Genomic DNA, 124890 nt, shown 5'->3' on the forward strand with positions numbered 1-124890 from the left:
TGAGAACGGGACCCTATGCTGATAGTGCTGCCAACAAGGACTGTGCTTCTTCCGTGTTTTCCTTCATCGGATGGGGTATTGAGTACAGGAGTTGGTAGGTTATGTTACAGTCATATAGGACTTTGATTCAGCTACATTTGGAATAGTGTGTACAGTTCTGGCCGTCACATTACCAAAAGGATGTGGATGCGTTGGAGAGGGTGCAGAGGAGGTTCACCAGGATGTTACCTGGTATGGAGGGCGCTAGCTATGAAGAGAGACTGAGTAGATTAGGATTATTTTCATTAGACAGACAGATGTTGAGGGAGAACCTCATTTGAGATCTGCAAAATAATGAGAGAAATAGACAGGGTAGATAACACAAAGCTTCTTCCCAGTGTGGGGGATTCAGTTATCAGGGATCACGAGTTCAAGGTGAGAGTGGAAATATCCATGGAAGGTTCTTTACACAGAGGTTAATGGGTGCCTGGAATGCGTTGTCAATGGAGGCGGTAGGGGCAGGAACGATAGCATAATTTAAGATGTATCTAGACAGATACATGGATGGACAGGGAGCAGACAGATATAGATCCTTGGAAGATAGGCGGCAGGTTTAGATAGAGGTTCTGGATTGGCACAGGCTTGGAGAGCCGAAGGGCCTATTCCTGTGCTGTAATTTTCTTTGTTCTTTGACTCCAGTTTACGTCTCTATGCTCTCAGATTCTGCCCACCATGAGGTTAAGGTGTTGGGTGTCTGTACTGCACTCTTGAGGCTGCTCCATCCAGCTAGATTGTTCCCACTCTGAGCCTGCTGCATCCCTGCCTTTTCTCTATCTAATAGTAACTCCTTCTCATGCTTCAATTTGAATATGTACAGAATACTGATTGCAACCCTCGAGTAATCTTTTCTGTTCTTGGAGTCTCATCAATGTATGATTGTTGATGTTAGAATTGCAAAATCATATGCATCTGCTTTATGAAAGATGTTAAACTTGAAAGGCTGCAGAAAAGATTTATGAGGATGTTGACCGAGCTGGAGGGTTTGAGCTATAGGGAGAGGCTGAATAGGCTGGGGCTATTTCCCCTGGAACATTGGTGGCTGACGGGTGACCTTATAGAGGTTTATAAAATCATGAGGGACATGGATAGGATAAATAGACAAGGTCTTTTCCCTAGGGTAAGGGAGTCCAAAACTAGAGGACATAGGTTTAAAGTGAGAGGGAAAAGATAAGAAAGGGACATAAGGGACAACTTTTCCATGCAGCATGTGGTGTGTGTATGGAATAAGCTGCTAGAAAAAGTGGTGGAGGCTGGTACAGTTATTACATTTAAAAGCTATCTGGTTGGGTATATGAATAGAAAGGGTTTAGAGGGACATGGACCAAATGCTGGCAAATAGGACTAGATTTATTTAGGATATTAGTGATAGTGTCCAACAACACAGAGACTGGCCCTTTGGCCCAAACTGGTCCATGCCGACCAAAATGTCCATCCAGGCTAATCCCATTTCCCTGCACTTGGCCCATTTCCCTCCAAACCTTTCTTATCCATGTATTTATCCAAATGCTTTTCAACTGTCGATAATGTAACCGCCTCAACCACTTCCGCCGGCATGTCATTCTATATGCATGCCACCCTCTGTTTAAAAAAAAAGATTGCCCTTCAGGTTCCCTTTTATTCTTTCCTTGAAAACCCTAAACTGATGCCCTCTAGTAATTGATTCTGCCACCCTGGGTAAACCACTGAGCGCATTCATCCTATCTATACCTCTTATGATCTTACACACTTGTTTAAGATCCCCCCTCAGTCACCTATGCTCTAAAGAAGAAGGTCCTAGCTGGTCCAACTTTTTCCTATAACTCAGACCATTGAGTCCTGGCAACATCCTTGTAAATTTGTTCTGCACTCTTTCCAGTTTAATATAACATCTTTCCGATAGCAAGGTGACCAAAACTGAACACAGTAGTCCAAGTGTGGCCTCCCCAACATCCTGTGCAACTGCAGCAGAACTTCCCAGCTTCCATACTGTTACAACTTGGAGAAGAACTGCTCTGTTAATTAAACCAAACACCCAGAAAAGCTTGTCCTGTCCCCCTTGGTCCAGAAACTCCCCACGTACATTCAGGACACCACCCACGCCCTCCACCTCCTCCTATGACTTTTGGTTCCCCGGCCCCCAATGCCTCCTCTTCACAGTGGACATCCTGCCCCTGTACACATCCATTTGCCATGGTGAAGGCCTCCGAGCCCTCTGTTTCTTCTTCTCCTGCTGACCCAACAAGTACACCTCCACCGACACATTCATTCGATTAGCGGAACTGGTCCTCACTCTCAATAACTTCTCCTTTTGAATCCTCCCACTTCCTTCAGACCAAAGGGGTAGCTATGGGCATCCACGTCGGCCCCTGCTGTGCTTTACTCTTTGTGGAACAGTCCATCCTCTGCAGTTACACCGGCACCATTCCCCATCTTTTCCTCCGCTACATTGATGACTGTATCGGCACCACCTCATGCTCCCATGGGGAGGTTGAAGAGTTTGTCAATTTCATGAATACCTTCCACCCTGACCTTAAGTTCACCTGGACTATCTCAGACACCTCCGTTTCCTTCCTGGACCTCTGTCTCCATCTCCGGCGACTGACTCAACATGGACATCTTCTTCAAACCCATGGACTACCACAGCTAACTGGACTGCACTCCTCCCAACTCTTTCCTCTCCCCCCCACCCCTGTAAAACACTATCCCTTACTTCCCAATTCCTCCACCTCTGTGGTATCTGCTCCAAGGAGGAGCAGTTCCACTCTAGGGCATCCCAGATGGCCTCCTATTTCAAGGACCACAATTTCCCCTCCCCCATGATTAACAATGGCCTCCAGCACATGTCCTCCACTTTCCACACCTCTGCCCTTGAACCCTCCCCCAAACCTCACGTTCCACCCCACCAACCTCCATACACATCTTATCATCCTCCCCCACTTCCACCACCTACAAATGCACCCCACTTCCAGGGATATATTTCCCTATCAGCTTTTTGCAGAGACCATTCCCTCCGCGACTACCTCATTAGGTCCATGCGCTCCACCAACTGACCCTCCACTCCAGTACCTTTCCCTGCTGCCACAAGAGGTGTAAAACCTACACACACCTCCCCCCTCATCTCCAAGGTCTTAATGGACCTTCCATGTCTGGCAGAACTTTTCCTGCACATCCAAACACCTCATCTACTGTGCCCGATGCTCTCGATGTGGTCTACTCTACATTGGGGAGGCAGGATGTTAACTCGCGTTTCAGGGAAGATCTCTGGGGGACACACAACAAATAACCCCACCGCCCTGTGGCTGACCACTTCAACTCCCTCTCCCGCTCCATCAATGCATGCAAGTGCTTGACCATCTCCACCAACAAGTCCAAACCACCTGATGCCTGGTGGAAGAACATCTCATCTTCTGCCCTTGGGACCCTCCAACCACATGGCATCAATATCGATTTCACCAGTTTCCTCATCTCCATTCCCCCCAGATCCAACCCTCCAACTCGGCACCATCCTCTTAAACCATCTTTCTACCCACCTACCCACTGCACTCTCCTCTCTGACCTATTACCATTGCCCCCACCCACCTGCAACTTCCTATCGCCCCTTTCCCCACTCCCACATTCCTGATGAAGGGCTTACAGTCAATATTCCTGCCCCTCTGATGTTGCCTGACCTGCTTTTTGACTCTGATCTCCAGAATCTGCAGTCCTCACTTTCTCCAACTCTATAACAATAAGCTGTTCCAATAAGACATTTACTAAAATTACATCAATATATTTTAAAACCACGCAGCTGCTTCCAGCTGAGGATCTCCTTGAGTCGTCTTCTTTCTTTTTATTCTGAGTATGTTTCATATGAAAAGATACCTCTGATAAAGAGGGTTTTCTAATTCCTTGGAGAGCAAGATGTCAGCTATCCATGCATTTCTTTCTCAACGGCAGTTGCTGCCTGACCAACTTTCAAAATGTCTGCATTTTATACCCTCTCGACATTGGATCGTCTCATTGGTTTGATGTCGGCAAAACAACAAATTCAAACTTGATTGGGTTTTAGTATCCTGGGGCATAATTTAAACTGATAGTTTAAATTCGAATTGTTGTCAAAACAGCAACCAAAACTCCAGTATCCATTTCACAGCCAAATGTTCCATATCTTCAATTTTTCAGTACACTCTGGGACTGCCATCGAGTCATATACATAGGTGCTTGTAATATCTCAGTTCAGAACATCATTCTCTCTCTCTTAAAGGTATAGTACACACCTTCAACTCCATTTACAATACTCAGTACCCTGACTGATGAAGGCCAGTGTGCCAGAAACCTCCTTCATTGCCCCGTCTACCTGTGACTCCACTTTCAGATTTTACAAAATGCAAGACCTCATACTTAACTACATTAAAGTCCATTTGCCATTTCTCGGCCCACTTCCCCAACTGATCAAGACCCTGCTACAATTTCTGACAACCTTCCTCTCTGTACATGATACTGCCAATTTTTGTGTCGTCTGCAAACTTACTAATTATACCTTGTACATTCTCATCCAAATCATTTGATATGGATTACAAACAGTAATGGACCAGTACAGATCCCTGAGGCACTCCACTAGTCACAGGCCTTCAGTTCAATGAGCATCCTTCCACTATTACCCTCTGCTTTCTACCATCAAACCAATTGTGTATCCAATTTGCCAGCTCCCTCTGGATTCCGTGTGATCTAACCTTCCATAGAAGCCTACCAAATGGAACCTTATCAAAGGCCTTACTGAAATCCATATGGACTACATCTACTGCCCCACCCTCGTCAAACTTCCTGGTCACTTCATCAAAGAATTCTAACAAATATGTGAGGCATGATCTGCCATGCACAAAGCCATACTGATTTACTCCTAATCCTGTCTTTCCAAATGCATGTATATCTTATCTGCTGAAGTAACTTACCTCCCACAGATGTTTGTCCCACTGGTCTATAGTTCTCAGGTTTTTCTTTGCAGCCCTTCTTGAATAATGGCACAACATTCGCCACCCTCCAATCTCCCGGGACCTCACCCGTGGCTAATGTCTGGATGGCATGGGTGAGTTGGACCAAAGGGTCTGTTTCTGTGCTGTATAACTCTACAACAGTATCATTATAACATATTCCTTTCCCATGGTATGAGATTGAGCCCTGGGGGAAGTGAAGGCTAGACCCCTCAACAAAGATTAGTTTCCTTAAAACTTTGTGCTCAACGGTGTAATAAAGTGACCTGCAGTAATCCTGAAGACCACTTGGCCATACTGTGCCTCTGAAGGTGTACAGTGCGTTTGAGGACAAGGGACATTGAGCAGGAGACTTAGCGAACACAATTCAACATAGAAGCATTGAAAATAGTAACAGGCCATTCAATCCTTCGAGCCTGCTCCACCATTCAATATTATCATGATTGACCATCCAATTCAGTCCCTGTGACTGTTTTCTTCTCATACCCTTCAGCCCTTAGAGCTATATCTAATTCCATTTGAAAAGCATTCAATGTTTTGTTCTCAACCACTTTCTGTGGCACACAGAATTCCACAGACTCGCCACTGGCTGGGAAAAGAGATTTCTTTTCCTTCCTCCGTTCCTAAAGGTGGGCTGCAAGGCTCAGATACAAGAACCACCCATACCACCACTTCAGCGATCTGGAGTGAGATGGAGTCCTGGTGTAACTGGATCCTGTCCGATTTTGACTTGCAGCTGCTTAATGTCTCTTACTGCTCAGGAAATGTGCTCCACCAAAGCTGAGGCATTCTTTTTACCAATAAGAACTATCAATGCTTTCCAGTTGTGAATCTAATAACCCCTGTGAACAGTAGCTTGGGATTTGAACTCAAGACCTTCTGATTGATCACTGATCACAATTGTGGGCAAGGATGGTAATAATATTAGGCCAAGTCCCACCAATGCCACTGACATGTACCTATTCATTGTGGCTTAAGTACAGATTATGAAGAGGATGGTGTGCAACCATTCTCTTAGTATTTGTCCCTTAGCAGCGAAAAATGTGGAGGCGAAGGAGGAAGTACATAAATCTTCTTTCACTTCAGGTTAACGCCGATATCCAAGGACTGGCTCCTAATCTCGAGGGATCTGTTCGAATCATTGTGGATGGTAACAAGTCAATTGCATATGCATTCAACACCTATTCAAATGAAGAACATTTTAAGTTAATCATCAGGAACAGTCACAACAGTGAAAGCTTAGCAACTGCTGGATATCCAAAAGAGATTGTGCTTTTGTTAATTGCACAAAAAACTGGTAAGGTTTACATGGTGACAGACCAGTGGCAATGTAACCTCTTTTAAATTAAAATGACTAACTCGTTTGAAGCCTCCTTACTCATTGTGTCAGTTTAGGACACGATTAGAATATCATAGAAGGTAACAGATTTTCAATCAATGTTAGGAATATCACTGCAGAGGGAGAACCCAATTTAAAAAAGAATGATTTTGGGAAATGAACAAACTGGTCATAATGGAGCTCCATTTTAAAGTAAACTAGGCAAATCAAATCATAATGTCTCATTTACCAGTTTTGCTGATTTAGTCACCAGTCATGTCATCAGCTAAATTTAAAAGCAATGGCTACAATCATTGAATGTTCATATTTTATTCAGGAAATTTCTTTAAATCCAAGATCTTCACTATGTTTCTCAGGTCTGCATTAGTGTTGTTAAAATCCCTCCTCCTTTGCCATTAATATTGTACTCTATTCTGTTTCCATCAATGTGCACTGAGATTGTTAGACATCAGCCTCTCAGTTAGGAACAAGTTAACGCGGACCAGTTTGCCCAAATCTTTCTGTCCATCCCCTCTAAACTTTTATGACTGAATTAATATGGGTTAATTTTTATTGGATTTGCTCCCACATCACAAAATGACTCCTAAAATATCACGAGTTGTGGTTGTTATTCAGAGAGGTCATTGAACGATCTGGAGATGTTACATTCATGAAGCAGCATGAATTCTTCTGAAGTTGGGTTTGGGATTCCTTGTTTTGATTTGATTTAGTTTATTGTTGTACCGAAATACAATGAAAAGGGTTGTTTTGCTTGTGTGTCGAGGAACATTTACCAGACATTTTATCTGCACTGACAAATCAGCTGCTGTTTGTGTGTCAGTTTCAGGCAGGACACTAACTGACCCTGTGCTAAATATGACCCAGCAGTAAATTCGCCCAGGCCAAGGTGCGCTGGCAAACTTTATCCCTGAAATACTGCATTAAAATGGGCACTTGAATACAGTTTTGTTCAGCTGCCAACCAATTAACATCCCTCATGGAACTCATAGAATCATAGAATCCCTACAGCGTGGAAGCAGACCATTCGGCCCATCAAGTCCACACCAGCCCTCTGAACAGCAGCACCACCCATCCTATCCCTGTAAACATGCATTTCTCATGGCTAATCCACTTAGCTTGCACATCCTTGGGCACTCTGGATAATTTAGCATGGCAAATCCAGCTAACCTGCACAGCTTTGGGCTTGCAAAGTTTAGCAATTCGGAATTGGCCAAACATTTCTAAAATCGGATTTGACCATTTGTTGCCATACTGGTTTGGAAATAAAGCAAAGCAAACATAGATAAGTGACTGCCACCAACACCAATCCGAAACAAAATCTCTCGGAGCATCCTAACCTTGACTTAAACTTTCATTCTCCTCAATGTAGCTCCACGTAACATACTGTGTTACTAGAAGCTTAGAAATGACCATTGGTGAGGAAATGTTGAGATACAATTGTATAACTGGGATTGTTGAGATACAATTGTTGTCCCTGCTATTATAACACCAGCATTAATGGTTTATGTTACGAGTTAACAATTGTGCCAAAATAACAGATTTTTGTATCAATGATCATTGTCAAGAGCATGTTTGAGGCTTGTGTGAATAGAATCCACCGTTTTGCCAGTTCATGTTGCGTCATGTCACCCTTTTGATCCACAGATACCAAAGTGAGTTCAGTATTTGACATTCAATATGATGCCAAGAATATGAAGTTAAGTCTGGATGCCCCCAGACAGTTTGCACTGGGTACTGTGGCTGAATTTAAAATGGAAGTTCAGCATCGGATCCCCTTCATTAAGCAGCTTGGTGTGCCTTTCAGCATCAAGGTAACTGATGGGAATATCTACTTGTACGTTCTAGTTGTTAATAATAATTTCTGCTGGATAACTTACGATTGAATTTGTACGGTGGTGTTATCATAAATCAGAATTAGAATTAAAATTAACAGCCCTTCACTACTTTGAGATACAATCTTGAGAATTGTAGGAAAGATGTTGTGAAACTTGAAAGGGTTCAGAAAGGATTTACAAGGTTGTTGCCAGGGTTGGAGGGTTTGAGCTATGGGAAGAGGCTGAATAGACTGGGACAATTTTCCCTGGAGCATTGGAGGCTGTGGGGTGACCTTATAGAGTTTATAAAATCATGAGAGACATGAATAGGGTAAACAGCCAAAGTCTTTATCCCTATGGTAGGGGAGTCCAGAACTAGAGGACATAGGTTTAAGGTGTGAGGGAAAAGATTTAAAAGAGACCAGAGGGGTAACCTTTTGATGCAGAGGGGTGGTACACATATGGAATGAGCTGCTAGATGAAGTGGAGGAGACTGGTACAATTACAAATGTAAAAGTCATCCGGATGGGTATACGAACAGGAAGAATTTAGCGGGATATAGGCCAAATGCTGACAAATGTGACTAGCTTAACTTATGGTATCTGGTGAGCATGGATAAGTTGGACCAAAGGGTCTATTTCCATGCTATACAGCTCTATAACTCTAATTGTGTTGCCTGAATCACTGTGGATTATGAGGTCATTGGGAGAGCACCTGACCTGCATTGGGCAGGTGGATGCCAGCAATAATATTTGATGGCAACAGCTAGGAATGCTAGTTGCTATCAGTCTTTGGGTAAGGGTAGGATTTTTCCTCAGCCCCAGTTACATCCTGGGGATTACTATTGACCTGAAACTGAGCATGCCTCACCACACAAATACTGTGGCTACAACAGCAGGTTAGAGCTAGAAATTCCGCAGAAAGTAACTCACCTCCTGACTCCTCAAAACCTGTCTGGCAAATCAAGAGCGCAACAGAATATTCCCACTTGCCTGGATGGATGCAGTTGCTTGAAACCATTCAGGACACAGCAGCCTGCTTATTTTGCACCACAGCCACAAACATTCAATCCCATCGCCACTGACGGTCAGTAGCAGCAGTACGCACTATCTACAAGATGCACTGAAGAAATTCGCCAAAAACCGTTAGAAAACACCTTCCAAACCCACAACCACTTCCAGCTAGAAGGACAAGGGCAACATATACATGGGAACATCCATCCAAGTTCCCCTCCAAGCCACTCACCATCCTGACTTGGAAATATATTGTTGTTCCTTCAGTATTGCTGGGTCAAATTCCTGGAACTAATGTCAGTCTGAGTCTACTTATAGCAAATAGACTGTAGCAATCCCATAAGGCAGCTCAATTCCACCTTCTCAAGAGCAGCTCTGGATGGGCAATAAATGCTGGCATCGCCAGCGATGCCCACATCCCGGTGAATGTTTTGAAAAAAGGCACTCGAGCAATAACAAGTTTTTTACTAATTGACGAAGCTCCCCGAAATTAGCGTCCCTGAAATTTCGCATATATTCAAGCCAGCAGAAACACTGATTTCAGGAAGGCTGACTGATACAAGGTGTGACATGCAGTTTCCAGGTTGTGCTTAAGCACAGTCACGAATTTAACGTGTTTTACGTTTTACAGTTTAATATTAACGGAATGGTCACTTCGAATGAGATGAGAAAGAGTGGCGAGCCAGAATAAGCAATCGGAAAGCATGTGTAAAATCTGTACAAATAAAGGCCAAAAAACTGGAGATGCTGGTAATTAGAAACAAATGAAGAAATTGCTGGAGAAACTCAGCAAGTCTTGCAGCATCTGTGGAGAGAAAGTTGATGTTTCAGGTGCAATTAAGGCTCTGAAGGAGGTCTCTAGACCCGGAACATTAACTCTGCATTTTGTCCACAGATGCAGCAATATCTGTACACTGGCCTAGGGTCAGCAATGGCTAGTATCTAAACAGTTCTGGAGAGTATTGTCCTGTTACAGAAATGATGTGTGGTAAAAATTGTCTGAGTTTGAAAGGGCTCTGCCAAATTCAAATTTTAGGAACTGTACAATCTTATTCTCCTAACACTGTATCACTGTTGTTGTTGCCGTCAGGCTATTTGCAATGGTCTGCTTAAAGACACAGCTGTGGATGCATCATTAAAGCTGACATATGAACCAGCCACCAATGTGATACTGCATGTGGAGGGAATAAATCAACATTACAAGTAAGGAGAAGAATGTAAAGGAGATCATACAAATAAATAAAACCTTGTAGGGTAAATAACCAGTGTTATTTATGTTTAAAATTATCCACTTAACAAATGTCCAGTGATTGAAAAATGCTTTTGTTTAAGTTCCAAGGGTCATTTAGCTCACTGTGATTAACAGAACAACAGAATAAAATTAGAACCATGTTTTCTTTTAAAAGGGATAAAGATAAATACCTGAAGGGTAAGAATTTGCTGAAGGGAAAAAAATCAGGGAAAATAAATCTGGGAGGAGTTACATTGCATTTGGAGATGGACAGTAGACTCAGTCAGTCAAATGACCTCCTTCTATATTGTATCCTTGGGATATTGTCATGAGGCTTGGAGGTGAATTCTGCACGTTAGAGAAATGGTTTTCCTTGCCTCTGCTGGTTGTGTGTAGCCTGCAATGCTTTCCTGTCATCTACAAGCGACTGCTGCCAGACTCTGGTAGATTTCCCCAATCTTTTCCATTTACGCTATTGTGCATTCTACTGTTGTGTGTCAGCACATCGCTCGTTAACACAAACCCATTCCGTCCTTCCTTCAAAGTCTGCTGTACTTGGCTGCTATTCTCACTGTTACATTAAAATATACATCACATCTCATTATCCCATCTATACATGTTATACTCCATAATCATTCCATGATTCTGTTGTGTTCTGTTCAAAATATTCACAAAAAGGACTGAACAATACCTGAGGATGAAATAATTTCTTTCTTGTTGTTTTTTGGAGGGAGTGATGCAGGTGACGTTAGTGAGGTGCTATTTGTTGGTCATCTGTAGTTATCCTGAAATGTTCCAGGGGGTGTTTGCAGTCATTCCAGACCAGGCAGGGGTGGATTGGACCCTTCCCTCTAGGATATTGCAGAACAATTTGACCCAGCAGCTGTTTTATTGTTACTTTCTGGTGCTAACTAGGATCAGATTTCTTAAATTCATTTTCATGAACTTCCCTGGCAGAATGGTGAGCTCATGATCTCTGGGTAAATTTTCAATGCCAAAATCTCTGTGTCACAAACCTCTGATTATCATAGAATCCCTACAGTGTGAAAGCAGGCCATTGTGTCCACACTGACCCTCTGAAAAGTATTAGACTGAGACCCCCCACCCCCACAACCCTGTAACCCTGCATTTTCCATGGTTAATCCATCTAACCTGCACATCTTTGGACTGTGGGATGAAACCGGAGCACCGGAAGGAAATCCACGCAGACATGGAGAGAATGTGCAACCTCCACACAGACAGTCGCCCGAGGGTGGAATTGAACGTGTGAGGCAGCAGTGCTAACCACTGAGCTGTCACGTTATTATTATATCTGCTGGTATTATTACATTGAGATGAGAGATTGTTCTTCAATAGCTATGATATCATGCCTTACTGTCTTGATTCACTGTTACAGTGTTCTCATTTTGGATAACTAACATTTTGTTTTTTCCTTTCCTTTGTAGTAAGGAGTTGCAGTTGATTGCTTTGCAGAATATCCCTACCCTCAGGAACCTTCCCCAGGCAATAGAAATCTCAACCAAAGTAAATATCTACTGTTTGAAGTTACCAAAATATGACAGCATAAAACTTTTAAGAGTCCAATTTCAGCTTGTGTCAAAAGAACTGGGGTGGGGGAAGTGGAATTTTTAGCCTGGGCTCAGGGATGTAGCAGGAGATTGAATACCAGCTGCCTATTATGCCCCTACCCTTGGCTGAGTTTTCTTTGACGTCACATGAATGGAAAGTCAGGTAGAATGGGTGCAATTGTGCCTTCAGCATCCGAATCTCTGCCCAAATTGCAAACATCCTCTTCCCAACCCCCCAACCTATCAGGTGTTTCATGCTGAGACACCTTAAGAATGTATTTCTGTTACTTATTAATTGACCAAATTCCCCACAGTACTTTTCTCAGACTTGAGTAAGTCACAAAGCAGTGAGCTATGTTGATGGCATGAATATTGAATTGCAATAGAAAGTATTGGACCACAGCCAAAATGGAATGTGTATTGTTCAGTGGCGGGCTATTGTATCCAGTCAGATGACACTCTAAGAACTTCACAGTTTCTTGACCATTTCTGCAGGGGGCCATTGTCTATCACTTCTGCAAACATTTTTTAAGTGTTATCTCTAATTCCTGGAGGTACTGCTGTTGGACTGGGGTGGACAAAGTTAAAAATCACACAACACCTTGCCAAGATCTTCCCTTACCCTTTCACTTCTCGCCTTTGAACAACCGCCAAACCTTAAACAGACCATTGTTCGCAGCAAACTGCCCAGCCTTCAGGGCGGCATCCACCATAACATCATATAACCCTGTCATGGCAACCACTGCAAAACACTGCAGAGCATTGAAACGGATACCACCATTATATGTGGGGACACCTCCCACTACATGCCCAGCAGGTACTCGTGTGACCCTGCTGATGTTGTCTATCATGTGCTGCAAGCAAGGATGCCCCAAGGTATGGGTATATTGTTGAAACCAAGCAGACACTATGACAGCAGACGAATGGACACAGCGCAACAATCACCAGACAAGGGCATTCGGCCTCGGATCTTCAGGTGACCGTCCTCCAAGGCAGATTTCGGGATATCCAACAACACAAAGTGGCCGAGCAACTTTGTTTTAGTTTTGGGCGGCACGGTGGCACAGTGGTTAGCACTGCTGCCTCACAGCGCCTGAAGACCCGGGTTCAATTCCCGACTCAGGCGACTGACTGTGTGGAGTTTGCACGTTCTCCCCGTGTCTGCGTGGGTTTCCTCCGGGTGCTCCGGTTTCCTCCCACAGTCCAAAGATGTGCGGGTCAGGTGAATTGGCCATGCTAAAATTGCCCGTAGTGTTAGGTAAGGGGTAATGTAGGGGTATGGGTGGGTTTCGCTTCGGCGGGTTGGTGTGGACTTGTTGGGCCGAAGGGCCTGTTTCCACACTGTAAGTCTAATCTAAAAAAAAAACTGTCACCGTCACAAGTCCACAAAGAGATTTTTGGCATTCTAGAGAAGACAAATATATTGCATACTGTATATTGCCAGTAATTTCAGGCAGGATGCTGTAAATGATCTTCCGCAATCAGTCAGCAAAAGCAGCTTACTAGGGCGATAATTACTGCCTCTAGGGTTTGTTAAATTGAAGAAATTTCAAGCACATCTTTATCTGGCTGATAATTATATTGAGAATTTATGCTGTGCATGTATCCATCTGCTTTATACAGATATATATTGTTCATTAGAATACTCTGTGCTTTGTTGTAAATATATAAACAACCAAGATTAATTAGAAAACAATACAAATAAAATAAACATAAGCCAATTGAATTCTTCCATTACTAATACTGACAACCATTTTTGTAGACAAATTACACCACGAATGTGATCAAAGGAACTCTGAACGTCATGTTGGATGGAAAGAAACTGGACGCTTTCACCATGTTAACTATTAGTGATTCCAGTTTCGGTGAAGTATTGGAGATGACCCACACATTCGCACAGGTCAGTCCCATCATTTGATTTAACATGTTTTCATTTTGTTTGTATAATGGGACATTTAATTAGCGTGATGTTGATTTCATTTCTGCGATTATTAATTTTTCCATTTTTGATTAAGAACCACACATTTGGCATGACCTGATTATCCATGTTAGTTTTCTAACCAGTGAAGCTGCACCCCACTGGTAGATGTTACTGGTGTACGGTAGTGGAAATCAGGAGAGGGCTTGTCAGGAGTCAGTTTCCAGCTCTCCCTGATGTTAGTACCAATGAAATTCATTGGAGATGGAGGTAGAACCATTGAAGTGCACAAGCCTCAGAGCAACACAAGGCAATCTCTGTTGTTGATGAGCTACTCTGCACAGTCCTAACTCCAGAACTGGATTGGCAGATTTCTATAGTTAAGTGGCTTTGGAAAAGATATTAAAAGATGCTTTGTGTTTTGCTAGTGTTTCTCTATGACCGCGTAGATCAATTTTTGAAAAAAAAATATATACCCTTCTGCTACCATTATATATGTATTTGTGTAGATACGTTTGCTGCTCTATAACTGGTCAGACCGTATTTGGAGTATTGTGCACAGTGTTGGGTCCCATATCTCAGGAAGAATGTACTGGCCTCAGAGTGTGTTCAGAGGAGGTTCATGAGAATGGTCCAAGGAATGAAAAGCTTAACATATGAGGAGTGTTTGAGGACTCTGGGTCAATACTCAATGGAGTTTGGAAGGATGAGGAGGGGATCTAATTGAAGGATACAGAATACTGAATGGCCTGGACAGGGTGGATGTTGGGCAGATGTTTCCAATGGTAGGAGAGACAGTGACCTGAGGGCATGGCCTAGAGTAAAGGGAAGATCTTTTAGAATGGAAATAAGGAGAAACTTCTTCAGCTTGAGAGTGGTGGACATATGGGATTCATTGTCACAGAAGGCTGTAGAGGCCAGGTCATTGAGCATTGACGGAGAGAAAGTAGGAGAGTGGAGTTGAGAAACTTGTCAGCCATGATTGAATGGCAAAGCAGATTCAGGCTGAATGGCCTAATTTCCGCTCCTATGTCTTCTGGCCTTATATGTTTGTGTTACAACATATGGCATGCTGTTTTGCAAGCTATTCCTTTCCCATTATCATAAAAATATTGAATCTGTCCCTTTTCAGGAAAATTCAGGGAGCAGGTTTACAACATTTACATGAACAGATGGTCTGTGTTACCTAAATTTTTCCTCTAAATCTCAGCCAAGACCTTTGTTCTTTGATAAATGCTCTGCTCTTTATTGTGGGCTATGAGCATTTCTTTCCATTGATTGTAGGTCCAAAATCATTTTCTAATTAGCTGTTTTTGTTTTCTCCTTTTACAGTTGAAAACAATTCCTAAAGAATTGGTCTGTAACACAGTTTATCAGAGGATTGGCCGAAACTACAAGCTCACTCACAATTCCACCTGGGAAGACAAAGAACTGAGATTTTTCGGAAACTACAGTGGACCTTTCCCGAAGATATTTGGACGTCATGAAACCTATGGTATTCAAATTCGAGAAGAGTAGAAGATATGATAATCTGAAATGGTATATTTAATCTTCCAGCCTAGGGAAGCACAGTGGCTCAGTAGGTAGTACTGCTGCCTCATAGCGCCAGGGACCCAGGTTCAATTTCAACTCTTCCGACTGTCTGGGTGGAGTTTGCATATTCTTCCCATGTCTGCATGGGTTTCATCCGGGTGTTCCGGTTTCTTCCCACAGTCCAAAGGTGTGCAGGTTAGGTGGATTGGCCATGCTAAATTGCTCACAGTGTCCAGGGATGTGAGGTTAGGTGAATTAGTCATGGGAAATGCAGGTTACAGGGATAGGGTGTCTGGGTGGGATGGTCTTCAGAAGGTCGGTGTGGCCTCATTGGGCCAAATGGCTTACTTCCACACAGTAGGAATTCTATTACTTCAGCAGATCTCTCTTTATTTGACCAAAAAATGTATATTCTTCATTTCGAACAAGGTTAAGGAGAATTTGTCATTGTTTTTGTAGTGAACTTTCTCCACCCGTTTGCTATCCCGTTGCCTCACCAATCGCAGCTCAGGATGAGTCTGAGTCATTCTCTCCTCAGTCACCAGGACGACGTTGTAATTAACTGGGACCACACAGACCAGGTTAGTTTGCTAAATACCTGTGATTTATTGTGATGATGATGATGAGATGGAAACAATGACTCAAAGGATACAAAAGACAAGATTTTCCCCTCCCCTGTAGTGATATGGTGAGTGGTGGGAAGGGCAAATAAACACCAAACGGATACCCTCCCCTTTCTGTCACCTCAGCAATCCCGTTCCAGGAGTGGGGCAGATGTCCCTAGGACAGATAGATCCTTCCTGGCAGGGAGGTCGAGGGACACACAGCTGCTTTCCCAACAGGGAGTGCAGGGTGGCTTGCCAGTGGGATTAGTTGGTCAGTGAGAATCTGACCTTTTTCCCAATCTGGCAGCCATTTGGGGTAATGGAGATTTGCTGCTGAAAGCCACCTGGTTCCCTCCAGGTCCCTGCATCACCCACTTTGGCAAACCACCCCCGAAAAATCACTCTCCTGCTGTCCAGTCTTTCATGGCCGCACAGCCTGAACTTGCACAACTGTCTCCAACTTCCCATAGCTGCCAGCCTCTGCTTGACTGATGTAGACAAGCAGGAGGCTGGAGGAACACAGCAAGCCAGTCATCATCAGAAGATGGAGAAGTCAGTGATTTAGGTGTAACCATTCAGGTTCGACATTGACCTCTCCACCTTTTGATGCTGCCTGATTTGCTGTGTTCATCCAGCCTCCTGCTTATCTACCTTAGATTCCAGCATCTGCAGTTTTTATTTTGACTCTAACCTCTCATTGGCCAGCAGCTTCAGGCACTTCAGGCTGAGAAGCACACTGGTCAGCATTACTGCACCAGATTGCTGCTCACTCCAGTGGGCTGGTGAGTTTGGGAGTGTTATTTGATGTTACATGTGCCCCCCACATTTAGTTCAAAAGGTGGTCAGGTATTTTGTTTGTGAGGAATGTATTCATGGAAATGCAAAATCAAAACTTACCTTTTTTTTTATTGTTCGTTCATTGTGTGTTGGCATTGATGATTAGGCCAGCACTTATCGCCCATCTCTAGTTTCCCTTGAGAAGGTGACTAGTGACCTTCTTGAACCACTGCAGTATATTTGGTTCGGGTGGGTACACATGTCTCACAGCGCCAGAGGCACAGGTTTGATGCCATCCTTGGGTGACTGTGTGGAGGTTGCATGTTCTCCTTGTGTCTGTTTGGGTCTCTGCTGGTGCTTTGGTTTGCTCCTGCAATCCAGATAAAGTGGATTAGTCGTGCTTAAATTGTCCCATAGTATCCAGGGATGTGCAAGCTAGGTAGATTAACCATGGCAAATGCAGGGTTACGGGCACAGAATAGGGGGCTGGATTTGAGTGGGATACTCTTCAGGGGGTTTAGTGCAGCTACAATGGGCCAAACAGCCTCTTTCCACACTGCAGGGATTCTATGGTATAAGTTGAGGTGTTTAGAAAGGGGAACCTTGTTGAGTTGCTGCAGTAGGTTCACACTGTATACCAGTGATGAAGGGAGTGAATTTGGAAGGCAGTAGATGTGGTGCCAATGAAGCGGGCTGCTTTGTCCCAGATGGTGTGGAGCTGCTCCCATCCAGGCAAGTGGGGAGTGTTCCATCACCCTCTTGACTTGTGGCTTGGAGATGGTGGACAGGCTTTGAGGAATCAGGAAGTGAGTTGGTCACTGCGGGATTCCTAGCCTGCCTTGGACTGAATCCCATATCACATTTGTTTTTTTTTTAGAGAGTCAAGTGCTGCAAGAAGAGTTTGACACTTGTAACCTTTTGCAAAAGGGTTTATTTATTTATTCATTCATTCATTTATTTTAGTTATTTCAATTTCTCCATGTTCCTCTTGTGGTTTTATTTTCTTTTGATCTCCCTCTCTTTTTGGCTTCCTTCCCTCTTCCATCCCTCCCCATGGTTGTCTCCGCAGTGTTGCATTTTCTCACTTGCTGCACAGTCCACGCAAGGAGAATGAACGGTCAGGGTTTAGACTGGGGCGCCACGCTGGCTCAGCGCTTAGCACTGCTGGCTCACAGCGCCAGAGATCTGGGTTTGATTTCACCCTTGGGGAACTGTCCGTGTGGAATTTTGTATATTCCCCCCTGTCCCCTGTCTTTGTGGTGTTCCGGTATCCTCCCACAGTCCAAAGAGAACTACCCATAGCGTCCAGGGATGTGCAGGCTATGTGGATTAACTATTGTATAAGCAGGGTTACAGAAATAGGATAGAGGGCTGGGTCTGGATGGGATGCTCTTCAGAGGGTGGGCTGAGTGGCCTGTTTCCACATAGTAGGGATTCAATGATACTAAATGCAGACAAATGGGACAAGTTCGGTTTAGGAAACCTGGTTAACATAGATGAGTTGGCCCGAAAGGTCTGTTTCTGAGCTGTATTACTCAATGGCATTTGGTCCAGTTCTAAGTTGAATCTGTCCAGACTTGACATATTAACACTCTTTCTTCTCCACAGATGCTCCACTGAGTTTCTCCAGCACTTTACTTTTGTACCTGGAGAGGAATGTTAGCTCCCTCACCCTCTACCTGACTCAAAGTTGTATTCGTGCCCTTCCGATTTACAGTTCTTCCTTTGTTCTTGCAATCTCTGAACTGGCTTAAGTCACATCACTTTCCCAAACTGGGTCAATCCCACAGAACGTTGTGACATGTCTGAAATAGAGCCGCATATATTGGGACAGTGTGCAGGCTCCCCGCTCCTTACCCCTTGTCTCTGAAAGTTACTGGTGCTCGGAATGAGGGCTTGAATCTTGGATTGACATCCTGCCCACCAAATTTAAGGCTATCCAATGCATTTCAGCAGAACATCATTTAGTCAGAGTTGTTACAACACAGGAGGCCATTCAGCCCATCATGTCTACACTGGCTCTTTGAATGAGCAGCTCACTTAATTTCACTCTCCTGCCTTCTTCCCGTAACATTTTTCACTTTTAGGTAAACATCTAATTCCTTTCTGAAGGCCTCAATTGAAAGTACCTCCACCATATTCTGAGGCAGCGTATTCCAGACCCTAACCACTCACTGTGCTAGAAGTTTTCTTAGTGACACTTTTGCTTCACATACCAATTAATTTTAAACTGTTCCCCGATTGCTTTCCGGGAGGAAAGTTTTTGTATGTCTACTCTGTCCAGACCCCTTTCTTGAATATCTCTATCAGATATCCTCTCAGCCTTCTCCTCCAAGAGAAATGGTCCCAACTTCTCCAGTCTATCTTTGTGGATGAAGATCCTCATCCCTGGAACCATTCTTGTGATTCCTTTTTGCACTCTCTCTCTAATGTCTTCACATCTTTCCTAAAGTATATTACTAGGAATTGAACGCAGTACTCTAGGTGATGTCTTATAGAAGTTCCATATAATCTCCTGGCTCTTTTACTCTACGCTTCTATTAATAGAAGCGTAATGGCCCAAAAGCTTGTGATTTCAAATAAACCTGATGTCATTTGCGTTCTGCTCTTTTAGTAAAGCCTAGGTTACTGTATGTGTTAGAATGGGAAAAGCCAGCTCAACCTATCCCATTCCCCTGCCTCACAAACGTTGTCTCTTCAGGTGCTTAGCTCAGTTGCCTGGATGGCTGGTTTACAATATAGAGTGATGCCAACAGCACGGGTTCAGTTTCTGCACCGGCTGAGGTCACCATGAAGAACTCTCCTTCTCAACCTCTTCCTCTTCCCTTGCTTGAGGCAAAGGGACCCTCAGCTTAAACCAGTTCTTGCTCTCGTTCTCTTTCTCTCTCTCTCTGTCTTGCTCTCTGTCTCATGAGAGAGCAGTGCTATGGGTTGGTAAGACTAATGCGACATTACCATTACCTTTTGCTTATCCCGTTCCCTTTCACTGCTCACAATTGAACCTGCCTCCACCACACTTTCATGGAGTGCAATCCGCATTCAAATTCCTCACTGCTCCAAAACAAAATCAGGAAATGGTTCAAACAGTTCTCTGCCAGCTACTGGGAAAGACCAGTTAAATCTCAGTCTACATTTATCCAACTCAGTGGTTTTAATGGAAAGTACAACCCAACCCAGTTGAAATTTGGAAGACACTTCCCAGCTACTGCTTGGCATTTACTGTTGTCAAATTCTACTTCAGTGTTTAATCCCATTCAAGAAGTGATAAGACAAATATATCTTTGGGTATTTATGACTTTGGGTGAGAGTGTAAATCAGGTGAGAACACCAGAGGTGAAAATGTGCTTTGCCATCGGAAGAGTGATATTTAATGGAGCTTTATAATGATCAGTTACATTAAAAATGTGTTTCCTTGGAATAGGTGGTTCTTTTAGCTTCCCTGAATTTGGATAACGACCGACTGGACAGCCGAGCCCACCTTCAGCACCCATTCAAACTCTCTTTGAAGAAGTTTGAACTACAGTGTCTTTCTGAAAGAAAAGAACAGAAATACAATCAAAAGGTTGGAATAGATGGCAGAGTTATCAATGTTCTTTTATATATAATGTATTTCCTGTCATTCCCTTTATTCATTCACGGCTTCTGGGTATTGCTGGCTAGACTAACATTGGTTGCTCATCCTTAATTGCCCTTGAGAAGGTGCTGGTGAATCTTGGTTCTCTTGAACCACTGCAGTTCATTTGGTGTGTGCTGTAATATAGAAACGCAGAAAATAAGAACAGGAATAGGCCACAGGACCCTTGAGGTTTGCTCCGCTATTCAGTACGGTCGTGGCTGATCATTCTGTTCCCACTTTCTCCCTAGACCTTTTAATCCCTTTCGCCCTAAAAGCCAAATCAGGCTCCTCCTTGAAAGCATTTAGTGTTTTGCCCTCATCCGCTCCTGTGGCAGAGAATTCCACAGGCTCAACACTCACTGGGTGAAGATATTTCTCCTCTTGTCAGTAGAAGCTAGACAGGCTAGTCTTGTGTACTCTGGAATTTAGAAGAGTCAGAGGTTTCTTAAATGTTGTATAAAAATCCTGAGAGGAGTTGCCCGGGTAGATGTTGAAAGGATGTTTTCTCCTGTGGGAGCATCTACAATTCAGGGTCATGGTTTAAAAATAAGAGGTCACCCATTAAAGAGAGATGAGGAAGATTTTTTTTTCTTAAGAGGCTGAAAATCCTTGGAAATCCCTTCCCCAAAGAAAGTGGACGTAGAATCTCCAAATAGTTTTTAAGGCGGAAATAGATTTGGATGGGTATATGAATAGGAAGGGTTTGGAGGGATATGGGCCGGGTGCTGGCAGGTAGGACTAGATTGGGTTGGGATATCTGGTCGGCATGGACGGGTTGGACCGGAGGATCTGTTTCCCTGCTATACATCTCTATGACTAAGAGGATGAAAGATTATCAGGAATGTAGCGTTGAGGTTAAAGTCAGATCAGCCATGATCCAGTTGAATGATGGAGCAGGCTCAAAAGGCCGAGTGGTCTCTTTCCACACTGTAGGGCTTCTGCAAGTGGCCTATTCGTGTTTCTTATTTGTATGTTTGTCAATGGCCTATCCTGTATCCATAGATGTGACGCTTGGTTCTGGACCCTGATCTTTGGGAAAATCATTCCTGCATTTACACTGTCTAAAATTCAGAATGTTGCAGGTTTTCAGGAGGGAGTTCCAGGATTTTGGTCTCATGAGCAATTTAAGACAACAATAATGTTGCCATTCTTGGCGCACTAAATGGTGACCTGAATCAAGGCTCTTCCCCAGTCAGTTTTCTGACCCCTTCCTCATGACAGCAGTCAATGTTTTTATGTGAATGAAAGTGGAAGCCTAAGATCTTTTGGACTTTTGTCTGATTTGGAAATGTCTCAGAAGGCACGATGCCAAGAGCAACCAAAGTGTTTGAAGGCAGTCTTTAAATCTGATGATCCTTATTTGTATGGCTTAACTGAAGATTGTTTTCACAGAAAATAATTATAAATGTCATCATGGCCAAAAGGAATTAATCTTCAAGGAGAAAGTGAGGTCTGCAGATGCTGGAGATCAGAGCTGAAAATGTGTTGCTGGAAAAGCGCAGCAGGTCAGGCAGCATCCAAGGAACAGGAAATTCGACGTTTCGGGCATAAGCCCTTCTTCAGGAATGAAGCCATTCCTGAAGAAGGGCTTATGCCCGAAACGTCGAATTTCCTGTTCCTTGGATGCTGCCTGACCTGCTGCGCTTTTCCAGCAACACATTTTCAGCAAAAGGAATTAATGTTTGGATTGTGGCCTGACTCAGTGTGGAATTTTCACGCGTGGTGAGATCCTGTGACAAGGAATAGAGAGCGTGCAATGCAGTTGTGCGCAATTTCAAAAGAATGATTCATCCTAATATCATTACAATATTAACAATATTGAGTGATTTAAATCACATTCCGAGCTTCAAAAAGGGTTATTTACTTCAGTTACTAAAAGATGGATTATCCTTTTGCAGTATGAACACACATATATATATCACTGATAAAAATACACATTTTGTTGAAGCTGATCTCTCTGGCTTATATTGTGATAAACGTATATGTACTCAAAGCTACATACATAAAAACACAAAGAACATGTACATGCACTGCCCCGTTTCAACTCAACAAAGCAACCAACAGCTATTGTCTGATTCATTCCTCAGGGCCATGCTTTGACAAATCCATGTCAGTCTGCCAGATTTAAATTTAAGCGAAGCTTAGCAGTTAACTATCAATCATTATATAACTGGTGTATGCTCCATGGCAACCCTTTCACCACTCAGAGTCCATTTGCCAATCAATCAACATACACTTCTGATACAGTGTAACAATCTTGTCTCTCCTTATTGTTTGAACATCTTGATGAAAGGCAGTGAGAAAATGTGTCTTTTTTCAGCCACACTCGCTTACTTTATCCAAATCAACTGTTGAAATGTGTATTGTCTGTCAATTGCAGCATAGAAACATTTCCTCATAAAGTGCTGTATCTCAGCTCCCCCGGAAAGTTGTGGGTGATCCTGTGCAATGCCCACAGGTACTATGCTTGCCACCTACCCACCTTCCCCAGTCCCACTCTGCCCCAGTGCAGGAGAGTAATAGAGACAAGCTTATGCACCATGGGTCCAATCTCTCCACTTTCCCCCTCCACATTGTCCTTCTCCCCAGCCGTGTCCACTCCTTAGCCCACTCCACCCCAAGATGCTTCCCCACTCTCTCCTAATTTTGGTGCCATGACTTCTCACTGTTGGCAACCACAGTCCCAATGGCACGGCTGTGACCAGGGGGCTGTCAGCTATTTGATTGGGCAACAGCTCCCTAGGGACAGGTCCTACAAAGATCCTTGTGCAGCAATCCACTAGATCGGTGTAAATTCACCCCAGACTGTTTTGTGGGGTGGAGGGGGACAGCAGAGACTCTAAGCATCAACCCAAAACATCTCACCTAATAGAGGGCTAATCTGTGCATATTTTCTGTCCCTTGAATTTCAAACAAGGCTGGATTATACTGAATCATATAAAATCTAATTATTAAATGCCCTGACAGAAGGTAAAAGCAGTGAGTGAGAGATACTGGTTCAACTTTCTTGTTCACTTTAAAATCAAGCTTCAGTATGACCAGCGGCTTTATCTCCACATGCTGTTGGCTTTTCCTTCTGGTAAATGATAAATAGGTCAGGATCTTAAATATATAGCTTTCCTTATTCATTCTGAGCAGCTTCTGAGCTACTCATGTTCAAAATCACCCACACAAATAATCAGACAGAAAGTGGGTAATGCTGCAAAACTCAGCAAAAACATTTCACATCTTCATTAATTAAAATTCTTCTCCCCCTGCCTTAACATTGTGACTCTATCAGGATCATTGTCATTGTAATCTCTGTTAAGATAAATTTCAATCCAATTTGTATCAGTTTTAGTCTGCTCCCCATTAATTGTTCCCGCTGCTGTTTCTGGTGGGCTTAAATTTCAGTTCAATGTGCTGACTTGGAGGTGACCATGTGTGATCCTCAGCCCTGTGTCCTGCATTATCATCCAGCCAAGTTGATCAAAGTCAAGATCAGGCACTGTAAGATGTCACGAAAGTGTGACTTGAAGCCTTAACTATGCTTGATATAAATTGCAATCACATGTAGTATGGAACAACATTCAGTCTGACTAACATGTGTTTAATCTTCTCTAGGCTCATGTTTCCTGGAATGGAGGCCAGCCCGTTGATCTTAAATTTACATTAGAATACACTTTGGAAAGGAATTTAACAGCATGGGACACGTGTGTGGACTTTTCTACAGGCCAGGTATTCTTGGCTCGCCCCAATGATTCAATAGGATCTCTCTCTATCTATCTATCTATCTATCTCTATGTACCTCTATATCTTTCTATCTACCCACCCTTCCCACTTCTGTTCCTTCCTTTTCTCAATCAATCTTTCTTTCCCTCCTCCTTTTAGTTTCTCCATATTATTTGGGATTACCACTTTGAATGAACAGCACTGGGATGGATATTCCAAAATGTGTCACATTATAACAGAAAAACATCTTTATTTCTAATGGTGTTAAACATTTAGAAATTTATATTTGGAGAGGATAGGGCATTCCTCATTAAAAATGACAAGCTCATTACCACATCCAGATTCAACAGCGTTATGTTCTGGATTAGAGCTGCTGCTATGAAGTTAAGTCAGTCATAGAGAAGAACTGAGGAAACCTTGTAATGCATTTTTTTGTTGGTTTTGTTAAATGTTCCCATTTCCTTTTACCAACTCTACTCAATCATGCTTCCAAAAAGGGTGACACGGTAGGTCAGTGGTTAGCACTGCTGCCTCACAACGCCTGGGACCCAAGTTCGATTCCAGCCTTGGGTGACTGTCTGTGTGGAGTTTGCACATTCTCCCTGTGTCTGCGTGGGTTTCCTCCAGGTGCTCCAGTTTCCTCCCACGGTCCAAAGATGTGCAGGTCAGGTGAATTGGCCATGCTAAACTGCCCACAGTGTTCAGGGATATGTAAGGCTTAGGGGCATTAGTCAGGGGAAATGTAGAGTAATAGGGGAGGAATACGGGTTTATGTCGGATATTCTTCGGAGGGTGGGTATGGACTTGTTGGGCCAAACGGCCTGTTTCCACACTGTAGGGATTCTATGATTCTAATATATGAGACGTCCATTCATAAGTCTGATAACAGCAGGGAAGAAGCTGTTCTTAAATATGTTTGTATGTGTTTTCAAACTTTTGTATATTCTGCCCGGTGGAATGGGCAGAATGGAGGGGAGATCAAATATGAAAGAGAGCGGGTCACTGGCAAGACTGAGAGTCAAGACTAACTGAGGGTAGGTGAGGTGTTTAGAGAGACCCTGATATAATGGTAGTGTCACTGGGCTAGTAATCCAGAACTTTAGATTGGAGGCACAGGTTCAAATGCCTAATGGTGAAACTGAAATCTGGCATAAAAAGCTAGTCCAGCACTGACCATATCACCCGTATCGATAGTCATTGAAAACTATCTTATTCACTAACATCCATATAATATCATGAAATAGCTGATGAAACTGGATAAAATAAAGTCTATTGGCTTGACAACATTCTGGCAATAGTACTGAAAATCTATGTTGCAGAACTTACCATCCCCCTAGATACCCCCTGCAGCAACAACACCGGCATTACCCGACAATGTAGAAAATTGCTCAGGTGTGTCCTGTACGGAAAAAGCAGGTCAAATTCAACCAGTCAGTTACCTCCCCATCAGTCTGCACTTGATCATTAGTAAAGTGGTGGAAGAAGTCCACCAAATAATCAAGCAGCACTTACTCAGCTAACTGACATTCAGTTTGGGTTCTGGCAGGCCTATTCAGCGATGGACTTCATTACAGTCTTGCTCTAAACATGGACAAAAGAGCTGAATTCCAGAGGTGAGGTGAGAATGACTGCCTTTGACATCAAGGTCACATTTGACCATGTGAGGTATTGAGGAGCCCTAGCAAAACTGGAGTCCATGGGAATCAGGAAAAACTTCTGTTTATTGGAGTCTTACCTTCCTGACGAAGGACTTATGCCCAAAATGTCAATTCTCTGCTGTTCGAATGCTGCCTGACCTGCTGTGCTTTTCCAGCACCACACGTTTTGACTCTGACTCGTGAGTATCTGCAGTCCTCACTTTCTCCTGGAGTCATACCATGCATAAAAGGAAAATGGTTTTGCTTTTTGGAAGTCAGACATCCTCTGGGTGGTGTCTTAGGCCTAATCATCTTGAGCTGCTTCATTAATGACCTTCCCTCCATCATAAGATCAGAAGTGGGGATGTTCTTCGATGCTCAATGCTCAACACCATTCGTGATTCCTCAGATACTGAAGTAGTCCATTTTCAAATGCAAGATGAGCCCGAAAGTGTCCAGGTTTGGACTGATATATGACAAGTATCATGCAGGTCACAAAAGGGTCAGACAATTATCAACTTCAAAAAGACACAATCTAATCACTGCCTTTGACATCACTGAAGCTCCCACTATCAACATCCATTGACGGGAAACTAAACTGGACTCACCAGGTAAATATAGTGGCTACAAGAGCAGGTTAGAAACTAGTCACTCACTTCCTGACTCTCCAAAACCTGTCCATTATGTGCAAGGCACAAGTCAGGAGTGTGATGAAATACTCCCCACTTGCCTGAAAGAGTGCAACTCTGACAGCATTCAAGAAGTTCGATGCCAAAAAGGACAAAGCAGACTGCTTGATTAGCACCACATTCACCAATTTAAACATTCACTCCTCCAGCATTGAAACACAATAGCAGCAATATGTGTAGCATCTATAATAGGCTAATGGAGTCGCAGAGGTGTACGGCACAGAAGTAGAACCTTCAGTCCATGCTGACCAGATATTCTAAATTAATCCAGTCCCATTTGCCAGCACTTGACCCATATCCCTCTAAACCCTTCCTATTCATATACTCATCCAGATGATTTTTAAATGTTGCAATTGTACCAGCCTCCACCACATCCTCTGGCAGCTCATTCCATACACGTAACACCCTCTGTGTGAAAATGTTGCCCCTTAGGTCTCTTTTACATCTTTCCCCTCTTATCCTAAACCTGTGCCCTCTAGTTCTGGACTCCCCGATCCCAGGGAAAAGACCTTGTCAATTTACCCTATCCAGGCCCCTTATGATTTTACAGGTATTCCCCACTTTTTGAAAGTTCGCTTTACGCCACTTCGCTTTTACAAACGACCCACATTAGTACCGGTTTTTGCTAACTGAAAGAAATCCAAAGAGGATTTTGCTTTTACGAGAAATGTAATTGCTTCTTCGCTTTATGTCATTTCGGCTTACAACAGGTTTCCTAGGCATGCACTACTTTCGGATAGTGGGGAAACCTGTATAAACATCTATAAGGTCACCCCTCAGCCTCTGATGCTCCAGGGGGAAAAAAGCTCCATCCCCTTCAGCCTCTCCCTATGGCTGTCGCCCTCTAACCCTGGAGACAACCTTGTAAATCTTTTCTGAACCCTTTCAAGTTTCACAACTGGCTTGGTATTGGATGCATTGCAGGCACTCACCAAGGTTCCTCTGACAGCACCTTCCAAATTCATCTACTGCTTGGAATGACAAGAGCAGCAGATATACATGGGTGCAGCACCAGCTGCAAATGCTCCTCCAAACCACCTGCCAACCTGTTTTAGAAATACATTACTTCATAGTTGCTGGGTCAAAATCCTGGAACTCCCCTACTAACACCATTGTAAGTTCACTTCAGTATTGCAAGAAGGTGGTTCACTACCATCTCAAGAGCATTTAGGGATGAATAATAAATACCAGCCTGGCCAGTGACATCCACATCCTGTGAATGAATTCCTAAAAAAAGTATTCTTCACATAGATATGCTTCTGCACATGGTAGTAATTTCACTGCATCCATTGGTTCCCACACATTCAGTTGACATGCAAAAGATAGTTGGGCCTAGGACGCTACCCTGAAGACTGTCGTGGAGCTAAGATGATTGACCTCCAGTAACAAAAAACATTTTCCTTTGTGCAAAGTGTGACTCCAACCAATAGAAGTTTCCCCTAATTCCCATAGACACCAGTTTTGCTAGGGCTCCTTGCTAGCCTGGTGGCTCTCCCTTCTCTCCCATTTCAACTACATGATGCTCGCCTGAGTGCCATTGTACTGTAACTACACTGTCTGTCTCAACCAAGCAGAGAGGTGGAAGTCATATCATCATAGTCGTAGAATCATGCAGCATGGAAACAGATCCTTCAGTCTAACCAGTCCATGTCGAACACAATCCCGAATTAAACTAGACCCACTTGCCTGCTCCTGGCCCATATCCCTCCAAACCAAATCTATCCAAATGTTGTAATTCCCACATCCACCACTTTCTCATGAAATTCATTCCACATGCGAACCCACCTTCTGCCTTTAAAAAAAGCCTAGTCTTTTTTAAATCTCACCTCCCACCTTAAAAATGTGTCCCCAAGTCATTGACCCTTCTGTAGAAGTGGACACTGTTGTGCTTGTTGACTCTATGGCTGCTACCCTGAGAGGGGTAATCCTGGTTCCAGTCACCTTGATCTGGTGGGCTAGCCACCGGCTATCATCAATAGATATCTTGAAAGATATGGCATTGAACAGACAAGTTCTAGCAGGAGGTATGAAATATGCAGAGACTACCTACTACATGGAAGATGCAAGCATTCACCCCGTAAGGGTAGTTTCTGAAATTTTTTTTTACAGTTGAGCTTACCTTTAGATCCAAATCCTTTAACTAACTAAAACTGGGCAAATAATGAAATAGAAGTTGAATTTGCAGAGAAAGTGTGGATTGACTGAAATGTATGCATTAACATTGCCTTTTCAATTTGATGACAATTCTTAAATCCTCACTCAGTGGATGGGCTGGAAACCTCTACGTTGAAAGTTGGATCTGTTTTCTCCTATCGGAGTTCATTAGAAATTTCAGGACTTTGCTTTTAACTTAATGTACATGGCTAAGAAAAATGTTTCTTGTTAAATGTCACAAAGCATTGAATATTGTGCATTTAGTAAGGTGACTAAGATGTTAAAAGTGAGCCCTCCTGTGGCACAGTGGTAGTGTTCCTGTCCCTGGCCCGTGTTTAAGTCCAGAGGTGTGCAGCAACATCTCTGAACAGGTTGATTAGAAAATTAGATTAAATAATAATGAAAAGAGTTAAACGCCTCAGAAGAATATTGCCTACTAACAGGTCAGGTAATAACTGTTAAAGCAAAATACAGCAGATACTGGCAATCTGAAGTTAAACCGGAAAATGCTAGAGAAACTCAGCAGCATCTGTGGGAAACAGAGTTAATGTTTCATTGATAATAATAATCACTCAGGATTAGCTAGGACCCAAATATATCTGTCTTGTTTGCCAAACTATATGTGAAACGATGGAAATTGGTGCCAATGGCTACAGATGGTGTAGATCAATTAGTTTATGTCTATGCTGAAGGAAGACTGATCCAAGCTCATCCATCCAGGAAAAGAAGTGATAGTTCTACACCACTTTATCTGATTGTTCCTTCATTTTTCTTTCCGGGATTCAGGCCTTCATCGCCCTGCCTCAATTCCAAATGTTCTCCATGATTTACTGAATGTAAACTATCTGCCATTGGTTCTGAATTTGCCTTTGTTCAGTTTGAGCCTCTTGTACTCTTCCCTAATGCTCCCATTTCAAATTTAAACTATGGTCTGTAGGTTGCTTATTGAATGCCAAATGTAATCTTTGTGATGTTCCTGTCAGTTACCTCCTTCAGGTCATCAGTAGCATAACAATGTACTGAAATGGGAAAACTTATTCAGCTTCTGTAGCCTATTGAAAATTGTGCATTTCCTTCATTGGAGCTAAAGTATGTACATGTACCAGCAGAGGAAGTCTAGTAGCACGAATGTTAATGAACACAGATCCTTTTTGAATAATTCAAATAGTTCCAGTTCTAAGTGTTTCTGGTGAATTTATAATGATTTCTGTCTCAAGAATGTTCCACCTTCCAGTTTAGTTTCTTTGTAAGACTATAACATGATGGCAAATAGAAACTAAAAGAATGAGGCAGGAGCAATTTATAGCAGTCTGATTTTCTTACAGTCATTGAGGTAATTCCATTGTGTTTATCCAGCTGCAGCCCTTGCTTCTGATACAGTCTCTGCACAGTTGTGGATCTGTCATGTCCACTCAAAACTCTTTCACTGAGAGTATGGAACTTCATTGGAGTGACAAGAAAATCAATCAAAGCTTTGAATATCAGGTAAAATATCTCACAACGTGGCAATAGTCTCTTCGTAAATTCTGAGTGTGGTGTAGTCTTAGTGCCTTCTGTGTAGCTCCATCCCCATTCTATAATTTGAGTTTAATTGTTTGTCAAACTTGTGCATCTCAGGTATTTTGATCTTGTGTGCTATTGCAAATATAATTCTACATCTGAACACCAAGCACCCACTAGACTTTCGGTTATTTGAATAACATCAGAGAATAGTGGCAATACTTGCATGAAGTCATAGAGGTGTACAGCAGGGAAACCCTTCAGTCCAACTCATCCATGCCAACCAGATATCCTAACCTAATCTAGTCCCATTTGCCAACACTAGGCCCATATCTCTCTAAACCCTTCCTATTCATATACCCCTCCAGATTCCTTTTAAATGTTGAATTGTTCTAGCCTCCACCACTTCCTCTGGCAACTCATTCCATATACTCACCACTCTTTGCATGAAAAGTTGCCCCTTAGGTCTCTTTTATATCTTTCCCCTCTCACCCTAAACCTATGCCCTCTACTTCTGGACCCCCCCCCCCCCCCCCCCCCAACTCCAGGGAAACTACTTTGTCAATTTATCCTATCCATGCCCCTCATGATTTTATAAACCTCTGTAAGGTCACCCCTCAGCCTTCGGCACTCCAGAGAAAGCAGTCCCAACCTATTCAGCCTTTCCTTATAGCTCAAATCCTCCAACCCTGGCAATATCCTTGTAAATCTTTTCTGAACCCTTGAGATTACATGATATCACATGGTTGCTTATAGGTCTCTGACCATTGGGAGTGAAGTTCCCTTTTAGGAGTTGGTGTAAGATGAATAAAAAGAGCCCGCTTAGATGTGGTCAATGATAGGCAACATGAGATAGAATGGAGGCATGCGCTATCACCCCAGACCACTATTAACCTAATTAAACTTACCATCATGATTATTTCCATTACAGTCATAGTCGTAGAGTCATATAGCACAGAAACAATCCCAACCAATCCATGCCAATCATAATCCCCACTGTCTGCTCCTGGCCCATATCTTTCCAAACCCCTCCTATTCATGTACTATCTGTGTCTTCTAAATGTTACAATTGTGCTGCATTCACCACTTCCTCAGAAAGTTCATTCCACACACAAATCATCCTCTGTGTGAAAAATTTTCCTCTCATGCCTTTTTTTTAAAATCTCTCTCCTATCACCTTAGAAATGTGCCCCCTAGTATTGAAATTTCCTATCCTAGGGAAAAGCCATCTACCATTGACCATATCTATACTCCTCATGACCTTATAAACGTCAATAAGGTCACCTCTTAACTTAAGACATTGTGGACAGAATCTTTTTTTTTTAAGTGTGTGTGTGTGTGTTGGGTGGTGACAACACACTACACATAACAGAGAGAGAACTCCCCCAAACATCCACCAATCTACTCATTAAGAACTGACAGGTGAGCAGGGTATGTATCTTGGCTTATCGTAGGACTTGACATTGGTGATTGCTGGGGGGGTCACAGGGAAAGGGGCAATAATGCAACCAACTCTTCATGGCCTCAGTTGATAGCAAGTCAGGGGATGGACCTTCCAGTCCACCACTTATTGGCTGAGGTGGCAAGAAGGGGGTGAGTTTCCTCTTCAAACCAGCATTCCCCATTATTTCCCCTACTCACCACCTTCAAGGGGAGGAAGCCGTGACCTTGATGTTTCATGTAGTTACCACAGTAATGTCTTAATAATTGGCCTGCTTTTCAGTCCTGGCAATTATGGAGCCAGCTCCAAGTACTCTTAAAGATAATCATCGCACTTCTTTAGTTATTTCCGTCTGGGCAGCTCAAGAGCTCCTGTATTTCCAAGTTAACAGAAATTTTAGTCCAGTTGCACATTCCAAATCCATGCCTCACTCACTGACAGTGTCTCAACGAAGACCGAACACAATGTTGAGAATCCTGGAGGCAATTTTTCTTAATAAGCAACCGATCAGGATGGACTGCTGCTCCCCCCTCATATGTTTTTCACTTTCTACAGAGTCACAGACCAACGAGACCAGACAGTATCGGAATTGCTGCCACTTTCTCCAACGTTTTCCAGTCGTCTTGTGGAAGGCAGGACATTCTTGGGAAGATCCAAACTGATTATCGGGACCAGCTCAACCACTATCTGAAATTGTCCTTCTGCAACATGTCAAATGTGGGATTTCTTTTTGTTTCCATTTTACCCGTGATCTTGTTTAATCTTCATTCATCCTGCTTTTCAAAAGGATTGATTTGGCCCGCATCTTAATTCCATTTCGTTACAATCAGTATTACTGTCTGAAATTCTAGGGTCCTTTTTAGATGGCAATTTGTTGATTCAATTTGTGCTGTAGGATCAGTTTGAAAGACTGAGAAACCTGAGCCACGGTCAGCAGCTGGTGAAAGGAGGTTATAACTCCTTGGTTAGTTTAGTTCTGACTAACTATCCCAGGATTGTAGGGGAGCAGAGAACCAGTCACACCATCTGGGCAGGTGCCATGGTCCATAATACCACAAGACATACGACCAGAAGCAGGCCATTCATCCCATTGAGCCTGATCCACCATTCAGTGAGGTGGTCCATCCTTGTCAGGCGCCATCTGCCCAGTGGAGGTGACCACCAGCAGCAGGGCCCACCCCCACAGGAATGAACCCCTCTGTTCCTCCCTAACGTACCTTTTCCCCCATGCCAGAACCTTCCTCACTGACCCTGGCATTCTCAACCCATTTTGAGTCTCCGTTGACAATTCTCACCACGAGGAGTAGTACCAGCAGTGGCCATTGTTCCTGGTGACACTGTTGGTAATGGAGACTTGTTGGTTTCTTGTTTGGTCGGCAACGCTCAGTGGGCAGGCACATCTGCTCAAGAATGGGATGGCCATGTGGTAGATTTCCCTGCAGGAGCCAGAAACCATTGTAATGTGAGTTTGCCAATGGCTGTCCAGTGGCTGGGCAGACCCAATGCTGTATATGGAAGGTCAAGGATGGCACTCTGCTCGAATGGTCACTTTCCAGGCCCGAGAGACATAGCCTGCTGGGCGGGGCGTTAGCTCCTCTCCAAAATGGATTAATGTTAGCAAAACCTCAGAAGAGAAGATGAGAGAGGGAGAATTCGACAAAGAATGGAAAGGGTGAGGAGATGCTTTGTGAGGTAAGAGTGTAATGAAAAGCTTCATCTTTGTTTTCAGTCTATCAAGCTGTCAGGAAAGCACCAGCGGAATAAAGGAGAAGTTATTCTGTCATCCCAAACTCGAGTCAGTCTTTCCAGTAATGAGAAACATGACATGATGCTGGCAATGTTTCTGAGAGACAGTGGACAGGCAAATGTAAAGAACTACTCTCTGGACATGGAGGTACTTCAATTCACTGTGACATGTATCTGTAGAACGTGGAACACTGGAATATTTTTGGCACTAATCATGTGTTAGCCACTTCTATTTTATCAATGGCTAATGCCTGACAAACCAAAATATTAATTAAAATAATAATGGAATGACTTGGTATTTTCAAGGTCTAACCCCAATGTGGCACTAAATTAATGATGTGGAGGTGCTGGTATTGGTTTGGAATGGACAGATTCAGAAGTGACACAACACCAGATTAAAGTCCAACACGTTTATTTGAAATCACAAGCTTTTGAAGCGCTGCTCCTTCGTCAGGTGGAGTGACATCACTTCCCAAAGGAGCAGTGCTCTGAAAGCTTGTGATTTCCAATTAACCTGGTAGATTATAACCTGGTGTCCTGTGACTTTTTGGCATTGAATTAAAGTATGTTAGTAAGCTGAGCCATTTGATTTGAGACGCACTTTTGATCCCTGGGTCAAAATACAAACATTTGGTAAATGCTTTGCTTCTTATACAGTGGAGAGCTTCAGATGTCAGTCACCTAGGCCTGCTCGGGACGTACACTGCCTCAGCCATCAAGAAAAGAGTGGTTCTGGAGGCAAAAATTGAAAACAAAGAGAAAATTAAAGTCGCCAGCACACGTGAGAGAGGATGTCAGCATTACTACACTGGATATACTTCTGGTAAGGAAAATCAAGTATAGAGTCATAGAGATGTACAGCATTGGAACAGACCCTTCGTTCCAACCCATCCATGCCGAACAGATATCCCAACCCAATCTAGTCCCACCTGCCAGCACCCAGCCCATATCCCTCCAAACCCTTGTTATTCATATACCCATCCAGATGCCTTTTAAATGTGCAATTGCACCAGCCTCTACCACTTCCTCGAGCAGCTCATTCCATACACGTATCACCCTCTGTGTGAAAAGGTTGCCCCTAGGTCCCTTTATATCTTTCCCCTCTCACTCTAAACCTATAGAACATAGAAGGATACAGCGCAGTACAGGCCCTTCGGCCCTCAATGTTGCGCCGACCGAATCCTACCTAACCTATACTAGCCATATAACTTCCAAATGCCTATCCAATGCCCGCTTAAATGACCATAAAGAAGGAGAGTTCACCACTGATACGGGCAGGGCATTCCATGAACTCACAACCCGCTGTGTGAAGAATCTACCCCTAACATCTGTCCTATACCTACCACCCCTTAATTTAAAGCTATGTCCCCTAGTAACACCTGACTCCATTAGCGGTAAAAGGTTCTTAGTATCTACCCTATCTAAACCCCTAATCATCTTATACACTTCTATCAGATCTCCCCTAAACCTTCTCTTCTCCAATGAGAACAGCCCCAAGTGCCTCAGCCTTTCCTCATAAGATTTTCCTACCATTCCAGGCAACATCCTGGTAAACCTCCTCTGCACTCGTTCTAAAGCTTCCACATCCTTCCTATAGTATGGCGACCAAAACTGCACACAATACTCCAGATGAGGCCTCACCAGAGTCTTATACAACTGCAACATGACCTCAGGACTCCGGAACTCAATTCCTCTACCAATAAAGCCCAGTACACCATATGCCTTCCTCACAGCACTATTTACCTGGGTGGCAACTTTCAGAGATCTGTGTACATGGACACCAAGATCCCTCTGCTCATCCACACTACCAAGTAGCCTACCATTAGCCCAGTAATCCATCATCTTGTTATTCCTACCAAAGTGAACGACTTCGCACTTAGCTACATTGAATTCCATTTGCCACATTTCCGCCCAGCTCTGCAACTTATCTATATCCCGCTGTAACCTACCACTTCCTTCCTCACTATCCACAACTCCACCGACTTTTGTGTCATCCGCAAACTTGCTTACCCAGCTTTCAAGTCCTTCCTCTAGATCATTTATAAAGATAACAAAAAGCAATGGTCCCAAAACAGATCCTTGTGGTACACCGCTAGTAACTGCGCTCCAAGATGAACATAATCCATCAACTACTACCCTCTGTCTCCTTCCAGCCAGCCAATTCCTAATCCAAACCTCTAATGTATCCTCAATGCCATACCTCCGAAGTTTTAGCATTAGCCTACCATGGGGAACCTTATCGAACGCCTTACTAAAATCCATATACACACATCTACTGCTTTACCCTCGTCCACTTCCTTAGTCACCTTCTCAAAGAACTCAATAAGGTTTGTGAGGCACGACCTGCCCTTCACAAAACCATGCTGGCTATCCCTGATCACGTTATTCCTACCCAGATGTTCATAAATCTTATCCCTTACCATTCTCTCTAAGACTTTGCCCACCACTGAAGTCAGACTCACTGGCCTATAGTTACTAGGGCTATCCCTACTCCCTTTCTTGAACAATGGGACCACATTCGCTATCCTCCAGTCCTCTGGTACTATTCCCGTTGACAATGACGACATAAAAATCCAGGCCAATGGCTCTGCTATCTCCTCCCTAGCTTCCCATAGGATCCTGGGGTAAATGCCATCAGGCCCAGGAGACTTATCTATATTCATCCTTTCCAATATTCCCAAAACCTCTTCCCTGCATATTTCCAGGGCATCCATTCTAATTATTTGTGATTCCATATTCACATCAGCAACAGTGTCCTGTTCCTGAGTGAATACTGATGAAAAGTACTGATTTAATGTCTCTCCAATCTCCTCCGCCTCCACACACAACTTCCCACTACTATCCTTGACTGGACCGATACCTACCCTAGTCATCCTTTTATTCTTGACATACCTATAGAAAGCCTTTGGGTTTTCCCTAATCCTACCAGCTAAAGACTTTTCATGTCCCCTTCTCGCTTCTCTTAGCTCCCTCTTTAGCTCCTTCCTGGCTACCTTATAACTCTCAATCGCCCCTACTGAACCTTCACGCCTCATCTTTACATATGCCGCCTTCTTCCCTTTCACAAGGGACTCCAATTCCTTACTAAACCACGGCTGCCTCACAAGGCCCTTTACACCATGCCTGACTGGTACATACCTATCGAGGACACGCAGTAGCTGCTCCTTGAACAATCCCCACATCTCATTAGTGTTCTTCTCTTGAAGCCTGTTTTTCCAATCCACACATCCTAAGTCATGCCTCACTGCATCATAATTTCCCTGTCCCCAGCTATAGCTCTTGCCCTGCGGCGCACGATTATCCCTCTCCATCACTAAAGTAAAAGTCACCGAGTTGTGGTCACTGTCCCCGAAGTGCTCACCTACCTCCAAGTCTAACACCTGGCCTGGTTCATTACCTAGAACCAAATCCAATATAGCCTCCCCTCTTGTTGGCCTGTCGACATATTGTGTCAGGAAACCCTCCTGCACACATTGTACAAACACCGACCCATCTAATGAACTCGAGCTATAGCTCTCCCAGTCAATATCTGGGAAGTTAAAGTCCCCCATAAAAACCACCCTGCTACCTTCACTCTTTTCCTGAATCATCCTCGCAATATTATCCTCTACTTCTCTAGGACTATTAGGAGGCCTGTAGAAAACACCTAACAGGGTGACCTCACCTTTCCTATTTCTAACCTCAGCCCAAACTACCTCAGATGGCAAGTCCTCTTCCATCGTCCATTCCACTGCTGTGATACTGTCTTTGACAAGTAATGCCACGCCTCCCCCTTTTTTACCCCCATGTCTGATCCTACTAAAACATTTGAACCCTGGAACGTGCAACAGCCATTCTTGTCCTTGTTCTACCCACGTCTCTGTAATGGCCACAACATCGAAGTCCCAGGTACCAACCCACGCTGCAAGTTCACCTACCTTATTCCTTATACTTCTGGCATTGAAGTATACACACTTCAATCCACCCTTCTGGTTACAGGCACCCTTCTTAGAGATCGCTGCATTATTCCTAACCTCCCTACACTCAAGGTCCTGTACCCTAAAGCTACAGTCCTGGTTCCCATGCCCCCGCGGAGTTAGTTTAAACCCTCCCAAAGAGCACTAGCAAACCTCCCCCCAAGGATACTGGTGCCCCTCAGGTTCAGGTGTAGCCCATCCTTTTTATAGAGGTCCCACCTTCCCCAGAAAGGACCCCAGTTGTCCAGAAACCGGAATCCCTCCCTCCTGCACCATCCCTGTAGCCACGCATTTAACTGCTCTCTCTCCCTATTCCTCGACTCTCTATCACGTGGCACGGGTAACAAACCAGAGACTACAACTCTGTTTGTTCTAACTCTATGCCCTCTAGTTTTGGACTTCCCGGCCCCAGGGAAAAGACTTTGTCTATTTATTGTATCCATGTTCCTCATGATCCTCCAGCGAAAACAGCCCCAGCCTATTCAACCTCTCCCTATACCTCAAATCCTCCAACCCTGGCAACATCCTTGTAAATCTTTTCTGAACCCTTTCAAGTTTCACAACATCTTTCTAATTGGAAGGAGACCAGAATTGCATGCAATATTCCAACAGTGGCCTAACCAATGTCCTGTACAGCCACAACATGACCTCCCAACTCCTATACTCAAAACTCTGACCAATAAAGGAAAGCATACCAAACACCACCTTCACTATCTTATCTACCTGCGACTCCATTTTCAAGGAGCTATGAACCTGCACTGCAAGGTCTCTTTGTTCAGCAACACTCCCTAGGACCTTACCATTAAGTGTACCAGTCCTGCTAAGATTTGATTAGATTACTTACAGTGTGGAAACAGGCCCTTCGGCCCAACAAGTCCACACCGACCCGCCGAAGCGCAACCCACCCGTACCCCTACATTTGCCCATTACCTAACACTATGGGCAATTTAACATGGCCAATTCACCTGACCCACACATCTTTGGACTGTGGGAGGAAACCGGAGCACCCGGAGGAAACCCACGCAGACACGGGGAGAACGTGCAAACTCCACACAGTCAGTCACCCGAGTCGGGAATTGAACCTGGGTCTCAGGCGCTGTGAGGCAGCAGTGCTAACCACTGTGCCACCGTGCCGCCCAAAATGCAGCACCTTGTATTTCTCTAAATTAAACTCCATCTGCCACTCCTCAGTCCATTGGCCCATTTGATCAAGATCCCATTGTAATCTGAAGTAACCTCCTTCACTGTCCACTACACCTCCAATTTTGGTGTCATCTGCAAATTTATTAACTATACCTGCTATGTTCAATCATTCATAGAGCTGAACAAATATTACTTTTCACCGTTTCATAAAGTGTAATAAAATGAACTTAGAAATGAAGAACTTAGATTTATATTGTGCGGAGGTCTTTATCTTTGTTACTCTTCCACGGGCTGTGGGTATTTCTGACCGGTCAGCATTTTTTTGCCCTTCCCTAATTGCCCTTAAACTAATCGGTTTGCTCAGCCATTTCAGAGGACGGATAAGAATCGACCGCATTGCTGTGGGTCTGGCATCACATGTAGGCCAGACCAGGTAAGGATGACAGTTTCCTTCCCTAAAGAACATCAGTGACCAGATGCGTTGCTAATGACAATCGACAATGGATTCACAGTCATCATTAGGCCAGCTCGCGGTGTCAAGATTTTTAAAAAAATTCCAATTTCACCATCCCTGGGTTGCCAATGCCGAACTTTGGGATTTTAGATTCTGTGCCTTGTATCATGACCGCAATGGGGATTTTAACATTGATTCACTATTATGTCTGAAATAAAGATCTCAATAATAATAATGATGAAGCTATCAGATTGTCTCAAAAACCTCTTTGGTTTATTAGTGTCCTTCAAGGGGAAGAAATTAGCTGCTGTAACATGGTCTGGCCTAGGAGTGACTCCAGGCCAACAGCAATGTACTTACCATGAGGGTCCTCTGAAATGGCCTAGTGAGCCACTTGGTTATATTAAACCACAACAGCAGAATTGAATAAGAAGTGTGGCCATACTCAACATGGACTGTGCTGGTTCAAGAAGCTGCTCACCACCACCAACCCCAAGGGCAGTTAGGGACGGGCACTAAATGCTGGGCTTGCTAGCAACATGCCTGTATCGAGAATGAATAATTTAAAAAGAAACTGGTTGTATTTGTTCTGCGAATTTTTTCAGCAGCTTGTTGAATTTTTGAAACCTTTCCACTTCCTGCAGAAATTATTGTTTGATAGCAATAACCATGACAAATTGTCTGTCCCGAAGGTGGACCAGATGAGGAAGGAGTAGCATTGGCTCTTTGCTCCAGTGGAAGAGGCAATGCCAAAGCAGAACTGTATCAGACGCTGAATGAGACGAAGCAGGGCGAACTGGGCCATGTTGCGGTTGCTGTTGTCAATAGGAGTATGCAGAGTGTCCTGACAATAACGACACAAGGCTGTGGCCACCTCATTACCAGGACTGAGGTAGTTTCATCCATTGATAATCAATGTATAATTGCTTGCTTATGACCCCATTTTAGTGCCTCAGGTCAAGTGTGATTCTCGAGAGAGAGAGAAAGAGAGAGATATGCTATGGGGGTTGTTCAGCAATGGCGCAGAGATGGGAGGGCTCCCATTGTTGTGTGAGAGTGCAGGGAATAGGAGGAGGATATCATGACAATAAAGGGTATTTGACTCTGTTCTGTTGAGCAAGAGGAAGCTGATGAAAAGTTAGTTTCTCCAAATAAAAACAGACCCCTTCTATAGGAAAGATTTGGTAAACTATAAAGGGGTGCGAAAAAGATTTCGGGTTGGAGGGTTTGAGCTATAGGGAGAGAGTGGGTAGGCTAGGGTCACACACACACACACACACACACACACACACACACACACACACACACACACACACACACCCTCAGTGTTGAAGGCTGAAGGGTGTCCTTACAGAGGTTTGTAAAACCGTGAGGGGCATGGATAGGGTAAATAGCCAAGGTCTTTTTCCAAGGATAGGGGAGTCCAGAACTAGAGGGCATAGGTTTAAGATGAGAGAGGAAAGATGTAAAACGGACCCAAGGAGCAACTTTCTCACACAGAGGGTGGTGCATGTATGGAATGAGTTACCAGAGGAGGTGGTGGAGGAGGGTAAAATTGCAATATTTAGAACATCTGGATGGGAATATGAATCGAAAGGGCTTAGAGGGATATGAGCGAAATGCTGGATAATAGGATTATGTCAGATTGGGATATCTGGTCAGCACAGATGAGTTGGACCAAAGGATCTGTTTCTGTGCTATATGACTCAATGATTCTGTCCAGTGGATTACTTAGAGTCCTGGAGATGTACAGCATGGAAACAGACCCTTCAGTCCAACCCGTCAATGCCGACCAGATATCAATCCAATCTAGTCCCACCTGCCAGCACCCGGCCCATATCCCCCCAAACCCTTCCTATTCATATACCCATCCAAATGCCTTTTAAGTGTTGTAATTGTACCAGCCTCCACCACATTATCTGGCAGCTCATTCCATACACATACCACAGCGTGAAAAAGTTACCCTTCGGTCTCTTTTATATCTTTCTCCCCTCACTTTAAACCTAAGCCCCCTAGTTCTGGGCTCCCTCACCCCAGGGAAAAGACTTTGTCTATTAATCCTATCCAAGCCCCTCATGATTTTGTAAATCTCTATATCGTCACCCCTCAGCCTCCAACGCTCCAGGGAAAACAGCCCAGCCTGTTCAGCCTCTCCTTCTCGCTCAAATCTTCCAACCCTGGCAACATCCTTGTAAATCTTTTCTGAACCCTTTCAAGTTTCACAACATCTTTCCAATAGGAAGGAGACCAGAATTGCACGCAATATTCCAACTGTGGCCTAACCAATGTCCTGTACAGCTGCAACATGACCTCCCAAACCTGTACTCAATACTCTGACCGATAACAGAAAGCATGCCAAACGCGGCCTTCACTACCCTAATCTACCTGTGACTCCACTTTCAAGGAGCTATGAACCTGCACTCCAAGGTCTCTTTGTTCAGCAACACTCCCTAGAACCTTATCATTAAGTGTATAAGTCCTGCTAAGATTTGCTTTTTAAAAAAGTACAGTACCTCGCATTTATCTGAATTAAACTCCATCTGCCACTTCTGAGCCCATTGGCCCATCTGATCAAGATCCTGTTGTAAACTGAGGTAACCTTCTTCGCTGTCCACTATACCTCCAATTTTGGTGTCATCTGCAAACTTACTAACTATCCCTCTTATGCTTACATTCAAATCATTTGTATAAATGACAAAAAGTAGTGGACCCAGCACCAATCCTTGTGGCACTCAACTGGTCACAGGCCTCCAGTCTAAAAAACAACCCTCCACCACCACCCTCTGTCTTCTACCTTTGAGCCAGTTCTGTATTCAAATGGCTAGTTCTCCCTGTATTCTGTGAGATCTAACCTTGCTAACCGGTCTCCCATGAGGAACCTTGTCGAATGCCTTACTGAAGTCCAGATAGATCATATCTACCACCCTGCCCTCATCAATCCTCTTGTTACTTCTTCAAAAAACTCAATCAAGTTTGTGAGACATGATTTTCCACGCACAAAGCCATGTTGAGTATCCCTAATCAGTCCTTGCATTTCCAAATCCATGCATACCCTGTCCTTCCAATAACTTGGCCAACACTGACGTCAGGCTCACTGGTCTATAGTTCCCTGGCTTTTCCTTACCACCTTTCTTAAATAATGGCACCACGTTAGCCAACCTTCAGTCTTGCAGCACCTCACCCATGGCTGTCGATGATACAAATATTTCAGCAAGATGCCCAGAAGTCTTCCCTAACTTCCTACAAAGTTCTGGCATTTATCTAATCAGGTTCTGGAGAATTATCCACCTTTGTGCATTTTAAGACCTCCTGCATCTCCTTTTCTGTAAAATGGACACTTTTCAAGACATCACTTTTTCTTTCCCTAAGTTCCCTAGCTTCCATGTCCTTCTCAACACTAAATACTGATGTAAAATATCTGTGTAGTATTCACCCATCTCCTGTGGTTCCACACATAAATGGTCTCGATGATTTTTAAGGGGCCCTATTCTCTCCATAGTTACTCTTTTGCCTTTAATGTATTTCTCGAATCTCTTTAGATTTTCCTTAACCCTAAGCTACCTCATGTTGCCTTTTCGTCCTCCTGATTTCTCTTTTATGTACACTCCTCGAGGGATTCACTGCATCCCAGCTGACTATATCTGACATATGACTCCTTTTTCTTGACCAGCGCCTCAAGTTTTCTAGTCATCCGGCATTCCTTACACCTACAAGCCTTGCCCTTTGCACTAACAGGAACATAGTGTCTCTGATATCTGAAACTCATTTTTGAAGGCTTCCTATTTTCTAACCATCCTTTACCCTGCAAACAGCACCCCCCCCCCCCCCAGTCACCCTTTGAAAGCTTCTGCCTGATACCATCAAAATTGGCCTTACTCCAGTTTTGAACTTTAACATTTAGATCAGATTTATCCTTTTCCATAGCTATTTTAAAACAAGTAGAAGTAAGAACACTTGCCCCACTGACATCTTAGTTATTTGTCCTGACTAGTTTGCCAAGAGAAGATCAAGTTTTGCTCCTCCTCTAATGAGTACATTCACATAGAGAATAAGAAAATGGTCTAGTACATAGTTAACAAAATCCTCCCCAACCAAGCCCTTAACACTATGACAGGCCCAGTCTATTTGGAAAGTTAAAACCCCTTACCATTACAACCATATTATTGTTACAGATGTAAGATCTCCTTACATATTTGCTTCTCAATTTCCCACCGACTAGGGAGGCCTATAGTTCAATCCAAATAAGGTGATCATCCCTTTCTTATTTCTCAGTTTTACCCATGTATTTTAATTAGATGTTCTGCCATGAATATCCACCCTCCATATACTCGTATTATTATCCTTAACCAAAAACTCCACTACTTCTCCTCCTCCTCTTGTGTCCCACTTTCTATACTTCCTATTGCATCTATCGCCCTGGAACACTTTGCTGCCAGGACCACCCTTCTCTGTAATATCCCAGTCCCATTTTCCCAACCATGTCCTAAGTTCATCTGCCCTGCCTGTCAGGCCTCTTTCATTTATTTCAATGCACCAGTGTTACCTTGTTCTCTGTGGTGCTCTTTTCTGCCTTGACTATTTAACTTGCTTCCTTTATCTACTATACCAGACTCAGACTTGTCTTTTTTTCTCTCACTATTGCTTTAGGTCCCATCCCGCTTCCTAATTTAAAGCTTTCCAAGCAATTCTAGCAAATCTCCTCACCAGAATATTGGATCTTTTCCAATTCAGGTACAACTTGTCCTTCTTATGCGGGTCACTTCTACCCTAAAAGAGATTCCATTGATCCAAAATTATGCATCCTTGTCCCTTACACCAGCTCCTTCGTTGCATATTCATTTGCCCTCTCCTGCCATTCCTACTCTCACTAGCACATCGGCACCATGAATAATCCAGTTATTACTACTCTTGGGGACCTTCTGTTTAATTTCCTGCATAGTTTCCTATGTTCCCTCTGCAGAACCTTAACCCTTTCTCCACCTATGCACTTTGCACCAACATGTACAACGACCTTCTGTTGGTCACTCTCCCCTTTCAGAATATTCTGCTCCCACTCCCGATTAAAAACAAAAAAAAAGTCATGGTGTTTTGATGGTAGGGAAGCCGTTTAGTTGTGAATGCTAACACTTCCGGATATAAACGTAAAAAGAAGAAATAACAGAAAAGACTCTCAGGATCTGGCAGTGCATTGGTAGTGTCCCTAACTTCGGACCAGGAGGCCCATACATGTCCCACCTGCTCCAGAGGTATGTCATAACATCGTTGAACAGCTTGATTACAAAAATACATGAAGTGGACCCAGGTGGTGGTCGTAGTTAAAAATAAAAATGAAAATGCCACAGTGATTAGGTGATGGGAGAAAAGAATTTTGCAGTTGTGTCTAAGTGCCCTTCTGGATGTTGACAAACCCGTTAAGGGCGAAGGTGAAGTAGGGGTAGGGAGAGAGGGAAGGAGTTGAATCAAAATGGAGTTAGAGGGGAGGGTCTGCTTTATCTTCAACCTATTTTCCAATCAACCTGTTCAGAGATGATATTACACACCTCTGGAACAGAGAACCTGTTGAGAACCTGGACCTCCAGTTCTAGGGGTAGGGACACTACCACAACACCACAAGAGGGCCCAAATATGGAATAGCTTATGAATTTATGTGACATCCATGCACAAGGGCCAAGCTAATCTTCTCAGTGTCATTGTAATTATTGTAGAAGTTCTGCTGAATGAAAAGGTACATGCTTGTTTGGGCAGGCCATTGCTTGTTACCAAGTAAACTCATTCTCCTTGAGCTTCGTGATTCCCCATGGGGCATGTAGGGATTATCACACTAACTTGATGCTAGTTCATGCAACCCCAGTCTGGCACCCTCCCTGCCAACCCATTGAGTAACCACCAAAGGAAGATCTCGGAAGCCATGGATAGGTTTCCAAATGCCTACTACAGTTCATTCATTGAGAAAATGGTCTCCAAAATGGGCAGCACGGTGGCACAGTGGTTAGCACTGCTGTCTCACAGCGCCAGAGACCTGGGTTCAATTCCCGACTCAGGCGACTGACTGTGTGGAGTTTGCACATTCTCCCCGTGTCAGTGTGGGTTTCCTCCGGGTGCTCCGGTTTCCTCCCACAGTCCAAAGATGTGCGGGTCAGGTGAATTGGCCATGCTAAATTGCCCGTAGTGTTAGGTAAGGGGTAAATGTAGGGGTATGGGTGGGTTGCGCTTCGGGTGGTCAGTGTGGACTTGTTGGGCCGAAGGGCCTGTTTCCACACTGTAAGTAATCTAATCTAATCTAAAATGAAACTCTATTCAGTGCAGTTGAATACATCAAGTGCTTACTCCCTGATAAAATCAAGCATTTGTGTTCATAACCCCACATCAAAATCAGTTAATCCTTTAATAATCCCTTTGAGCTGTCAATCCAGCTGCCTCCCATTGTGATAATAATAGGTTGTGGAAAGCAGCTAAACATAATTGCATACAGTTGCTTTTCATTTTATAAAGGTCAGGGGATAGGAATAATTTGGTAGATTAACAGTTCTGTTGCCTGAAATGGGACTGTGATTTGTGGATCCACGTCCCATCTGCTGCTTTAAAGGTCTGTGGAATCCGCATTAGCGCAGAGTTGATGCCCGTATTTCAGTGCTAACCAAGATGAGGTTACGTTATGAGAGACATTGTCTTTTGAAAGCAATGTTAAAATGTAAGCTTCATCTCCTTGTTATAGGAACTGTAAAAATTCCCAAGACCTTATCTGACACAGAATTTTTCTCCTACTGAGGCTAAGCTTTATCCCTCAAATTTTTCCCCAAAAACTGGCAAACTGGTCACTTTCCCGACCAACAGAAATTACTGGAAGTGCTCGACAGGGCCCGACAACATGTGCAGAGAGAGAATCTGAGTTATCATTTCAGATTGAGGAATCTTCATCAGAATTTGCATCGGATCAGCGTTAACTCTGTTTCTCTGTGAGTGCTGACTCATACCTGCCTCAGAAGTGAAAACCTGGCCTCTAGCCTTAACTTCAGTCTTCAACCCTGGCAGGATGTTCTACAATCTCTCAGTCCATTGTGGAAAAAATGTTTCTTCTGCTCTATGCCTTAAATCTCCTATTTAATTTTCAATCTGTTAGCTCTTAGACCTCATAGTCAGCCTGTCGATAATGAAACTGTCAGTCTATTGAACCAAACCCTTTCCAACAAAAATGGCCCAATCGTTTCATATTTTGCATTATTATTTTCACATAGCAGGATACATCCTAGTGATATGCACTGTAACCTCTACAACTCCATTCAGTTTACTTATAGAATCACAGCATCCCAACAGTGTGAAAACTGGCCATTCAGCCCATCAAGTACATACCGATCCTCTAAAAAGCATCCCATCAGATCCACTCCCCACTCTACCCCTTTAATCCTGCATTTCCCATGTCTAATCCATCTAAACTGCACATCCCTAGACGCTATGGGCAATTTCACAAATGCAATCCACCTAACCTGCACTCACATTCTCCATTACATTTTAACTTTTGTATCATACAACTCTTGCCACTCAAACAGCCATTTATGAATTTGAGCTCACAAATTCATCTACTCTTCTCAATCACCCAGTCTTTCCTCATGTGAGACACTAATCAAAATGTGTCACCTCAAACTGACGTTGGGCCAACCAATTCACCAAGATGTCTTGCAACCTGCTTGTCAACAGCATTTTAATATATGCTATTATTTGAGCTGCACTGGTGATTCTTGAAAGCTAGAAAGGCTGGGAGGGTTACTTTATGGACTTAGATAAAAACAGAAAATCAGGATAGTTACTAATAATTGCATGCATCTGAATTATTCCAGTGAACCAAGGATAGCACATTGAATGGAGGAATCAACAGTGGCTCTGTGCACTTCCTACAATGATTGTTTCTGACATTTCATCACTAAATATAGTACAGAGAGTTAATTTTCCAGTGAATGGAACATAGTCGGTAGGCAAAAAGTGTCTTCCAATACTGAGTTAAAAATCTCCCAACACCAAGTTATAGTCCAACAGGTTTATTTGGAAGCACTGCTCCCTTATCATGTAGCTGAATTCAGGTTCCTCTATTCAGTCCATCTTAGATTGAATTCCATCCTAATTTCTTGTTTCGTTTTATTCTAGGCCAAGCTTTCAGAAATAGTTTTGCAGTTTAAGAACCACTTGCTGAAAAAGCTCAAAGATTTTGACCTGCGTATTTGGAAATTCAGGAAGAATGTGAGTACCGCACAGAGTTCTAGAATTTGCAGTTTTCTGTCATTAGTCTTGTGAAAGATTATAATGTAAACACGTAAAGACAGAGAAAATGCTGCTTGAGCTTGTTCAAATTAATGTTCAAGGAAGTCATAAATCATCTGTGACGTCACTTCATCAACTATCCACATGGTCTCGTATCCTTTCAGAGTTTTGGATAATAATCAATATAGTATGTAGAATCATTGCATCCCTGCAATGTGGAAGCAGGCCAATCGGCCCATTGAATCCTTACCGATCCTCTGAAGAGCATCCCACCCTATCCTTGTAGCCCTGCATTTCCCATGGTTAACCCACCTAGTTTGCACATCTCTGGGGCACTACAGGGCAATTTAGTATGGCCAATCCACCTAAACTGCACATCTTTGGACTACACATCATGTAGTACAGGTAGTATTATAATCTAATCTATTATCTATCAGTCTCAGATTTAAAGCTTACTATTGCCATTTATGGAAGAGATTTCCAATCTTCTACCACCCTTTATATGTACAAGTGTTTCCGAAGTTCATTGTGGAACGATCTGACTTTACACCCTAAGCTATGAGACCTGGTCATAGACTCCCCAACTAGCATAAATAGTTTCCAGTAATCTTGTGCAACAATTCCTCTCAGTATCTTGAAATCTTCAAATAACTCATTCTTAACATTTTTACATACCAGGGGATACAACTTGTGTAATCTGCCTCATCATTTGACTCTTGGACTCTAGCTCATCATTCTGATCAACCTCTGCCAAGGCCACTGTATCTTTCCTTTGGTGTGATATCCAGAGCTGCTCACAGTTTTCCAGATATGATCCAACCAGGGTTTCCTCAAACTTGGGCATTCCTACAATCCCTTTGACTAATTGATAAAGCCAACATTCAGCAAATCTTGTTGAGTATTTTCTGTGCCTACCCATGATATTTTATTGATCGATGGATCTGGAACTCCCTGTTTCCAACTTCTCGTCAATTACAAAGCACCCAGTTAGACTTTTTTGCCCTTCCTCTAATTCTATCAATTTATCTTTGTAATCCCATACTTCCATCTAACTGCTGCCCATCCTTGAATCAATAACAACTTGGAACAGTGCTCTCAATTCCATCATTTAAGCCATATTGCATGGAAAAACTGCAACAGAGAGTGTCATCACTAGTTGCGTTCTGCCAATTAGTGTCTGTGCCCATTGTCACAATTCTGTATCTCCTGCTGCCAGCCAGTTTTCAAGCAAGCATTTCCCCTCCTCACCTTCTACAGAGTCATAGAGACATACAGCACAGAAATGGACCCTTCAGTCCAACCAGTCCATGCCCAACATAATCCCAAACTAACCTAGTCCCACCTGTCCGCTCCTCGCCAGTCCCTGCAAACCTTTCCTATTCATGTACTTATCCAAATGTCTTTTAAACAATGTAACTGTGCCCACATCCACCACTTCCTCAGAAAGTTCATTCCACACACAAACCACCCTCTGTATAAAAGGTTTTCTCCTCATGCCTTTTTTAAATTTCTCTTTTCTCACTTTAAAAATGTGTCCCCTCGACTTAAACTCCCCCATCCTCGGGAAAACAACAGCTACCATTAACCTTATCTAGTTTCTGGTGGTGGACTTTATTGAATGTCTTCTGGAAGCCCATATAAGTTACATCCATAAATATTCCCATCTTCACTACTTTACTCAAAATGAGCAGGTTAGGTGAATTGGCCATGCAAAATTGCCCGTAGTGTTAGGTGAAGGGGTAAATGTAGGGGAATGGGTCTGGGTGGGTTGCTCTTTTGGCGGGTTGGGGTGGACTTGTTGGGCTGAAGGGCCTGTTTCCACACTGTGAGTAATCTAATCAGGATGCTGCCTGACCTGGTGCGCTTTTCCAGCAACACATTTTCAGCTCTGATCTCCAGCATCTGCAGACCTCACTTTCTCCTCGAAGATTTTAACCTACTGCGAATCCTCTTGCAAGGATGCCTTCCTTGAAGAAGCTCTCTTCCTCCCTCTACAAGGATTTCAGTGAGTCCCTCTCTCACTGCACACACCAGGTCATCTCCTCTGCACAGCTCCAGTTTCCTCATTTCCCCTCCCCCCCACCTTGTCTCAGTCAAATCCCTCGAACTCAGCACCGCCTTCCTAACCTGTAATCTTCTTCCTGACCTCTCCGCCCCCACCTCACTCCGGCCTATCACCCTCACCTTGACCTCCTTCCACCTATCGCATCTCCATCGCCCCTCCCCCAAGTCCCTCCTCCCTACCTTTTATCTTAGCCTGCTGGACACACTTTCCTCATTCCTGAAGAAGGGCTTATGCCCGAAACGTCGAATCTCCTGTTCCTTGGGTGTTGCCTGACCTGCTGCGCTTTTCCAGCAACACATTTTCAGCAGTAATCTAATCTCACCCTTGTAAAGAAATTTAGTCAGGTTCATCAGGAATGACCTAATCTTCACAAATCAATGTTGGCTGTCTCTGATCATCTGAAAATGTTCAAGGTGTTTAGACATTCTATTCTTAATTATAGAGTTTGGTAATTCTCCAATATTGGGGGTGAATTTTCATCTTTTCAGATGGGAGGCCAAAAGGAGATAAATGTGAGGCAGACATTTGGAATTTCCCTAATGCTTCCTGACACTTGATATTTTCGCTGGGAAAAATGTGATGTTTCCCTTAGGATGATGTCGAGTTCAAATCTCAACTGGAAATTCAAATGTCACGTCTCATGATATTTTCATGTAGATGGGTGGTTTCCTGAAGGCTGTGGAAAGACCGCTAGGTCAAAATCAATTCAGAAACTTCAGGGAAAACATGCTCAAGAGTCAGGGGACTATTGCCAACTAATTTCAAAAGGACAGGCCAATACCACCTCATATTCTCTTCAACCTTTCTATGGCACCTCATAATCTCATGTCCCTCTATGCCCTTTCGTGTCCCCTATGTTCCCTCCATGCCTTGTCACATACCATCATATCCCCATGACTCATCCACCTCATTCTCCCTTCCATTATCATCTTGCCTTGTAAAACAGGTAACTATAAGCCAGTTAGCTTCATATCATTGGGAAAATGTAAGTGTTTATTATAAAGGACATAGTTGCAGAGCATTTAGAAACACAAGCTGAGTCAGAATGATGCAATGAAGGGGAAATCATTGCCTGCCAGATATGTAGGAGCTCTTTGTGGAGGTGACATGGAAAGAAGTGGATTGACTAAGAAGATTAGAAGGGGAGATCATGCTAGACTAACATTTTTGAGAAGTAACTGAAAGGCTAGATAAGGGGAACACCGTCGATGTGGTGTGCAGAAGGCACTTGACGCAGTACCATAAAACAGACCTGTGAAGAAAGTTATAGACCATGGAATAAATGGGACAGGAGAATGTGGATACAAAATTGGCTGAGTGATAGGAAGCAGGGAATAATGGTGAATGGATATTCTTCAAGCTGGATGAAGGTTAGCAGTGGATTTCCTCAGAGGTCAGTATTAGGGTCCTTACTTATCCTGATGTAAATTAATATCCTGGATCTTGGTCTGTGGGGGCAATTTCAGAGTTTGCAGGTGACGTGATCAGAATAGTTTGGTTAGTTTTGACCAGTGTAGACTTGATGGGCCAAAGGACCTTTTTTTTGCAGTGTCAACCCCTTTAAAACCTGGAAAATTAGACAGTGAGGATTAGACACATGATTTGGTGGAGTGGGCAGATGTGATTCAGTGTAGAGATGTGTCAGGTGATGCACTTTGACCCAAAGAACACTGAAAGGCAATATAAAATAGAAGAAACAATTCTAAAAGGGGTGCAGGAGCAGAGGACGTGAGTGTGCATGTGTACAGATTGTTGAAGATGGCAGAACAGTTGGAGCAAGCAGTAAATACAACATCCTAGGCTTTATTAATAGGGACATAGAGTACAAGAACATGGGGGTCATGTTGAACTTGAACAAGACACATGTCAGCTGTAGTAGAATGTACAATTCTGGCTACCACAATAGAGGAAACATGTGAACACATTGGTCAGAGTGCAGAAGTGAGTTATAAAAATGGTTCCAGGGATGAGAAACTTGAGTTATCAGGATAAATTGAAGAAGTTAAGACTGTTCTGCCTGAAGAGAGGGTAGCTGAGAGGCGATCATGATCTGCTGGATAGAGTAGGTAGGGAGGTGCTGTTCCCTCATGTTAAGAGAGGGATCGATTTAAATTAAATTGCAAAAGGAGAAAATGTAATGTGATGAAACAACATTTTCACACAGCAAGTAGATAGGGTATGCAATGTAATGCTTGGAAATGTGGTAGAGACAGGACCAATTGAAGCATTCAGGATAGCATCAGACAATTATTTGGATAGGAGCAATCTGCAAGGAACTAGAGGGAGACTAGGGGATTGGCACCAAGTAATGATGATCATTTCAAAATGATTGTCCAAGTGCCCTTCGCTGGTGCCATGACATTTCTGTGGTTCTGTGAGGTAGCAAGCAGGATTGATTAAGATGAGCTAATAGATGTAATATATTTCGATAAAAGCTTTGACAGAGGGTCAGTTAGACTTGAAACGTCAGCTCTTTTCTCTCCTTACAGACGCTGCCAGACCTGCTGAGATTTTCCAGCATTTTCTCTTTTGGTAATATATTTGGATTCTGCTAATAAGGCCACTGAATAAGTCCATGATGTTGTAGGTTGTATATGAGCATAGATAGAAGATTAGCTACTAATAGGAGAGGCAAACAGATAGGATGGATGGGTGGGGGGGCTTGCATTTTCAGAATGGCAACCTGTAACTAGTGGCATACCAGAAGGAACAGTGTTGGGACCACTGTTGGATGATAAAAGTGAATGTTCTCTAGGCCTGTTTGTAGATGACACATTGGAGAAAAGAAGGTTTAGGAGAGATTTGATAGAGGTGTACAAGATGATTAGGGGTTTAGATAGGGTAGACACTGAGAACCTTTTACCGCTAATGGAGTCAGCTGTTACAAGGGGACACAGCTTTAAATTAAGGGGTGGAAGGTATAGGACAGATGTTAGGGGTAGATTCTTTACACAGCGGGTTGTGAGTTCATGGAATGCCCTGCCAGTAGCAGTGGTGAACTCTCCCTCTTTATGGTCAATTAAGCGGGCATTGGATAGGCATTTGGAAGTTATTGGGCTAGTGTAGGTTAGGTAGGATTCGGTCGGCGCAACATTGAGGGCCGAAGGGCCTGTACTGCGCTGTATTTTTCTATGTTCTAAATACATGAAAAACAAGAGGTGAGGGTGACACAAAGAATCTCCCAGAAAGATATCGCAAGGTTATGAGAGTAGGCAAAAATGTGGCAAATGGAATTTAATTTGGGGAATTGTGGGGTTATTCATTTTGGCAGGAGGAATAGAGGAGCTGAATATTATTTCAATGGAGAAACTGCGGAAAGCTACAGCACAGTGAGAGATTTGGTGGTCCGCATGCATAAACCATTAAAAAAAACTAGCTTCCAAGTTTGGGAGCTATGCTGACAGGAAATGAAATGTTGGCCTTTAATTCAATGGCAATGGAGTATAACTTAGGAAAGTCATGCTTAAAATGTAGAAGGCATGAGTTAGAACACTCTGAATATTTTTGATCCCCTTAACTAAAGAAAGATATGCTGGCATTGGAGACAGTCCAGAGGAGATTCATGAGGCTGATACCAGATATGAAGAGATTTTCTTATGAGTACAGATTAGTAGATTTGGGCATGAACTCGTAGAAGTTTAGACTAATTTGAAGCAACCTTATTGAAACATACTAGGTTCTTAGAATGGTTCTTATGGCCCAGTGTAATGTCCCTATATCTATGCCAGGAGGCCTGGGTTCAAGTCCCTCCTGCTCCAGAGGTTTTCCATAGCATCTTCTGAGCAAGTTAGTTAGAAAATATCTCTCAGATTCTTAGGAGGCTTGAAAGGATACATGATGAAAGGTTGTTTCCACTTGTGGGCGAATCTAGGACCAGAGGGCAGAATCTCAGAATGAGGGGTCGTGCATTTAAGACAGAGATCATAGAATCCCTGCAGTGTGGAAAAGGCTCTTCGGCCCAACAAGCCCACACCAACCCTCTAAAGATTATCCCACCCAGGGCTATTCCTCTGCCCTATTATCCTATATTTCCCCCTGACTAATGCACCTAACCTACACATCCCTGAACACTGCGGGCAATTTAGCATGGCCAATTCACCTGACCTGCACATCTTTGGACTGTGGGAGGAAACCAGAGCACCCGGAGGAAACCCATGCAGACAAGGGGAGAACGTGCAAACTCCACACAGACTGTAGCCTGAGGCTGGAATCGAACCCTGGTGCTGTGAAGCAGCAGTGCTAGCCACTGAGCAACCCTGCTCAGGAAGATTTCTTTTCTGAGCAGGTAGTGAACCTGTGGAATTCCTTAATGCAAACCATTGTCAGGGTTGAGTCATTAAGTGTACTCTAGTCTGAGATAGACAGATTTTTTTTTAATAGATATTTACTTTAAAAAATTTTTTACAAAATTACAAAGTAATACAAACAAGTATAAACACACACATATATATATATATATATATATATATAAAAATAATAACCAAAACACAACAAAAAAGAAAAAAAATACTCGGCTAACTACTAATCTATCCTACAAACAACCAAAGCATAAAATATCTTACATTACTAGTAAGAAATAACATAATAATTAAATAATTAAGTATATACTCAAAATGGATTAACATCAAGTCATGATAAAACCCATAGTTATGCAGGATTCTTCCCCTCCCGGGGCCCCCCGGACCAGCCAGAACCACTACCACAGCGAGACAAAAGCCATTAACAATATGGCCGAAATATCTGTGTCTGTATAGTTCAGAAAGGGCTGCCATATTTTATAGAATAATTCAGTTTTTTGGTGCACCATATTTGTGAGGAAGTCAAAGGGGATATATTCTATGATTACCCTGTGCCAGTTTGAAACTCCTGGAGGGCCCTCAGCTACCCAATTGACTAAGGTATTTTTCCTTGTCCGCAAGGAGAGGATAGACAGATTTTTAATCAGTAAGGGAATTGAGGAAAAGTCAAGAAAGTGGGTGGCACGGTGGCACAGCAACTAGCACTGCTGCCTCACAGCGGCAGACACCCAGGTTCAATTCCCACTTCAGGCAACTGACTACATGGAGTTTGCACGTCTCCCCCACCCCGTCTGCGTGGGTTTCCTCCGGGTGCTCCGGTTTCCTCCCACAGTCCAAAATAAAATGTGCAGGTCAGGTGAATTGGCCACGCTAAATTGCCCTTAGTGTTAGGTGAAGGGGTAAATGTAGGGGAATGGGTCTGGGTGGGTTGCGCTTCGGCGGGTTGGTGTGGACTTGTTGGGCTGAAGGGCCTGTTTCCACACTGTAGATAATCTAATCTAATCAAGATGATCAGAGCAGCTGTGATTTAATTGAGTGGTGGGGCAGGCTCGATGGGCGAAATAGCCTGCTTCTGCTCCAATGTCTTATGGTCATGGTCTAAGAGAATGGAAACAGTCTGCCAACTCCAATGACCACCTGACTGTAATCATTGATTCATTATGGTCATATTGGTGCTACAAAATCTGAACCTGAGACACAGAGCAGGTCACATTGCAGTTTTGGTAGTTAGGATGGTGTTTCCTTGTGTCACTAGCTGCTGCTATTATGACAGACAACTTTAAAGAAACTGTCCATTTACTCCCCAGATAATATTGACCCACAAATGTCAACCTGGCTTTTCATGTCAGGATGAAACAATTCCCAATTATGTATCCAAATTCTCTGACACTTGATAGAAGTGTTACCCCAATTCCTATGTCCGCGGGGGTACCATTCAAATCAGATGGTTAGATGTTTCATGTATTGTTCAGAATGGTGGCAGCAGTGCAGGTTCAGTCCTTTCGCTTGCTCGCTCTCTCTCTCTCTCTGTCTCACTCTTTCTCCCCCCCCCCACTCCTACACACAAGATTTTTACTGAGACTGGAACATTTGAGTTATAAGGAGCGAGCTGGGACGTGTTTGCCTAGAGCATGGGAGACTGAGGGCTGACCTTATAAAGGTTCATAAAGTCATGAGGAGTGTAAATAAGGTGAATAGTTAAGATCTTTACCCCAGTGCAGAGGAGTTCAAAACTAGAGGGATTTAAAGTGAGAGGGAAAAAACTTAAAAGATGCCTGAGGACTAACTTTTTCACACAGCTGCTGACGCGTGTACAGAACAAGCTGCTAGAGGAAGAAGTAGATGCTTGTACGATTACAGCATTTAAAAGACATTTAGTTGGGTACATGGATAGGGAAGGTGTGCAGGACATGAGCCAAACGCAGGTGCTTTATTTTAGGAAACCTGATCAGCATGGACGGGTTGGGCTGAAGGGCCACTTTTTGCGCTGTATAACTCTGACTCTCTCTCTCTCTCTTTTCTGGTCAATTACATAGAACATAGATAGAACATAGAGCAGTACAGCACAGAACAGGCCCTTCAGCCCACACTGTTGTGCCAACCACTGATCCTCATGTATGCACCCTCAAATTTCTATGACCATATGCATGTCTTAAATGTCCCCAATGACCTTGCTTCCACAACTGCTGCTGGCAACGCAGTCCATGCTCTCTCAACTCTCTGTGTAAAGAACCTGCCTCTGACATCCCCTCTATACTTTCCTCCAACCAGCTTAAAACTATGACCCCTCGTATTAGTCATTTCTGCCCTGGGCAATAGTCTCTGGCTATCGACTCTATCTATGCGTCTCATTATCTTGTATACCTCAATTAGGTCCCCTCTCCTCCTCCTTTTCTCCAATGAAAAAGTCACAACTCCGTCAACCTCTCTTCATAAGATAAGCCCTCCAGTCCAGGCAGCATCCTGGTAAACCTCCTCTGAATCCTCTCCAAAGCATCCACATCTTTCCTATAATAGGGCGACCAGAACTGGACCCAGTATTCCAAGTGCGGTCTAACCAAAGTTTTATAGAGCTGCAACAAGATCTCATGACGCTTAAACTCAATCCCCCTGTTAATGAAAGCCAAAACACCATATGCTTTCTTAACAACCCTGTCCACTTGGGTGGCCATTTTAAGGGATCTATATACCTGCACACCAAGATCCCTCTGTTCCTCCACACTGCCAAGGATCCTATCCTTAATCCTGTACTCAGCTTTCAAATTCGATCTTCCAAAATACATCACCTCGCATTTACCCAGGTTGAACTCCATATGCCACCTCTCAGTCCATCCCTGCATCCTGTCAATGGCCCACTGCAGCCTACAACAGCCCTCTGTACTGTCAACGACACCTCCAACCTTTGTGTCATCTGCAAACTTGCTGACCCATCCTTCAATCCCCTCATCCAAGTCATTAATAAAAATTACAAACAATAGAGGCCCAAGGACAGACCCCTATGGAACACCACTCACCACAGACTTCCAGGCAGAATATTTTCCTTCTACTGCCACTCGCTATCTTCTGTTGGCCAGCCAATTCTGTATCCAGACAGCTAAGTTCCCCTGTATCCCATTTCTCCTGACCTTTTGAATGAGCCTATCATGGGGAATCTTATCAAATGCCTTGCTGAAGTCCATATACACCACATCCACAGCTCAATCCTCATAAACTTTTCTAGTCACATCCTCAAAGAACTCAGTAAGGTTTGTGAGGCATGACCTGCCCCTCTCAAAGCCGTGTTGACTGCATTTAATCAAGCCATATTCTTCCAGATGGTCATAAATCCTATCCCTCAGAATCCTTTCTAACACCTTGCAGACGACAGACATGAGACTGACTGGTCTGTAATTGCCGGGGATTTCCCTATTTCCTTTCTTGAAGAGAGGAATTACATTTCCCTCTCTCCACTCCTCAGGTACGACTCCAGTGGAGAGCGAGGATGCAAAGATCTTCGCAAGTGGCGAAGCAGTTGCATTTCTCGTTTCCCAAAGCAGCCGAGGACAAATCTGGTCCAGGCCTGGCGACTTGTCAATCTTAATGTTTGACAAAATTTTCAGCACAACAGCTTCCTCGATCTCTATCCATTCCAGCATGTACACCTGCTCTTCTTTCGTAAAGACAGAAGCAAAAAACTCATTTAGGGCTTTCCCTACCTCCTCAAACTCCACACACAAATTCCCTATGCTATCCCTGATCACCTACTACATATCCATAAAAGGTAGTTTTATGTAGCTGTTTCTAGAGTGGGACATTATGGGCAAAATTTGTTCTGGTAACGTGAAACCTTTGTTAAAGTTGAAGTAAAAAGAAATCCAAACTGTAAAGAATTGTGGTTGCAGCAAAGATTCTAATCAGACCACAAGTATTTTGTGGGGCTCTGCATGCATATTTGAATAGAAATCCTATATTAATACATACCCAAAAATAGTCACATCTAAGAAATATAGACATTGCCACTTTTCAGTTCTGCCAAGCATTTATTAACATCAGTCAATTATATGCAAACAGTGAGTGGTCTTAAGACCCAGAAGCGATATTTAGTGACAACCTTAAATTGAGCACAGATGAACTCCAACCACCAGTCTGTAACTTTTGCTATAAACTAAATATCTTTTTCTGTTTATTTTAATTGGACCTATGGGGTTTCAGTTCTGAGAGATGTTAGTGACTGGGCATTGCACTGCCTGGGAGGTTATTATAACCAAATGATCATCATTCCTAAAGAAAAAATGGCACTGTATAACAAAACATAGAATCCAGTGTTATGGGAAAGTTCTGTCAAAGCCATAATAGTATGTCTCTGAGATGGGGGGAAATCTATTCAGTTTGCAAACTTTAAAGAATTGCTTCAAAGCTGTGTTCAAAAAGAATTGGTAATCTGAGCAAAAATGAATTTTGAGGCATAAGAACTTGCATACATAGACTGACGTGCCCCCGTTTTACATTTTGTTTCCATTGAACTTGTAATACTTTCATTAATCACTCAAGATCTCTTTAGTTTGTGTGTAGATTTGTTTTCTGCCAAGTCTCTGCTTTCAATAATCAGTTACATGGAGGTCCCCCTATCCATCTGAGACAGTTGGGTTTTGGTGCTATTTGCCTGAAGACAGGGGCAAACACAATCCTCTACCTGCCCCTACTCTGCACCTGTACACTCTGAGTGATCGTTTCATTCCTGTCTAGGTCGAAGGTGTTGACTTCCTGTATGAAACATGCGGTTGGTTGCTAAAGGTTTCCCAGAAGACAGCCGACGTGATCAGGAATGGCGGTAGACCATTTCGTCAGTTCTGGAAGCTGAGCAGAGCCAGGCAGATGATGCTACACGCTGTCCCATTGTACCTAGCAAAGCTGGACGAAATGTTGCAACAGTTACAAGGAGAACTTCAAAGTAAGTGATGAAGAATATGATTGAAAAGATGTTAGATACATCCTGCTGGAGCTTTCATGCTTTTACATTTTCAGGGCGGTTCACCTGAAATTGGCACAGTTGGTGCAAAAGGTACCGTATTCACCATATCTTGAGTTTCTTTGCAATCTTCTGTGCCAGAAACTGCTAGAAACAGGTCCTTCACTTCAGCTCTGATGAAGTGTCATCTAGACTCGAAACGTTAGCTTGCTCTCTCTCCATGGATGCTGCCTGACCCACTGTGATTTCCAAAATAGACAGACAGGAGGCTGGAAGAACACAGCAAGCCAGACAGCATCAGGAGTTGGAGAAGTCGACATTTCGGGTGTAATCTTTCTTCAGGACGTTTTGCTGCTATGATTTCCAGCATTTCTTGTTCTCAGTACCCATCCATAAACTAATCAGGTCCCAATGCCTGGATGATTTAATCCCCACTGGAGCCTTGGAGGAGATTTCCAGAATTAAATGGGTTCTTTTGATTTCGAGACCAATTAATAGATACCTTTTGAAAGCTCTTGGATATTAGGTTCTGTCCTAATTTGCTATGAAGCTCATAGCCATATAACCACATTACTAGCAAATAGTTCTGAATATTTGGTTTAGTACATTTTAGTCATTTAAAATCAACTTACTCCCGGCTTGGGTATCACAACCTGTTTGAAATTGCTTACTCCTTTATGTTTCAGCTGTGTTAATTGGATCGCACCATGTTATCCCTCTTCAGGAATATTTATGAAGCAAGTTTTTCAAATCTTTATCAAGTCAAATGCAGCCTAATCACAGGGTGTGCATGAGGTGATTATGCAATTGAGTTTGATTAATAATTAGAGTTGGACACCCCCTATAACAACTGCTGAACTGTTTCCAACCATTAATTTCAGTGTGCCAAATTCTACAAATGCCGAGCACTAGCTTGGCTCGAGTTCTCTGTCTCAAGGCAGGTCTGCCTCCCCCTCCAATTCCACAGCCTCCACCAGGTTGGGCAGAAGATCTGAATGTGCCCCCACCAAAATGGGGTTCAGACCCCACGTTGTTGCAGTAATCTGGTCCATGCCAGTCAACCAGCCTCTTCCCCCTTCCCTGCCACCCAAAGGCATCCAATCTTCCATATCAATGTGCCTTCTCACAGGCATGTAGGGACCCCTGAAGCTATGCATAATGATGATCGAGGCTCCAATTTGCTTTCCAACCCAAGGCTGACCAGGGATCTCTCCTGTTCTTACCGCCTGTCATTGCTGTAAGTTGGAAATTGATCCTCAACCTGTTTGGCTGTACTATAAATGTGCCTTCCTTGACTATCAAGTCCTGAAGGGGCTCTAGAACCTGCAGCTGCTGGTCCAGAGGCAGGGACACTGTAAACTGTTGCAAGACTTCTTGCCTTGGACCTGCCTGTCCATTTATTGTTGTCGAGAATGTGGTGCTGAAAAAGCACAGCAAGTCAGGCAGCATCTGAGGAGGAGGAGAATTGACATTTTGGGCAAAAGCCCTTCATCAGGAATGCTGTTCATTGCTGTTCATTTAATTACATCCTGATCGCAAGATCAAGTCTCTCCAGAATTAATTTTAAAAAAAGAAAATTTGCAAATTGCAGTTTTGAAAATTACATCATTTGAAACAAAAGGCTTGTATTTTCCAGCATGTGTTTCAGGGATCTAGAGAGGGTGAAATCTTTGAGACTATTTGATGCTTTTCTTCAGTTTCCCAACTGTGGTTTCGCACATTGCATCGATATAAAATGTGATAATCCACTGTGTGACCAACCTACTGAGTGGTTGGGGCAGTTGGCTCCTCTCAGTTACATTCCGCACAATGTCGGATTGTTCACCAATAGCAGGCACATCTGGCTCAAACTCAAAACGTCATGAAGCAGTCGTGAGGTCACATGTATTGTATTCCACTCTGAGTCAACACAGATGGCCAGATGTTTACCTTGGTTGCAGATGCAGAGCAAATTGAAGGTGGTTCACATGCGTGTCCACAACTGTAGTTTTGAACTGAAGAGGATGTTCCAGTTTGCAATGCTCAAGACCAATCAGTAATTAAACTTTGAATGGCCTGAGAATCTGTTTACCCAAGTAACTAGATGAGTGGCCTTAAAGCGACAGGAGAAGGTGAAGAACGCAGCACCATAACAGCAAAAGTGTAATGCTTCATCCTTCTCTGAACTGTAGTGTACATAACCACAAGAAATCATGTTTATGCTATAAAATTAGTCTGACTTTTATCTATTTCCAGTCCTTCTGGTTTGACTATTCTTATCTCACACTCAGCAATAATACTTCTCATATTTACGCCACTACTAGAACTGACAATGGTCTACATTGTCTACAGTTCTGGTCTCCCTCTTATAGGAAAGATGTTTTTAAGCTGGAAAAGGGTCAAAAAAGATTTACCAGGTTGTTGCCAAGGATGGATGGTTTGAGTCATGAGGAGAGGATGGAAGGCTGGGACTTCTTTCACTCAAGCATAAGAGGTTTAGGGGTTATGACGAGAATAGAATAGAATATCCTTTATTGTCGCATATACTCAAATACAGGAGTACGGTGAAATGTTTACAATGTCAACTCTCATGACGCCATCTTAGTTACAAATCGTAGATGCAAAATGATACAAAGAAAAGAAGATGCATTACCTTATAGTGATTCAAAGTATATATTGGAATAAGACATAGTTAAAAAGATAAACATTAAAGTCAGATAAACACATTACAGATAAGCATTACATTGCAGTAACACAGCGTAGGGGCTACCACATGTGATCTGACTGTCCTCTAAGCTGCTGCCCGCCCACAGACCCCACTACAACAACTGTCGCCACTGTTAGCATGGTAGGCTAATGCTAAAACTACGGAGGTATGGCATTGAGGATACATTAGAGGTTTGGATTAGGAATTGGCTGGCTGGAAGGAGACAGAGGGTAGTAGTTAATGGATTATGTTCATCTTGGAGCGCAGTTACTAGCGGTGTACCACAAGGATCTGTTTTGGGACCATTGCTTTTTGTTATCTTTATAAATGATCTAGAGGAAGGACTTGAAAGCTGGGTAAGCAAGTTTGCGGATGACACAAAAGTCGGTGGAGTTGTGGATAGTGAGGAAGGAAGTGGTAGGTTACAGCGGGATATAGATAAGTTGCAGAGCTGGGCGGAAATGTGGCAAATGGAATTCAATGTAGCTAAGTGCGAAGTCGTTCACTTTGGTAGGAATAACAAGATGATGGATTACTGGGCTAATGGTAGGCTACTTGGTAGTGTGGATGAGCAGAGGGATCTTGGTGTCCATGTACACAGATCTCTGAAAGTTGCCACCCAGGTAAATAGTGCTGTGAGGAAGGCATATGGTGTACTGGGCTTTATTGGCAGAGGAATTGAGTTCTGGAGTCCTGAGGTCATGTTGCAGTTGTATAAGACTCTGGTGAGGCCTCATCTGGAGTATTGTGTGCAGTTTTGGTCGCCATACTACAGGAAGGATGTGGAAGCTTTAGAACGAGTGCAGAGGAGGTTTACCAGGATGTTGCCTGGAATGGTAGGAAAATCTTATGAGGAAAGGCTGAGGCACTTGGGGCTGTTCTCATTGGAGAAGAGAAGGTTTAGGGGAGATCTGATAGAAGTGTATAAGATGATTAGGGGTTTAGATAGAGTAGATACTAAGAACCTTTTACCGCTAATGGAGTCAGGTGTTACTAGGGGACATAGCTTTAAATTAAGGGGTGGTAGGTATAGGACAGATGTTAGGGGTAGATTCTTCACACAGCGGGTTGTGAGTTCATGGAATGCCCTGCCCGTATCAGTGGTGAACTCTCCTTCTTTATGGTCATTTAAGCGGGCATTGGATAGGCATTTGGAAGTTATTGGGCTAGTATAGGTTAGGTAGGATTCGGTCGGCGCAACATCGAGGGCCGAAGGGCCTGTACTGCGCTGTATCCTTCTATGTTCTATGTTCTCTGGATCCCAGTCACTTCAATCCTGCAACCCACTCCACTTCGGCTCACAGTACTGCTCCAGGCCTCCAGCCTGTCCAGCTCTGCTCCAGCTCACAGTACTGCTCCAGGCCTCCAACCTGTCCAGCTCTGCTCCAGCTCACAGCACTGCTCCAGGCCTCCAACCTGTCCAGCGCTGCTCCGGCTCACAGCACTGCTCCAGGCCTCCAACCTGTCCAGCGCTGCTCCAGCTCATAGCACTGCTCCAGGCCTCCAGCTCTGCTCCAGCTCACAGTACTGCTCCAGCCTGTCCAGCTCTGCTCCGGCTCACAGCACTGCTCCAGGCCTCCAGCCTGTTCCGCTCGATTTCATCAGCTTTAAATGAATTGTTTCTTGATTGAGACCTGAAAAGGAATTAAATGGACCTTCCCTTACCTGAAAAAGGGCAACATAGAGAGTCATAGCGGGGTGTACAGCACAGAAACAGTCCCTTCGGACCAACCAGTCCATGCCGGCCAGATATCCTAAATTAATCTAGTCCCAATTGCCAGCACTTGGTCCATATCCCTCTAAACCCTTCCTGTTCGGCTCTCAGCCTCTCCAAGGTAAGTTTTCTTATCAGGATAAGAAACACTTTAAAATCTGAGAAAAAAGAGAGAGCAGAAGAAAAAGGTGGGTGGTGGGGCAGGGGGTGGGGAAAGCGGACGGATTGCTGAGCCCCAGGCTGAGGAAGCAGAATGCTGCCTACTCCACCACCATCATTTTGAGAGCAGAACATCCAATAGACCCATCCTTATTGAGTTTTATAACATCATGAGGTGTGCAGATAAGGTGAATGACAGGTGTCTTTTCCCTGGGGTGAGGGATTTCAAAACTAGGGAGCATATTTTTTAAGGTGAGACGAGAAAGATTTAAAAAAGAACGAGGGCAAATGTTTACACAGAGGATGGTTCATGTGTGGAATTAACTTCCAGAGGAAGTGGTGAATGTGGGTACAAAGTTTAAAAGACATTTGGATAAGTTTAAGAGTAAGAAATGTGGGGATGTGGGCCAAGGGCAGGCAGACGGGACTAATTTAGTTTGGGATTACGTTTGGCATAGACTGGTTGAATGGAAGGGTCTGTTTCTGTGCTGTATGAGTCTATGATATAAACCCACCCTGAAAGTCTCTTTTGGTCACCTACACTAATACGATGCTCTAGGGTGGCTTGTAGTTCAATTTTGTTTCAAAACATGGTGTGTACAATTTAGGAAAAAAAAGCCCATTCAGCCCAACCAGTCCATGCCAGTTACATACTGTTTGAGCCTGCTCTTACTCATCGAGCTGTCAGTTCTTGTGGATTGTCTCTTGGCTACAGTTGCAGTAACAAAAAAAAACAAAAACAAAAAAGTCCATCAAAGGTTTTCAAAATACTTTGAAATGCATTGAGGACTCAGTTTATAGTTGCAAAAAATTATGAAGAACAATTCATCGTTTTCTTAAAATTTGGCAGGGAGCTGATGGAGAAACAGACCAAGAGAAATACGCGTAAAAACCAATGTTAATATTCTGTAAGATATTGTCATTGCTGCAAGGATTCTAGTAGACGATGTCATGGCATCTTATTTCCCTTGGGCATTGGAGGCTGAGGGGTGACTTTGTCGAGGTTTATAAAATCATGAGGGGCATGGATAGTGTGAGTAGATAAGATCTTTTCCTTAGGTGGGGGAGTCCAGAACGAGAGGGCATAGGTTAAGGGTGAAGGGGGAAAGATTTAAAAGGGATCTTTATGGGCCTGTTTGGAATGAGCTAACAGAAGAATTAGTGGAGCCTGGTACAATGACAACATTTAAGAGGCATTTGGATGGGTATATGAAGAGGAAGGGTTTAGAGGGATATGGGCCAAGTGCTGGCAAATAGGGCTAGATTAATTTAGGATACCTGGCCGGCATGAATGAGCTGGTCAGAAGGGTCTGTTTCTGTGCTGTACACCTCTATGACTCTAAATGTGATCCTTCTTAAGGTGAGGGAAGCTCCATTTAATTCCTTTTCAGGGCTTAATCAAGAAACAATTAATTTAAAGCAGATTTTGTTGTTAAGCCTTTACACCAGATTTTCGCCAAGTCAGTTTGACACAGATACCCTCTATGAAAGATAGCTGGGATCATATTCCAGAATTTGCAGTGCCAATCTCAGACTTCCCAATTTTTAGCTGTACCTTTTAACGGCACTGATTGGTTTGGGTCCTGAGCTAGCTGGTTGCAGTGTGGGGTTAATCCACAAATTTTGAATTTTGTTCCCTGTCTGGACCAAAGTGACAGTTGAATGTGTGTAAAAAAAACTTTATAAAAAGTGATTCATCCATAACCTTTCACTATATTTAAAGAAAGCTCCTTTCTATTACGGTGGTTCAGGGGTTAGCACTGCTGTCTCAGCACCAGGGTACCAGGTTCAATTCCAGCCTCAAGTGACTGTGTGGAGTTTTCTCCGGGTGCTCCAGTTTTCTCCCACAGTCCAAAGATGTGTAGATCAGGTGAATTGGCCATTCTAAATTGCTCATAATGTTAGGTACATTAGTCGGAGGGAAATGGGTCTGGGTAGATTACTCTTTGGAGGGTCGGTGTGGACTGGTTGGGACAAAGGGCCTGTTTCCACACTGTAGTGAATCTAATATTTCCACTATCACTCACTTTTAAAGTTTCACAATTCTTAAATGTCCACGCATTTAAAACAACTTAATATTGTTTAAAGAATTTAGTAGAGACCATCCAGCTAAAGTAAGTGGGTCTTGAACTTAGGCCTTATAATTCAAAGGTAAGGTGAGAGTCAGCACAGTAGCTCAGTGGTTAGCACTCCTGTCTCACAGTGCCAGGGTCCCTGGTTCGGTTCCACCCTCGAGTGGCCATCTGTGTGGAGTTTGCACATTCTCCCAGTGTCTGGGTAGGTTTCCTCAGGGGATTGCAGTTTCCTGCTGCAGGACGAAAATGTGCAGGTTAGGTGGATTGGCAATGGGAAATATCCTTTAGTGTCCAAGGGTGAAAGTCTGGGTGTAACCCTTTTTGGAGGGTCACTGTGGATTTGATTGGCTGAATGGCCTGCTCCCACATTGTAGGGATTCTATGACTCTACACTGTACCACCCTGTATAAGCGAGTTCTGTTCTCTTTTACACACCTCAGAATGTATTTTTATCACCATTGTGCTAGCTCCTTTAATTTTTTTTCCATCATCAAATCACCTGTGTTTTTAATTATACAAAAAAATTTCAGCTCTGAAATACAAACTCCATTGAAGGTCGCCTGCTGTCGATCAACTCTAGAGCTGCTGTGTTTGAATCTGAAATGGACCTGTATTTCTAATTCTGACGGGGTGAATCTGAGAAATGCTCCTAATTGGCCCAGTTTCTTCATTTCATGAAGATGATCCTTTGGTATCTGCCTCTACAGATCTCGACGGAACCACTGGTGGCACGGTGGCTCAGTGGTTAGCACCTGAGTCCCATGTTTGATTCCAGCCTCAGGCAACTGTCTGTGTGGAGTTTGCACATCCTTCCCTGTCTGCCTGGGTTTCCTTTGGTTTCCTCTCAGTCCAGAGATGGGCAGGTTAGGTTAATTAGCCATGCTAAACTGTCCATAGTGTTCAAGGATGTGTAGATTAGGTGCATTAGTCAGGGGAAATGTAGGATAAGAGGGTAGGGGAGTGGGTCTGGAGCCCATACTCTTTGGAGGGTCAGTATGGGCTTGGGTCAAATGGCCTGTTTCCACACTGTAGAAACTCTGAGTTCTATGAATTAAAGCTTCACTGATACCCTTCCATATCAGAACGCTTCCCCTATTTCCATGTCAAAGCCAGCTTGTGTGACCATCACTGCTAATGATGATACACGGAAGTGTCCTGTTGAAGAGATGATTGGACATTTAATCATACATGGTGGTCACATTAACCTCCTTACAGTGTTCTAAATGTGACAGCGGCACTCCTTAGTTTGTCCAGAATTTTCTGTGGTGATTTCAGGTGCTGCCTTGACAATCCTAGCTACGAATCCTAAATAGTGATCTCGAGATTCTTATTGCTTCCTCACTGTCTGCATGCGAGCCTTTTGATGTCATGAATCTGTACTTTATGATTTTCCCATTCTTCTCTTCTTCCCAAACTTGAGAATATAGCACAGGAACCTGCTGTTGTTCTGCTGTTGTGGTGTTGAACAGCTGAGAATATCTGTTCACCGAAGATGGAGCCTCAGCATTTAGCAGCCATTGGTAGCTGGGTCTTTTCTGCACCAGAAGTCATTTTAAAAGGGATAATATAAAACTAATCTGACTCCAGTCAAGCAACGATGGTACCCTGTTCACGAGCACCCAGTTGGTGTTGCAGCCCAATGACAACCAATCCTTGCAGTTCCATGAGCTTTGGGATACTTACTAATCCAATTTTTTTTTACATTTCAGCTGCTGGAAATACAATTCCGGCCCAACATTCATAGACTCATAGAGCATGGAAACAGACCCTTCGGTCCAACTAATTCACACTGACCATGTTCCCAGACTAAACTAGTTCCACTTGCCTGCATTTGGCCCATATCTATTCAAACCTTTCCTATTCACATACTTATCCAAATGTCTTTTACGTATTATAACTGTATCTGCATTCACTGTTTCCTTTGGCAACTCATTCCACACATGAGCCACACTCTGTCATGAGAAAAAGTTGCCCCTCGTGTCCTTTTTTAATATTTCTCCTCACACCTTAATATGTCCCCCAGTTTCATGCCTACACCATTTCCAATGAGCAACTCAGGGGGAACTGTGTGATCTCCACAGGACTTGGACCTGTGATTGACAGACTTAATTGTGAGATGGTGGGGGTGAAAATACATTCAGTCTTAAAGGGAATACTTTTAATGTTGGAGTTAACGCTCAAAACTCAAAGTACTTGAAGTGTCGGGGATGGGAGATGATGTAGATGGGTCTCTGGGGTAAACTGCATTGTTTCAAAAATCCTCAGCAGTAATCTGTGAGTGTTCAGCAAAGATGTTGGATCCTGTACAGCACAGAACTAACTGCCCTGTGGCCTTATTAGAGAAGGAGAAAATAAACAGTAAAAAAGAAAAGAGAAATTCTCAGAAAAGAAAATCCCGGTTGTTCTGGAGTTCCATCTTGAATTGTATAAGTTGAACCAGTGTGTCTCATTCATCAGTATTACTGGGTTAGCCAGTGTTTTTGGCATGTGACTTCAGACCCGCAGCAATATGGTTGATTCTTAGCTATTGTTACAACACGGAAGTGAACCTGTTTTGTTAATTAAACCAACACCCAGAAAGGCTTGCCTTGTCTCATGATCTGTTAAAATATCAGTGACCAAGAACTCCCAAATTCCACTATTTAAAAAAACCATCAGTTTATTTTCTAACTGTAAAAGTGAACATTAAACAAAAACTATTCACAAATCTAAGCTCTCTTAACTGCTTACTATATGCCTCCAACTCTATCACAATATGTTCTTCCAATAAAACACTTATTAAAATTACTGCAACTTAATTTCAAAACGACACAGTCTTTGTCGTCTTCTGTGTCTTCATTCTTTCAGCTAATGATCTCCCTGGGTGGTGGTCTTTCTTTTTACTGCAAGTATGTTTCACATGAAAAGGTATCTTTGATAGAGAGTGTTTTCTAAAATTTCTTTGAGAGCAAGATGTTAGATGGGCAATTAGCCCTCCAGCAGTTGCTCTCTCAACAGAAGTTGGTCTCTGACCAATTTTCAAAATGTCCTCATTTTATACCCCCCTCCAAGATCGGAACGCCTAATTGGTTCATTGTTGACAAAACAATAAATTCAAACTCGATTGGGTTTTAGTATCCTGGGGCATAATTTAAACTGATTGATTGATTGGTTGAGTTTGAATTGTTGTCAGAACAGCTGCCAAAACTCGGATATCCATTTCACAGCCAAAGGTTGCATGTTTTCAATCATCCAGTACATCTGGGACTGCCAGATAGTCACATATACAAGTGCTTGTAAGCTCTCAGTTCAGTACAGCATTCCCTCACTCTTAAAGGTATAATACATGCTTTCAACTTCATAACACTATCCTCTGAAATACCATTCAATCCAAGGGTAAATACGTGTGGATAGTAAACATAGCCTTTGCCAAAGAAGCCCACATCCCACAGAGCCCCTGCACCGTCGAAGCAGGCCATTCAACCCATTAGGTCCACACCAACCCGCCAAAGAGCATCCCACCCAAATTCATCCCCTAGCCCCTATCCCTGTACTTCCAATAGCCAATTTACCTAACATGCACTTCTTTGGACTGTAGGAAGAAACCAGAGCGCCCGGAGGATACTCGCATAGACACGGGGAGAATGTGAGTTGAGACTGTGGTGCTGGTAAAACACAACAAGTCAGGCAGCATCCGAGGAACAGGAGAATCGATGATTCGAGCAAAAGCCCTTCATCAGGATTAGGACTGTGAGCCAAAGGAGTGGAGCGATAAATGGGAGGGGCTTGGGGCTGAGGGAAGGAAGCTCACAGTGCAATAGGTATATGAAGGTCGGGGTAATGGTGATAGGTCGGAGCGGCAGGTAGAATGGGTGGGAAGGAGGATGGACAGGTAAGACAGCTTATGAGGGCAGTGCCTAGTTGGAAGGTTGGAATTGGGATAAGGTGGGGAGGAAGGGAAGTGAGATGAGGCATTCTTCCTCCAGGCATTGAGTGGTTAGGGTGTGGTGATGGAGGAGGCCCAGGGACCTGCATGCCCTTGGCAGTGTGGGAGGGGAAGTTGAAGTGTTTGGCTACGGGGCGGTGGGGTTGGTTGGTGCCGGTGTCCCGGCAATGTTCTCTGAAGCGCTCGCCGAGTAGGCGTCCTTTCTCCCCAATGTGGAGGAGACCCTGTCGGGAGGAATGGATACAGTAAATGACTTGTGGAAGTGTAGGTAAAACTCTGATGAATGTGGAAGGCTCCTTTGGGACCTTGGACGGAGGTGATGGAGGAGGTGTGGGCTCATGTTTTGCACTTCCTGCAGTGGAAGGTGCCAGGAGGGGAGGGTGGGTCACTGGGGGGTGTAGACCTGTCGAGGGAGTCACGGAGGGAATGGTCTTTACAGAAAGTGGATGGGGTGGGGAGAGGAATATATCTCTGGTGCTGGGGTCCGTTTGTAGGTGGCGGAAATGGCAAAGGATGGTGTGGAAGGTGAGGACCAGGGAGGTTCTGACCTTGCCCTCAGCCCTACCCCCTTCCATTTATCTCTCCACTCCCTCAGCTCACAGCCCCATTCCTGATGAAGGGCTTTTGCCCGAAATGTCAATTTTCCTGTTGCTCGGATGCTGCCTGACCTGTTGTGCTTTTCTCAACTCTAATCTCCAGCATCTGCAGTCCTCACTTTTGCCGATGGGGAGAATGTGCCAACTCCACTCTGACAGTTGCCCGAGGTTGGAATTAAACCTGGGTCCTGGTGCTGTGAGGCAGCAGTGCTAACCACTGGGCCACTGTGCCACCTTGCACATGTACTTAGATGCACAGAGCTCCCCCCACCTCTCTCAGCGATTTGTGCAAAGGTTTGACTGTTCAGAAGCAAGGTTCAAAAGTTCCAAACAAACTTTGTTTTGCCTCCCAGCGGTATGGGGGCTCAGTGGTTAGCATTGCTGCCTCACAGCGCCAGGGATCTGGGTTCGATTCCAGCCTCTGGCAACTGTCTGTGTGGAGTTTGCACATTCTCCCCATGTCTGTAATGGTTTCTTCCGGGTGCTCTGGTTTCTTCCCACAGTCCAAAGATGTGCAGGTTAGGTGAATTGGCCAGCGATATTAGTTAGGAGTAAATGTAGGGGGATGGGTCAGTGTGGACTTGTTGGGCCAAACGGCCTGTTTCCACACTATGGACTCTTTCTTTCTATACCTCCTGGATATCAGTGTCATGAATAATAAATGCTATTTGTTCGTAACCCAGAACTCTGGCCTGAGGTTGTTTGAAGACCCTCATGTTACAACATAAAGGACTTAAAACCTATGCCCTGGTTACTGGTCCCACTGTTAAGAAAAACAGGTTCTTCCTATCCACTTCACCTACCACTCTATCCTCTCATAACTATATCCAAGTAAATTAAATTAACCTCCATCTATACAATATTCCTCATAATCAAAGTTATACATTCCTGGTAACGATTTGTACATCCCACCACCTCCCATCCTCACCTGATTTTTCTACAGATCACACCATAGTCAGTAAATGTTACCAGACACAACCAGAGGGAAGTCAGCCCCCCATGTTTCTTTTTGCTGCATCTGAGTAACCAGCTCTCTGACAACCTGTCTAACCGAAGAACATTCACTTGTCACAACTCCATATCTCCAAACAGTTCATTCGCTGTGAGCAGGAACGTAAAAGATCTGAGAACTCGTGTATTTATTTCACACAAAGATTTATGCTTTTTTTTTCATCCTTCACACTCAACTTGCACTTTGTTACTGATTCAAAGCAATGCTTTTTTAAAAAAAAGGGGAAAATACACTTCCTCTGAACTGAAATTAATTATAGTTATCTCTAAACTCAGACTGTTGCAATGATTTACTTAGATATCCAGCTTGTCCAAGTTATACCATTTCCACAATGGGGAGTGATTGAAACGCAGCCCATGTCTATAATTACCTATGAGTTAGAGATGCAGATGCCAGTGTTGGACTGGGGTGTACAAAGTTAAAAACCACACAACGCCAGGTTATAGTCCAACAGGTTTAATTGGAAGCACTAGCTTTCAGAGCACAGCTCACAAGGTTGTTGTGTGATTTTTAACTTTATAATTACCTACTTCACCTCCTACTGGTGAGTGTGTAAAATTAGAGTGATAAGTATTCATCGGGTTGTCCAAAAGACTTGTGGTCATGTGACTCAGTTGGAAAGCCTGTCTTTCTGATCTAGTAGATCTGGGTTTTTTTTTAGATTACTTAGTGTGGAAACGGGCCCTTTGGCCCAACAAGTCCACACCGACCTGCCGAAGCGCAACTCACCCAGACCCATTCCCCTACATTTACCCCTTCACCTAACACTATGGGTAATTTAGCAATTCACCTAATCTACACATTTTTGGATTGTGGGAGGAAACCAGAGCACCCAGAGGAAACCCACGCAGACACGGGAGAATGTGCAAACTCCACACAGAGAGTCGCCTGAGGCGGGAACTGAACCCGGGTCTCTGGCGCTGTGAGGCAGCAGTGCTAACCACTGAGCCACCGTACTGCCCACAGGTTCAAACCTCACTCCAGACATTGAGGACATGGACAGAAGCATGCACAGTGCAAGTCAACTGAAGGGCATGGATGGGTTAAATATACTAAGTCTTTTTTCTGGGGTGGAGGAGACCAGAACTAGAGGGCATAGGTTTAGGGTGAAAGGGGAAAGATTTAAAAGGGACCTAAGGGGCAACTTTGTCATGCAGAGGGTGGTGTGTGTATGGAATGAGCTGCAGAGGTAACAGTGGAGGCTGGTGCAATTCGAACATTTAAAAGGCGTCAAGATGGGTATAGATGGGTATATGAATAGGAAGGGTTTAAAGGGAAGTGGGCCAAGGGCTGGCAAATGGGACCAGATTAATTTAGGATATCTGGTCAGCATGGATGCGTTAGATTGAAGGGTCTGTAAATCTCTTTGACTCTGTGTGTTGGTAAACCTTCCAACTTTTCCTCAAAGGGAAGTAAATGTGTGTAAAATTATGAAGTAAATAATTGTAATTGTGGGAATAACATGAAAAGGGAAGCAGTTGCAGTTGACATGAGCAACGTAACTCAAATGTTTAACATTAACAGGCCAATTTGAATTGCAGAACCAGTGGCCACATTAAAGGGCGCTTACTACGATGTAACATTGAAGGAACTTGATCAAGAATGGAAACAGAAGACTGAGGAGTATCTGGAAAAAATTCAATCTTTTATACCCACCGTAGTTCAGGATACATGGCTGTTGCATTCCGTGCCAAAATTGCTTCATATTACCAAGCAAGTATTTGATTTGGTAAGTGTTAAATGCTGCAAAGGAAGGTATCATTGCCATTAATTTTTAATTTTAGATTTCCTATACATAAAAAATCATCTTTGTTTCTCACCTGCAGTTTATGTTGCTAATTATTTTTAAGTTCATGGTCGATCCCAAAAAATCAAGAATAGCAAAATACTTTTTAGGATTTGTTCATGGGATGTGGACATCCATGTTTACCCTGGAGAAGGTGGTGGTGAGCTGCCTTATTGAACAGCCTTGGTCCACATGCTGTAAGAAACCTGCAGTGCTGTTAAGTCAGGCGTTCCAGATTTTTGACCCATCAACACTAAAGGAACAACTATGTATTCCCCAATCAGGGTGGTGTGTGGTTCAAAGAGGTGGTGATCCCATTTGTCTGTTGCTCTGTCCTTTTGAGGTGGTAGAGGTCTCGGATTTGGAAGGTGCTGTCTGAGGAGCTCTGACATAGATTGCCCTGTTAGTTGTGAAAGGGTTGCCAGTTAGCGAAGGCTTAGCATAATGTCAACTGTGTCAGGCTTTGGTCCCAATTCTGGCTGCGGCTGACTTGGGGTCTCCTCCATTGCCTTGACCTGTGACTAATCCACAGCACAAGTTGTGCTTTGACGTGGCCTAAATCAGGGAAGTAAGATACCTCCCAATTCATAGAATCCCTGCAGTGTTACAGCAGACCATTCAGCCCATCAAGTCCAAACTGACCCTCCGAAGAGCATCTCATCCAAACCCATCCCCCTACCTTATCCCTGTAACCCTGCATTTCTCCATGGCTAATCCACCCAACCTGCTTACCTTTGGACTGTGGGAAGAGACCAGAGCATCCGAAGGAATCCTGCACAGACACTGTGCAAACTCCCCTCAGACAATCATCTGAGGCTGGGACCGAACCCAGGTCCCTGTGAGGCAGCATTGTTAGCCACCGTTTCTATTGATCTGAAGAGGGTGATGTACAAGCAGTGGTTGAACTGATGTTGATCTTCTGCAGATGAAGATTAACCTCACAATGTGTGTTTGGTCGTGTCTGCGCAAATTCTGGAGTAAATCTGCTAATGGCAGAATGTGAGCATTGAGACTGATATCCCGGGAACATACGTACAAATTCCAAGCAGTAGTCTCATTGAAGGGTCAGTAAAAGCACAGTAACTATAGTATCTCTCTGCTTCATTCATTATGTTCTTCTGAGCTAATTTTATGAAGGTCCATGTATATCTAATATTTGCCAATTATTTTCAAACAGGCAGTGCAACAAATAGTGACGTGGGCAGAGGCGAGAATCTCCAAAGCAACAAGTAAGATCCATAAGCCACTTGCCAATCTCTACAAATACTCGCCAGAGTAAGTACTGAAGATTCAGTTCACAGTTGCATTTTCTCTGTTTTTGAATTGTTATATATCAGCTGTTGCTGGTTGTTAGCTTCACTAGCCTCTGTGTCAGATGTGTGCAAGCCCGTGCTAAAGAAATGCTGCACTGTCTGTGGTGCTGACTTTTAGACTGAGGTGTTAAACTGAGTGGCCATCTACCTTCTCAAAGCCAGTTGAGAAGAATCCAGTAGGTGATATTCCAAAAAATGACAATTTGGTCTTTTTTTTTCGCTGATCTATTTATGGGACATTGTGTAAAACTTGGCTGTTAGCTTTGCTTATACCTCAGGGTGGTTGTACTGTAAGTCACAGAATTATTACAGTGTAGAAGGAAGCCATTCAACCCATCATGCCTGCACTAGCTCTGCTATTCAAATAACCATCTAATGCCATCTAGTGGTTCACTGACTCTGAAACCCTTCTGGATGCTTTTATTTCATTATTTGTTCATGGGCTGTGGGGGGTAGTGGTGAACTCAGCTTTTGTTCCCTGTCCCTGTATTAACTGGTTTGCTAGCTAGGCTATTTCAGAGGGCAGTTAAGTGGGTCTGGAGTCATGTGTAGGCCTAGCTAGAGCAGTAGATTTCCTTCCCCTAAGGACTGTGGTGAATCAGATGGGTTTTCACAACAATTAGTGATCATTGGCGTGGTCACCAGCACTGAGACTATCTTTATATTCTGGATTTACTCTTTGAATTTAAATGCCCCGCCAGTGTATGTGGAGTATGAATCGATGTTCCACAGAGGAATAGCTAGATTGCTAATCAGTGACATTGCCACAACAGCACCGTCTTCCAAACAAAAAATATGCCAAAAATTGCAAGTCCTTGCTTTCATAGGGTGGTGGCAGTCAGCAAGCTATAAATGTAACCTTTGAGAAGCACATCTTCACACCAATCAATAAATATTGCCACGTTGCCGTCACGCTCAATCATGTACACTCAAAATATTAGTGATCTCTTCCGCTTCTTAGCCATGCATCTATTTTGCAGAGATTGCTCTGTCGTGGTGAATGTGCCGTTGCTGTCAATGGGGAATCACTTACTTGATGTGGCGAAGATTACCAACTACCTTGTTGAAACCAAGCTCATAAAGACACTGAGGAGCCTGTACAATATAAACCCAGTTGCTGAATATTACAGATTGAAACACAGGATGCTGGACAGCCCCTTTGAGCGTAAGTGTTACGGTGTTAACAGCCAGTGGAACACCAAAATAGCCCTTGGCTGAAGCACAAAATTGTCCAATTTTGAGCAGGTTTGGCCTTGCTTGAGAATCGAAGGATGAGGAGATCTAATTGAGGTGTATAAGGTGACAAAGGAGACTGACATAGACATATGTGGAGTGAACTAGAACATGGTTTTAGGCCAAGAGGTGGCAGATTTAAAACAGATGATAAGAAATGATATCTCTCAAAGGGCAATGAACCTGTAGAATTCACTATCCCAGTGTGCAATGGATACTGCGACACTGAATAAATTTTAGGAGATAGAGATATTTTACATGGATTAAAGGGTTATGGGGAGTGGGCAGGAAAATGGAATCGTACAGCAGGGAACCCTTTGGTCTAACTAACCCATTCCGACCAGACATCCCAATTTGACCTAGTCCTATTTACCAGCATTTGGCCTATATTCCTGTAAAGCCTTCCTATCCGTATGCCCAACCAAGTGCCTTTTAAATGTTGTAATTGTGGTTCCATACGAGCACCACTCTGTGCATGAAAAGCTTTCCCCTCAGGTCCTTTGTAAGTCTGGGCCTGAATGACACAGCAGGCATGAGTGGCTGAATGGCCTACTCCTGCTCCTCGTTCTTATGATCTTATGTTCAGAGTGTTGTATTTATTTGCACTACTTTATCGATTATTTACTCAACAACAGTGGTCATGATGTGTCAAATACGAGCTGAAAATGTGTTGCTGGTTAAAGCACAGCAGGTTAGGCAGCATCCAAGGAACAGGAAATTCGACGTTTCGGGCCAGAGCCCTTCATCAGGAATGAGGAGAGGGTGCCAGGCAGGCTAAGATAAAAGGTAGGGAGGAGGGACTGGGGGGGAGGGGCGATGGAGATGTAATAGGTGGAAGGAGGTCAAGGTGAGGGTGATAGGCCGGAGTGGGGTGGGGGCGCAGAGGTCAGGAAGAGGATTGCAGGTTAGGAGGGCGCTGCTGAGTTCAAGGGAATCGACTGAGACAAGGTGGGGGAGGGGAAATGAGGAAACTGGAGAAATCTGAGTTCATCCCTTGTGGTTGGAGGGTTCCCAGGCGGAAGATGAGGCGCTCTTCCTCCAACTGTCGTGTTGTTATGTTCTGGCGATGGAGGAGTCCAAGGACCTGCATGTCTTCGGTGGAGTGGGACAAATCCGAAGCCTCCAGCAACAGACCTCTCTCCGGATCCTCCGCTCCACCCTTGCAGCCATGCGTCGCTCCGGACCAACCAACCCAATCACCTCGTGGCTCAACACTTTAACTCTCCCTCCCACTCCACCGAAGACATGCAGGTCCTTGGACTCCTCCATCGCCAGAACATAACAACACGACGGTTGGAGGAAGAGCGCTTCATCTTCCGCCTGGGAACCCTCCAACCACAAGGGATGAACTCAGATTTCTCCAGTTTCCTCATTTCCCCTCCCCCCACCTTGTCTCAGTCGATTCCCTTGAACTCAGCACCGCCCTCCTAACCTGCAATCCTCTTCCTGACCTCTCCGCCCCCACCCCACTCCGGCCTATCACCCTCACCTTGACCTCCTTCCACCTATTACATCTCCATCGTCCCTCCTCCCTACCTTTTATCTTAGCCTGCCTGGCACCCTCTCCTCATTCCTGATGAAGGACTCTGGCCCGAAACGTCGAATTTCCTGTTCCTTGGATGCTGCCTGACCTGCTGTGCTTTAACCAGCAACACATTTTCAGCTCTGATCTCCAGCATCTGCAGACCTCACTTTTACTCGATGATGTGTCAAATAGAATGCCAACAATGTCTGACTCTGCAGTTCAGATAAACACATTTATGGCTTTTTAAAAAATGTAAATACTGCTTTTAAACATAGAAACATAGAAGACAGGAGCAAGAGGAGGCCATTTGTTCCTTTGAGCCTGCTCTGTCATTCATTGCGATCATGGCTGATTGTTCAACCTAATGACCTAATTCTACTTTCTCCCCACAACCTTTGATCCCATTTGCCCCCAAGTGCTATATATAGCCACCTCTTGAATACATATTACTTCCTGTGGTAATGAATTTATCAGGATCACCCTTCTTTGGGTGAAGAAATATTCTGTTTTAAATGGTCCACCCTGAATTGTCAGACTGTAACCCCTGGTTTTGGATATACCCACCATCGGGAACAACCTCTCTGCATCTACCCTGTCTGGTCATGTTAGAATTTTAGAGATCTCTGAGGTCTCCCCCGCATTTGTCTGAACTTTGCTGTTACCACATGAAGTGGTAAGAAAATACAGATGTTTAAAAAAACACAAAAGATACTAATTCACTGCAGCTTGAAATGTCTCTGGAGGTTTGCTTGATGAAATCTCAGCTGGACTCATGGTGCACCAATGTAAATGACTGGTGCTCCCTGCAGCTGGGGCAGGACCTTGCACAAGGGATCACGCTCTGGGGAGTATGCCGTTTTGGATTGAGATAAGGAGAAGTGTCTCCACTCAGAGCGGTGAGCCTAGGGAATTCTCTGCCACATAAGCTGTGAAGACCAAGTCATTGAATATATTTAATAAATGACTGTATTCCCAGCCACCAAAGCAGTAAGGGGAGAGAGCAGGAATATGATATTGAGATAGAGGATCGACCCTGATAATGGTGAAGCAATGGGCTGAATAACATATTCCTGTTCCTGTTGTCTATGCAAGCAAAGCCAGTTTTGTGAATTAAATGGTCCTCTGCAATGAAAAGTTCCTGCCAAGGCCAAGAAACCACCCCTTTCTCTAGAGTTAAACATTTGCATGGTTTTTGGTGAGGTTTTTGCTCTTGCTATTGATACTGGTAATGATCTCACATGAGACCTCCTGTTTTACATTTTATAGAATGATCATATTGGAAAATAATCAAAACAACAGCAGCTTGTAACAAGTATTGATTCCATGATACAGAAAAGGTGAACAGGAATGGGTCACTCAGCTGTGCCAGTTAATATGATCATGGCTGATCTCATCTCAGCATCAACTCTACTGTCCTGCTCACACTCTATAACTCTTCAATCCGTTACCAATTTAAAAATCTATCTTCTCCTCAAATTTACTCCATGTCCCAGCATCCAACTAGCTCTGGGGTAGTGAATTCCACAGCCCTTTGAGAGAAGTAATTCTTCCTTATCTGTTTTAAATTTCCACCCCTAAAACCATGACCCCTCATTCTAGATTGTCCCAAAATAGGATGGACCCATCCTCTCGATAACCACTCTATCAATCCCCTTTTGTATCTTGTGTACCTCAATTAGGTCACTTGCTATTTTCTAAATTCCAGTGAGTATCGACCTAAGTTGCTCAATCTCTTGAAATACTTGAAAATACTCGACAACAGGAGGGTAATAGCCGTAGATTTGGTTGTAATGAGGAAATTTAAAGTTGATGCCACTGAGTATCTCTTCACAGAAAAAAGTAATTAACACTTGATTAGACTTCAGGGTATTTATTCAGGTAAAGGCCTGAGAGTTATTCAAGCAATGGACAAATTGTGGACTCTTGATGACTGAAATGAGCTAAAGCAGACTTTATTTGGCTGACTTTTGTCATCTTTCCTTGTTGATTCTGACAAAAACAATCTCTTTCTAGAAGGAACAGAACATCAGTTGTCGCTGCACATGTTAGATAACTTATTGGCTGAAATACGTTTTGAGCTAGAGTGCTGAACATAACTGGTAAAATCCAGTTCTCACATGTTTGCAAACCAGCCTTGGCAACTGTATTCATTGCTTGACACAAAACGTGAAATCTGTTTTTAATTTTTGAAGTAATGTCATTGAAAATATTTATTCACAATATTTTATGAAGTCTTAATACTGCTTCCGTTAATGTTCCATAGATCAAGCCTTACTTATTGGAAGCAAGCACTACGTGACATTTGATGGGAAGATCTACGATTTTGCCAGCCAGTGTAGTTTCCTTTTAGCTAAGGATTTCCAAAGGAACACTTTCACAATATTATTGAATCATGATAGTGATGGCAAGAAGTCTATCCGTGTGGAAATGAATCACACCATCATTGATATATACCCAGGAATAAAGGTAAAAGCACATCAACACTCAAATTCTTTTCCATCACACCCACACAGATGTAGATCGTTCTGTTTGGAGTAGGAATCTTTTACGATAACAAGCTAGAAAGGATGTAATGGTTTAGCAAATGCGTCCAGTGGTTTTAATCAGTAAGATTCAAGTAGCCCAAGTCTGTCTCAGAATAGTGTTAGTAAAACAAAGAACTGCAGGTGCCAGAGATATGAAACAAACAAAACAGAGTTAACTTTTCGAGACCAGTTCTGCTGTGAATACAACTTTAAAATGCCCTTAAAATTTTAATGTTCAGCTTTCCTGGAACATAGGACAATACAGCGCAGAACAGGCCCTTCAGCCCTCAATGTTGCGCTGACCTGTTAAGTAATCTAAGCTCATCCCCCTACACTATCCCATCATCATCCATGTGCTTATCCAAGGATTGTTTAAATCACCTAATGTGGCTGAGTTAACTGCATTCCACACCCTTACCACCCTCTGAGTAAAGAACCTGCCTCTGGCATCTGTCTTAAATCTATCGCCCCTCAATTTGTAGTTATGTCCTCTCGTACAAGCTGAAATCATCATCCAAGGAGAAAGACTTGCCCTGTCTAATCCTCTGATCATCTTGTATGTCTCTATAAAATCCCCTCTTAGCCTCCTCCTTTCCGAAGAGAACAGACCCATATTTCTCAGTCTTTCCTCACAAAAACCTTTTGTCATACATAAATAAATAGTCAACTTGTTGCCCTGGTGTATTGCTGGGATTTTGGACTGGAACTACATTGCCAGTGTTATATTAAACTGCAGTTGCTGGAAATCTGAAACAAAAACAGGAATTGCTGGAAAATCTCAGTAGGTCAGGTAGCATTGGTGGAGAGAAATCAGTTCTGAAGGAAGGTCACTGGTCCTGAACTGTTACCTCTGATTTCTCTCCACAGATACTGTCAGACCTCCTGAGATTTTCCCGCAATTTCTGTTTGTTATTTAAAGTAACAAGTTAAATCTATCTCCCAGTAGTAATATTTGCAAAATATATCATTGAAACGGACATGACGTAATTAAATTAAACTTTTAAAAATGTAAATTTGGATCTTGCCTGTCTTGTCCTTTAACATTCACTGATTATATTCTTCTTGCTTCCTATTTTTTTTATTATAAAGGAAATAGAACAATTAGATAAAACAATTAACTAATGAAAATATAATACAAGTTGTTTTCCATAGGTTGAAGAGAATTGCAAAGCCAGTGAACTGCCCCTGATGAGAAATGGAGTTACAGTCCGAAAGGACCTCAATAAAATCAAAGTATCAAATCAAAATGGAGTGACAGTATCATGTGATGTCCAATATGACGTCTGCAGTCTGACTCTCCCTGGATGGTACCATGGTCAGTACTAGGAATGTTTGTACTTTAAATTATAGCTATACTGTGTGTGCTCTGTCCCCTACGCTGCTTAAATTATTTGTGGTGCTCTTTTATCGGGTGTGGACATCGCTGGCTGGGCCAGCTTTTGTTCCAGATCTTTAATTGCCCTTCTGAAGGTGGTGGGGAGCTGCTGCCTTGAATTGCCGTAGTTCATCTGGTTTTGGGTGCTGGTAGGAGTTACAGGATTTTGACCCCATGACTCTGAGAGAGTGATAAAGTATTTCCAAGTGAGGAGAGTGAGCAGTCTGAAGGGAAATTGCAGGTGGTGGTGTTTCCATGTATCTGCTGCCCTTGACATTTTAGTGGTAACAGTCATGTGTTTGGAAAATGGTGCGTAAGGAGCTTGGTTGAGTTACTATAGTGCAGCATGAAGATGGTATACAGCACTGCCACTGTGAGTTGTTGCAAGCAGGATTGGATGATGATGAGTGTGTCGCTACTTAAGTGGGCTGCTTTGTCCTGGATGGTGTCAAGCTTCTTAAGCATTATTAGAGTTGCACTCATCCAGGCAAGTGGGAAGTATTCCATTACACTCCTTACTGGTGCCTTTGTAGATGGTGAGCAGGCTTTGATAGAATTTTAAATGTACTGCAGCTTGAACCTATATCCTTTCCAGACCTGAGATTCCAAATTCTGAAAATCAGTTGTCTAGAAGTCATCTTAACAAAAAAGTGTCAAGCTCCCGCTACCCTGAGGCAGAAAAGATCAAAGTACTCCTTAACCTTCAGAGAAAGTTTACCAGCAAGTGCCAAGTGAGCCCACAAACTCTTGCACCAGCTTGATGCAACAAGAGGCCAGCACATGTACCTCAGAGGGTCAAAACAAGGACTGCAGATGCTGGAAACAAGAGTCTAGATTAGAGTGGTGCTGGAAAAGTACAGCAGGTCAGGCAGCATCCGAGGAGCAGGAAAATTGACATTTCGGGCAAAAGCCCTTCATCAGCTCTATTCCTGATGAAGGGCCTTTGCCCGAAACGTCGATTTTCCTGCTCCTCGGATGCTGCCTGACCTGCTGTGCTTTTGCAGCACCACTCTAATCTAGACTCATGTACCCCAGAGACTGACTGATATGTACATATTGTTGGCAGGTCATGTGGTTGAACTGGTGAGTTATGTACTAGCTTCAGGTTTTGTTATGTCACTGGTTCTGCCTGCCTGGTGTACAAACTCCTTATCTTGGTCTGAGGGCTTGCTGCACCTGCTGTGGCAACCAGATCAAATCTGCAACTGGACACAATCACTGTATGCGTGTGGAAGACAGAGAGGAGTCATTACTGTGGTAATTGCTGCCTGTGGGGGAACGGGGAATATTTACTTTGTGTGGGGTGAGGTGGTAATTGCTGAGTCTGGGGAGGGTAGTAACTCCATATAGGAGAATGGTAATTCCTGTGTTAGGGTTGGCAATAATTACTGTGTGTTAGAGAGGAGTAATTACTGTGTGTGTGTGTGTGTGTGTGGGGGGGGGGGGGGGGGGGGGGGGGGGGGGGGGAAGTATGGTGTGTAGGGTGAGGGGGTAACTTACTGCGTGTGGGAGGATAAATACAAGGGGGTAACTTACTATGTGTGAGGGGAGGGTAATGACAGTGTGTAGGGTGAGGGGGTAATTACTGACTGTTAATAGGGAGTCACATTGGAAAGTAGTTGAGGAAGATCTGGCACGGAGTGTGCATATTACCCAAGTACAAGGTGTTTGGAATTCTCTATGTATAAATGCACTGGGACGAACTAAGCCTTAAAGAGCATTTATAAGGGAATGTATCACATAACAATACATGTTGATGTATTTATTCTGGATGTGTGCATCAGACTATATTTTAAGTTAATATGTACTTTTATGTTTTGGTGTGTTTTTTGTTTGAGGTGCATATTTTTATTCAGTTCATATATTTCTGGTGAAGCATTCCAACATCACTCTGCAATCCAAAAAAAATCTAAAAATGCTTTGGTCCCAAGCCTTCTGGACTGGAGAGGTTACCATGTACTTCAACTTTCAAACTATCCAGTGCCAACTGTTTAGTCACAGTTTTCCATGACTCTTGTATCCATATGACACCACTTTTAGATGAAAGTACGAAATGCTCATTTTAATTTCTCCTTCATCACTATTCCTTAATTACTACTTGCATTTTCTTTGGTTTTACAATGCTTTTTTAACAATCCTAAGTTTGCTATTATGCTCATTGTAGTTGTCCTCCTTTTGTGATCTTGTTTTAGAAATTTGTTATCTGAACAAACATTTATTCTTAAATTTGATAAACTTTGTTTACTTTTCAAATTATGCATTTTAGGGCTGAAATATAAACTGTGAATAGATCACAGCAACGTTGAGGTTCCCCAGTGCAATACTATTAGGTTCAATCTTAATATTAAACAAACAAGGTGTCCAAATCATGCTTTGTGAAATTATGATATAAACATATAATGCATTTCAATCAAACTCCTTATATGCTAAATGTCTTCAAGGCAGAGATTAATAAGTCCTTGATGTCACAAGGAATTAAGGGCTACGGGGAGAATGCTGGTAAGTGGAGTTGAAATGCCCATCAGCCATGATTGAATGGCGGAGTGGACTCGATGGGCTGAATGGCCTTCCTTCCACTCCTATGTCTTATGGTCTTATGTTAATTTTGGACAGATTAATGCTTTCTTTGAAATGGAGAAAAATATGGGATATTGCTCTAAACTCATCAAGTGTTTAAATAGTGATTAAAAATGCAATGTAATCTCCAAGCTACATTAGACTTTCATTGAAGGATCAGTTTTCCCACTCTGCTTTTCAAAAAAGACACGAGGTAAGCGTATCTCCAGGTTGCAGTGGGATACACCATTGACATGAAGCTGCACTGGAGCCGAAGCTGATGTGGTGGCAAACCCTGGAATTGATATACATGAGGCAACTGGATACAGTTTACTGCAATGTAGAGGGGAACATGTAGTCTCCAAAGCCTAGAGGTGTGCGTTGAATTTTAGGAGGTTAGTCTAGTTGTTTGATACTGTAGCAATCCTAATTGTGCCTGATTTGTACTGAAGCTTGGGCTACACAGTAACACGCAATGAACATTTGACTGAAACTTGGCCACAGCTGGGTTAGACTGGCAGGTTGTGCATGAGGCTGGCACATTTGTGAGGCACAGACAGTTGTGCTAGAGTAGACGAGGATGCCATGGAGTTATTCACGTTAAAGGATGGGACAGGTAAAATGTTGGGTTAATTTTAGGAATTACTGACAATTCAAATTGTTTTTTTGTTATGAATTACACTTGTTGAGCTTTGCATTGAAAGTGGTGGCTTTGATAATATGTTATAGATTCTTGTCTGATTAACTTATAATGGATTTGCTTTTTTGATGAAATGTGATTAAAGAGCAAGTGTACGTGACTGTTTCTCTTTGGAATAATTAGATCACTCTGCTGACTAATTGAAGCAAAATTCAATCATAAAGTGTCACAGAAAGGTCCTGTTTAAACAACAAAACCTACTGTGTAATGAACCAAAGTGATTGAACAACGTCAAATTAGAAATAGTTGGTTGAAGATGAAGCAAACACTTAGACCGAGAAAGACGAAAATTGACCGTGATCTCAGCAACGTGACGGTGACACACTCAGTGTAGGAACATTTATAAATATGTCCTCGTACAGATTAAACGGCATCTGAGAAACATTGCATCATCGGAGCATGTGGTGTGTAGCAATGTTCTAAATCATACAAGAAATGTTTGGCTCATAACAGAATAAATGTTCTTTTTATGTTCCAAACATCTGTAGAAAGTTTTTTATTTTAAAATTGTGGAAGGCCAAATGAGAAAATGTCCATAAATGGGCCTGGGCTTCGTGATGTGAGATTAACCCACATCCATTAATTTCCATCCACACCCATTCATTTCAGCATCCAGCTAGCGCTAACTGTGCCATGGATTCACAGGGCACATGAACAGGGAGTAGCTTACTCCGTTTAAGGCTAGTCTGCCCCATTTTAAGGTGGGATGCATTAGAGCAGGGGCTAGCAGTCACATAGAGACTGATTATCAGCTGGGCAATACTGATGAATGGCACAGCGTCTGGGAACCTGCACTCTCCCGTGTTATGCAATTATTGTATTGTATGACATGGGAGAGTGCAGGTTCCCAGGTTTCTAGACACTGCATTAAGCAAAGGAAAGGATGAGAGATGCTTTCTATCTGCAGGAAGTCCTCCAGACATACACTCAGACAAATGTGCAGGTCAAGTGGACAATGAGGTTGAAATAGTATATATGGCCTTCCCATAGGTGTTTGATAAAGTGCCACATGATGAGCATAGTTGAAGTCTATGCAATGGAGTGAACAGTGGAAACCAAGCAGAGTGCCAGGAAACAGTGGCATTGACTGGTTGTGTTTAATAATAAAGGAAGCTCTGGAGTTAAAATGGATACTTGGACCCTACTGTTTACATCCAGTACTAGACATTGTACTTTAGAGAAGATGTGAAGGCATTAAAGACTGTGCAGAAAGGATTGATAAGGCTGGCTACAAGGATGAGGGACATCAGGTATGTAGACAGGGTGGTTAAAAAGACATTTGGCATGCTTGCCTTCATTACTCAATCCTTTGAGTATAAGAGTTGAGAAGTTATGTTGAGGTTATACAGGACAACAATGAGGCCACTTTTGGAGTACTGTGTTCAACTCTGGTCACCCAGTTGTAGGAAGGATATCATTAAGCTCGGAAGAGATTTATCAGGATGTTGCTGGGTATGGAAGATTTGAGTTATAAAGAAAGGCTGGATAGGCTGGGAGTTTCTTCACTGGAGTGTAAGAGGTTGAGAGGCAACCTTATAGAAAGTTATAAAATAATGAGAGGTATAGATAGAGTTGATGGTAGTTGTCTTTTCCCTGTGATGAGGGATTTCAAGACGAGGGGCCACATTTTTTAAGGTGAGAGGCAGGAGATTTTAAAAAGGCATGAGGGGCATTTTTTTTACACAGACGGTGGTTCACGTGTGGAATGAGGTTCCTGAGGAAGTGGTGGATGTGGGTACAATTACAACATTTAAAATACATTTGGATAAGTACATGAATAGGAAAGATTTGGAGGGATGTGGGCCAGGAGCAGGCAGGTGGGACTAGTTTAGTTTGGGATTATGTTTAGCATGGATTGGTTGTGTCTGTCTCTATGCTGTGTGACCCCAACTCTGAGTCTAGAAGATCACAGTTCTTCTCAAGAAACAGATTGAGAAGAACTTTAACAAGCTGTTTAGAATCGTCATGGATCTAGAGAGTGTAAATAAAGTGAAACACACCCATTGACTGAAGAGTTACCAGTAGGAAGACCACTATTTTAAGGACATCACTTAAAGAACCAAAGTGATATGGAGGAAAAAAAATCATCGAGTAAAAAATGAGGTCTGCAGATGCTGGAGATCACAGCTGCAAATGTGTTGCTGGTCAAAGCACAGCAGGCCAGGCAGCATCTCAGGAATAGAGAATTCGACGTTTCGAGCATAAGCCCTTCATCAATTCCTGATGAAGGGCTTATGCTCGAAACGTCGAATTCTCTATTCCTGAGATGCTGCCTGGCCTGCTGTGCTTTGACCAGCAACACATTTGCAGCTGATATGGAGGAAACACATATTTAAACAGCAAGTGGCTCTGGACTGCATTGTCAGGGTGAATCATGGCTTTTAAAAGGAATTAGTGAAGCATCTAAAGGGAAAAGATTTGCAGGGTGGCAGAGAAAAGATAAAAGGGAGGTGGGGGCACGAGTTGATTGCTCTTGAAGAGACTTTCTAGGCTGTGAAGGTTTTCCTATTCCTACCTGGGATGTGGCCATCTCTGTCTAACCCAGTATTTATTGCCCATCCTTGCTTGCCCTTGTGAAGGAGAGCTGCTTTCTAGCAGTCCCTTGACATGCTGCTACACCCACAATGCCGTGAGGAAGGATATTTCAGCATTTTAACCCAACATCACTTACAGAATGGTGACACATTCCCACTGCAGGATAATGACTGGCTAGGAGAGGAACTGGCAGCTGGTAGTGTTTCATGTATCTGCTGCCCTTATCCTTCCAGACGGAAGTGGTCATGGGTTTGGAAGATGCTGTCAGAGGAGTTACAATGGTGCATCTTGTAGATGATATGCACTGCTGCTGTGTGCATTGATGGTGGAGGGAGTGAACAATGAAACGTGGTGGTGGATGGGTGCTAATTAAGCAGGTTGCTTTGACCTTAGCAGCGTAGAGCTTCTTCAGTGTTATTAAAGCTACACCCATCCAGCAGGTGTGGGGTATTCCATCAGACTCCTGATTTGTGCCTTGTTCAGGTAGTTCCTCTATAACATGACAGTTACATTCTTGTGCAACCCCGCATTATAGAAAAATTGTGCTTTAGAAACCATGCTTAAAGTGTTTAGAAACAGTACCCCCAATTTGTCAATTGTGTTACAGCAAATTTGCATGAACAAAATGCGCGTTATAGCAGAATGACCTGTGGATGTTGGACCGACTTTAGGGAGTCCAGAATGACTTTCTGCAGAATTCCTAGCTTCTTACTTGCTCTAGGAGCTACAATATTTAGATGGTTGGTGAGTCCAGCTTAGTTTCTGGTAAATGGTACCCCCCCCCCGCCTCAACAGCACTTCGCGCTGAACAATTCCACAGATTCACCACTCTCTATAGAAAAAGTTCCTCCTCATCTCTATCTTAAAATGGCAACTTCTTACTCTGTGCAGATCCCAGACTCTCCCACAAGGGGAAACAACCTTTCCGCATCTAACTTGTCAAGCCTTGCAGAATTGGGCTTCAGTGATAGCAATGCCATTAAGTATCAAGGACTATTACTTAGATTCTTGTTGGAGATGGTCATAGCTGGCGCTTGTGTGGCATTGATATTATGCCACACAATTAAAGCCTGGATATTGTCCAGGTCTTGTGCAGGGACATGGACTACTTCAGAATCTCTGAGGAGTCTTGAATGGTTCTGGATATTGTGTACCTTGATGGCACTGTTGATCCCTTCCATCGCTTCACGGATGCTCGTGAATAGACAGATGGATAGTTATTAGCTGAGTTGGATTTGACCTATGATTTGTATACAGGACATTCCTGAGCAGGTTACTACATTGTTGGGTAGATGCCAGTGTTGTGGCTGTACTGGAACAGCTTATCTAGGGATGTAACAAGTTCTGGAGCGCAAGTCTTCAGTCCATTATGCAGCTTTATAAGACTGGTTAGTCCACGCTTAGAGTACTGTGTTCATTTCTGGTCGCCACATTATAGGAAGGATGTGGAGGCTTTGGAGAGGGTGCAGAAGAGATTTATAAGGATGCTGACTGGATTAGCTGCTCTGAGCTATAACAGAGGCTAGAAAAACTCCAGTTTTCTCTGGAGCAGCAGAAGCTGAGGGGAGACTTGATCGAAGTCTATAAAATTATGGGATACATAGATAGGGTTGACGGTCAGAATCTTTTTCCCAGAGTTGAAATGTCTAATACAAGGGGATATGCATTAAAGGTGAGAGGGGCAAGTTCAAAGGAGACATGAGGGGCAGGTTTTTTTTACACAGAGTGGTAGGATCTGGAACACACTGCCAGAGGTGGTGATGGAAAAAAATATGATAGGGGCATTTAAGGGACTTCTGGATAAGCACATGAATATGCAAAGGATGGAGTGATATGGACCAAGGGCAGGCAGATTAGTTTAATTTGGTATCATGTTCGGCACAACATTGTGGGCCGAAGGACTCGTTCCTGTGCTGTACTGTTCTATACACCTTTGCTGAAATATTGTCAGGGCCCATACATTTGTCAATATCCAGCACCTCCAACTGTTCCTTCATATCACATGGAATGAGTTGAATTGGCTGAAGACTGGCATATGTTTTGCTTGGGACCAATGCAGGACGTGAATATGTATCCTCCAGTTGATATCTCTGGCTGAAAACTCTTGTGAATGTTAAGCCTTCTCTTTTCCACTGATGTTCTGGGCCCTTCAGTCATTGGGGAGGGTGCTTTTGTGGAGATTTCTCCAGTCGCTTAATTGCCCATCACCATTCACGACTAGATCTGAGGTATTAATTGTGGGATCACTTAGCCCTGTCTCTCACTTGCTGCTTATGATGTTTGGAGCATACACAATCCTATTTGATAGCTTCACCAGATTGACACTTCATTCTTAGGTATGTCCAGTGCTACTGCTGGCTTGCCCTCCTGCACTCTTCATCGAACCCGAGTTGTTCCCCAGATTTGATTATATTGGTGTGTGGGATATGTTGGGCCATGGGGTTGCAGATTGTGTTGGAGTATATTTCTGCAGCTGTTAATGACCCACAGTGTATCATGGATATGATGCCAGATATCTTCAGAATCCGACACGTAGTATAGTGGTTGTGCCACACAACATGGTGGAAGGTTTACTCAATGTGTAGATGGAACATTGTCTACACAAGGACTGTACGGAAGTCACTTTTCCCAATAATGTCACAGACATATGTGCTTGCTGCAGACCAAGCCAAGCAGTTAGATTTATTAGGTCTCAGCCAGCTCAGTCACTCAGTGGTACCACTGAGCCATTCATAAGCATGGACATTAACCCAGCCACAGTACATTGTCTGCCTCTTCTTTCTCTTTAACTGCTTCCTCCAAATGATGATCAAAATAGACGAACATGGATTCATCAGGGAGGGCAGTAGATGGTAATCAGCAAGAGGTTTCTTTGCACATGTTTGACTTGATGCCATGAGGTTTCATGGGTTCCAGAGTCAATGGTGAGGACTCCCATGGCAACTGTTCTTTGACATATACCACTGTGCCTCCAGCTCTGCTGGGTCTGTCCTGACATTGGGACAGGACATAACCCGAGATAGTGATGGTGATGTCTGGGATGTTGGTGTGGAGAAAAAGCTGCTCCATATTGTCCCAACATATCTTGTACAGTTGCCCCCAGTGAAAGTCCTGGTATGTCTTTTTACTTTTCTATGTTCTTTCGTGCGATTTGTGTGGAGTAAAGCATTTGTTCCTCATCCCTAACTGCCCTTGAGCTGAGTGGCTGGTTGAGGCAGTTAACACATTGATGGTGGTCTGGAGTCACATGTAGGCCATACCAGGAGAAAATGGAAGAATCCTTAAAGGAGCTAATCATAGCTAGCTTTACACTTGAAATGTATTAATAGGATTCACTTTTCGCTAGCTCTCATTATATTTTATTTATTAAGTATAGCTTTTCTACCTTTGGGAGGTATTGGTAGAGTTAGAAGCTCCAGGTTCAGTATAGAACTTGATGACCAAGGAAGGTCCATTCACAACTCAGCTGAACAGAATGAGTTCCAAGCTGCCAGTCCTCCCAATATACAACAATGACGAGCAGGGAGACTGAGACTCCTACCTAATTACCCAGGTGCTAGACAGAACATTGGAGCCTCCTGCTATTACTATCCATAGGTGAGAGGAGAAAGATTTAAAAGAGACACGAGAGGCAGTTGTTTTTTACACAGAGAGGGGTTCATGTGTGGAATGAACTTGCAGGGGAAATGATGGATGTGGTGCAGTTACAAAGTTTAAAAGACATTTAGATAAACAGCACAGTGGTTAGCATGGCTGCCTCACAGTGCCAGGGACCCAGGTTCGATTCCAGCCTCGGGCAACTATCTGTGTGGCGTTTGCACATTCTCCCTGTTCTGGATGTAGGTTTGCTCACTGAGCTGGAAGGTTCGTTTTCAGACGCTTTGTCAGCATACTAGAGGCTCACTGAAGGTGTTACCTAGTATGGTGACGAAACATCTGAAAACAAATCTTCCAGATCAGCAAGCAAACCTACATCCAGAACCTCAACCTGAGCTACAAATCTTCTCAATTCTCCCTGTGTCTATGTGGGTTTCCTCCGGATGCTTTGGTTTCATCCCACAGTCCAAAGCTGTGCAGGTTAAGTGGTTGGCCATGCTAAATTGCCCATTAGTGCATTAGTTGTTGGAAATGTAGAGTAATAGGGTAGGGGAATGGGTCTGGGTAGGATGCTGTTTGGAGGGTTGGTGTGGACTTGTTGGGACAAATGGTCTGTTTGCACACTGTCGGAATTCTATGATTCTAGTAAGTACATGAACAAGAAATGTATGGAGGGCCAAGTGGGCAGGTGGGAATATGGTCACCATGGACTGGTTGGACAATAGGATCTGTTTCCATGCTGTATGACTCTATGACTCCATGTAGGTGTAAATGTTCATGTTGCCTCAGAAACACAAGCTCAGTGAGTAAAACACACTGTAACACACCACCTTGCCTGTTTGCTCCTCTCTATGCTTTTACATTACATTACACCCTGTAGTGTAATTTCCAATCCCAGCCAAGTACCAATAATCCCTACTGTATCTGACACCTTTCACTATGTAGGGGTCTCATAGACACTGGGTGCCTTGCTGTATAGCCAATTTATCTTATTTTTAGCAAGATTCCCTCTCATTTTATATTTCATAAGACCATAAAATTTCACTGTACAGAAGGAGGCCACTCGACCCATTGTGTCTGCTCTGGCTCCCAAAAGAGCTACCCATCTAGTCCCACTCTCTAGCCCTATCCCCAGAGCCCTCTAATTCAATCCTGTCAAATATATGTCCTGCTCTCTTTTGAAACCTTCTATGGAATCCACCTTGCCTTCTCTGCCAGACAGCACATTTCAAATCCTGATAATTCTTTGAGTAAAGGAGTTTCTCCTCATCTCACTCCTAGCTCTCTTACTGACATATCAACAGGTGGAAACAAAATATTCTTCTTTACCCTTTCAAAATTGGTCATATTTTAATCTTCTCTGCTCTAAGGAGAATAAATTCTATTTCTCCAATCTATCCTTGTATCTAAAATCTCTCATTCCTGGCATCATTCAAGTAAATCTCCTTTGCACTCTTTCCAGGGCTTTCTTAAATAAGGTGCCCAGACTGAAAAATAATGCTCCAAATGTGGTCTTACCAATGATATGTAGAGGTGTAGTATCACTTCTTCACTTTAATACTCTATGTCTCTATTTAGAAACGGAAGAATCCTATAAGCCTTCCTAACAACTGTTTCAACTTGCCTGGCCACCTTCAGAGAATCACACACGAGGTTCCTCTGCTCCTGTACTTCCCTCCGATTTCTACCATTGAGCCTGAATTGTCTCTTCATGTTTCTTCTGCCAAACCTCACATTTCTCTGCATTGAAATCCACCAGCCAGCTGTCTGCTCATTTGCCAACTTGTCAGTTCCCCTCTGAAGTCGTTCAGCATCATCCTCACAATTCACTATTCTCCCTGGCTTAGCGTCATCTGCAAATTTAGAGAGTTTGCCCTCAACGCCCATCTCCAAACTTTTTACAGAGGAACCTCGATTATCCGAAAATCGGATTAACTGAAGGATTTTTCCAGATCACGATGGAAACATTACATCAAAGACGTGTTTCCAACAGTGATCCTATCTTTTGTTTACAGTGATTAAACAGGCACCACCTCCAAATGACTGACTGCCCACCCTCCCTCTCTCTCCCCGCACATTTCCTGGAGTTCTACACAGGGGTATACCATAAACTCCCCCCCCCCCCCCCCCCCCCCCCCGTTTAATCTCTCCAACATTGTCCTGTACAGGGCAAAGGTGGAACCTAACAAAACGTTGCAGTAAAAAGGTGTGTGTGTGTGAAATTTGGAGACTTACCCCACAAAGGCAGCAGCAGTGTTATTGTTGGTGTCCAGTCCGACTGTCCTGGAGAGGGGGCGGGGGTGCACAGGGTTGGACGGGGCCAGGGTGGGATGGTGTTACACAGGGTTGGGGATACACTGGGGCGGGGCAGTGTTGCACAGTGTTGGGGGCAGGGAGGTGGGGTTGTGGGCGGGGCCTCGCACGCCTGTGTGTTGCTGCAGTCTCCTGAATGAGGAGTAGACTTTAAAAACTCCGAGCCCCAGAGGAAAGGCATTTAATCGATTAACCGAATAATTGATTATCCAAACGAAATAGTTCCTGCTCATCAAGTTCGGATAATCGATGTTCCCCTGTATATAAATCAGAAAAAGCAAATGTCCCAACACCGATCCCTGGGGAACACTACTTTCATCTTGTCTCCAGTCTGAGAAGTGCCCATCTATACCTATCCTCCGTTTCCTGTCTTTTAACCAACTTTTAATCCATGCTGCTAAAGACCCATCAATCTCGAGCATTTCTAACTTGCTAACCAATCCACTTTTTGGCACCGTATCAAATGCTTTCTGAAAGTACAAATAAACAACATCCACAGGACTACCCTCATCTGCTGCCTGTGTCACCTCATCTTTCACATAGCAGCTTTAGTTACATTTTAATTCTCTATATCTGACTGCTTCCACATTAATTTGTCCATGGTTCAGTCAACCAATTGGAAATTATTGCAGTTACATTTTAATTTGGAACCCGACTCCAGATATAACAATTCATCAAGGCTTCTTAGACAGATCTTTCCAAATCCATGACCTCTATCACCTAGAAGGACAAGGTCAGCAGATACATGGGAACATCACCCCCTGCAAGTTCTTCTCCAAACCACTCACGATCCTGACTTGGAAATATATTGCCGTTCCTTCAGTGTCACTGTGACAAAATCCTGGAATTGCCTCCCTAGGGCATGTGGGTCTAGCTACAGCACATGGATGGCTGGGGTTCAAAATGGCAGCTCAGCACCAACTTCTCCAGGGTAGCTAACAATGAGCAATAAACACTGCCTAGGTAGCAATGTCAGCATCTCATGGGCATCACATTTAGAGATGGTTAAGAAGGTGTTTAGCACACTTGCTTTCATTGCTCAAAGCACTGAGTTTAGGAATTGGGACATCGTTTTGAAATTGTATAGGATGTTGTTGAGGCCACTTTTGCAGTACACTGTACAGTTCTAGTCGCACTGCTATTGGAAGAATATTATTAAATTGGAGAAGATTCAGAAAATTGTTGCCAGGACATTGCTGGAACTGGGGGGGGGCTTGAATTATAAGGAGAGGAGCTTTTTTACTGGAGCATAGGAGTTGAGGGATGACTTTATAGAGGTTAATAAAATCATGAGGGGCATAGATAAGATCAATAGCAAAGGTCTTTTCCCTAGGGTGGAGGAGATCAGAACTAGGGGCATACTTTTAGGGTGAGTGGGGAAAGATTTAAAAGCGTCCTGAGGGGCAATGTTTTCACACATAGGACTGAACTGCCAGAGGAAGTAGTAGATGCAGGTATAGTTACAACATTTAAAATATATTTGGATATGGATGTAGGTTTGTTTGCTGAAGGTTCATTTTCAGACCTTTCGTCACCATTACTAAGTAACATCTTCAGTGAGCCTCCAGACAAAGCACTGCTGATGATTCCTGCTGTCTATTTATATGTTTGGGTTTCTTTGGGTTGGTGATGTCATTTCCTATGGTGATATCATTTCCTGTTCTTTTTCTCAGGGGTTGGTAAATGGAGTCCAAGTCCATGTGTTTGTTGATAGAATTCCGGTTGGAATCCATGCTTCTAGGAATTCTCGTGCGTGTCTCTGTTTGACTTGTCCTAGGATTCCTAGAAGCATGGCATTCCAAACAGAACTCTATGAACAAACACATTGACTTGGACCCCATTTGCCACCACCTGAGAAAAAGAACAGGAAATGACATCACCATTGGAAATGACATTACCACAGGAAATGACATCACCAACCCAAAGAAACCCAAACATACAAATAGAAAGCAGGAATCATAAGTAGTGCTTCGTTCGGAGGCTCAGTGAAGATGTATGGTGACGAAACATCTGAAAATGTACCTTCCAGCTCAGCTAACAAACCTACATCCAGAACCTTAACCTGAGCTACAAATCTTCTCAAAAACTCACTAACATTTGGAGATGTACACGATTACGAAATGTTTAGAGAGATATGCGCTAAATGCAGACAAGTGGGACTAGTTTAGTTTGAAAAACTTGGTCAGCATGGACGAGTTGGACCGGAGGTTCTGTTTCCATGCTGTATGAATCTATCACTGGATTTTCTTCCACCCATTCCAAGTTTCTGTCCAGCGTCTGGTATTGTACAGGAAACGTATCCTTTAAGATTCATGTTTTTGGCTGCAGAGGATACTATCTTCCTAATTCTAATTGACATAGCATCATTGCAACTGACAGCAAAGTTATATCAGGGACTTTTATGATTAAAGGTATCACTTTGTAATAAGCTGACAGCCTGAGAAAGCATAAAAGCACTGATAACTTCAAAGTAGTAATGCTAAGTGAAAGAAATAACTAAAATGAGTTTATTAATCTTATTTTTGATCCTTCCCCTGTTATTTATAGGCTTATCAGCTGGTCTGTTTGGAACAAATGATAATGAAGCCGGGAATGAGTTCATGTTGCCCAATCACTCTCAGACTGAGAACGTGGAAGAGTTTGCACACAAATGGCAGGTAAAGGATTGACTGCAGCACATTTTCAGAGCCAGTGATGGAATTGTTGGCCAGAGTGATACACGAAAATGACTCACCACAGCCCAAGTATGAGCTAAGAAAGCAGCTTCAGTCAGTCTTCACCCACACAGACATGAAAAATGAAGCAATTGGGGATAATTAGGATCTATAATTTAAGAGAAACATTTCATAAAGCGATGGGAAACAAATGCCATCTCCTGTCAAATAAAAAACAAAAATGAGTTTGAGGGAAATAGTTATTTGCAAGAGACTGGAGGCGATGTTAACTGCCTGCTACCTTCCTAATTCAGTGACCAGGATGCTAATTTTAGAACGAAAACTAAGGATTATTTTAAAACTGCTTTCATTTTTTTTAACCTCAATTACGTATCAAAAACAGCATTCCAAACCATACATGCAACCAATGTTTGTAATGGAGGGCAGATCTGGATATATTGTGCTGTAACACACCAAGTTGGGTCAGTCATGTTCAGCTAAAAGCTAGCATTGATTGCCATTTTGTATCATGGCCCATCTCCCTGATATGATGCATTGGCTCAGTACATTAACAGATTAAGGGTTTGAGATGGTTGATCTGCTGATGCATCAAAGGCCCATGATCCATCTCATCATTGAACCACCTGGAATCAGGTCGTTGATGTTGAGGAATGCTATTGGTGTTAACAATTCCATGTATTTACTCCAATGAGCAACAAAACACTTAGAATGGAGTACTTAATGGAAGGTCAAGCTTTCAGCCTCCCAGCAATTTGAATTCTTGGATTTGTCACAGTAGAACAGAAGCTTTTATCAAACTTTCGGATGAGTAAACACATAGGGGTATTTATGTTGTACCACGAATAAAAGCACATTGCAATTTCTACAAAACATTTGGTCAAATAGAGGTTGTTTCCCTGTTGTTTTGCAGTCAATCAAGCATTTCTCCTTTGTTAGCGCTATGGAAACATAACTGCTGTGTAATAGCAGCTAATCACAGCATGTAGTGTATGATAAACTTTCGGGGACGTGCATTTTAAAATATCTCCTATATTTACAATAGATTGATGCACCCTGCCGTACCACTGGCAAGAAGATCAAGCTATGCTTTGGCAGTGCTTTTCAGTATATCTGCAAAATGTTATTCAAAGGTCTCTACTCACCGCTGAGAAATTGTTTCAGAGTGGTAAGTCACTGCACAGGACCGCTGTTTTGTGGATCTTGAGATTTAATGATGGCCCTCTCTCTCCTAAACAACCCTCTTCAGAAAAGGATACAAATGCCAAGAAGGCAAAATTCTCAGAGGTCACTATTCCAGCAATAAGTCCAGAACTGCAACCTTCTACTGTGGACACCTCCAGCAAACATCTCAACCCTCATTAGCTGCATAGTCTGGAACCTCCTGTTGTCTTCCCTTAACACGTGGAGAAATGGGGGTGCGTAATACAAAAACATATCAGGTCCCTCAGCATCAAGGCTGCCTCTGGACCCCATGTTGGCACTTAGTTACTCCTTTCAGTAGCCTCTGATCCCATGCTGGGTTCCACTGACTAAGTTAAGTGTCCCTGTAATGCAGGGGACCACATCTGAGACAGACAAAGGTTCTTCACAGAAAGGATCCCCTGAAAGCTCTTAGCAAATCCAGTTATTAGACAATTTCCAGAGTTTATGATTGTACGTGGGTCTAAAGGAGTTAATATCTGAGTGTCTGCCATCAACATTGCCCACTTGGCTGACACAGTGGCTCAGTGTTTAGCATTGCTACCTCACATCAATCAAATCACAGTTGGACAGTAATCTGATATGAATAATGGACTGTTATAAATTTATTGGGAAGAGTTAAGATAAAAACCATAAAGCATATCCATGGCTTTTCATTAGTAAAGGGTGTTATTCTGCAGTTTGATTAAAGTGTGATGAATCGCCAACTGTTGGTATAAGTGGCAGAATGGTGTTATAGTAGAATAGTGTAATTAAACATATTTAATATAGAGTCCTGGAAGACTTTAAATCATTTGCTGACATTCAATTTCCTGCAAGTGATGCTACTTTATAAATTATTGTGTTATAATTTATAACTCTAACTCCACATTGAAGGCATTATTTTTAATGTCGCATTATTCTGTTTTAACAACAAGTATTAATCAAACTCTTGAATGTTTCTTAGGCAACAAAATATCTTCAGGGTAAAGAATAATATGAAATAGTCACATGAGGGCAAGAGGAATTCATGACAAAATCCTCAAAATAAACTCGACCCATCTTGTAAAGTAAAATGGTGGTGATACAGATATTTTAATTTCTAACACGTGTATGACCAATGAAAGATGGATAGAGAAAAAGATGTAGAGAAAAAGAAATGATTTTTATTCAATTTGAATAAATTTTGGAAGTAAAAGTAGATGCTTTGAAGGAACAGGTAAGGAAGGAGAGCACGATAGTTGGGGAAATAGAATGTCCTTGGATCTAATTTCATGATGACTATCATGACTGTGTGTATTTCTGCCTCTGTTTTTTTTAGGTCGATCCTATTCCATTCTATGACATGTGCCTGAGTGATATGTGTGAATCCTCGGACCTCCAGCCAGGCTGTAACCTCGCAGCTGCCTTTGTCCATATATGCAACAGGAATTTTGTCCCTCTGGAAATTCCGTCACAATGTGGTAAACACGGCCAGTTTTCCAGCTGAGCAGTTGATAAAACCGATTATGTCAAAGCTGTGGAAGTACTGTAATAACTGGGCTTTTATTTGCTGCCTTGAAAGCTAACCAACTGGCTAATAGCGTTGCATGCTGAAAGCAATAATTGCAACTTTTGTCTTTGCAATTGTACAACACCCAGTTTTATCATGATTTGGAGATGCCGGTGTTGGACTGGGGTGTACAAAGTTAAAAATTATACAACACCAGGTTATAGTCCAACAGGTTTAATTGGAAGCACTAGCTTTTGGAGCGTTGCTCCTTCATCAGGGGGTTGCGGAGTGCACAATTGTAAGACACAGAATTTATAGCAAATAAATTCTATAATTGCGAGGTACAAAGTAGCAAGTACCTAGGTACAGATCTTAGATACAAAATACATAAATAAAGGGGATAAAGAAAGGAAAGAAAAACTTACCCTACTTACAGTTGTTCATATTATAAGTTAGAAAAACGAGAATAAAATTTAAAAAGATGAGTATTACAGTGTTTCCATAAAGGGCCTGCAGTAGTTCAGCACAGGGGCCTCCCAAATGTGGTCTGTCCAGACTCGCAGGGCACTGACTGCCCACACCGGTCCCCAGTCCAATAACCATCCCTGCTCCCTCGGGCCCTCCAGCCCCAGACGCTCTCCACTCGCTCGGGCCTCCAGCCCCAGGCCGTCCCCACTCCCACGGGTCTCCAGCCCCAGGCCGTCCCCACTCCCACGGGTCTCCAGCCCCAGGCCCTCTCCATTCCCTCGGGTCTCCAGCCCCAGGCCCTCTCCACTCCCTCGGGTCTCCAGCCCCAGGCCCTCTCCGCTCCCTTGGGCCTCCAGCCCCAGGCCCTCTCCATTCCCTCGGGTGTCCAGCCCCAGGCCCTCTCTGCACCCCTTCATGCCTCCAGCCCATTCTAGCTCGGGAGGGAACACCAAGAGGAGAAAAATGGGACAAAAAAAAGAAGAAAATGGGGAATAAACAGAAGGAGCAGAGAAACCGACACTAGCCAACTTGTAATGCATCAAGCAGAATAGTAAATTGCAAGTACAAAGTAAATGCTGTTGCTGTCTTTATCCATACCTCTGTGTGAAACAAGGAGTGGTGATGTTGGTGGTGGAGGTCGATGTTGGGCAACGGTTAATAAACACTCCTGAGTTCAGTTTTAAGATGATTCCACCCCCGCCCCCCCTCACCGCCGCATCAACATTCCTGACAAATTTGGCCTTTTTCCCCCAGAAATAATAATACAGTTTTACAGCACAGAGGGAGGACATTGAGTCCCATTGTATCGTCGCCATCTCTTCTAAAGACCTATCCAATTTATCTCAAACCTGAATGTTTCTCCATCAAATTCAATTGGAGATGTATCATTCAATCTGCTTTACCAACCCTTTCAGGCCATGTCCTAGGAAGGTGCAGCATCAAAAATGTTCCCCACATTTCATGTTGGGTTCTATAGCCGAGGGAGCGGAGAGGACCTGGGGCTTGAGAGCCGAGGGAACAGAGGGGGCCTGGGGACACGTCCACGCCCATGACTGAAATCCCACATTCCTGAAACAATTCCGGAATTCTCTTCTTTGCCCTGTCTCAGGCCATGAAGTTGGTGGTGTTGAGTAGGATGATAAGTTGGCACAATTTAACATGTATCCTAAGGAGATTAAGCAACACAGACACCTCCTATGGTGTAACAGAGTAAATAATACCCAAATTAGCTTCATAACTACTGTAATCATGACAACTGTTTGGGAGAAAGATGTTTCCTAACAAAAAACAGCAATTTGTTTTATGTGTAAAGGAATATCTTAAAGGAGAAAAGTGAGGCAGAAGATTCAGAGAGTATCCCAGAGTTAAAGGTACAAAGTTACACTGGGAGATGCTGAAGAGGCTAGCATTAAGGAGAAGCAAGAGGGTTTTGGCACTGGATGGGATTACAGAGGTGGGGTGAGATTTGGGAATAAAAACTGTTAAAAATGTTTAAAAACAAGGCTGTAGCTAACTGAAATCCAACGTAGACCACCCAGAACACATGTTGGATGAATGGGTTTGGTGTGAACTCAGAAACAGACGGCAAAGAATTATAAAAAAATAAGGTAGGAGCATCTCACTGCAGTTGCTGGAATCTGTACTGAAAACAAAAAGTGCTGGAGATCACAGTGGGTGAGGCAGTATCCATGGAGAGAAACCAAGCTAATGTTTCGAGTCAAGATGACTCTTTATCAGAACTGATGCAAAAACACTGCTTGCTCTCCCTCTATGGATGCTGCCTGACCCACTGTGATCTCCAGCATTTTCTAAAAAAAAGCACCACTAATGTGATACAGCACCTAGGGCTTGTAAATACACATCAAGAAGGGTTAAATAAACAGTCAGAAAAGTTAATGTTTTGTCAAAGTAATCATGAGTGACATTTCTGAGAGTCATTTACTTTCTGCAGCAGCTGCAAGAAGTATTTCAGAACAGCAATCAGCAGTGCAATTGGGAGACTCAAATTAACAGTATCTGTGAGAGGGTAAGAGCCAGTCTGGCAGACAGTTGAAGTTTTACTGTAGTATTCTATAGTCACATTGTCTTCCTCCTTACAGTGACTGGCAAGGCCGGTGACAGTATGCAGAATGATGACGTGATAGATATTGGACAAAGACTAACACTGGAATCAGCTGATGTCCTCTTCATCATTGAGGAAAGAGACTGCAATAAGCCCATTGTCACGCAACTTCCTTCAATTATTAACTCATTGGTCGAAACCTTCAAAACACAAGGTACTTTACTCTCTCTCTCTGACACCTCATTATGCACTATACAAGGATAGCAAAAGTCTCTATAGGTATATAAAAGGGAAGAGAGTCGCTAATGTGAATGTCGGTCACGTGGTAGATGAAACCAGAGAGTTAGTAGTGGGGTACACTGAGATGGCAGAAATGCTGAATCAATACTTTGCCTCAGTTTTCATGGTGGAGGACAATAGTACCATTCCTGTTGGAACAGGCAAATCAGAGACAGTAGATAGGGTAGAACTTAAAACAAACATCAATTAGGGAAAAGGTACTTAGCAAACTATTAGAATTGAGAACAGACAAGTCCCCCAGGCCTGATGGCCTACATCCTAGGGTAGTAAAGGAAATGGCGGCGGAGATAGTAGATCCCGTTGGTTACAGTATTCCAAAATTCCCTGAACACGGGAAAGGTTCCAGTGGATTAGAAAATGGCTAATATAACACCCTTATTCAAAAAGGGAGGGAGGCAAAGTGCAGGAAATTATTGACCAGCTAGTTTAACATCTGTTGTTGGGAAAGTCTTAGAATCAATCATGAAGGAAGCAATATCTGGACATTTGGAAAGTCAAACTGCTATCCATCAGAGTCGCCATGGTTTTATGAAGGGCAAATCATGTTTGACTAATTTGCTAAAGTTCTTCATAGATGTAACAGGCAAGGTGGATAATGGGGATGCTGCAGATGCAAGCTATCTGGAGTTTGTCGCACGAAAGATTGATTCACATGTTAGATCATGTGGGATGAGAGATAATTTATTAACCTACATAGAAGACTGGCTGATGGACACAAGACAGAGAGTCAGAAAAACTTTTTTTTGTTTTTGTTTCTGGTTGACAAGATGTAACTAGTGGGGTTACCACAGGGTTCACTCCTTGGACCCCAGCTATTTACAATCTACATTAGCGACTTGGATACAGAAATAGAAGGTTCTCCAGCCAAATTTGTGGTTGATACAGAAATAGGCGTGATGGTAAATTGCAATGAGGAAATAAGAACCTTACAAATGGATATAGATAGGTTAGGAGAGTGGGCCAAAATGTGGCAGATGGAGTTTAACATGGATAAGTGCGAGGTCATGCATTTGCATTGGAAAAAATGAGAAGTTGACCCAATAACTCAATGGGGAGAGACTTCGGGGTGCTCCGGTGCAGAGTCATCTATGTGTACTTGTTCATGAGTCACAGATCAATAGCACATGCAGGCAATAAAGAAAGCAAATGGAATGCTGGCTTTTATAGTGAAAGGATTGGAATATAAAAAGTAAGGAAGTATTGTTACAGCTATACAAGGTATTGATGAGACCGCACCTGGTGTACTGTGCACAGTTTTGAACCCCTTATTTGAGGAAAGATATAGTGGCATTGGAGGCAGTTCAGAGGAGGTTCACTAGATTGATCTCAGAGATGAGGGGTTTATCATATGAAGAGAGATTGAACTGTTTTGGCCTATTCTCACTGGAATTTCGAAGAACAAGGGGAGATCAAATTGAGGTATTCAACATGATAAAAGGTGTGGATAAAATAGATGTGGAGCGGATGCTTCCTTTTGTGGGGCATTCTGGGATGAGAGGTCATAGTCTTGGGATAAGGGGGCAGCAAATTAAAAACAGCATTGAGGATAAACTATTTCTCCCAAAGGGTTGTGAATCTGTGGTATTCGCTCCCCAAAGTACAGTGGATGCTGGGACAGTAAGGAAATTTAAGGAGGAGTTAGGCAGGTTTTTAATTGGTAATGGGTTGAAGAGATATGGAAAGAAGGCAGGGAAATGGGGGTGAGAAGCATATCAGCCATGATCGAATGGCGGAGCAGATTCGATGGGCTGAATGGACTAATTCTGCTCCTATATCTTATGAACTTATGAAGGGTGTTGCCAGAGTTGGGGGATTTGAGCTATAAGGAGAGGCTGAACAGGCTGAGGCTGTTTTCCCTGGAGCGTCGAAGACTGAGAGGTGACCATATGGAGGTTTATAAAATCATGAGGGATATGAATAGATTGAATAGCCAAATACTTTTCCCCAGGGTAGGTTAGTCCAAAACTAGAGGGTATGGGTTTAAAGTGAGAGGGGAACGATGTAAAAGGCACCTGAGAAGCAACACTTTCATGCAGATGGTGGTGCGTGTATGGAATAAGCTGCCAGAGGAAGTGGTGGAGATTGGTACAATTACAGCATTTAAAAGGCACCTGAATGGGTATATGAATAGGAATGGTTTAGAGGGATATAAGCCAAATGCTGGAAAATGGGACTAAGATCAATTTAGGCTATCTGATCAGCATGGATGGGTTGGATGAAAGGGTCTGTTTCTTTGTTGTACGTCTCTATGACTCTTTGACTCTACGACCTGGCTGACTTGCTTCTTGAAAGCAAGAACAGGAAGGAGTGATGAGAGAGCAGCTAGTAAAATGCTGAGACCAATACTGGGATGCAACAAATGAAGAGTCGAGCCCCAGTATTCAGATGTTGCTGTTGCATTACCAGAGCTGAAGCCTGAGGAGTCTCAGGTTTTGGTGATAGTTTTGTTGTTGGCATCTGCAGTCTCCTGGTGGAAGGCCTCTTTCACAGTCAACTCGATGGACATGCATCTGCCCATGGGCATCAAGGTGCCCGTCACTGGAGACGGCCATCTCCCCTGCCTTTTCCCCAAGACCGTATGTGCTGTTGTGTCCTGGAAGGAGAATAAAGAAAGAATTGTGAGTGTGAGGGAATGGATTGCATGGTAAAGGTGCCATTGATGTGCATGGGACACACCCATGAGGTGCCAACAAGCTAAATGGTTGTAGGAGGAGTGTCTGGAGACAGATGGAACAGGACATGGGAGGTGATGGCCTGGTGGTATCATCACTGGTCAGTAAATCCAGAGACCAAGGTCATGTTCTGGGGACCTGGGTTCAAATTCTGCCACGGCAGATGGTGGAATTTGAATTCAGTAAAAATCTGCATGACCATGTTGATTGTTGGAAAATACCATCTGATTCCCTAATTTCCTTTAGGGAAGGAAGCTAGCACCCTTACCTGGTCTAACCTACATGTGACTCCAGACACACAGCAATGTGGTTGACTCTCAACTGGGCAATAAATGCTGACCTGAAAATGTGTTGCTGGTTAAGCACAGCAGGTCAGGCAGCATCCAAGGAACAGGAAATTCGATGTTTCGGGCACGAGCCCTTCATCAGGAATGAGGAAAGTGTGTCCAGCAGGCTAAGATAAAAGGTAGGGAGGAGGGGCGATGGAGATGTGATAGGTGGAAGGAGGTCAAGGTGAGGGTGATAGGCCGGAGTGGGGTGGGGGCGGAGAGGTCAGGAAGAAGATTGCAGGTTAGGAGAGCGGTGCTGAGTTCAAGGGAATCGACTGAGACAAGGTGGGGGGAGGGAAAATGAGGAAACTGGAGAAATCTGAGTTCATCCCTTGTGGTTGGAGGGTTCCCAGGCGGAAGATGAGGCTCTCTTCCTCCAACCGTCGTGTTGTTATGTTCTGGCGATGGAGGAGTCCAAGGACCTGCATGTCCTCGGTGGAGTGGGAAGGGGAGTTGAAGTGTTGAGCCACGGGGTGGTTGGGTTGGTTGGTCCGGGCGTCCCAGAGGTGTTCCCTGAAGCGTTCAGCAAGTAGGCGGCCCATCTTCCCAGTATAGAGGAGGCCACATCGGGTGCAGCGGATGCAATAGATGATGTGTGTGGAGGTGCAGGTGAATTTGTGGCGGATATGGAAGGATCCCTTGGGGCCTTGGAGAGAGGTAAGGGAGGCGGTGTGGGTGCAAGTTTTGCATTTCCTGCGGTTGCAGGGGAAGGTGCCGAGAGTGGAGGTTGGGTTGGTGGGGGGTGTGGACCTGACGAGGGAGTCACAAAGGGAGTGGTCTTTGCGGAACGCTGATAGGGGAGGGGAGGGAAAATATCCCTGGTGGTGGGGTCATTTGGAGGTGGCGGAAATGACGGTGGATGATACGCTGCATACGGAGGTTGGTGGGGTGGTAGGTGAGAACCAGTGGGGTTCTGTCCTGGTGGCAGTTGGAGGGGCGGGGCTCAAGGGCGGAGGAGCGGGAAGTGGGGGAGATGCGGTGGAGGGCATCATCGATCACGTCTGGGGGGAATCTGCGGTCTTTGAAGAAGGAGGCCATCTGGGCTGTACGGTATTGGAACTGGTCCTCCTGGGAGCAGATGCGGCGGAGACGAAGGAATTGGGAATATGGGATGGCATTTTTACAGGGGGCAGGGTGGGAGGAGGTGTAGTCCAGGTAGCTGTGAGAGTCAGTCGGTTTATAGTAGATGTCTGTATTGATTCGGCCGCCCGAGATAGAAATGGAAAGGTCTAGGAAGGGGAGGGAGGAGTCTGAGATGGTCCAGGTGAATTTGAGGTCGGGATGGAAGGTGTTGGTAAAGTTGATGAACTGTTCAACCTCCTCGTGGGAGCACGAGGCAGCACCGATACAGTCATCGATGTAGCGGAGGAAAAGGTGGGGGGTGGTGCCAGCATAGTTGCGGAAGATGGACTGTTCCACATATCCTATGAAAAGACAGGCATAGCTGGGGCCCATGCAGGTGCCCATGGCAACTCCTTTAGTTTGGAGGAAGTGGGAGGATTGGAAAGAGAAGTTGTTCAGGGTGAGGACCAGTGAACTGTGGATATGTGGAACCTCCTTCCACCTATCACATCTCCATCGCCCCTCCCCCAAGTCCCTCCTCCCTACCTTTTATCTTAGCCTGCTGGACACACTTTCCTCATTCCTGATGAAGGGCTTGTGCCTGAAACGTCGAATTTCCTGTTCCTTGGATGCTGCCTGACCTGCTGTGCTTAACCAGCAACACATTTTCAGCTCTGATCTCCAGCATCTGCAGACCTCACTTTTTACTCTAATAAATGCTGACCTAGCCAGTGACACCCTCATCCCATTAATAAAACAATTGAAAAATAACCAACGTAAAGGGATAATAACATTTGTGATGTAACACAAACTAAAAATGCTGGAGAAACTCAGCGTCCTGTGCAGAGTTAACTACTCTGACTTGAACAGACTAACTGAACTTGAAACATTAACTGTTTTCTCCTCACAGATGCTTCCAGAACTGCTGAGTTTCTCCAGCAATTTCCATTTTTGTTTCAGATCTCCAGCATCTGTGGTTCTTTGTTTTACTTTAGTGGAACAGTTAACCTGTTTGGGGATGAGTGTGACACAATTCCCTCTCATGCAGTGTAACATACTCTCTTCTCATACTGTGTCAAAGTTGCCATTACTTTGGCATTCCTGTAAATTGATCTGATGTGTGCAAAAAAAGTTCTGAAAAACATTGTGCTATTTTCATCAATACTACCTTAAAAAACAATGAAAATTAAAATTATGACAGTAAACATTTTGGACAAAAACAGGCAGAATCGATCATCTCAACCACTTCTGGCTCTGGTGACCCGGAGATGTAAGCTACAAGGTTCAAGTTGGATGCAATTCTGATAACAATGGCTGAATTTCTGGGCCAGCACAAATACTCTTGTCACCTTTAAAACTGCAACACTTTCACAGGGAGGCCAGTATGATACAAGCGAGTGTTACAACTTTAATAAAGGTGGCAGAGTGGCTCAGTGGTTAGCACTACAGTCTCACAGGATCAGGCTGGAGTTAGATTCTAGCCTCGGGCAACTGTCTGTGTGGAGTTTGCACATTCTCCCCATGTCTGTGTGGGTTTCCTCAGGATGCTCTGGTTTCCTCCCACAGTCCAAAGATGTGCAGGTTAGGGTGGATTGACTATGCAAAATTGCCCATAGTGTTCAGGGATGTGCAGGTTGTGTGGATTAGCCATGGGAGATGCAGGGGTTAAAGGGATGAGGTGTGTGTGTGTGTGTGTGTGTGTGTGTGTGTGTGTGTGTGTGTGTGTGTGTGTGTGTGTGTGTGTGTGTGTGTGATGCTTTTTGAAGGATTAGTGTGGACTTGATGGGTTGAATGGCCTGCTTCCACATCATTGGGGTTTTATAATGTGTCTTGGAGTTTGTCATAACATAATGTTTATGCTGTACATCTTGTTATTTCTTTTTAAGTTATATTTATTCAAAAAGGATAGCACCAGTAATATTGCTGCTAACTTCACATCTCACCTGTCACGAGAATATCCCTGATGGTCTTTTCTCCCCAGGAATCACGGATGTGAAATTCGGTTTCATTGGCTTTGGCGATGAAGGCGTTCATGAGCAGCACCTGCTCACTGTAAAGAGAGAGAATTCATCATCATGGCACTTGGAAAAGGAGCTGGGGTGAGGCTGTAAAATGAATCACTTTTGAGACTATCACTACTGCTAAAGCGAACTCTTCTGGAAAATAAAATCCAATAGTGTTCGATTTAAGTGATGGAAGGTGTCATCTACAGTGCTATCAAACAACACCTGCTCAGCAATAACTGGCTCAGTGATATCTAGTTTGGGTCCCTCTGGGGCCACTCAACTACTGACCTCATTTCAGCCTTAGTTCAAAAGAGTTGAATTCCAGAGGTGAGGTGAGAGTGACAGCCCTTGACATCAAGACTGCATGCGACCGAGAATGGCATCAAGGAACCCTAGCAAAACTGAAACCAATTGGCATCAGGGCAAGGTTTCTGCTGGTTGAGTCATGCCTGGTACAAAGGATGTTGGTTGTAGTTGTTGACAATGGTCAATCATCCCAGCTGTAGAACTTCTTTGCAGGAGTTCTTCAGGGTAGTGTCCTTGGATCAACCATCTTCAACTGTTTCAGCTCCTCCATTATAATGTCAAATGTTTGTTAATGATTGCAACATGCTGAAGCAGTCTGTGTTCAAATGCAACAAGAATCTGGACAATATCCAGGCTTGGGCTGACAAGTGGCAGGTAACATTTGTGCTTTACAAATGCCAAGTAATGATTGTCTCCAATAAGAGACAATCTAATCAGTGTCCCTTAACATTCAATGGTGTTATCATCACTGAGTCTCCTGCTAGCAAGGTTGCAGGCTTACCATTGACCAGAAGCTCAACTGGACTTGCCACATGAACACAGTATTATAAGAACAGCTCAGAGGGTAGGAATGCTGCAGTGAGTGACTCTCCACCTGTCTCCCCAAAGCCTGTCCATCGTCTACAAAGTATAAAGTCAGGAGTGTGATGGAATACTCCCGACTTGCTTGGACAGATGCAGCTCCAACATTCAGGAAATTTGATACCATCCAGGACAAAGCAGCCCACTTGATTTGTACCACATCCACAAACATCACTCCCTCCACCATTGACACCCAGTAGCAGCAGTGTGTACTATCTACAAGCTGCACTGCAGAAATTCACCAAAGACGCTTAGAATGCACTTTCCAAATACAAGACCACTTCCATCGAGGACAAGGTCAGCAGATATGTGGGAACACCACCACCTGCAAGTTCCTCTCCTAGACACTCACCATCATGTCTTAGAAGTATATCATCATTCCTTCACTGCCGCTGGGTCAAAATCCCAGAGTTCCCTCCTTAATGACACTGTGGATCTACCTACAGCACATGGACTGCAACGATTCAAATTGTAGCTCACCGCCACCACTTCTCCAGGGCAACTAGGAATGGGTAATAAATGCTAGTCCAGCCTGCAATGCCCACATCCCACAAATTTAAAAAAAAGTGTCCCATTTGGCCAGGATAAATGGTCCATTGGAAATATCCTCATAAAAGAGTTTGCTCTGTTAGATCATATATCATTAAAATATTTAGTACTATTAAATAGTATCTGGGGGAAGGTGCAGTCAGACATACTGCTGTCCTTACAGTCTCCAAGGTAACCTCTCACTAGATTAATTCAATTCTTATGATTTTTACCCCACCCAATTGATAGACGATTTTGTCCTTGTATTTGGCAGCCTCCTGTGATAGATCCACAAGAGAATTAGACTCAAAGGCAAAAAACAGTCTCTCATGCCATTTTTTGGGGAGTTTTTACCAGTAACACAAACAAGTTGTCTTCTCACACCAGGGAGACTCCCATACACTTGAGGCCTTCCTCTGATTCTAATCACCCTTCAGCCCCGTATCTCATAGAAAGCTCAGTCTCTCACCTACAATACAGTTCAGACCTCCATGTCCTTGATTCATTCATTGCTCCTTCCTCATGTGATTGGCCTCTTCTAACTCTAAATAAAATTTCTATGTAGAGTCATGGAGTCATCGATTCATACAACACGGAAACAAACCTTTCAGTACAACTTGTTCGCACTTACCAGGAGTCTCAATCTGACTTCATCCCATTTGCCAGCATAGATGATTGGAGTACCTTCTGGAGAAGGTGGGATCTGTACATGAAGGACGGGTTGCACTTAAACTGGAGGGGCACCAATGTCCTGGGCAGGAGATTTGCTCAAGTGCTTCAGGAGGGTTTAAACTAGTTTGGCAGGGGGATGGGAATCAGAGCTACAGATCAGAGGAAAGGGTAATTGTCGAACGGGCTGAAATAGAATGCAGAGAGTCTGTCAGGAAGGATACACATTCGGTAGGGCAAAGGAATGGATTAACGTGTGTCTGTTTCAGTGCAAGGAGTGTCAAGAATAAGAGTGATGAACTTAGAGCACGGATCAGTATTTGGAACTATGATGTTGTGGCCATAACGGAGACATGGATTTCACAGAAGCTGGATTGGTTGTTGGATGCCCCAGGGTTTAGATATTTTAAAAAGAACAGGGAGGGGGTAAAAGAGGAGGGGGAGTAGCATTGTTAATTAGAGAGTGCCTCACAGCTGCAGGAAAGGAGATTGTTGAGGAGGGTTTGTGTACTGAGTCAGTATGGGTGGAAGTCAGTAACAGGAAAGGAGCAGTCACTTTATTGGGTGGTTTCTATCGACCTCCCCCAATAGCAGCAGAGAAATGGAAGAACAGATTGGACAGCAGATCTTGGAAAGGTGCAGATGTAACAGTTGTTGTTATGGGTGACTCAATTTCCCCAATATTGATTGGAAGCTCCTTAGTGCTGATGGTCTGGATGGAGCCGATTTGTGTCAGGTGTGTCCAGGAAGGATTCCTGATTCAATACGTAGATACGCTGACTAGGGGGGAGGCCATATTGGATTTGGTGCTTGGCAATGAGCCAGGCCAGGTGTCCGATCTCTCGGTGGGACAGCATTTCGGTGTCAGTGACTATAACTGCCTCACCTTGACCATAGCCATGGAGAGGGATAGGAACAGACAGTATGGGAAGGTATTTAATTGGGGGAAGGGAAATTATACTGCTGTTAGACAGGAGCTGTGGAGTATAAATTGGGAACAATTGTTTTACGGGAAATACACAACAGAAATGTGGAGGTTTTTTGAGGAGCACTTGTTGCAAGCATTGGAAAACTTTGTCCCACTGAGATAGGCAAGGAATGGTAAGGTGAAGGAGCCTTGGATGACAAGAGAAGAGGAGCTTCTCGTCAAGAGGAGGGAACAAGTTTACTTAAGGTTGAGGAAGCAATGGTCTGGCACAGCTTTTGAGGATTACAGTATAGCTAGGATAGAACTGAAAAATTGGCTGAGGAGAGATAGGAAGGGGCATGAAAAAGCCTTGGGAGGAAGGTTTAAGGAAAACCCAAAGGCATTCTACATTTACATGAGAAATAAGAGAAAGATCAGAGAGAGGGTAGGGCCGATCGGGGATACTGGAGGGAACCTGTGCCTGGAGTCTGAAAAGGGGAGACTCCTAAGTTTTCTTTGCTTCAGTATTCATGAGAGAGGGGGACTTTGTTGATCGTGAGAACACCGTGGGTCAGGTTAACAGGCTTGAACAGATTGATATTAAGGAAGTGTGTGTGCTGGAAATTCTGGGAAGCATCAAAGTAGATAGGTCACCAGGGCCAGGCCCAATATATCCAAGATTACCTTGGGAAGTGAGGAATGAGATTGGTACACCTCTGGAGATGGTCTTTGCATCCTCACACTATGTGGGAGTTGCACTGGCTGATTGGAGAGAGGTGAATGTTGTTCCTCTAATCAAGAAAGTGAATAGGGAAATCCCTGGGAATTACAGACCAGTCAGTCTTACGTCTGTGGTAAGCAAGGTGCTGGAAGGAAATCTGAGAGATAGGATTTATTTTTATTAAAGATAGTCAGCATGGGTTTGAGAGGGGCAGGTCTTGCCTCACAAGCCTTATTCACTTCTTTGAGGATGTGACAAGACAAGTTGACGAAGATGGAGCACTGGATGTGGTATATATGGATTTCAGAAAGGCATTGGTTAAAGTTCTCCATGGTAGTTAGGAGGTATGGGATACAGGGAAATTTGGCATTTTGGCTTTAATTAACAGGTGGATTGAGTTTAAGACCTGTGAGATTTTGCTGCATTTCTATCCAACCCTCATTAGACCACACTTAAGATATTGAGTCCAGTTCTGGTTGCCTCATTATAGGAAGGATGTAGATGTCATGGAGAAGGTGCAGACGAGATTTTCTAGGATGCTGCCTGGATTGGAGGGCTTCTCTTATGAAGAGAGGTTGAGTGAGCTCGGGCTTTTCACACTGGAGAGAGAAAGGAAGAGAGGTGACTTGATAGATATGTACAAGGTAATGAGAGGCATAGGTGGAGTAGATAGCCAGAGACGTTTTCCCCAGAGCAGAAATGGCTGTCACGAGGGATCATAATTTTAAGGTGATTGGGGGAAGGTAGAGGGGAGATGTCAGAGGTAGGTTCTTTATGCAGAGAGTGGTGGGTGTGTGGAATGCACTGCCAGCGGTGATAGTAGAGTGAGAGACATGAGGGACATTTAAGCGACTGCTGGACAAGCACATAGACAGCAGTAAATTGAGGGGTGTGTAGGTTAGGCTGATCTTAGATTAAGATAAATGCTCGGCACAACATCATGGGCCGAAGGGTCTGTACGGTGCGGTACTGTTCTATGTTTACCTTAAGCCTATGTTCTCTAGTTTTGACCTCGCCCAACCTAGGAAAAAGACCTTGACTATTCACCCTCTCCTTGTCCCTCATAAACCTTTTATAAGTTCAGCCCTCAGTATCTGATATTCCAGGGAAAAAAGCCCCAGACTGTTCAGCCTTTCCTATAACTTAGCCACAAGAGGCTAGCATTAACTTGGCAAGCATAATCTTATGATTTCTTAAAAAAAAATCTTAAATCTCAAACAAAAACAGAAGTAGCTGGAAAAACTCAGCAGGTCTGGCAGCATCTGTGCAGAGAAATCAGAGTTAACGTTTCTGGTCTGGTGAACTTTCCTCAAAACAGAAGGAGGACCGTTCTAACGAAGGGTACCGGATCTGCAACGTTAACTTTGATTTCTCTTCACAGATGTTCCCAGACTGGCTGAGGTTTTCCAGCCACTTCTGTTTGTGTTTCTGACTTAGACCAGCATCCACAATTCTTTCAGGTTTTTACCTTAAATCTCAACCCTCCACTGTGCTTCCAACTTGCCTAGTCCTGGTTCAATGAAGAGCCCATCCTACAATGGGAATCATTCTACCCTCAGGTACCGTGGATTGATTATGGTTTGAATCTGACACTCTGGGGCCCACATACTACATGATTGGTAAGTGTATGAATGATCCACAGTCTTAGGTACCACTGTTTTCTGTAGAGACAAAGATTTCCAGGACAACTTGTCCCTCTCTCACTCCACCCACTACCAGCAGACAGAATTGTGAAAAGGTGAATAGGACTGTTTGATATAGGCCCCTTTGGAATTCCGTGTGTGATCAGAGGAGAGGTGAAGCCTGGAGGAGTTGGTATTCTGATTGTTTTGATTGGGTTCATCCCTAAACAGGGATTGTGCAGAAGAGTTTGGTGAAGAATGTTAAACTCTCAACACTGCCTGTTTCATTTCTCCCAGTAACCTGTTGTTCAACCGCAATATCTCATACAACATACCGGCTGCTGTAACTCTGGTAACACAGTGGCCTTTCCGTGTTGAAGCAGTCAAGAGTGCAGTTCTACTGACTTGCTCCACATGTCACCGAAACTATGAGGTAACTTCATTGTAATAGTACCGCAGTAACTGAGATTAGTCTGAGTAAATATTCATTGAGTAAATACTCACTGAGTAAATACTTTATTTTCATCAAAATAAAGAATGTCTATGTTTAATTGCACTGGCTGTTTTCATTACTGTTTTCACTTTCACCTTGCAGTAGCTACAACAACTCGGTCCAATTCAAGTTATCAGCATAAACGTAACTGATGCTTCCTGGTTGATTTTAATTGATATACTGAACTGATAGGAGGACTTCAATCCAGTTAAATAATACAGCCTGACTCACTAATGGCTTCCTCCAGTGCAGACCATGGTGTTGTCACTGGACAGTAATCCGGAACTCCCAAGTTAATGTTCTGGGGACATCAGAGGAAGTGATGGATGTGGGCACAATTACAACATTTAAAAGACATTAGGATAAGTACATGAATAGGAAAGGTTTAGAGGGATATGGGCCAGGAGCAGTCAAGGTGGGACAAGTTTAGTTTAGGAATATGTTCAGCATGGACTGATTGGACTGGAAGGGTCTGTTTCCATGCTGTATAACTCTACGATGATATTTGAATTCTATAAAACTCTGAACTGAGGAGCTAGTTTAATGGTGACCATTGTTGATCTGGTTCATTAATGTCCTTTAGGGATGGAAATTTGCCATCTACTCCTGGTCTGGCCTACAGGAATCACAGCAATTCATTTGACTCTGAACTGCCCTCCAAGCAATTGGGGATGGGCAATAAGTGCTGGTCTAGCCTGAGAGTTAGATATCCTGGGGAGAGAAGACAAAAAATGACAAAAAAAACATTTGAAGTGGTAACAATAACAGCCAGGCTGTGTGTTAGAGTTTTCCGTGCTCCATGTGCGTTGCTATAATACAATGAGTGTTTCCTCAGACCAATCCTTGTTTTGCCTCTTGGTGGGCAGCACGGTGGCACAGTGGTTAGCACTGTTGCCTCACAGCGCCAGAGACCTGGGTTCAATTCCTGACTCAGGCGACTGACTGTGTGGAGTTTGCACATTCTCCCAGTGTCTGCGTGGGTTTCCTCCGGGTGCTCCGGTTTCCTCCCACAGTCCAAAGATGTGCAGGTTAGGTGAATTGGCCATGCTAAAATTGCCCGTAATGTTAGGTAAGGGGTCAATGTAGGGGTATGGGTGGGTTGTGCTTCGGTGGGTCGGTGTGGACTTGTTGGGCCGAAGGGCCTGTTTCCACACTGTAAGTAATCTAATCTAATCTAATCTAAAATGTCAGGGTCACAACTTGTAACTGGTGCTGCAGGATCATTCCTGTTGCAAGGAGAGGGAGTTGCTTCCAAGGAAGTAGTGGGGATGACTGAGCAGCAGCCTTACCTGGTCAGGCCTACATGTGACTCACGGCTCCCCAACAGTGGTGTGATCTTGTAGCTGCCCTCTGAATTAGCCTTGCAAGCCTTCCCCTGAAAAACAATTAGGGATGGACATATCCTGTGAAAGAATAAAACAGAATGGTCGATTTTTGGTATAGTGTATTTCTGTCACTGGCCTGACTTCAGGAATAATGCTGCAGTTGAAAGGTGCTTGAAATTTGTCTTGTTCTTCCCAGATGCAGTAGTTCACGGCACCACAAATAATTTGTTTTCTCAGTTGTCTGAAGACACTTTGCAGACCTTGCTGACATCATCGGGAATCATATTGCACGTTCTAAAGGATATGAGGCTCCAGCTTAAGAATGGAGAGAGCGACGTCAGTGTTGTTGGTTTGGACGACAGCAGTGTCTTTAGAGTCAGCAACAGTGGAAGCCAACCGTTTAAAACATCACACCATCACGTTGCAGTAAGTTTTACATTGTTTTGTTCACACAAAGGTTGGGAAATGCCTAGAACCTCCTGCCAGAGGTGGTGGTGGAAGCAGACACAATAGCAGCATTGAAGAAGCAACTGGACAAGCACATGAATAGGAAGGGAATAGAGAGACCTAGATCCTGTAAGTGAGGACAGTTTTAGCATGGAATAGCAAAATGTGTCAGCATAGGCTCGGAGGGCAAAAGGGCCTATTCTTGTGCTGTATTGTTTTTTGTTTCAAAACAATGATTCACTTTAAGGGAGAAGAGTACCTTTTAATGTCGTACCTTTTAATGTCCAGCAGATTCAGTTTCCATCTGCAAATGTGTACTCGTTACCCATGATGAGAAATCATCAGTTTTATCTTCAACTGCTACCTGGGTCTGTAGGTCAATTACTTCAAGCTTGCTCATATCAGGTAGCAAGTTTGCTAATGCACACAGTCAGTTTATCAGCAGTGCCCATCATAGAATAACTAATTTCCTCCTCTTCCTTGTATGTCAGTTACAGAGGTCTAAAATCAATTGTTCTTGACTAAATCTGTTAAGAAACTTGAACTTTTGTTAGCACGATGCTGCAATTTCCCTTTTACAATTGTGTAATCTTTATAAATATACCTCAGTGAAGCTGTGGATAAGTATGGTCTAATGGCTGTTCAGTGCAGCTGAAGTGTTGAGATTGAGATTTGGCAGTGACAAATACAAGTCTTATGGGAATCCATCCATGAAATTGCTTCACACACTGGCATTATGCCAGTTCAACAGCTTTTAAAGCAACGCTACAATGCAATTAGAATTGGAATATGTTTTCAAGCAACCCAGCATCATTTCATCATTGCCAAAGCTGAGAGTTAACCTTTGAATATCTATCGATACTGTTGTTCAATCTTTATATCACCTCTGTCTACAGAAGCTAATCTGTTTCTTAATTGAATGCTTCCTTCACTTATTGACCCATTCTAATCAGATCTTGCCCAAGTTTCTTTTCATTCATGGGATTTGGGCATCGCTGGCTGGGCCAGCGTTTATTGCCCATCCCTTGTTTGCCCCAGAATGGTGATGGTGAGCTGCCTTCTTGAGCCACTGCAGTTTTTGGAGTGTGGAGAAGCCTACACTTGCTGTTGGATCCAATGATAGTGAAGGAAAAATGAAATAATTCCAGGGTCAGGATGGTGAGTGGCTTGGAGGGGAACTTGCAGATACATAGTAACTCATTCCTATATTATCTGCTGCCCTTTCCTCTGGATGGTTGATGTGTTGGGTTTGGAAGGTGCTGTGTAATAACTCTTGGCAAGTTCCCATAATACACCTTTTTAAAATAATATATACTGCTGTCAATATGCATCAGAGGTGGGGGGAGTGAATGCTGAAGGTAGAGAAGAGTGCTTATCAAAAAGGCTACTTTGTCCTAGAATGTATTGAGTTTCTTGAGTGTTGTTGGACCTGCCAGTGGGGAGTATTCCATCACACTCCTGGCTTGTGCTTTGTAGCTGGCGGACAGACTTTTAGAAAACCTCCAACTTCACTTCCTTCAATCTCTACTTTGTTGTAACTATTTACATGATGAATGCTAGAACTTTGTACATATGTATTAATGAACGAGTCATCGCAGTGTCCTTAACACGCCAACACACAATTATGATCCCTTTCTGGAATATCTGCTGAATACTTTGCATTTTGTCTTCCAGTTGCCTGCTGAGGATGTGTGTCTGACTGCAGCAATCAAATCGGGAGGTGCAGTATTTGATTCTTCAAAGTTCATCTCACAAGGTGAAAATTTCCTCCAATTATTTAGTCACCGAGTCACCAGGAAGCATAAGGACAGCAAGTGTGAGACTTGCCAGCACACTGCAGGTTGAAATGGTTTGACGCTTGTTATCTGAGTTGACTGCCTTTAGCAAAGAGAATGTCCAATAATTATAGGGCGAGGAGCACATAATGAGAAATGTATCCTACAGACTGTACACCCATGGAATTAAAGGTCTTTTTTTCACATTCATAACATTATTGCAGACCACATCATCACGCGTTACTCGAAGATAAAAATGATTGCAAATGAATGATCAAAGCAGCAGGCATTTCAGTCTGTGTCTTATTTGTACTGTCAGCCTATTGTTGGATTTATTTTCCTAGCACAGCAGTGGGAGGATATTTTTAATACTCCCCAAACCATTGTTGATCTCTGTACAAAATATCCTTGAAGGTTCACCAGAATTAATCAATGTGGATGATAAGTGGAAGCTAAGCTGGGCAGGTAAAACGCACTTCAGAAAGCCAAGCTTGGAAACTCATGGTCTGACATTTCAGCTGAACAAAGCTGGTTAGTCTAACTGTGCTGCACAGATAACTGTGTCTGGGCACATGCCATCCATGCAATTTAATATGGGCTGTCAGCAAACATTTGATTTCTTCATTTTCAACTTATTGAATTTACTGAATCGTTCTGTATTAGAAACAGACCCAAAGGCTTGGAGCTGCTGAAGAAGCACAGAACAGTAGGACTTATTTTATAATGGGTGATAGAACATGTTTGATGAGTTCATCATGTAAGAAATGGTGTTCTGCAAATTTGACTTGCAAACCTTGAAATGATATTGAGGTCCAAAATCCTTTCAAACATATTTTACGAGTGCAGGGTCCACATTATTGGGTGAATGTTGCATTGTGCTGTGATAGTCTGTCAGTCTTGTTGAGTTTACTCTTGTTCACAATGGGCGTCAAAAGCTGGTTGGCTTACCTAGCAAGGTGAAGAGATTCAGTCACTTGAAAGAACAGAGATTCTATCACATTCACTGGCAGGCATGATCAGTAGCAAGAAACATTCTGGTTAACATGGCAGTGAAATTATATCTACTGCTCCTTCAATAAAGCTGCAAACCTTAGCAAGCACCTTCATTAGTCCAATTAGATTAAATTAGTTATGGAAATAATATTCAGAACATCAAGGAAGACAACAGTTTGTTGAGTAGCAGTAATAGTTTACTACCCGAATTGTAAATATCTCAATTTTGCATAAAATGTGTGCGTTTTTGTTCTGTCTCTCAATTAATACTGTAACTACATTCCTTATCTCTGACACACTTTGTTATAATTAAATTAATACTGGATTTTTTGGTAAATGTAGATTATCAGTCTCAGTGAGGTATGTTATCAGTAAGTGAATTGTAGCTATCATTTCCCCTTTAGACATTGAATGTCCTGAAATACAGCTTTCATATTTTGTGCTGGCTTGAGGAATGTATAAATAGTATGACCTGCAGGTTTTCTTTGTTTGTTCATTGAATTACACATTTTTGAAATCTAGAGAAAGCAATGTTTTGATTATATCTTGTAATTCTCAGTTTTCAGTTTTGTTTCCTTCTACTAGTGAAGTTACTTTATTCGAACGTTGTAATAAGTTTCAGTCATTATAGTTCTGCAGTTGGAGGGGACTAAATCTTGCACATGTTTTCAATGTCATATTTCTCCCTTACCTCATCAATACCATGCACTTTTATATTTGATTGTGTTTATGGATTAATTTTTTAAAAAAATAAAATTAGGTTAGAACTTCCTGTCTGCACCTAGTTTTAATTTGGAAGTGGTTTGGTTTGTTATTAATTTATGGAGAAGGATTATCAAAGCACGCTATGTCTTGTACAAGGCAGATATAAACAAAATAAATTTCAGATTCAAGTTGGGTTTGTGCAACCCATCCTGTCACAGTTTCTGTTTTGTTTGATGTTCTTGACAAAACAAAATCCTCTTTCAAAATTCCATGGTGATTACCATACATCAGTCTGGTTAAAACGGAATCTGAAACATCTCTCTGTCAAACTTGCATCAACATTTGGCAACATTTTATCAACTGAGATCAGGCTCATTTTAATTTTCTTATAAAGAATTTAGATAATGCCAATATTAAGGAACAAAGGATTTTTCTGTTCAGATTCACACATAAAGCAGCTTATTCACTGACCTAAATGGGCTTCACTGTGTAAACATTTGAAGCTTTTTTGAAATAAGTGGTGGTGGATGACTTGGTCACCAGTTTTAACCTCCCACCTGGTTGGTATTTCCATTGGGTTCTGTTGAAGGTTAAAGCTGGCCCATAATGAAGCAGAACTGCCTCTTTATGTTCAGGCAGGTACATGGTCAATGCTTGAACTATCTTTTAATCCTTAGGAACACAGCAAATAGAAACGGGATTAGCAATTCAGCCCACTGACTTTGCTCTGTGATCGTAGATCATCATCAGTATCAATGCCATTTTCCTGAATTATCCCCATATCTGTAACATTAGAAATTTATTGATCTCTGTTTTGAATCTATTTCAAGTCTCCGCTTCCCTAACCCCCTGAGATGGAGAATCGCAAAGATTCTCTACCCTCTGACTGAGGGTACTATGGCCATTTCTGACCAGTCCACCATTTATTATCTGTCTCTAATTGTCTTTGAGAAGTTGGTGGTGAGGGGCCTTCTTGAAGCACATTAGCCATACTGCCATTAGGGAGGCAGCTCCAAGATTGTGACCCTGTGCCACTGAAGTGATGGGATGACTTGTAGCTTGGAGGGAACAGCCACATCCTTGCTGAATTCAGTCCTCTCAGTGTCACGGTGGATGGCTGCTGCCGTGGAAAGCGAGTTACTGAAATAGATTCTGCCACACTCAAGACCAGAATCGCGCCAGATTTTGGATATTTCCTGGTATTGGGCAGAGCAGTTCTGAAACAAACTGGGTTGGGGAGTGGAGGATGTCAGAAGTCACTTGAGTAGGCAATAGAGCCAAGAGTGAAGTGGTAAAACTAGGAACTAGTCTGGAGCAATGCCTTATCGACAAAGTGCCAACATGAATTGTCCAAGTAACTTACAGGTGTTTGAATTTAATCAATTAAAATTGCATGACAAACTTTGAAACTTGTCCAGTTTTCCTGATTCCACCAGTTTTCAGGTGTTTGGATTTGAGGTACTCTGTCTGTAAAAACAGTTGTTGTGCATTGTTGGTGCTGGGACTGAATGTAAATGGATGATGAGCTGATCAAGTACAGTGTCCTGCTTATTGGACAGCATCAATGCAAACACAAAGCATTGGATGGACCTTAGTTTCTGTGCCCAGGAGTTACAGACAAGGATGTGGACCCAATATGGAGAGGCAAATGGGAAAGGGAGGATTGCATACACTTCAAACAATGGAAGCAAGTCAGCATTCACTTGTCTCTAATGGGCTCTTGTAGCACAGTGGTAGTGACTTTAACCACAGGGTGAAAGAAAATGCAAGTTCACGTCCCACATGCTACACAGATGATTTACAAACAAATGCTGACCTATTATTGTCATCAAGTCGCAAAGCCATAGCTTTCAGAGAGGTGAAGAAAGAGCAATCCTCTTCGAAGGTGTTTGCACACAATGAACCAATCAAGATCTGGTATTTACAAGGGCTGCCTCCCCCATATGGCTGTGGTGTGGAGATGCTGGTGTTGGGCTGGGGTGGACAAGGTCAGAAGTCGCATGAAGTTATAATCCAACAGGTTTATTTGAAATCACAAGCTTTCAGAGCGTTGCTCCTTCATCAGGTGAAATGACTTGCCCGGATAGAGAAGGAAGGTTTGGCAGTCATATTGGACTCAGGAAGTTCCATCAATACATAAATTTGTAATAATTATGAACCACTAATCCCTGCTGGCTCTACTTAAAGAGGACAAGGCAGTGTCACCCATAGCTTCAGGTCAAATTCAGCAGTGGACTCTAATACTAACTACAAATCATTACAAGGCGGAACACCATCCAGGGGGCCGAGTCGTAAATGCGTTGAGCTGCCTCCCACTGGTAGGTACACCACCAGTAGTACCGCCACTGGAAGAGTCTGCAATGTTTTTAAATTTTCTGGATGCACTTCCAGTCACAGCTGACAATAGCAGACATTGGATGCAGAAAGATCTGAACCTGGCAAACTGAAACAGCTGCTGGTGATGGGTGTAACCGAGGGCCATCAAAACCAGAACTGAAATTTTTTTGGACCCGGAGAGACCATATGACAGTAGAGAGTGGCATATTATTATGGAGAGCAAGAGTGATTGTCCCAAGTAAAGGTCACCACCAGATACTGGCTGGAGTCCACCGGGGTCATCCAGAGATTTATAAAATGAAGATGTTAGTGTGAAGTTATGACTGGTGACTAGGATTGGATGCAGACATAGCTGTTTTGATGGGGCAGTGCTCAGAGTGCCAACAAGGACAAAAATTACCACCAGCAGTTCCTCCATATTCTGGGCTCTGGGCTCAGTCGTGCATTGACAACGCAAGCCCTTAATGTTCTTAGTCATTGTGGACGCCCTTTCAAAGTGGGTGGACAGGCAAAGCATTCATTCATCAAACACAGGATGATGATAGAAAAACTGCGTGCATCTTTTTGCAAAGCACACTTCCAGAAGTGATGGTCACAGAAAACTGGCCATCGTTTAGAATTTGAGTCTTTCCTAAAGTCGAATGGTATTCTACATATAAGGACAACGCCATCATTCAATGGTCTGGCAGAAAGAGCAGTCCAAACGCAGGCTTAAAGAAACCGCCTCCTGTCTCACTAGATACCGAACTGTCCCGGTTCCTGTTTGATTATAGGATCACCTCTCATGCACCAGCTTAAATTTGATCTTCCAGACCTAGAGGAGTGGATGGAATGGCATTAGGAACGCCAATCCCAGGCAGCGGGCCATGGAGGGGGTTGTTAGGGCCAATTGTCTCTCTTCCGCAGTTATGCTCAAGCCCGGGGGTCCCTGGAGAAGGAGCACACAGATGTCCACCAACACCCTCGATACCTTTAGAGAGAGGTGGGCACCGCGAGAGGGGTGCAATGTTTTATTTCCCTCTCCAACTCTACTTTGATTTGATCCCTCCCCTTCACTGTTCCTTTCACATAGGCATTGCCCCATGGGATTCTGCCTGTTACTGGTTCCTTGGTCACATGGGTGTTTTTCCTGATGATGGAATATTAATAAAGTTATTTACACCCTGGTGTTTTCACTGTATCTTACACCTACACGTACACGTACGTGCGCGTGCGCGCGCGCACACACAAAACATGATTACTGGAGAAAATAAGCACTACTTCTGGACCTCTAGTGGAGGGGTATAGAAAAGGCAAAGCAAAAAAATAGGGGTGTCAGACATCTGAGAGCTGGCTCTGAGAGAGCTGGATCAGTGTCAAGGACTCTCCACACTTAAATAAAGGGTGACTTGGTTTCAGGATACCTGCCTCTGTGGAGTTGTTTCAGTAATCACCTCTCCAAAGCTGCTAACCATCACACTCTGTGTCTCCTGTATGCTCCTCAGTGATGCCAACTGCCTCTTCAGCTGATACAAACAGTCTGATATGAGACGCATCCAAATACATTCTGGTCTCCCTCCTATAGGAAGGATGTTGTGAAACTTGAAAGTGGGGAGTGGGGCGGGGGGGGGGGGGGTGGAAAGGCTGAGTATGCTGGGGCTGTTTTCCCTGGAGCATCACAGACTGAAGGATGACCTCATAGAGGATAATAAAATAATGAGGGACATGAATAGGGTAAATAGACAAGGTCTTTTCCCTGGGGTAGGGGAGTCCAGAACTAGAGGGCATAAGTTTAGGGTGAGAGGGGAAAAATTTAAAAGTGATCTAAGGGGCAACATTTTTCATGCAGAGGGTAGAACGTGTATAGAATGAGCTTCCAAACGAAGTGGTGGAGGTTGGTACAATTGCAAAATTTAAAAGGCATCTGGATGAGTATTTAAATAGGAAGAGTTTAGAGGCATATGGGCCCAAGTGCTGGCAAATGGGACTAAATTAGGTTGGGATGTTTGGTTGGCATGGATGTGTTGGACTGAAGGGCCTGTTTCCATGCTGTACATCTCTATGACATTTCCTGAAAACATAGTCACCACAGTGAACTGTTCCCTAATCTCCTACATCTGACAGTTGGAGCATACTACTCCGTTGACTGCCATCTTTGCAACTTAAAAATTATCTAACATAGACTTGCCTAAAAATATCCTTCCTTTGCTCAAATCCAATGTTTGCGGATCATTCCTGCTGACACTGTTCTGGGAGAACTTAATCTCTATATTTGATCAGGCCTAAGAGATGCTATACATACAACACTTTAAAAATAGTCTACCCTTCCCTTACCTGCAGTTTTTAATTTTAATTATGTAAAGGTGAGAAATTAAATCAAGATTTAAATTCTTAAAATCCAACACAACTTATCTTCCAGCATCTGAAGACAGATACCTCCTCAGTTCCTCTACATGATATCTTTCTGTACTGTCGGGGATTCTAGTAACCCAGGTGTGCCGTTTCCTCCCACTCCTGGACTCAGCCTTACAAAACAACAGATCCAGGAACCCCGTTATATCACTGCCACAACCAAACCCTCGACAAACTTGTGAGACAGATCAACCTTCCCGAAGAAGGGCTCATGCCCGAAACGTCGATTCTCCTGTTCCTTGGATGTGGCCTGACCTGCTGCGCTTTTCCAGCAACACATTTTCAGAGAGGTCAATCTCCCAAGCTCTGTCCACCAAAAAGATCTGTCTCTGGTGACATCAACAACCATGTGGAATAGATCCCTTCCAAATCTTCCAATCTCTCCTTCCTCCTGTATTCCAATTTACTTTTTTTTTGGATTATAAAAGTTCCAGAAGTCATGTTAAATCAAAAATTTTCTGCTTTCTTATAGTCCCACCAAGTAATATCTTACAGTCTCACATAACAGAGTTTGATTTATTATTGTCACATGCAGCTAAGTACAGTGAAACTTTTATTTTATGTGAAGCACCGGCAGGTCATACCACACAAAGACCACAAGATGATAGATCAGAGCAAGAAATACAAAGTTACGGCTGCAAAGAAGTTGTCAACATTAGATTTGAAATTTGAGAGGTCCATTCAGAAATCTAGTAACAGCAGGGATGAAGCTGCTTTTGAACCTGTTGGTGCGTGTGTTTGTACCTTCTGCCTGATGGAAGAGGTTAGAAGAGATTATAACTGGGTGGGAGGTGTCTTTGATGATGTTAGCTGTCTTTCCACAGCAATGAGAAGTATAAATAGAGTCAATGAGTTGGAGGTTGGCTTGCATGAGTTCCTTACAGCAATATCTTACAGTCTCACACAGCAATATCTTATAGTCCCACATAGCAATACCTTAAGTCTCAGATAGCAATATCTTATGGTCTCAAATAGCAACATATTATAGTCCCACATAGCAATATCTTATAGTCTCACACAGCAATATCTTCTAGTCCCACATAGCAATATCTTCTAGTTCCATACAGCAATATCTTATCATCCCACATAGCAATATCTTATAGTCTCAGATAGCAATATCTTATAGTCCCACACAACAATATCTTATAGTCCTACATAGCAATATCTTATAGTCCAACATAGCAATACCTTATAGTCTCAATAGCAATATCTTCTAGTCCCACATAGCAATATCTTATAGTCCCACACAACAATATCTTATAGTCCAACATAGCAATATCTTATAGTCTCAGATAGCAATACCTTATAGTCTCACATAGCAATATCCTCTAGTTCCATACAGCAATATCTTATAGTCCCACATAGCAATACCTTGTTGTGGTTCTGTTCACCAAGCTGGGAATTTGTGTTGCAAACGTTTCGTCCCCTGTCTAGGTGACATCCTCAGTCAGAAGATTTGTAGCTTGGCGAACAGAACCAGAACAACTAGCACCCGAGCTACAAATCTTCTCCCAAACTTTGAATAGCAATACCTTTTATTCCCACATAGCAATATCTTCTAGTTCCATACAGCAATATCTTATAGTTCCAAAAAGCAATATCTTATAGTCCCACATAGCTATACCTTAAATCACAGATATCAATATCTTCTAGTCTCACATAGCAATATCTTAAGTCTCAGATAGCAATATCTTATTGTTCCACACAGCAATATCTTGTTTCTGATGAAGGGCTTATGCCTGAAACATCGATTCTCCTGCTCCTCCAATGCTGCCTGACCTGCTGTGCTTTTCCAGCACCACACTCTCGACAGCAATACCTAATGGTCCCATATAGAAATATCTTTTAGTCTCACAAAACAAGCCAAATGTGCTGAATTCTAAATGATGTACCCAATGATGAGACTTTCACATTTAGATTGATTATTAAATAGTTACAATTTATTTGAGGCTGTCAGCGATTAATTCATTCTGATAATTTGACATCTTTTGATGGAAAATGCTTAAGTCAAAGAGAAAATTACAGTCAGAGGAAAGCTCACACATCCTTCCACACCACACCCCACTTACACACAAATTTCCAAATCTTAGAACACCCACTGAACAACTTTGGCACTCTGGACACCAGCCCAAAGCTACGAAACCCAGCTCACGGCAAGATCCCACAGCTACAGAATCGATACTGACCACCCCCTCTCCACCTCCATCCCCAGCCAGCAAGTAGTTTTAGTGAGACTCCCCTCCCCCAATGCTGGGTGTAACTGTGAAGGTTTTTGGAAGATGAAGATTTATGGGATGCGTTGAACATTTGTGAAATTATGGGAAGTGTTGAATTGGTGATTTGTGCCAGTGTAGTCCTACAGCGCTGTAGACTTCTCATTTTCAGCATCATTAAGGGCACTAGTGTACAGTGATTATTCCCTCCCTCCATCTTCCATGGGTTTTCTCTTTGTGGTGAAAGCCTTTCATTCACTGATCTGGGACGTGGTGGTGTTATTCCCATACTCAGGCTATTAATAACAGTGTGAGTGTGACAGATTAATGCTTATATTGTACTTGACAATAAAAAGATTTTTTTTATAGGTTATGTTACTGTTCCCATTATTCTGACCACATAAAATTGACTCTTGTCGGCTCTTCCAGCACCACTAATCGAGAATCTGGTTTCCAGCATCTGCAGTCATTGTTTTTACTTAGTTGATTTTAACCCTACTGCGAATCCTCTTGCAAAGATACCTGCCTCGAAGAAGTTTTCCTCCTCACTCTACAAGAATCTCAGGGATTCCCTCTCCCACTGCAACTCCCAGGTCATTTCCATCTGCC

The 124890-nt window shown here is 43.3% G+C and overlaps 1 protein-coding gene and 1 non-coding gene across 2 annotated transcripts; one reads left to right on the forward strand and one right to left on the reverse strand.

Annotated features, from left to right (window-relative positions):
- Positions 1–8067: 8067 nt before the first annotated feature.
- On the forward strand, positions 8068–117339 carry LOC132825272 (apolipophorins-like). The gene is made up of 28 exons (XM_060840379.1): positions 8068–8138; positions 10245–10357; positions 11831–11909; positions 13716–13853; positions 15204–15366; positions 15864–15985; positions 20208–20348; positions 24006–24119; positions 29950–30078; positions 32090–32251; positions 33264–33428; positions 33938–34103; positions 39526–39725; positions 46973–47065; positions 58175–58379; positions 72106–72293; positions 73528–73625; positions 74644–74828; positions 78685–78887; positions 80099–80261; positions 94570–94679; positions 95740–95862; positions 97198–97339; positions 99936–100112; positions 106243–106360; positions 111900–112035; positions 113658–113846; positions 115542–117339. Exons 1-28 carry the CDS (start codon positions 8079–8081, stop codon positions 115710–115712), a joined length of 4053 nt encoding a protein of 1350 aa, XP_060696362.1. The 5' UTR covers positions 8068–8078; the 3' UTR covers positions 115713–117339.
- LOC132825615 (U6 spliceosomal RNA) lies at positions 44453–44556 on the reverse strand. The gene has a single exon (XR_009645798.1). It is a non-coding gene; the product is annotated as a U6 spliceosomal RNA (small nuclear RNA).
- Positions 117340–124890: the final 7551 nt, after the last annotated feature.

This window comes from Hemiscyllium ocellatum, chromosome 20 (genome assembly GCF_020745735.1).
Source record: "Hemiscyllium ocellatum isolate sHemOce1 chromosome 20, sHemOce1.pat.X.cur, whole genome shotgun sequence".
NCBI lineage: Eukaryota > Metazoa > Chordata > Chondrichthyes > Orectolobiformes > Hemiscylliidae > Hemiscyllium > Hemiscyllium ocellatum.

Coding starts and splice junctions, on each gene's coding strand:
- LOC132825272 (XM_060840379.1), top strand. CDS start 8,079: ATGGAAGTTCAGCATCGGATCCCCTTCATTAAGCAGCTTGGTGTGCCT. Junction 13,854..15,203: donor TGACCCACACATTCGCACAG/GTCAGTCCCATC, acceptor CTCCTTTTACAG/TTGAAAACAATTCCTAAAGA. Junction 58,380..72,105: donor GTTACAAGGAGAACTTCAAA/GTAAGTGATGAA, acceptor TTTGAATTGCAG/AACCAGTGGCCACATTAAAG.